The sequence below is a fragment of the Corvus hawaiiensis genome, chromosome 5 (assembly GCF_020740725.1).
Source record: "Corvus hawaiiensis isolate bCorHaw1 chromosome 5, bCorHaw1.pri.cur, whole genome shotgun sequence".
Taxonomy (NCBI): domain Eukaryota; kingdom Metazoa; phylum Chordata; class Aves; order Passeriformes; family Corvidae; genus Corvus; species Corvus hawaiiensis.
The window spans coordinates 28263235-28407413 of NC_063217.1; the positions used below are offsets into that span (position 1 = coordinate 28263235).

General features: G+C 43.2%; 2 protein-coding genes and 1 long non-coding RNA gene across 3 annotated transcripts; 2 read left to right on the forward strand and 1 right to left on the reverse strand.

The window, feature by feature from the left end:
- The first annotated feature begins 2891 nt into the window (after positions 1-2891).
- GSX2 (GS homeobox 2) lies at positions 2892-4530 on the forward strand. Its single transcript, XM_048304632.1, has 2 exons — positions 2892-3466; positions 3640-4530. Exons 1-2 carry the CDS (start codon positions 3016-3018, stop codon positions 3978-3980), a joined length of 792 nt encoding a protein of 263 aa, XP_048160589.1. The 5' UTR covers positions 2892-3015; the 3' UTR covers positions 3981-4530.
- Positions 4531-32735: 28205 nt separating this feature from the next.
- On the reverse strand, positions 32736-36435 carry LOC125326416. The gene is made up of 2 exons (XR_007203807.1): positions 34845-36435; positions 32736-33398 (listed from the first exon to the last, which is right to left on the reverse strand). It is a non-coding gene; the product is annotated as an uncharacterized LOC125326416 (long non-coding RNA).
- Positions 36436-40476: 4041 nt separating this feature from the next.
- PDGFRA (platelet derived growth factor receptor alpha) lies at positions 40477-75521 on the forward strand. The gene is made up of 23 exons (XM_048304617.1): positions 40477-40715; positions 47920-47980; positions 49351-49665; positions 52401-52664; positions 53372-53502; positions 54842-55013; positions 55113-55302; positions 55806-55921; positions 56399-56525; positions 57338-57531; positions 57977-58071; positions 58182-58314; positions 62387-62491; positions 63178-63288; positions 64036-64189; positions 65295-65461; positions 66607-66722; positions 67277-67399; positions 67965-68076; positions 69883-69982; positions 70104-70209; positions 70905-71140; positions 72143-75521. The coding sequence occupies exons 2-23, from the start codon at positions 47932-47934 to the stop codon at positions 72288-72290; spliced, it is 3264 nt and encodes a 1087-aa protein (XP_048160574.1). The 5' UTR covers positions 40477-40715; positions 47920-47931; the 3' UTR covers positions 72291-75521.
- The last annotated feature ends 68658 nt before the right edge of the window (positions 75522-144179 follow it).

Below are 144179 nucleotides of genomic sequence, written 5' to 3' on the forward strand. Positions count from 1 at the left end.
ACATAAAGGTGTTAGAGACATCTGGAAGAAAAGAGGGACCAGCACCCAGTCCTGCGCTCGGCGGACCAGGGAGCGGCTCTGATGTTCTTTTTGAACTGCTCCACTTTCAAAAGGGGGCAATTTCGTTACATTCTCATTTGTTACACTGTCTTGAACTAAAGGCAGACAAAGCTATACTCTGTCACCCCGAGCAGAATGAAGGGAATCAAAGGATTTTCCCTTAAAAGGACTAATTTTCTCCTTGAATTATGAAAGTAATGGCTAGGTAACAGCCTGTGCTCTGTACCCAACTGCTTAATACCTTCTAAATCCTTCCACGTGGCTCTCCCAGTCGTAGCAATTAGAGCTCATTATAGGCTCATAAGAGCTCTCATTTCGGGGATTACTTAATGGACAATGAAATTTTATCGGACAGAATTATTGAAAAATAAAATTGTAACGAGGCCGATGTGATGTGGGCGCACGCCTTGCATCATTCCGCCTGGTTTGGGATGTCTTTGCTTCAAATGACTTCTTTTCTTGCTGTGGCTTTCAGGGGTGGGTTTTTCTTAGTGATCTCTCTCTCTCTCTTTTATCACTGCATTTGGTTTATTATAACAATTACAAATTGCAATTTTGATCCGACTCTTGCTCTGTCTTCCTTCCCTTATGAAAGTCCCCTTCCCAGATCCACTCTATCACTGCAGACAGCTTTTTCCACTGAGGTTTGGGGTTGTATTATTATTATTATTTTCATTTTCCAGAATAGCCTCTCTTAAAGGAAAACAACAACAACAAATTTTTTTTAAATTAAAATAAAAGGCAGGTATTTCTTCAAATTTTCTCCAGATGTAGTTTGCTTTAAACGGGAAGAGCCGGACCAAAAAATGCCGTGCTTGTGCGCGGTGACCCTGACTAGAATCTCACCGGCCGCCCCGGAGCTCAGGAGGCAGAGCCCCCGGCTATCTCCGGGGCCGCGGACCTCCGGGCCTCGGCGGCGTCGCGGGAAGCGGTCGCTGGGGCTCCAGGGTCCGGAGTCTGCGAGGCCTTGGCTGAGCCCTGGGCAGTAGTTTGGGGAAAAGTAGGTGAGGTTGGAGCCGACCTGCCTAAACCCCGCGAGCCCCTAATTGTTGTCACAAGACGCGGGATTAGCGCATTGCTGGAATAGCTGTCTGTTTACACTCCGGAGCCCCCACCGGCCGGTAAACACTTTCTAATTGAATTTTAATCACATTCAAATAGCCACATAACCAGCCTCAGCTGCAATTCATAAAACTTTAATTGCTATCCATAAATCCTCAGATCACCGAGTGCAGAGCGTCCCTAAAAACGCTGTTGCATCGTGCCTGCCCGGGGAGGTGTGGGGGGGAAAGGGGAGCAGGGCTAGGGGAGACCCGGCCCCTGCTCGGGGGGGCTGCACAACGGCACTGCCCGCGGCAGGTTGGGGATGGGAACGGGATAGCACGGCCGGGCGAGACCTGGCCCCTCTCTTAGCAAGGCTCGAGTTGCACCGCCGAGCCTGGCTGGTCCCGGGGCGAGAAATGCCGGCTCCACCAGAAGGCGGTTTTATTTTGCTAGGTTTAACAGCGGGAGAGTGGATGTGCGGGAGGTATGGTAGGATGTCCGCGGCCCGGCCCTTGCCCATGATAACCGCTTCTGAACACGTTTCTGCTATTGCTGCACTCCCGAGTTTCTGTTCAGCCTCTGGTAATCAGGCGTAGCCTGTGTTTTCTGCTTTAGAGCACAATTGTCACTTCCCTTTCCCGTGTCAAGTGGGATGGGATCCGCAGTCTGTTTTAAACGCCGCTTCGCATCCGCTAAACAAGAACGCGATCGTCCTTCTATTAACGATAAGTCTCTTCTTAAAGTCCCATAAAACAGGTCATTGGAAAATCGCGTAATATGCTGCGAATACCTTGGCTTTTTAATGCACTCTGAAATGCTTCGGAGCCACCGACCGTATTTAGCTGTTTATCCAATTTTACTTTGAATGATTGCTTCAGCAAACTTGGTGGAGATCAAAGAATCCCTCCCTGACATGTTCGCTTTTCATTAGCGCTGCGCACTGCGGTCCTGGAGCGGGCGGGGAAGTTCGCTTTAAAGTTTTCCGTTTTTATACCGTTTGGCTGAGGAGTGTCTAGATATTTGAAGGCTTTGTCCGTTGCAGTAATTGCCAATTTGGCAAGATTCACTCGAGGTGAAAAGGGCGAGGAGAAAAAAAAAGCCACCCAACCCACCCTACATGCATATGTATGCGCAGACACACAAACGCGCGCCATCCCTAACTTTATCTCTATGACTGCATCTGTGTTTCTGGCTCCTCTGATGCAGAAAGGGCCTCCTGAAGGAATCCTGAGTACAGGACTGGGGAAAGGTGTTGGCCCCAGGCCCCCGTGGGATCCACGGCCGTTTGGATGCTATTTTACTGGGGGTGACGGGGGCGGTGTCGAACAGCTTGTTTCAGCTCATCACCTGCTCTCACCTCTCTTTCCCTTCCGGCGAGGGAAAGGACCGTTCTCCTCGGGGAAAACCCCCGGGTAGAAACTCTTTCCGATTAATTTTATCCCCAGCATCCCGGCTGTGTTGACAGAGGGACATGCCTGCGAGCGAGACGTGTGACGGGGCCGCGGAGCAGCCGCCCCCTCCTCGCTTTCTCTGCTCCTATAATTTATTTGAGGCGGAGGCAAAGGAGTGAGGTCATCGGGCAACGAGCAAGCACGCACACTTTGCCCCCCTCCCCTACCCCACTTTGGCCCCCCCCCCCCCCCCCCCGGCAGCCTCTCCTGCCGGCCTGAGAAGCCGGGGAGATTTAGATCTGCGAGGCTTTCAGCCATCACGTGTTTAAATAGTTGATATAAAACCCCGGCGCAGGGGATCCAGGCGGGGGGACTTTAAGACCAGCCCTCTCCAGGGACCCTTTTGTTCAGCTCTCAAACATAAGCACCTTCTCGACTCGCCAGGACTTCAGTGGCAACTTGGCCAAGAAGGAAAAGCCCGACTTTGGGAGAGCCGCCCCCGGCCTCACAGCCCTCCGCAATGTCACGCTCCTTCTATGTCGACTCCTTAATCATCAAAGACTCCTCGAGGCCGGCTCCGTCCCTTCCTGAGCATCATCACGGCCAGGACTTCTTCATCCCTCTCAGCATGCCTTCTCCCCTCGTCATGTCGGTGTCGGGCCCGGGCTGCCCGTCCCGAAAGAGCGGCGCCTTCTGCGTCTGCCCGCTCTGTGTCACCTCGCACCTGCACTCTTCCCGCGCCAGCGGCGCCGGCGGAGCCATCCCTTTGCTCAAGAGCCAGTTCCCCACCGCCGCAGGCGAGGCCCAGTGCTGCTCGCGGACCGGCCACGCTCACCACCCGCCGCAGCACCCGCCGCCCGCCGCCTCGGTGCCCGCCGCCGCCCTGGGACACCCTGCGCATCACCCACCTGCCTGCGCCGCCACCACCTACAGCGTCAGCGACCCCCGGAGGTTTCACTGCCTCGGCATGGGTAGGAGCCCTGCGGCCGCCGGGGAAGGGGGGCAGTGGGAGAAGGGATGCCCCCAAGGGAGAGCGGCTGCCCCGGGTCGGAAAGCTGCTGGGGAATGTCTTCTCTCTCTCCCTTTTCCCTCCCTCCCCCCCTCTTCCCTGTCCCGCTGAAGTTCGCATTTCTCTCCCGTCCAGGAGGGTCCGAATCCAGCCAAATTCAAAATGGGAAACGGATGAGGACTGCTTTTACCAGTACCCAGCTCTTGGAGCTGGAGAGGGAATTCTCCTCCAACATGTACCTGTCCCGGCTACGGAGGATCGAGATAGCCACGTACCTGAACCTGTCCGAGAAGCAAGTGAAAATTTGGTTCCAAAACAGGAGAGTGAAGCACAAGAAAGAAGGCAAAGGCACCCAGCGAAACTCTCACGGGGGCTGCAAGTGCAGCACCAGCCAGGGGCATTACCCCCGGTCGGAGGATGAAGAGTCTCTATCCCCCTCATCGGCTACCGAGGATAAAGAGATCTCCCCGTTATGAGCCCGGCTCGGAGCTCTGCTCCCGCCGCCGGGTCCCAGCCCGGAGCGAGGTGGCGGCACGGCCGCTTACCTGGCACCACTGCCCACGGACGGCGGCCGGCTACCCTGCAGCGGGCTGGCCCTCCCCGCCGAGGAGGCTAATTGTCATCCATTCGCAGTAATAGAAAGAGATATATATAAATATATTTTCGGAATGTGTTTTAGGCGTGGGAGTTCAACTAAAACGTTATTATGTAACCCCAAGAGAGGGCACCTGCTCTTGCTAAAATGTAACATGGGACAGGGCTAGCATGGTCCAGGGTGCCTTCCTCTGTATGCCCACAGGCAATTTAAAGGAAAAAAACTAAACGCCTTTCAAACCGAAAGGCGAGACATAAAAAACCTGAAAAGCAAACTAAAACCTGTAGACAACCTTCTGGACGGACTTCTTAACAAAAATAAGAAAAGACATAAAGATTGGCCGTTTGGGTCTGGGACGGCTGTTTTTCTGTGAATAGTTTTATATAAAAATTATATTTATATTTATTTAAATAAATGAGATCAGACGAGAATTTAAATTTTTTTCTTCTTACCATCCCCCCCCCCCCCCCCCCCCAACTCCCCCTTCCTCCGACCAAGTGCCAGCCCAGTCGCAGCAGAGAAGATGGCCTGGCTGGGCAAGGTGCTTTTCTTTGCAGTCCTTGTCTGTCGTACGGTGAAAGCATCGCTGTGTATGTGTCAGATCTCCGTAAAGAGTAAAAATAAAAGCCATCGGCTACTAACACAAACATGTTTTCTGTTCCCCTGTGACTCGGGACGGCTGGGGGGGCGGAGAAGGGGGGGACTCCGCTCCGGCCGGAATGCAAATACGGCCGGTCTTCTGGAGTCCAGCAGCCCTGTGTTCCTTCCCAGCCGGAGCCAGCGCACGCCCTCCCGGCGACTGACAGCTTTCTCCCGTCTGCTGGCCCGGCGGCACCGCGCTGGGGACACGCGGCTGCCGCTGGCCCAGGGCCGCCGATCACGGCACGGGGCTGGGGCGAAGTTCTGTGCGCCGAGATCCCGCACACAGCCCCCCGCCCCGCCGGCCTGGTAGCCCCGGCTCTTCCCTCGCCGAGGGGCCTGGCTGCACACGTCGACCCTTAACTAGGCTGAAACTCCGCTTAAGTTATTATACGGGTTGATGTTAAGCAGAGATCAGGGATTTTTTTCCCCCCCTCAGGCGCCGGAGCAGCGTTTGCTCTTTTCGGTGTTGATTCCATTAGGCGCCTTGACCAGGCTTAGGGAGAATATCTGAGTGCAAGCCCGTTAGGCTGAGACACGGTTGAAGTGCTCTGCAATCTGCGTTGGGCAGCTCCCGGCCACGGCTCCCATCCGGCCTCTGCCTTAGGCAGCCCATCCTCAGCTCCTTGCAGGAGAGTTACAGGGGCTGGTGCAGAGTGGGATGGACCTGGAGCTAGTCAGTCCCAAAGGAGCCCCTTTATAATTTTTTTCCTAGTTCCTGCAGTACTGGCAGACACAATATATATACCAAGCAACGTAAGCAAATCAGAAGTGCCTTTTGCACATTATGTTATTTCTCTCACCTTTTCCTTCCACTAATCCAATATACACTTTTGACTTCAACCTCCAAAACTGTACCAAAACATTTTCCGTAAATAATTCCCTCAACAATCCCTCTATTTCTTGTGTTTGATCCCTAACTTCGGAGTTTCGGCTCAGAAGTACGTCTCCAATTTGATTTGCCTGCAAGCACCCAGGATGCTGAAGAGAGAGGCAGCCCCAGGGCAGTGACACTTGCACTGCTTGCCTGTCTTGGAGGAGAGGCCAGGTGCAGGGGCAGGGCTGCGGTGGGATGGAGAGAGCCTGGTGTGGGCAGTGCCCCACAGCCTGGACCAGCCTCAGGGCTTGGGACAGAGTCAGAGTCAGCACACCCACATCTAACAGGAAGGGAAAGGCAGGACCGACGTTTCTAGCCTGGACTTGGAAAACAAATACAAAATCTCACTGATCCATATCACTACCATTTCACTGCCTGAGCTGACTACAGAGGCCAGAAGTCCACATGCCAGCTGAGTGTCTGGGGATGTTGTTCACCCAAGTGGCAATCCTCTCATTTGCCAGGCTGGGGAGACAAAAGAGCCAAAGGCTTGAGGTCCTTGTGACTCCTTCCCAGGGGGACCTCATGGAGGGTGTGGCTGAGGAGGTTGTCTGCTGTTCCTCTAAAATCTGCTGAGGTGGAATCTGGAAACTGTTGATTCTCAGTTTCAGTTCACCTGTGTCTAACTTGCTTCTATAATCACAGTGGGCCTTTTCCATCCTTGAAGCTCTGGGAGCAGGCGTTAGTTCCACAGATAGTACTGCCCATCCTCTCAGCAGTGTCATCCCATACTGTAACAGGAGGGAGTCAACAGGCCTGCAGCAGCCTGGGGAAAGCAAAGCTTTTCCGGGTGAGAAAAAGCATCAGTCTCTGAAATCGAAGACTGAAAAACTCAATGATATTTTGAAACTTCAAAGATACACTTGATAGAGTGTATCTGTTCTCAGTGTAACTCTGTGGAAACATGCACCTCAGTGAATAAATTGGTATTTCCCTCTGTTTCTAGAAGATAAAGAGTAAGGTTTCTCTTCACTGCAGTATTTAGTAATTTCTTAAAAATAGGATAATGAAGTTAGTTGATCTTTCTTATAGTAATCAATGCTTGCATGTATCTTTCAAGGTTGAGAGGTAATTGTGGCTTATCATCATCATCATCATCATCATCACATACAAACTGTCATTGAGACAGTTAAGACAATATTTCATTTTATTTCAAAGTAAATGTTTCATGCAAAAAACTTTGGAAAAGAGGAATGATGCAATGGTTTGACCCAACATATCTCAAAAAACTGATACAACCAGCTCAACCTGAACCTGGCACTGGGCAGTCAAAGTTGGTGTGACAGGAGCACCACTGCAAGTTGAACGCACCCTAATATGCAGGAAATGTGTTGTAGGGTTTCCATGTCCAGCATTCCATGTTCAACATTTCCATGTTCAACATTTTGAAATTTAGGCAAATTTACATTAAAATGCCTTGGGTTTTTCCTCCCCCTCCCATTCCCCCCCTCCCCCCCCCCTTCTTCTTTCTATCCTTTCTTTTTCCTCCCACACAATGTGAAGTGCAATTTTTTCCCCCTCACTCATCCAGTGCCTAAGACAGGCAGTGTTCAGCTCCTGATGGAGCTCATCCTGGCATAACTTGGTGGCAGAGGAGTTGCCTGTGTCCTGGGTGGATTTCAGGTATGGGACAGCCCCTAATGCCCCTCTGGCTTACTTAGGCCCCCCAGCAGCTGCTGCGCTGGACCCCCCACAAGCAAGGATCCACAAGGGGAAGGTCACACACCTAAAGCCTGAGGGTTTGCACAAGAGATGCAAGACATGTTTGTGTGAGTGACCCTGTTACTGACCTTCTGTATCCTGTGGGGTTAGCATCTCTCCAGAAAAGTTTTCTCATCGAGATATTTATTTACTCTTTTCAATTAGAAAAAAAATCAGAAGACGAAAACATCCATCTGGAGGAGTTTCCCTGACCTTGGTCTGCATGGCTGATACCAGACTCGTGGCACTGACTTCTCTGGTTGTGGAGTTGAACCTGCTTCCATGCCCTGATCAGATATGTTAGCCCACGGGCAGCATTGGCCATGGGCTGCTGGAACTCCGCAGTGCCGAAGACACCACACTCCCTCAGCTGCTCTTTTGAGCCATGCCCTGAAGTCCCCACAGGTGCTGCTGAAACCTTTCCCTGCTGTCTGAACTCTTGCCACAATGTCCATTGCCAGCATCTCACACTTCTACCCTGGACATGGGGAAGTGGAGGCCCTTGGGTCAGCTCCTTGCTTCCACCCGTGGTACAGTTGGGACACGGTGGCAGGTACATTCCAGAGATTCCCAGACCGAAGAGCTCAGTGTTCTGGCCGGCTGCACATCCTCCGTGGGGTGGATGGGGCAGGCTGGGCCTCATCAGTCAGGCCACAAGTACTCACGGAGAGGAGGGCTCACAGTGCAGGGATCCAGGCCAGGGGACTGCAGGAAACTTTCCTTCCTCAGTACCTCCGGTTTGGAGCTGGGGCAGAGAGAGGACAGGCTGTCTAATCCGGCTGCATTCACCTCTAGTTTGTCCTAGTTTCCTACTCCCGCCCCTCCCGCTCGCCTAACCCCCACGGGACACGGCCTCGGGTGCGGCTCCCCAGTGCCTGGTGCTGCCCTTGCAGGCAAGAACAGCCGAATCGGCGGCAGCGCTGCTCGGCGGCTCAGCTGCTGCGCGGGGCTCTTTTTCCGTCTTGCACGGTGCAGTCGACGGCTCAGCCGCAGGACGAGGCCACTGCCAGAAAGGATCAGGCCCATTGGGAGTTTCCGTGGTGACCATGGGGATAAGACGGCCAGGAAGGGGCGAGTCCTATTACCACCGCTCCGGGACCCCAGTGAGCGTTCTGACACCAGCTCGGAGGACGCGGCCAGGGCGGTGAGCACTCCCATTCTGGATCCGAAGCCTAAAGATGTCCGCATGCAGTCCTTCGGGAAAGAAACCCGGCCAAAAAACTTTTTAATTTTTTTTTCCTTCCACTACTGCTGTTGTGCAAGTTTTGGCGGCTGCTCGAAAAGCATGCTAAGTACGGGTGCCGGAAGCGCACCCCGCAGCCTCCGCGCACCTCCGTCGGCTGAACGGGGTCTCGGTCTGGCCGAGAAACCCCGGGGAAGGTTGGCAGCCCGGGCCCGGGGTTCCTGGGTGGGACCCCGGCCCTGAGAAGGCGCCCTCGCTCCGCCGGGCCCCCGCCGGTGACGGAAAGCCGTGCGCCGGGCAGCTGCCGGGGAGTCCCGCATGACAGCGGAATAACAAACAGCCCGAACCCACTATGCCACTCGGAAAACCTCGGGGCGTGTGTCCGCGCTGCAGCGCGCTCAGCCTCGCCGTGAAAGGGCCGATTTCACGCAGGATCTGCTCCGCATCCCTCTCCGCCCCCCTGCGCGCCTCCCAGCCGGCCCCGCTCAGGGCGATGCGCCGGCCTCGGCCCCTCCGCGCCTCCCCCCTGCCCCGACCCCAGCCGGCGTGTCCGGGGGGATTTAAGCTCTTGGAAGCGAACCCAAAGAGATCGGAAGCGTGTGCTGTGTGCTCTGGAAAAATAACTAGCTTCAGATTAATGAAGGAGTGACAATTTCAAGGCTAACGTTGGCACTGCCCAAGCCAGAGCGTGGGGAGCTCGCCAGGCTTTGCTTTATATTGTCTGCTTTTCTGAAGAGCAGACAAAGATGGATAGAGAGACATTGAAAAGCAGGAGGCGTATTTCAAACAGTTCAATAAAGAGGGTTGTCACTTAAAGACAAGAACCATAGTGCTTTGATGACTTTGTATTAGCCTTACCGTTTCAAATAAGTGACTCTACTCTCTTTGCGGAATTCACCGAGTTTTAGTAGATGACACTTCAGTGAAGCCGCTTTAGACAGGAATGAGAGCTCGTGACTGTGGGGCAAAGCTTCTCTTCGGGAGGGTTTTACGTAGAAGATTACTGATCCGGAGCTGCTTTTTTCTTCCCGTCCTTAAATTAAGGAACCTCGGTAAAATCGAGGTTTACAATTTTCGTGAAATCGCTCTATAAAATAGGGGGAAACGCTCCGCCTGCGTGTGAATGTAAAGAAGGCGAAAGGGAGACCTCGACGCCGCCAGCGAGAAACGCTGTCTCCCGGCAGAGCCCGGCAATACAGGGGCGGTCTTTCCAAACCAGTTGCTACACGCTCGGAGGAAGCACCGACACAGGGTGTTGGAAATAAAGTTGTATGGAATCCCCCAGGCAGACCACGCGTGTTCCCACCCGCGCCGAGGCACGGTCCCGCGTGTACGCGCAGTCTCTCCATGGTCGTGCCCCCTCAGGTCCCCGGCCCTTCCCGCCGCGTTCTGGTGGGACGATACCTTTCCTCTGTCCGGGGGGGCAGCCGGGCTGCCGCAGCCCCGGAGTGTCCGCGGTGGGAAGGGAAGGACGTGGCAGCCCTGCTGGGGGAGATTTTGCTGCCAAAATCGTTAATTATTTCATATATATAGATGTAAAATCTTTTTTTAAGATGGGGACCCCCGATCGCTGCAGCCCCCCAGGCTTTGAAGGCACAGCAAAAGGGCTTCACTGTGGGTTTGAGAGAACCATTTAGTCACTGTTTCATTAGGCACTATTTGAACCTTGCAACATGTGGTAATTTCTGGGGCAAACTGAAAAGGGGGGATTATGTAGGAGGGACACAAGGAAATTAGCTAACGGTTAATTTAACTCGTTTTCTGGTAGAATTTTCGATACATTCCTAATTGACTGAGGAGGCAGGTGAAGTCTTCAGTTCCAGGCAGACTCATTCACGGTGAGAATAAATGGCTCTTTTTCAACTCTCACTGCTCACAATATATCATCAGGGAAAAGACATGTAATGAATATGTTGATTTAGGGGTTTTTTATCATTATTATTAATGGAATTGCACCCTGCTACGCAGGTGTGGGGGTAAAACCTATACTGCGATGAAATCAGATTAACAATGAAATGAGAATTTTATTAGCTTTCTATGTCATATAGACCTGGATTTAAACTGTCAAAACAAGAAACAAGAGGGGGTGGGGGGGAAAGTTAAGTCCGAAGAAAACAATGCCAGTCAATGGGCAGAAGTAGTAGCTTGGATTCCAAATGATAATTAGATGTAATTCACGGTGAATATTGACACTCCGTGCTCTACACCATTTATATCAAATTGAGAATGTATGATTAGCCCATAATGGCAAATCTCTTTTGAGCCCGGGGTTTGCCAATTAATCCTTACCACACCAATTTACAGTGAAACGGGAACACTTGGTCATAAGGTCCGAGGTTTAATAAAAGGTCGTGTCGGAAATAAACTCTGTCCGACGTTCCTGCCGTGTTAGCAAAGGGAAAGGGATCCGGCCAGATCGGAGCGTCCCGGGGGCGTTTAGGAGCAGCCCGGGGAGCAGCGGAAAAGGAGCTGTGATCCTGCACCGGGCAGCTTCGGACAGCGGTGGGCTGGAGGTGACCCTGTGCTGGGGGCGGTGGGCTGGAGGTGGCCCTACGCCGGGGGGTGGTGGCGGCTGCGCTACCTGCGCGGTGTGCGGAGGTGTCTGGCGCAGCCAGGCAGGACCCGCCGTCGCCACAGGAGCCCGCCACGTCTGCCAAGGGCCTCTTTGTAACCTGCTATAGAAAATGGAGGTATTCTGCATGACAAAGCCCAATTAAGCTCGCTATTCAGGACTTCTGCAGCTGGTAGCCCATTGGGAGAGTGGGAGGAAACGCGAATATATTCATTATGCGAAGGGGCGGTGAAAAGTACCAACAACCGCGGGTCTGAGTTGGGTGTTGGGTATGTTTGTTTGGTGTTTTATGCGTCATTCCCGTTATCTATATATGTAATTTGGTGGCAGGGGTGGTAGGAGGAGGAGGGGCGGGGTGGGCGCCGCCCGGGGCGTACAAGTCCCGGCCTACGGAGGCCCCGGCGGGCCGGGTCTCACTCACAGCGGCAGGAGCATCCCCTTGCAAAGAGGAGCAAGGAAAGCTGCCTGCCAGGCTGCAGGACAGGGCTGTGAAACTGTCGATTAATATACTAGCAAAGCTGTCGGTTTCCTGCAAGAATTCTCTCTCTCTTTCTTAATTGTCACTCAACAGGGGTCAACTGTGAACTGCCAAGAGGCTTTCACAGGCTGAGTGGCATGAAACCCCGGGGTGGACTGAAGGCCATCCAGACAAAATACTGGAGACCTAACATTTAGACTGACCCAGACAATTCATTTATTCATTTGCTTTCCAGTTCTACCTTCCTGAGCCAGCAGGACGTAATATATGCATAGCTGTAGTTGGTATATAAAACACAATTTCAAACCTCAAAATCCAAAGTGTCTGAGAAATATCATACATGTTGTAGTCATCTTACTCTAAATAATCTGACTCCTATAATAGCAGAGGAGTTTTAGCTCAGACCTATGTGCTACTGCACAGACAGCTGTGCTTGGAATCACGGTCTTCAACCCTGACCACCAACGCATACATGTGTGCACAGATCATTCCCTTTCCTTCTGTAGAAGTATAACATGACAGGGAAAATTCAATCTGTTTTTATGCTATGAGTGCTTGCAGTCTTCTCAAAATGGCATGAAGTTTAAGCCAGAATGTGGTCAACCACACATGCAGGAGATGCAAATAGGATTAAGTCAAGGAGCATAAGACATGTAAAATGCATTTGAACAAAACTTGGTATTCTATTTTTTCTCCAGTATGTTTAGATTTCAGCTAACCTACCACCCTTATTGCATTCTTCTAGAACAGTTTTCAGAGTAGCCATGGCCTCAAATCCTCAGGGTTGCTACAGAAAAGCAAGTAGACACCCCCAGTTTAGGTACTGCGGAGAGAGACACTCCTTTTTGTTTCAGTTCCTTTGAAAGACCAGTCCTGGCTTTTGACACATCTTCTGGAGTGGATAGACAGGGATCCTATGCTGACTTGGGTTGAACTAGTAATCATAAAGACACTGCTATGTCTTTAGACATGTGCTTGACTCAACTGAATACAGGAGAACAGTGTAGGTGAGTCAATCTTGCTTGTCTAAAATCCGTAATAACCCTGAGGGGAGCTAGAAGAGTAACAAAAAATTGCTACTTGATGCCATTAAGATCAGTTTTAATTTTGCTGTCATAATTTTTATCCACTTCCATAGTTTTGTTTTGAAATCACATTTTTTGACAGTCAAATGGAAAGCCATAAGGAGGGGTTTTTGTTGTTTGTTTTTGTTATTGTTTTTAAGCACAACCTGCCAATTTCATATTATCAGTTTAAAATCATTATTGAAATGCTGCTGCCATTAAGAAAAGATCACAAGAGTTTTTGGGTGTTTTGTTATTGTCTATTTTCTCTTGCTAAAATGTTTTTCAAGGTCTGATTTTTCTTATATAATTAGTGCAGGACTGAGTGGGTTTAGGCAATGTAGAGTTTAATAGGTTGTGGCAGTTCAATGCACTGGATTTTTAGCAAAAGTTGTCAAATTGCAGTAAAGTTGTCAAATTTTTTCTCTTTTCTAATTGCTATTAAATATGAGTAATGGCTGCATGCACAGAAAGTAGCTCTCAAGCTTTTTTATTTTTTCTTTCTTAGGCAAAGGTAAAATTCATTGAGTTCCAAATGCATCTTACTCCCCACTAGTCTGCCTCAGCAATGGATTTCTTCTTGAGACAGTCTCGCAGTTTGTGATAAAATGAGCAGACCTTTTTATCTTTAGAACTAACTATCAGAATGAGTTTAAGCTAGAAATTTGATTTAGGGATGCAATTCAGACCTTGCAGGTTAGCTGCCATTATAGATGAGCTTGAGAAGAAGGAAAACCCCAGCAAAAGATCTTTTCCAAAACAGGCACTGAATCCCTCAGACTCCTTGATTTGGGACTTGATACTTTTGGAAATATTCAGGATCAAGAGATCATCACCTTCATACTTGGAGGGTTTCTTCATTGTCTGTACTATCAGCATAGGTAATAGGGCCAGCAGTTATTTTGCCCTGTGTCAGGAGGTGTCTCCATGGGGTGGCAGGACATGTCTTCTGCCACAGTGCTGACCTGAGCCACTTGATGCTGATGAGATTGGAGCAGCAGTACTGGAGCTCACCATCCTGAGGGTATCGGCATCGTGCCCATCAGACAAGCAAAGGGGGTGATGCTACTTTTTGCATTGAGGGAAATCATGTACAAGTAAATGAAAGTAAATCCTGAGAAGTGCAGGCTGCCAGAGTGATGTGTCAGCTCTGTTTATGCTGGAGTCTCATGAAAGAGGACAGACAGCGTTGTTGCTGAAAAGGATGGCCTTTGCCTCTGGTCATTCACAGTTCTCTGGACTGTCCCATGTTTTGCTCTTTTTTCTTTCCTATGGAAACTTCTGCCCTTGCCTTCATTCCATTTCTTGAGAAATACAAAAAATCAAAGGATGTGATCAGGTCATCCTGTTTATAGCCCTGCACCTACATGGGAGGAGAGAGCATCAGTACATTTGTATGACTTCTACACTTTTCTAATTGGCATTGGCTAATAGATCCCAAAATTGCAGGGGAGCTGAGTGGGTGGGACAAGCTTGAGAGACAGACAGGGGAAGGTTCAGACAGATCGCTGTCATAAACTTAATCTCTTTAGAATATGAGATTTGCAGTATCAGCTGCTGGTAGAACCTGCACTCCCATAGCTGCTAGGTCAAAGTTGAGATGGTTTAAAAAACCCCTTCAGTGTAAATGCAGACTTTGAAAGAATTTACTCCTGAGGAAGACTTTTGCTGTGCTTGAGATACAGGAATATCAGCCTGAAGCCATAAAGCTGACGTACTTTGGTGGTCCTTTGCCTATAAGAGGTAGGGGGTTTTGACTTAAAAGGAAAAGACTTGCATAAAATTACAGGAAGAGGAGAGAGTAAACATAGTGCATATTTAGAGCAACACTGATCTGTTGTTGTTTTCATAACTGGTGTTTTCCCCTTGTTAGTCTTGTGTTTAATTCTTCCCATACTCTAAAGAGAAATGGAAAAGAATCACTATTTTTTTCCCTATTTTAGTGTTCTCCCCAATGCCCTTCCCACCAAGGGAAACTCCAGGGCATTTGAAGAAATTTGACATTTGAAATTAAAGACTATTTTTTGTGTAAAAAGGCAAACAGGAAATACAGATGCTTGAAAACTATTTCTGTCTTGCCCTAATCTAGAATGGCCAGCTTCAACTTCCCCAGCCTCTGCAGCAAGCTGCAGTTCTCAGCCAGCATGTCCCCCTCTGTATCTTCCCCTTGGCTTTTCCGTTTCATCTTATTCAGGTTTCAGCTTATCTTGAGGGAACTTGTGAATCTTCTAGGTCACATTTTGCAGCAATACTTTTTTTTTTTTAAATTTTCATAGGAAAGCAGGGTGTATTATATCCCAGCCTGTCTACTACATAATGCTGTCTTTCACAGAATTACCAACACAGAAAAAACTGGTTTTGCTGGATTTGTGTTATTCCCTTTTTCTTTCTGGGGGTCGTTTAGGAATGAGATAAGGAAATGCTTCTCTTTCACTTTTTAAGATCTTTACTCTTTGGAAACAAGTGGAATAATGTCAGGAAACGGTTTATTGTTCTTTTGTTGGTTTTATACGCATATGTACTATTAAACATGTGCATGAACTGTTCTTTCTGCACACTGAAAGCAACTATAGAAACACTTAGGAAATTTTGTGTTTGAAAAGATTATTTACTAATCAAAATGGTATACATTTGCAAAGGCATGTTCTTGGCAGGGGACGCTGGGGAGCCTACAGAATTAACAGCTCTACAGATTGGCAACATCCAGGTCTGAAACAAGGAGTGAAAGAAGACATGGTCCAGCCAACTCCGAGGGAGGGACTTTAATGGGAAACAGTCATTGGACCAATTTGGTCCAAGACAGAATTTGAATTAATGCCACCTAATGGAGAGTGGGAATCATTGCAGCAGAAGAAAAGATGGAAGTTTGGGGTCAGTTCGGGGGAGCTGGGTGGTGGCTCCCCCCTGGGCTCTCTTTGGAAGGTATGGTGAAAGCAAAATGTGAAAGTTGAAAAAAAAAAAAAAACCAACTGGAGAACAAAAGTTTTCCCTAAGAAAAGGAGTATTTTGATTCATTGGTGATTTTACTGTTCAGGCTGCCCGACTGTATAAAAGAGAGAACAGGAATGACCATCAAATCAAAGAGGGGATGGGGATTTGAAAACTTCATTGTTATTGTAGCTAGAAGAGAAAATGGCACAACATGAATCCATTCTAGGGGCAATGATTGTAAATGAGAAAGGGAATGGCACAAAGGTAACCCTTTCCAGTCCTAACAAGGTACACTTGTGTGGTCCTAACACCCTTTGGCTCTCTATTTTGTGTAATTTGCTGGTTTCTCTGCTAGAATGACTGCACACTTGTAGCCCTGCAGCAGAGAATTAGCAAATACATCTTCATCTTTGGAGAACAGAAATTTCCATTGTAAGTACATTAATGCTGATCAATAAATATATTTTAACTGTTCTACAGCTTCATGAAAGTGATTTTACGGTGACTAAAGCAATGCTTTCTGTATAAGCCTATTCCATCCACTTAGAGCACTCAAAAAATGGGATGTTTTTGCTAAGATGAACTGTTTTCTCAGCAAAAAAAGGTCAAGGGACAAACATTTCAAACCCTGTGCCTGGCTCAGATATGTGCAAACACAACTGGAGTTACAAACAAACCTTGAAGTGTCCATGCAAACATGAGTTTGCACAAGCAAAGCAGGATGTATACGTAAATGGGAGTTTGCTCACATACACTAGCTAGCTGGAGCAGAAAGCAGCATGAAAGTTTTGCTGTAATTATTTTAGAAAGTGAAGCAGGATGGTGATATTTGCCTGGGCCGCTTCATGCTGTTGGCCATTTCCCACCCTCCTGGGAAAGCACTGAGAAGGCTTTGCTGGTTTGTAGGCAGAGCTTGGCGGGCTTGTAAACAGCTAGAAGAAAAGTAAAAAAGGGAATTCAGGAGTGAATTACAGCAAGGGTCCAACAGATCCCTATGGAAAAACCTCTGGGGACTGTTAGAGAGCTGTTGACTGTTAGAGAGCTGCTAAATCTTAAAGCCAGAGTTGGAGTAGGGCTACAGCAGGACTGAGAGTAAGTGTGGGCCAAGGTGAAAGCCAAGTCTCTCCAGTTAGGTGACTCTCTAACTCTCATGGCAAATCTTTTGTAGACCACTGAATTTGTTAACAGAATTTGTTAAAAATGGATTACAAGATTTTGTGACTACTATAGATATCTACGTATCTCTCTATGTATCTCTACATACACACTTGGCATATTATCAGAACACTCAGAAAATGACAGCATTATACATCTTTTAGCAAATAAATGACAATTTTAAGAGATGCTTATGGGGGGAAATATACCTAGGCTAAGTTTATAACGTAGATTACATTTTTTAGAAAAAGATATGTAAAGATAAAAGATAAGGAGATGGGATGGGTGATGGCTTCACTTCTAGGTCTTCTATTTAGGTCTTCCATCTAACACAAAAAATGTTTGTATGCTTCTGTTTTAATTATCCATACCAGAGGAATTTCCTATTTTTCCTATTTTGCATTTTTCAATACTTTCTGGTACTTAATCTAAAAATGCTCCTTTTTTAGGGCCCTACTGCCCTTCTGCTATTGTAGTATATGGAAGTTACTCACCATGTATGTATAGCCACTGATCTCATGTTAAATTTATTATCAGTATTCTGAGTCAAAGGAATAGGTTTTGAAGCACAGGAGAAGACTGGAAGTGCTATGTGCTGAAATAAGTGCAATTGTTTATTTGAATGGATCACAATGCATTTGTGCTTCTCAGCAACATGAAGGCAAAATAATTTTCCAGATATGCAGGTTATGAAAGAGGAGGTGCTAACGTGTTGTCTAAATGAAATGTATTGTCTCTGAAGGTTTATACTCAAATGCAAACCTGAAGAGACTGGTGCTGGTATTGCTTTCAGACGTCCACAGGAAAATGAGCTAATGCATTTATGCAGCAATGGCATCATCACCAATGCTGTGGGCAACCCAGAAATAACAGCAATGCAGGAGAATTTCTATCAGCTTTCTTTTTCTATTCTTCTAAGGCTTCATTAGACCAATATTAACCCTCAAGGAACCAAACTACTTTGCTGCATTTGCTATGCAGAATAAACTGCACCTTGATTCAAAATAGTTCTCTGCTAAAATTGTAGGGAAAGCTGTCACTGTTTTTATAGTGCTGTAGCTGATTTTATTTACTTATTTAAGTTTCTCAGTTTCTTGCATAAAGTGTTGTTTGCTGGAGCTTCCCCCAGCTGTTTCTTAGAGAACAATTACTGACACTTCTTGTTCTTATGTTGAGTGAGGAGGATGAAAATACTGCACCACTGAGTACAGATGATCAGAGATGAGACCAAAGGCCAAGTTTTGCAAATGCTATTGTCTCTGTTACTCACTACTCAAGATCAGCCCAGTATGAAGGACTGCTGCTGAATGCTGATACATTTGTTTATACCCTTGAGCCATCTGCCCTTTTGCACTCAACAGATTGCCATTCCAGTGTTCTACGTCTCCCTATAGGTCACCCAAAAGGTTTGGAAGAGGGAAGTGTTTCACTTTGAGGAATGCCTACTCTTCTAGAGCATGTTCCTCTGAAACCAGTGACAAAGCACTCCTTGATTTCATTGACTGCAGGGTGAGTTTCTAAGCTAATATTGACTGACATAAGAACTTTGAGAACTTTGGGCATACAAACCCTAGACTGTAATGTCACACAAGACAGCTATTCCTATTATATGCTTCTATGCATTGTCATACATTACTCCTCAAACACCTACATTTTCAAACAACAACAACAACAACAAAGAATGCGCTTTATTAAATGCTCAGGGAGAGAATTTTTATACTGAATAACTGTGCACACTAGATTTTACTGTCATTTTGTGGGCAACAGACCCTTGGCTTTGAGATCCAGGTATACTACTAAAGCTTTACTGCAAATTTTGAGAGATACATGTATTTCTGGTATTCATCATGAAAACTTGCAGCCTTTGCTCTGAAGATGGTGAGGCACTATAGCAAGTGCCCATTCATTCAAAAAAGTCCAGAAAATACAAATGCAAAAAAAAAATTTACACACACTAAGACACCTTCGGTGGAAATGCCATTTGTTATGGTTTTTTCTTTCAAGCAGAAATGTGAACACAGGTTATTTTCTGTTAATACTGAATGGTAACAATTTAAGCACATATTTGAAAACAACTTTAGCTTAAGCACAACAACCCAAGGAAAAATAAATAACATGTAAAAAGCACAGGTTTTGTCCATTTTAGCATACTTATTTTCCTTCAGGGACTGTATTCCAGCCTGCTTAAAAAAGCTCTTAGATGGGATGCCTGAAGTGAGACAAAATGAACTCTCACTGGCAGGAAGAAAAAATCCAAGTACAAGAATTGGCAATGCTATATATTTTACAGGGTGTCAGAGCTGCCTGTTATTTCACATTTCCTCAGACTGCAAAAATGTGAGAACTGTCAAAAACAAGACAGCCACCCACCCTCTGCTCTAAGTAATGATTATAAAATGTTATAAGTATGCCTCAGCATTTACATACATACTTTCTTTTTTTTTTTTTTTGTTGATAAAATTGAGTATACAGCATTGTCAAGGGAATATTTTTACTTTTAATGTGCCTAAAATACTCAGCGGCGTGTTCAAATTCTTTGGAAAACAGTCATTATACTGCATAGAGGATTTCAGCTTGAAATACTAGAAGAGCTTTAGAGAGAGAGACACACATTTCACTGTAAGCAAACATTTCTGTCGCTTTGAACACAAAAGATGTCTTGTTTATAGTATTTCAAGTGAACCATTCTAGAGGTACTGTAGTGGATTTACAAGATGAGTTGACAGTGCTATTGTTAATCCCACTCACCAGTGTAAATGCACTGGGATTTCCCCTTGGGAACCTAGTCCATCTTATTTGATGATTTCTTTACTGACCTGGTCCTCCTTCTACTCTGCAATAGGTCAGCTAAAGGCATGTGCTCTAAAGAGAAATCTTGAGAGTAGTTTCTAACTAGAGGTAACAGGAGATTGATGCTCTTAGTATTTCGTGTCCATTGCATTTCTCATCACTATGGCTATACACTGGCAATGTTCCCTTTTAATTAGAGAATTCAATATTGTTTGAGCCCACTTCAAAGGTTAAGTATGTGATTAAGTGCTTCCCTGAATCACTCTCTGGAGACACCTCTCTCTTTCCATGAATGCAGAGGCGACAAACTCAGCTTGAGTACCTGCACACAGAAGGCTAGTGCTGGCTACTCTGAGTTCCTTCTTGGTGGATATGACTGTAAAAGAAGGCTAGATGGTTTTTCATTTTCAGATCTCATATATAAAGCCCCATCAGCCAGTGTCTTCCTCTCCTGGTCTGTCTGGTGGCATAAAAACCTCATTCAAACTGGCTTTACACTCTCTTGGGCAAATTCTGCTGCTCATTATGCTACAGCTCTGAAGGCTGCAGCAGTGGGTGTCTTCTGCTCACAAGTTTGTCTGATGCTCCCGCTTGCTTTCTTACTACTAAATGTTAACCCCTAATGTTTGGGAGAAAAGTAATTTTGGATGTATTCCATGCCAGCTCAGAAATTACTATGAGATTTTCCTACATTTTTTCCCATTTTATTTGGGCACAGGGTAGTGATGTAGAAAGACCTGGGAGAATTTTTCAGGTGTAGAATTTTTTTATGTGGGTGGGAGGTCTGTTCTCCAGTCCTGCCCTCTCTATATTCCTTATATTCATCTTTGCTTCTGTGAACTTTTTATGGATCTTCCTGGGGAAGGTTACTCCTTAGAGAGAGTAGTAACATCTCAGAGGGGTTTTGTTTTGGATCAGGTGCTCTAACAGAGGAAACCCAGAATAATTTGACTTAGGAAAGCAGTTATGGGCAGATGCATAGTCAGTCTGGTGTAGTGACTAGACATTAGTCATTTAGTAGGCAAGAAAGTAAACCCACTGGCCAAAAAATGTAGAATAAGTGAGGTCATTGCTTCTCCCTGTTCCTCCATCCCCATCCAACCTGTACCATGACTGTCAGAGCGTGGGGTGTGCTTCAAAGTGAACTCATCAGAGCAGCTCACACTTGGTTGCTGTATGGCAAGTACGTCAGGAAACAATAGGGACTGGGATTTTCTGCTCTCACCATCATAAAGTCAAGAGCTATTGAGGGAACGCTGCTCATGCAGTCTTGGCAAAGAGGCAAAGATTGGGCAAAAGCCTACGAGGCCTGATTGGTATCTACTGCGCTATTTTGACAACTTTATAAGAAAAAAAAGAGAGGGTAGTACCAGATTTATCTAATACATTAACTTCTGTGAAGTTTTAGTTAGAAGCACCTCTGCACATGATATAGATTAGTTACAGATGGAGAGGATACATACAAGATACAATATTACATACACTTTTATTGATGACGTTGCTTCTTCATTTTGATGTTGACCTCAGTTTCAGGTCATCTTTATAAGTTTCTGTATTTGGCCCCAGATTTACGCTGCTTGTATATTGTCCACACAGAGCGGATTTCTTGGTATGCTTTGCTTCCTTTTCCTAAACACTGCTAATTCATGAAGCACTTCTGCAGTACCATGAATTTGGGAAACTCATGCTGTACACCAGTAATTGGATCTGGCCTGTTGAAAGAAACTTTCTTGTAATGTGCAAGAAAGAATGAAGCCTTTTTAATGGAAAATAATCTATATTTTAAAATGCAAACACATATGTATAAAGATTTCTTTTTTGACTCCCCATAATACAGCTGAATAATAATTTTAACAAGTGCTTAGTTTGAGAAGTCTCTCAGGTTTTTTCCTGGAGTAGTTCATATAAAATGGCAGGTAACATACACCTGCTTTATTCTCTTACCTGATTCTCCTTTCATATATCAGGGATGCAGCAATGGTGTTAGTTCAATGGGATTCCTCCTGATTTGGGCCATGTAGGCAAGAGTGGGATTTCTTTATGCTGAGCTGATGAACATTTTGTTAAACGGCTCAGGAAAATATTTTGACTGATGAGAGAAAATGCCTGTAATGCAGCACTCAGTGTTTTCAGTTGGATTTGCTGTCATTTAAAACAGTGGGCTTAACTTGGACAACATAAATGTTTCTCATCTTTTCCCAAGAAAGCAAAAATCTTTCTTCATTTCGGTGGTGCAAAATCTGGCCTATCAAGAAAGTATTGTCATTTCCAGAGGACTTAGACCATTTTCATATTTATGAGGTTAACTCCCTTACAGTTTGACTTTAAAAATAGTTATAATGAGCTGTGTGGCGGTTTCAAATGATACATTAGAGTAATATTACTTTTTGCATTAAAATGACCAACTGTTTTTTCCATTCCTCTAAAGTTCATAAGAGTTATAGCCTCTTCCTGGAATTTGAAAAACAGTGCTGATTCAATCCACTTCAAAAGCAACTTTAAAGCATGGTGGGAAAATGTTGCTTACTGTATTTCCTTTCAGCAAAATTGCCACTGCAGCCTTTTTAGTATTTAGAAAGTGCAACACTGGTGAGCAACCTGCAATCATAGACCTTCTTCTCCCATAGAAACATAATCAACAGTGTAAAGAGGGAATAAGACTTGACAAAACCAAAGTTGGGGAAAATACTATCCTACCATATTGGTGTTTGTGTATTTAAGACGGCAGAGAATTTTTTCTGCTTAGAAACCCATAGCAGATGGAGCAATACCATTCTCCTTTTACACTTGCTTTCTGTCCTGTAACAACTGAAATGTGACAAAAGAAGTCAGTAAAGGATTTTTTCCAGTTTTATTTGTAATTGCTATACTTGCATTTGGTGCCTTTTTATCAATATGAAGCTGAATCCCAAATTCCTAACTGCAAGATGAGCTACAGCTTTGCTCAAGAGCAAAACAGTTATACCAGTGTAAAAGGCTGCAAGCATTGCCTGGGATAAGATGTTTAGGACTTGGTGTACTGTTTTTAAGAGAGAAAAAGACACAGACACTTTTAGATGACAGACCAAGGCAACATTTCTGGGGTAAACTCCTTGGTGGCAGCTGGGTGACCGATGTTCTGACACAGCTGATTATCCTTACGCTCCCAGGCGCTCCACACCACTTGCATCTGCTCATGGAGCACCTGTGATAAAGCCATTCCTTTCTTTTATAGACAATAGAGATGGACCAAGTTAACTTAATTGGCTTAACGAGGTGATTCTGGCTAACCTGAGCCATTTTAGGAGAAGCATAGCAGGGAGCAATCCTATGAGCAGTTGAGTGGGTAGAGTGGTGGAGTTTCCATGTGGGGATGGGTGTGAGGAGCAGAGGAAGCTCCAAAAGCCAAGCTGCTATGATGTTAACAAACTATGTTGCCCAGCAGGTCTTATTAGCCTGGGCATGGTGCCATGCAGCTGAGGGGACAATGTGCAGCCAGCAGTGGCTCTGGGGTCTCTGTAGAATGTCCTGCTGTGTAGTGTAGACATCTACTTTGTGTTTTCTTCAGACCATTCATGCTACAGCTGTTTTTGAGAGGTTAGAAAGGCCTCAGACTTGACAAGATGCATGGAATTGAAGCCCAAAATGAAATTATTAGGTCGTCTAATGTGGAATCACGTATATCTCAGGATATTAAATTTCACCTACTTATTTTTTGGAGTCTGGAACTGATCCAAAGCCTACTGCAGCCTCTGGACTTACTCCAGCAGGTTTAATGGGTTGTGATTCAGGCTTTGAGTGAAGCCTCAAATTATACTTTTTTAATTATTGAAAGGACTCTAATCCCCTTCTGCCTCCATGTATGCTGATACAGAGACCTCCTTTTTCACTGATTAATGGTGGAATTTGTCACTTTTTGCAGGAAGCATGCAGCATTTTCATTCAATGCAGTCAAACAGTGTATTTTTCTAATAGATTTGCAGGTATGTTAATGGAGGTGTGGCACAGACTTAGGATGCAGTTGACACAAATTATTTCTAAAACTCAATGAGCTGTGAGCATAGAAACAGAAGTATTGTCCTTCAGCTTCAAATTAGAGATCTGTGTTCCCTGAGTTGCAGGTGATGTTCCCAGAGGTGAAGGGTGAATCACACCCACAGAGGTGTACCAGCATCCCTGCTCAGGTAAGTGTTCCCAAAGCTTTGAGAAAAAAAATTTGGCTGATTGCTAGAGTAATGGAAAGCAGGCATTTGCCTTACACCATTCACAAAAATAGCAAGTGGAATGCAGAAAGTTTATTTCAAGACAAAATATTTTTTTTTCTGGAAGCAGAAGAGAAGAAGGGGAGATAGAGAAATGACAAGGAAACTCACAAAGCAAGGGTGGCATTTGCCATGTGAGCCTGAGCAAACAGAATGAAATATTTCTCCCCACCTTGGGGAAAATCTTCATTTTGTGTCTGTCAGCAACAAAGAGGCAACAAGTGTATGCAAATGAGAAGAGGCTGGCACAGCACCAGCCCATATATACAATTATTTGAAGAAACTTAGATGTGAGTGCTGAAAAGGAGAGGGAAATCCCTGAGACCACACTGATGGCAACTGTGTTCAGAGTTACCTAGAGAAATATCCACAAACTTCATTCCCTTTATCGTTTCAAAAAGAAGATAGAATAAAGTGTTGAAAGAAGAGTGCAAGGGCTAATTGTTTTACAGATATAAATAACAAGAGGTCCAGACCACTCTTCAAACATGACTTCCAGCTATGCCTGATTTAATAGTGTTCCTTTACTCATGGTGGTCTAACAAGACAGTTCAGCGCATGGCCGAGGTATTTAGTGAAATGCCGTCGCCTCCAGCCAGCTTCTGAAGGGCTGTGTGCTGAGAAGGAGCCTTCACAAGCTGATGCACTAACAATGTGCTGAGCTGCTCTCAGAGGAGAGTGCCATGTACCAGTGAAGTTAGCAGGTTGCAGCTTTGGTTCCATTCCTGGTCTTTTCCTTGCCTCTTGTCCCAGCATTTTAATTCAATACTGAGGAGTAACCCTAGTTAGCAGCTAATTACTGCAAGCTTCAGAAAGGTATAATCTTTCTGATGACCTGACCAGTAATCCAGGAAATCTTGAGCAAATACAGAACTTCTAAAGAGCCAATTAATGAACTATCAGTGCAATTAATGGTTTCCTTTTATTTAGGACCTTTAAAAATCATAATAAAGAGATATATACCTCTCTGCGCTGCAGTGGTTTGTGGAGTGTTGTAATTCAGCACTAACTCTTAGCATGAGCCTCTTCCATGTATCTTAAAGCTCCACAAAATCAGACTGTATTTACTGCAGCCATCAGCAAGAGGTGAATTGGTGTATAAACAGCAGAGATTATTGGTGAGGGAGATGCCTCCTCCCCATAAGAGGAGCCATTGCTTCACAGCTTGGTTCCCCAAGTTGAGAATGGGATACAACAGTTTTGATGGCCACTTACCTTTGCTGTCCCTTCCTTCTGGCAAAACAAATGCTCTTCAGGAAGATAGAGTCTGGTTCTCTGAGACTAGGGACATGAGAGACCTTTCACCTCTCAGACTGCTGCAGTACTCCTGGTGACCAGCACACCATTTTAGGGGACAGAATGGAAGCATTTTATTTATCATCCTAAACATATGCATCATCAATATTTACTTCATTATTGATGTTTTATTTACCAATATCTTTTAGCACATTTATTCTTTTTTTTTTTTAAATGAGTTTTCTCTCTTGTGGTATTTACTCTGTTGATACATTTTCAAGACATTTGTACTTCTTCAGTTTTCAGTTTGACAGACTGAGGTAGCCAAGCTCTCTGGGTGTCCTCCCACTTTCTGTGTAGCTCTTCTCCTGTACCTAGGATTTCCTTTTCATGGGTGTTCTTGAATACAGCTGAACAAGGTAAACCCAGTGCCTCATAGAATGGCATTTGTTCTTCCATCTCTCTGATGTTACTTTCTATCTTGATATATCCTGTTACCTGATTGCTTTTTTTTAAAAAAAAAAATTTTATTTCGACCATTATGTGTGTAGGAGATAAAAATTATCCCGCCAGTCTACAAGTCTTTCTAATATCCACAGCAAAAACTGTTCATATACCATTGGTAGATGACCTTGCACTTTCTCATGCCAGAATTTGTCTCACTTCTCTTGCTTCTGTCCTCAACTTCTTTTGTGCCCACTGTCCTGGTCCTTTTGCCTACCAGTGATGCTTCCCAGCTTGATGACAACAGACTATATTGGCAGACTCTTCCTTGCTGTACTGCTCTAGAAAGGCTCTTGGAGAGCAGTTGTGGCCTTTGCAGTCCTTTGGTCTCCTGGAAGAGCCACCATGGACACTGTATGTTGTTACTGGCTGCTCAGCAAATCCAGCCTTGAGCTTCATCCCAGCCTTTACATATATACAACATCTGGAACTGGAGATTTACTGCACTGTAAATTCTGTTTCTGACTTTTTCGTCTACAAGATGGCCTAATGGTTCTTAAAGGAAGCGACCAACTTCAGTGCAGACACCTTTCCGTATTTCTGATGATAAGTATAAATGAAAGGGAATCACCTAGCTTCTTAGCAAGCGTGTCTTTTTAAAGTTTTGCCTTTTATCCTTAGTGACCCAGCAAACCCCACGTTCTTTCCTTAAGCTCTTCCTTCCAATGCAGGTAAAGAACACCTTACTGGTTGTTTTAAATGTTTTCGTGCTTCTCTTTATGAAATTTATGATGACCCTTCCTATTAATTTTCTCCCTAATATTTGCCAGCTGTAATTTATGTTTTCTTTATTAGCATCTCAAAAATCTAGTTTCACATTTTGACTTTGAGTCTTTCCAACCCTGCCAATTTCTGTATTGTTGTGTAGTACTCATCTCTCCTGAGACTCTAATGACACTTCTTTCCAAGGAGCTCCTTGATGTTGGATGTGCAGGGAATAAGAATCTCCTGGGGTAAAAAGTGCAACTGGAAAAATTATTGGACATTGGGAATTATTAAACATAAAATATTAAATGTCTCCTTCTGCATTTGCTTCTATTTCTGTGTTACTCGCTGTTGACCATGGGCCTCTGGTCTTGCTCAGTACAGCTGTTCTTACAGTCTTGCCCATAAATCCTGGATTTTTCATATTCTGATTTCCTTTTATTTTTTCAGTTCTTTACTCTAGACAGTAATGAAGCTGGTTTTGGCAGTTTCTGTATTAGTCAGAATATCAAATAATAGATTTTTGTAATCTTTCTCTGGAGGAGACAACTTATGAAATTATCTACATTGTTCCAGAAGTGGTGCAATATCCTTATTTTCTGAAAATTACTGATCTGTGCTAAGAGATGAAAACACGGGAGAAGAATTGCACAACTTTGCTGGTTTATGAGAATCTGTCAGGTCTTATAAATAAAACAGCATTCTTGAAATCAAAATGTAAGGTAATGCTACAACTCGAAATTATGCCCATGTCTGCATATAAAGTAAATATCAAAAAAGGCAAGTAATATACAATATACTCAGCAAACTTTGTGTATCTTTTTCTCTTATGAGGGAGCTAGTCAAAATTTTTTTAAATAAAAGGTTCCTTGTGAAAATATAAAACTCAAAGATCAGGAAAACAAACTTGTAAGAACAAATAATGTGACAAGAATATTTCAAAGGAATTTCAAAAGAAATGCTTGAGATAGCATTTCAAAACTGTGCTAGTGCGACTTGATTTTTTCAAAGGTTTTCTCCAATAAGAATCATAACAACCCGATAGTGATCAAAGTTTGTAATGAAGCAAATTTAATGCTGTGATATAACTTTTTGATCTATGTCACCACACCCTTTAGAAAAATGGGTGACCTTTGCACCTCAAAATCCTTTTAATATGAGTATAGGAAATGAAAAATCTTTCTAAAATGCTATTTTCTCTTCAAAACAGTTGTCAAATAAAGTAAAAAATAGCCTAATTGTTATATGCAGTCATATTCTCCTAACTTTTTCTTGTATGTATATTATCTGCATTACTGAAAGTGCTGCATATCTCATTTTCCTGAGACAGCATACCAAACACTTATCAATATTTTCAAAACACTATTTATTTTTTCAAAATTTCCTGTCTTTTCACATACTGTAGGAACATTTAGGATTGCAATCACCCTGCCTATTCAAGCCATAGCGAGCCACATCAACCAGATGATACTGGAGGCAGAAGAGGCTGGAAAGGAACTGTGTACATTTCTTTGATCCTGTTCCTGTTTTTCACCACTCTCTGTTCTCAAAACTGTTTAGAGAAGTCTTGCATCCCCAGGTTGACCAAATCCATCACAGTCTCCTTCCCTCTCAGGTATCTATCTGCTGACTCTGTCCAGAACTGCAGAAAGCATCTGCTCTGCCTGTGCCACAGGCACAGCTTAAAGCCTTGGTGCTGGTTTTGCCACAAAGGAGCAAGCACCGACCTGTCTTTCTCTTGACCCAGTTTTTCTCTGTCCCTGGTCCAATAAATGAGAATGTGCTGCAGTCTGAAGACAGACAGATGGAGGAAGAGTCTCAGGATGTGACTGTTGCAATAGCTTGAAAGTGAGCCAGCACATCTTCATCACTGCACAAAGGAGTAAACAAGCTCAGCTGGAATATGGAGTTGAGATAACCCCAATGCTCAGTGTCAGCTCTCAAGCTGGGGAGAGTCACCATGCCACAGGGATGTTTCCCATTCTTCTCTCTCTCTCTCTTTTTATTCTTTTTCTATACACTTCGAGAAAAAAAGAAAGGAAAAATAAAACTCAAAGAAATGTGGAAGATGGGAACCTGGTAGTGTTTTAAACAGTTTTTTTCTTCTAGGCTACAATTTGGATCATCTTAATTTTGTCTAAAAGGAAGAGATTTCTTAGAGAAAAAGAAAAAAAACTTCCACAAGAGTCTGTTAAAAATTTCCAGCAAAAAAGCAGTGATCTGTTTTGGCTTATTGTAGGTTTTTAATTTATGTTAACAGCTGCCAGAAGCCCATTGGGAGCAGCAATTTTGCACTGTTTGCTGCAGAGGGATTTGGGATGGAAGATATCCTACTTGATGACAGGATATCTATCCTGTCCTGACGAGCTACATTCAATGCTCTGAGTTTCTTTCATAGTGATGCTGAAAAAGAACCCCTGACATGAGGAGATGTACGTATTGGTATAGCTTGTGGAAGTTTTTTAACCTTATAGTGAGTTTTAGAAACCCTGATCTTAACTCAGGCTTCAGGTAGTATGGCCAAGCAGAAAGTCTTTTTATATATGATATTCAGAGGTATGGGTTTTGACCAAATGCTTATGGAGTCCCTGATTAATTCCTATGTAGTTATTACAAGAATATTTTTTTAATGTTTGGGAAAGAGCAATGCTTGCCAAAATATTCTGTTTTATCTAATTAATTGTATTTCAAGATGAAAAGCTACTATACTACCTCTGAGTAATGTTGCTCACTACTTAAATCCCTCAGCAACTTCAGAAAGTATTTAGTAAAATATTTAGTATGCTACAGCGCATTTTTCATGATTTTTTTAAAAATTACCTTACACCAGAGAGGGCACCACTTGATGAGAGGAGGGGGAAGCAGAAGGGTGGTGGTTCACCAGTCTAAAGCAGGCATGGGCATCCCAACAAATGTAAGACTTTTATTGACCCTATTGCCCTCAGGATCAGGACCTCTAAATTTTAATAGCTGTCTGGTGGCTGCAGAAGCCTCTTCGTCGGCATCCTTCGTCTACATGATAGCAGCAAATCCAGTGACTCCACCAGATGCAGTGCACAACCTCTTTGAAGAGTGTCGGATGTTGCTAGCACGATGCACTTCAAACTCAGAGAGCATCAGCCCAGCTGATCTGCAGGGAGTGAAGGACTGGCTTGGTAATATCTGCCAGCTCAGAATCCAGAGAGAGAGCATTTCTGCATATTTTTGGCAGTATGCATGCAAAGCAACTAGGATGCCTGCTGCCTGTGAACAGAAAATAGAATAGTGAAAGACACTGTAAAGAGGAAAGAAAGAAGCAAAATCTGAAAGCAGCCCTTACAGGGCTATGGAAGGGTTTCACAAAGCTCTGAACCTACTTTATGAAATCTACTCCCCTGCAGGGTCATGAGCTGTTGTATTAGTCTGGCTTCAGATAGGAAAGGATCTCCTGGTCCCATCACTCTGTGCACTGCCACCAAGGGGCCTTGGGGCAGTTCTGTCCCACCAGCTCCGCACACATTGGAATCCCGTTGTGTTTCTTTCAGAGGCGCCTCTAAATCTCCAGGGGCAGGAGTCAATTTTGGATGGCATGCAAGAGCACTTGAAATGCCTGTGTAGAGCCTGCTCCTCTGCTGTGAGAGGCTGAGGAATCTAAGTGAACGGTCAGCTTCTTGAGATTTAGGAAACAGTCTGGTATTTAGGCTAGAGTAAAAACAAATGTTGCCTGCGAGAGCAGATGAGGATGCTATGTCTCACTTCCTGGAATTTAGGGCTGGCAAAGGCAGAATCCTTTTAATTCATATCATATCAAGGTCTTCTGCACATTCCTTCTGAATGGGAGATGCTGGAAGTGGAAAGTTGGCTCTGGTTTTTATTGTTTCCAAAACAAAGTCCTTTTGGTGATATTCCTAACAAAAACACTAAAACTTTTTCTTAGAACCCCACATTCAGTATGCTGATTTTTCTGAGAGACATCTAACAGATCCCTGTAGGTAGAGCTTGTTATGTATAATGTTGTCCTTACAGATTTTCTGATTTACCATTTCAGTTTCCCAAAAGTGAAAAACATCATGGGTGACCATTATGAGTCCAAAGAAGAAAGACCCATCGTCTTGGTCCCACTCTTCACTCACTGTAACTTTGTGGATTTCAACATTATCCCTCATTTACATCAGTGAAGTTACTGTAATCATTGTGAAGTGACTGGTCTTTCTCCCTGTACAACTAGCACTAAACATGAGCTGATCCATTTCATTCACTTGGTTGAACCCAGTCTTCTGGACCATAACTCCAAAGGGTATTTCTTGTGTTGGTACACATGGGCCCGAAGTTTTCCAAGGTAATATGAACAGAAATAGTAGGTGGTCAGCAACAGTGGTCTGAACTTTCACCTTTGTAGCTTTGTACCTGCTTTAGTGAAATCTAAGTGCACAAATAATATAAATGCCAGCATGAGGACACAGGCCTCTGCCTATGCTTTCTCCACAGGCTTAGCTGTTCTGTCTACCCTGGGTTTTCCCTGCCCCAGACAAACTCGTGCCCCTAATGTGGACCTAATCATCTAATCATCAGTAAAAACTCTCCCCATCCAAATGAAGGATTTGAGGACTGGCACCAATGCTTTTCAGTATGCCAGGAGACCTGTCACCACCTTGTTAAAGACTAGGAAGTACTCTGCCTGTACCCTCTGCATGTGGCATTTCTTGCACTGTGGTCCTGTTTTGATTCCAGGTCTTAGCATAATCCCTGACCTCAGGAGACCATGGACTGCATCCAGGTCTTTTCCAGCAGAGAACCTATCCTCCAGTGTGTTACTCTTCTGTCCCTCTGGCCACATCTATATGCCCAGATGTGGTGGGACTGATCCTTGGTCCTCCCCAGGAAATGGTAGGGACACAAGTCCACAGGAATTAGTCATTACATTGCCATATTGATGTGACACATTCCAGCTGACATCAAGATGACATCATATTTCTCAGCACTGACTCCTTACCAAAGCCACAATGCTGCAATGTTTTGGATTCATTACCTGCTCTCATAATGAAAGGGTTATTTTTTTACCCGAACAGGTTAAAAACCACCACTCCTGGCACTTCTTAATCTCTGTAGAGATCTGAAAACTTTTCTCCCTGAAGGACACCGCATGACAGACTACTTTGGGTTTGACTTTTGTGGTGTCTGCTTTCTGTTGTGGTTTCTGGAGATGCTGCAGGAGTTGCAGAGCTGGCGAAGCCATGGAGCTGGGTGGAAGGAGCCCACGATGCCTCTGCTTACAGACTATGCTCATTTTATTTTTGCTTCTGGGTGGGAAGCCAGCAGTTGGTTTCAATCCCAGTTTGAATGTGTCTTTCTCAGAGTCTGGCTCTCTTCTTGTGTAACACTGTGACGCTGAGATATTCTGGGACACTTTTACTAACCATGGCAGAGATGCATTCCTGGAGACTGGAGCGAGGGTGTTTTTCAGTGCAGGGCGACAAGTTTGAGTGATTCCAGCTGGGAAACCCACTCTCTCTGGTGGTCTGATGGAGCCGAGGTTTACTGACCTTCATAAAACTGTGCCACCCACTGCAGCATGAACGCCTCCTCCCCATCACACACATCCCCCTTCACACTGCATACCCCTGTGACCTGGGGCTTCACCCTTGCTTCTCCTGGGTTTGAGCAGGCGGAGCAGCTTAGAAACAATGATGGCAGAGAGAAGGGAGGAAACAAAGCTACCCAAGAGTGACAACAGGCTTTACTCAGGCTCCAGTGGGTGCTTTGAGGGATCCAACATGGTTTTTTGAAAGACGGTTTGTTACATCCTTAATTCCAAATAATCCTCACTGCTGAAATGGGATGCAAACATCCTCCACTCTGATCCTGGTCCTCTCCTGCTCTTCAAAGTAACTGAGGAGTGATACTTACACAAGGTGACTGCCTACCCTAGCTCCTCTTGTCCCTTTATCTTCATTCAGATGCTAATGATGGTTTAAACCAATGTTTGTGATTCACAGGCCTAAAGCAAGGCTAGGCAGAAGGTCTGTAGACAGTAGGGGAGACAGCTATTTTTAACTCTCCTCCTTTCCTAAGTCAATATTAGGATAAGCAGCAATGGAAAAGGCCAACATACGGAGAAGGAATTTGAAGCCAGGAGAGCTTCAGAAGCTGTCAGAACAAGCAGCCTCACAGGGCAAAGGGCAGCAGAGAGACACTGGCAGGTGCTAAGTGAGCTGGGGGACCATTTGTCTCCCACAAAAAAAAGCACTAGACTCCTCAGATATTTACAATGGCTTCTGTCCACTCAAACTGTCTAACTACCTGTGTATTTTAACCTCCCCTAAAGAGAGCTGCGTGCCTCCAACATCCCTGTTAACGGCAGGGGCTACAGTTATACTTCTGAGCACTGTTTTTATCAGCCCCCAGCTGTACAGCTGCTAATGTTTCTGAACTAAAGCGTTTCCTCAAACCCTTCATCTTGTCAAGTTGACTAAATCCTACAATGTTTTGGAAAAGGATAATCGGAGCAGGCTTCATAGATTCATTCAGACTACCAGAGACTCTGCTTGCAGCTTGCTTAGCAAGAGATTCCCAACAAAGTGTCATAGACGCACGGATTTTAATAACACCTTTTTCCTACAGTAGTATATAATACATTGGGAGAAAAATAACTAAGGATATAAGTTTGGTGATGGATATGATGGATAGGAATTGCAAGAATTTATTTGGATTTATGTTGGCCTTACAAGTGTTTTCTCTTTGCAAAGAGAGGGAAAGGAAATTCTGTACTCTCTTGACAATAAGGAGAGCATGCTTGTATTTCCTTTGACTATGAAATAAAAAACAGAGATGAAGTGACCTGTACCTATTCCTTCTTTGCGGTGTCCATGACTGATAGACAAAGAGAACTGTTTCTGAATTGGGCATTTTTTGTATCCTTATTGCTATTCCTTCAGCACTTACCCTGTTAACAAGGGACAAAGGAAGCAGAACATGGATGGGAATAGGGGCCAGGAAGGTGAGGGATTACCCTACAATTCCCTTTCTCTGAAAGAAATCTCAAATGTGTAAAATCAGAATGGGCTCCATCTTCCTGACTTGCAGTACAGGTTCTTTCAGAGCTGCAGTCTGGGTTCTCCTCCCATGTTTGCTTCCTGCAACCTTCCAAGGCACTCATGTAGGATAGAGAAAGGATGGTGGATAAGCTCATTTCAACAGAAGGTTGGGGTGTGATGTGTGTCTTGTTGCTTCCAAATTCAACAAACCTGCTCAACAAAGAGATTAAAAGATTAGTCTATGAAAGAGTCAACTTCACCATGCTGTCTTTGTTCATTGATTCAGCAAGGAATCCTCTACCAAAAAAAGAAGGCCGACAAGGCTTGATATTTATGTACTTCTGAAATAACAATACAGATTGGACTCCTCCTACATGCCAACCCCACTTAAAAAGAGCAAAATACATTTTCCAAATATGTATTCTTCATACACCACAAGGAATCAAAGATAAATTACTTTCCCCTTCACACCTTCTTTTCCTATACACCCTAAAGAAAGACCTGATTAATCCATGATGAAAAGCTGAGCCACTCAAGACAATGACAAATGTCCTTGTGATTTCATTGGGGCTGAAAGCCAGACCTAGCAAAAATTGGCCAGCATCTTCTCACCAATTGCAATCAAACTACGGTGATATATTTTCTATGATGGGCATGGGCGTAACAAATACAATGATATTGGACACAGAAACTGTTAAATGACATCTTGTTTTCTTATAGAAAATTGCGCAGTAATTTATAGTACTTCAGAGTTCCTCTAGGAACTCCTTTCAGAGTGTGCTTTCCAGGGATACTAAGGAACTGCCTTTTGACAATTGCTCCTTCTCAGTGTGTTGAGTTTTGCGGTCAGATAACAAGGTTTGCACCATGAAAAACCCCATGTTGATTAAGGTATAAGTTCAGAATGATTTCAATGCTTGTGTTGTGGCTAAAGCAGTGAAATTCATAACTTCACCAGTAAGCAGAAGCTTGCTACTGCCATGGCAGCAATCGTACCATTTTAATGGAATTTGGTTTTTGTTTGGACAAATTCTGGCATGAGAAAGTGCAAGGTCATCTACCAATGGTATATGAACAGTTTTTGCTGTGGATATTAGAAAGACTTGTAGACTGGCGGGATAATTTTTATCTCCTACACAAACAAAATTAGAAGTTTCTGTACATAGTGGTTTAAGCACAGTTGGTTGTTAAGGGTTAACTTGGTTAGTGGAACTTAGTGAAAGTTTTAAAATACTGCTGTCATAGAGAACAAATGCCTTCAAAGCGCCTATAGCACATGTTATTTAAAAGAGCACTGAAATAAAGCCCTGGTTTTAATTATTTTTCCTTGCAGAACTTCTCTAACTTTATTGCCAAAGAAAAGATGTCCAGAGCCAATTTTTAATCTTAATTATCCCAGATTCAATCTGGAATATTTCCCTTGAAGTTAGAGTTACACCAGGTTTACTCAAAGCAGAATCTGGCCCAGTTTCCACATTAGACTCTTTCTCAAAAGATAATTTAGATTAAAAAGCAAAATATCTGACAAAAAAAGACAGCAGTCTAAGGATCATAATCTAACTACATGCTGCTGTATCCTTGCTCTTGAGCTACACCAGAGCTTTCCTGTCTAAGCCTGAACTGTAGCTTCACATGCATGGCTACAGGAACCTTTACCTGCATTTTCTTCTCATCTCACTCTCTCATTTCTCCCTCCACATTCACCTTGTTCAAGACGAGTGAGTATAACTGAGTTCTCTAAAGGACTGTCAACAGCAGACAGGCAAATGATCATGTAACTGAGGCAGAAAGTCTCTCTGCAGAATTAGATGAGGTACAGGTTAAACAAGGTGATCTCAGTGAAAAAGGCCAAGTAGTCTTTTGGAGAAGTAACAAAGGGAGGAACAGTTTCCCCTGACATTTCAGTGTTTCACTCTCTCCTGTCTCTGAACTAAAGAAAGAAAAACGAGCATGTGGGCTTTGGCCACTCCTTGGAATGGCTCGAGGTGTGATTGGCATCTGCTTGATTTCTTCCATCACTGATCAGGGCCACAGAACCTTGAGTACAGGAGACACATAGTGCTGCAAGAAGAATGACTGTGTGATTCATGGCTCCTGCTGACAAACCTCCAGCATAATCTTGGTAAATATGAGTAAAATGAGTCAACAAATTCAATGACTAAGAGGAATGGCTACATTTATTTCCAGGTCTGGAGCTTTTTGCTGACTGTGACAACATAGTTGCTGATTCTTGAAACTCCTAATGGTGGCTCCACACAAAACCCAGTTCTGCAAGCTCTTAGGAAGCATTAATGGCTTTCCATCTTCTTAATCCTTAGGATGGGGAAGATCCATGTTCAGAAACATTCCATGCCACAGAAACAGAGGGACAGCATTTTGTTTGTGGGGGTATTTTGGAGCACTAAAGATCCGGTGAGGAGAGAGATCCTTTTAGAAACTTAATTACAATTCATAAACCTTGGCTGTAGCTCCAGTATTTCCACAACAAATCACACCCAAAGGTGTATGCTAATCACTAAGCATCAGAAGAAAAGATGTGGGATGAAGAAGAAAAATGACATCCCTTGCCTGGAGCACGGGTAATTCAGGGTACTCAGTAAACAAACATGTTGTTTCTCTCCTGAGTCTGACACTTTACGATGCTCAGCCTATCTTGGCTCTCCTGTGCCCATGGTAGGAATGTATGGTGGACGTGATCAGCCCAGGCATATGTGGGGACTGACACTGATGCAGATGTTGGCCCATGCCCGCCGTGTCAGGGGTGACCATGACCACGACATCCAGGGTGGCCTCCACAGCATCCAGCTCCCCCGTGCAGAACTCAGGGCTGGGTTCCCTAGCACAGTAGCCCGAGGGGTGCAAAGCTGGTACTAATAGTAAATAGCTGCAGAACGAAAGCAGCTTGGTCTGGCTGTGGTTTTGTCCTGCTGTAATCCATTAATTGTAGCAGCTCGAAAGAACAAAGGCAGAGATAATGGTCTCGGGAATTATGAACCGAAGTCAAACCTGGGCTGAATCAGCAGAGGATCCTTTGATTTCAGAGGGAAAACTTTTCATTTGTGGCACGGGAGGAATTTATCTCGCTGCTTTACTTGCAACGCGCCGCATCCCCCGAGCTGCTGAGCCCGGCCCGGGCTGGACCTGCGGGGCTGGACCTACAGGGCTGGAGCCATTAGATTCCCGGGAGGGGGAGGACGGCCCCTCCTCGCCATGTTCTCCAGAGCCGGTCGATCGCTACTGAAGCCCAGAGGCGGCGGCGGCTGGCGGGGCGCGGTGCCCCTGCCGGGCTCGGCCGGCTGCTCCCGCGGGCTCCGGTGCCCTCTAGTGTCGCGGGCGGCGCTGGCATTGCCCGGGCGCCCTCGGCCGGCGGTGAAGGCACCCCGGAGGTGCCCGCACCCCTGCGGCGCTGCCTCCCCGCCCGTCGGTGCGGCGGCGGGGCCGGGGCTCCCCGCCCGGGGCTGGGGGCCGGAGCGGAGCGCGGAGCCAGGCGGCGCCGAAGGGCCGGGCGGGTAACAGCCCCTTTTCCCCTTGCTTCGCCTCGCCCCTCAACTGGGTTCAGCCTGCTACTGGACCAGAGCGGGCTGCTTATTTTGTTGCAGTCACAAAAGGGCGGGAGCAAAAGGAAAAACAAAGTCTGTTTTTCAAAGAAAAAGGCTTCCACGGCTGTTTTGGCATCTTTTAATGTCAAGAGCCAAACGCAACAATGAAAGCAAAACAGCTCGACATCGTGGCAGCAGCGGCCTTGGTGGGAAAACGACGGGGATGGGGAAGGAAAACGACGGGTACGGGGAACTACCTCAACCAACCATGAGGCGAATAAAAATAAAGGCTAGGGAGGGCAGGCTGGGCAAAGTTAATTTCTTTTGTCTGGCTGCCTGTCCTCCCGGTGACACGGGATCCCTGCTATTCAGAGCCAAATTCTGTTAAACAAACAAAATAAGGGTATCTGTACTTGTGGAAAGACGGAAAGAAATAAAAATCTAAAAATCTGGTAGAACTGTAAATGTACAGAAGACCTTCCTGCTGGCAGAACACATTTCCCGGAGGTGCTCGGGCCCTTGGCGATCCCCTGCTTAGCTCCCCTTCCTAGGTGAGGCAGCCCTCACCGCTGCATTCTCCTCCCTACGCGATAGATGTGAAGACAGATGTGAGGCCTCTCTGCTTTCTCCCTCTCTCAGGGGTTTGAGGGGTATCTGCTCCAGGCTGTAGCTGCTCTTCACGCAAGATTCCTGCTCTAAAAGGAAAAAAGGGTGACTACTGACTGCTCCGTGCGTCGCTGAACGTGGGTAACGATAATTCAACCCAGACATGCCTTCCCATCCAGTCAAAAGGCTGCGGCCCCTCAGCGGGGGTTCCCGCGGAGCCCGGGCCGGGGTACCCCCTCTCGCCTGCCCAGTCCCGCCGGTGGCCGCACAAGGTGGTTCAATAGGCTTATCCAGTTAACCGCTCCCCGGCTCACCCTTGGGAGAGAGCCGCAGGAAAGGATTTATTACTTGAAACAAATTGTGATTTCCCCAGGGAGGGGGATGCTGAGCAGAAGAGGGGGGAAAGGGGCCTCGAAGGCTCCCAGTCCCCCTGGAAGCGTCTGAGAGTGGAAAGAGCCGCCCCGCAATAACCCGAGCCGTCGGCGCGCCCGCTGCCCGGACTCTGACGGCGCCGTGGGCCCGGGGAGGGGGACACACACCCCCGCCCATCCCGGGGGGCAGGTTGGGAGCATAAACAGGCGAGAGCGGCTCTAGCCCGGGCGCCGCACTTTGTTTGAGACGTGCAGCTTCCATCTGTTACCACATAAACACACTCTAACGGGATGCTTTATGCTCCAGCCCTTCGGGGAGGGGAAGGCGGTAGGACAGGGAAGAGGAGAGGTAAAAAATCCCCCCGCCCCCAGCATGTCCTCTCGCTAACCCCACATCCCCCTCGCCTCCCTGGACGGGACCCCCCTGCACCACAGGGGGCGGGAGGCAGAGCTCAGCAGCCGTCCCGGAGGGTTTATTTTAACTACCACCTCCTCTGCGCGGGACCAATCCATAGGCACCGCCGGCACTGCGGAGGGGGATCGGCCCGACGACGAGAGCGGGCAGAACCCGGCTCCTGTCGGCTCGGAGCTCCTCGGGCGGCGGGCGTGCGGACGGCGTGGCCCGGCCCTTAGTGTGGGGAAGGGAACGCCACGTCGGGAACAGTATCACCGTTCCCCAGAGGGGTCTCTGGGCTGCAAGACACCTCCGTCCCTATCTCCACAGAGCCGTCGGGCCCCCGCCCGAAGCGCCAGACCGGCCTAGCAGGCAGCCTTCCCAGTCCCCCAGTTTGCAATTTTTATTTTTCGTTGGGTCTTGTGAGATCCTACGTGGAAACCGTTAACGACCTCTAGATAATGATTATGACAAAGGCATTATTCAAATGAAGCAGGTAATTGCAACCAGAAGGCGCCTCCTCCCCTTTCCTTTTGCTCCTTTCTTTTCGCAAGACTGACTCTCGCATTACATCCCATCCTGATGGTGGTTGGCCAGGATTCACCCCGCACCTTAAACCAGATACGCTCACACCGGTACATCGTGGCCCGAGCCCTTCAGGGTCGCCCCGGCGCATAGGCAGTTGACGCTCATCTTCGCGGGGCTTAAATTTGCTAGAACCCGCAATTCTGATCCAAGTCATGATAGAGCATTTCCCTCCACAAATGAAGGGGTTCAGGCTGCTGGGTGCGCTCGCCCTCTCAGATGGAGAGTTCCAGGGTGCGGTGTGGGGTTTTTTTCGCGTGTGTTGTTTGTTTGGTTGGTTTGTTCGTTCTTCTTTTTTTTTCTCTGTGATTTTTTGACTGACTGGGAGCCTGTTGTTTATTCACAAGCATTACGGTATCCTGTTAGCATTCCGACCAGGGGCTGCTCATAGATCTGACTCCGATGATTTCCTGGAGGAACATGTGGAAGCAATAGCGGGGTTGTGCACTCACCCAAACCGAGGATGCACTAGTGGAGGGCGTGCAAAGGGCCAGGAGCGCCGCCGGGAACCCTGCGAGCCCAGCCAGGGGTCCCTCAGCCTGAGCGCGCATCCATGGGAGTTGGTTCTTGTTTCTGCCTCTATTCTCTTCGGGGCATCTTCGTTTCAGAGGCTTAACTCTCCCTCCCTTAGGAAAGAGAAAAGCCACTGGGTCCTGACTTTTGACTCCGAGAACAAACTTTTGTTTAATACTAAATGGGAGAAAGAGGTGCGGGTGGTGGTGGTGCCGGAGTGGGAAGGAAACGGGAGAAGCCCCGGGACGCGGCTGTGGGGCCGGTGCCCTCCCCAGAAGGCAGGCGGCGGGCAGGGGCCCGCTCCGCTCCGCTCCGTTCCTGGGGCTGCACTGCCCCCTCTCCCGCGGCCGCCGCATCGCCGCGCCCCGCCGGCTCCGCTCGCCTCGCTCCGCACGAAGCCTGCAGCAAAAGGGCGGCAAGGGCAGCTCCCCGGCAGCTCCCTCGGCCACCGCTTATCGCTGGTGATAGCGACGGCCAACAAAGCAGAGATACCCAGTGCTGGCTCCCCGGCGGGGATCAAAGCTCCGTCTGGAGCGTGTTCAAACAGGATGGGCTCGGACGTGCGCTGCCCGCGCCTCCGCCGGCACCTCCGGCCCTTGCCGTGTCCCTGGTTTGGTTATTACTGGGGTCTGTTTGCGCTGGGCAAAGCGAAGGCAGAGACGAAGAGAAGAGCGTTCTCGGTCCCGTCGGAGCTGCGGGCTTTGGGGGGGCTGACTCCTGGCGAAGGTTACCTTTCGTTGTGTCTTTCATTCATAAATGTTAGTGATTCGTCTCTCCCTCTCTCTCTCTGTGCCTCCTGGTCCTGGCTGGCTCACGGCCGTCCATCCAGCTTTCTAGCCCAAACCCGAGCTCAGCGGTGTACAAAGGACACGAGGAAGCCGCGAATTCGTTTCCAAATCAAACTCCCCATCCATACGCTCACACTGTGACCGTGGACATCGAACCCGGCGCCCGACCCACCGTCCTGGAGGGTCTGAGGAGGGAAGGCTCATTCATGAAATTGGGAGCACTCTGAGTTTTCATGAAAGTTTTTTGGGTCTTTTTTTTTTTTTTTTTTTTTAAATTTTCTCCCCCTGCAGTGCAAAACTCCCCGCTTCCCCCTTTCCTCCCCCTCGCCCCTGCCATATGGCCAACCTCCCCCTCCCCTGCAAGGCTGCTGAAATCTGGAGGCAGAGACTGCCCCCCTGCCTGCGTAAGAGCCTCCCGCCGGCGCGCCCGCCTCCGGCCGCGGGGCTGGGGGCGCCGGGAGAGCCAACACACTCTTATTCTGAAGGGGCCTGAGGGGGGCTTCATTTCCTGACAGCTATTTACTTAAAGCAAATGATTAGTTTTGGAAGGATGGTCTATAACATTGAATCAATTACGGGACGCGGTTTGTGAGACCATTACAGTCGGATCGGGAGGGAGGGAGAGCGGGAGGGAAAGAGCGCGGCTGAGCAGGGAAAGTCACAAAAGACGTGGACATATTTTGGATGTTTTACAATCTGCAGGATTGGGGCTGCGGATTTTAAAGGAGAAGGTAAGAGGTGCGGGGCATTTTCCCCACCTTTTTCTTTTTTACGCCTTTTCTCCCGCGTTTTTTTCCTCGTTTATTTTATTAGTTTTTCTTTATTTATTTGTTGGGGGTTTTCTTCTGTTTTTTTTTTTCTTTTCTTCTTTTTCATTTTTTCTTTTTTTCCCCGATGCTCTGAGCCGAGCGGAGGGCTTCTTCCCGCGAGGCGCAGGCGGCGGGCGCTGGCGATCCCGCGGAGGGGAGTGGGGGTGCGGCGCTGCGCTGCTCCGGCCGTCGGGGTGCGGCGGCGAGCAGCGCGGGCAGCGCTAATGACAAACACATTGGGACGGCGGGGGCCACCGCGCCGCATTCCTGCCGCGGGGGCGGGAGCGACCCGCCGGGGCTCCGCGGGCAGCGGCGGTGCCCGCCCCATTGGGGAAAGCGGGGACGCGCACCGACCAAGTAAGCGGGTCCCCCTCTTCTCGCATCCCTCACTTCCTTCACCCCGCTGCTTTCCCGTCCCTTCCCCCACCCTTTGTTTTTCATCACCTTCCCTTCTTTAAATCCCCTTTCTCACCTCGCTCCCCCTGACCCGGTAGCCTAAAATGTCCCGAGATCCCGAGCGAAGGCACGCACACAGCCCCCGAAAGGCGACCTGATCTCCGTCCTTGCGCGCCCCGTCTTTTTTTTTTTTTTTTTTTTTTTGACGTGTCTCGGTGAAAGGGAAGATGCTGAATTTAGGAAGGGCTGGTACCTGGAGCCTTTCCAGCCTGCAGCCCCTCTCGCAACGGGAACGCCAGCCCTGCCGTATGCCCTGCCGGACTGCTGGACCCCACTGCCTCCTACCCTGGGAAGGGCAAAGTCTTCGCGGCCACCTTTTGGATTTTGTCAAGCGCGGAGTTGCAAACTTGCCAGCCTCTGCCAGGCTGGAGTCCCTTGGAAAAGTCCTAGGAGCAAGTAGGAAACGGCTTTTTGGCTGTCCGCGGCATTGCTCAACATTTTTGGACGCGGATCCCCATAGTTCAGGAACCGTTCCAGAGAACAGGACTTGGACAGCTTTTTCTGGAGCCAGCAGCGACAGATCTAGCAAGGCAGCAGCAGTCCCAGGGCACAGCCGCCTGTCCCCGGGGCTCGTCCGCACCCCGTCGGGGAGGCAGCTGCGGACCAGAGGCGGGAGCGATGCCCTGGCCCCCACCAGTGCCGGGGGCATGTTTCCAGAGCCCCTCGACGGCATTTTCGGCGCGTCTCTTGCCAATGTTCGAGCTCCCTAGCGCTCCTTCGGGGCCTGAGTCTGCACTCCCGGAGCGGGCAGCGCATCGCCTCGGCCCTTATGTGGACCTACGAACCCGTTCCCGGGACTGCGGGCACATCGCTCCCTCTTGGTCCCACAGCTCCAGGCGGGGCGCAACCTCTGTCCCCCGCCGGGACTCCCCCCCTCTTCAGACCCCGTGCCCTGGGGCTTCGTGCTTCGCCTGACGGAGAGGGCTGGAGAAGAAGCGTCGGGTCGTAGCACCAGCTCCGTAGGGAAATACCTCTGCGGTTTGCTCCTCTCCGTCTCCCCTAACCCGTTTTTTCTTTTTCCCGGCTACCCCTCATTAGGAAAAAAAAAGAAGTCTCTCCAGTTTGGCAAAGGCTTTCCTAGTGTTTCCCAGACAAACAGCGAGGTGGCTGGGAGCTGCCAGGTTTGCTCGGTGTCCCGAGCAGCCTTTGATCTGCAGCGGCTACAGCCGTCGGGCTGCGCCGAGGGTGGGCGGACCGAGGGGGAGCCGCGGCAGCGTCGCTGTCCCGCTCCCCGGGGGCTGCCGCCCGGGCTCCCCACGGGCCGGCAGGGTCTGTCAAGCGCCTGCAGCCTGATAGGGGCTGGAGAGTGTGAACGGAACTTCCCACTATCATCCACACCCGAGTCCCGACTGGCTGCAGGTGGCCGCTGTCTCCCCGACGGGACGCACCAGGGGAGGCAGGGTGGCTTGTTATGCTCTCGACATCTCCCAGGGCCGATGCAGAGACCAGCTGGAGTCCCAGCTCGGCTGACTAAGCTCTGTGTCCTTTGATGGGACAAGAGACAGGATCAAAGCAAGGAGACAGGCATCAAAGATTCCTGTCATCATCTCGTCAAAATCTGAACTGTGGAGATCTGACTTTTAACTCTGCGTGTAGAAACGCTAGGGAAAGATCTCCCAGCAAGGGACTTCGGGTTTAGCTTCTAGTTAACAATGAGCATTTTAGAACGGACCCTCAGCTAAACAGTGGTTTAGCCAGCCTCAAAGCTTGGGGAAAAAAAGTTTGAAGAAAAAGGAGACCTCACAAAACACTGGAATTTAGGAGTCCACAAGCAAACCAGCCCTCCCAGCCTGCAGGCACTCTCCTGCTGCTTTTAAATGAGATCCCTTGTTCTGGTACTCCTCTCCAGGCACTGAGGGGCAAGGAGGTGCGCCAGTCCAGCTGCCATTGGACACTGCGGCCATCTTTGCTGTTAATAGTTTGTTATGTACGGGAAATCTTCATGTGGCTCTGAGGGTAATACATAGGTATTAGGTTTCAAGAAAGCAGGAAGCAATAAATATTTTAATAAAATACCTCTCTTCTGTACTATAGCATTGGGCTGGAATTGAAGTAAAGTATATATAGACAGAAAGCCTTGCATAGCCCAGACCTCGCAGATTATTTGCAGCTATACTAGTTGGTCTAAAAACGAGGCTGAAATGTATAACTTTATATGATCCTTGCCTTGCTTGCCTCCTTATTTCATCAGGACTACAATGGAACCTACTTTTGCACGTGAACTCTAAAATTTTTAATAGAAGATGTTTCCCTTTCTTCTTTTAAAGACTTAAAGACAAAGGAATGACTTCTGAGAGGTGAATTTTCCTGGTGGTGGCAAAAGTTGATGATAATTAAAAAAAAAACAAGCAAGAAAGCAAGCGATCCTTTCTCTCCCTCTTGCCTTGCTCTCCTGCTTGACTCACCACTTTCAAGCCTATAAAGCTTTGCATGGGCACCCAAGGGAAAAGTTTGCAATAGCTAGGCTTCCTAGTTCTTGTGGTCAACAGAGATGGATATTTTTTTCCTTACAATGCTTCTTAGTGGTTGAGTAGGGATCTGAGGTGTTCTTTGATTTGATTCTGAGAACTGAAGGAAGATGTATTACTTGGAAGTGCCAGGGGTTTTGTTTGTTTGTTTGTTTGCTTTTCCTGTTTTCTGGGACAGTCTGGAAAACTCTCCTTTGATCAAGTGGGAAAATTTAGGCTTTGCAATTCCCCCACCACCTTTAGATCCTAGACTGAGGAACTCTGCCCTGGAGGGTTAGGCTGAAGAATTGGGTCTGAGCAGAAGGCTCATCAGGAGGCAGCCATCACTATGTGTCCTGCAGAGCCCAAAGTACTCACCAGGAGCCCAGCACTGGCCTATCCTCGATGCATGGTTATTCCTTGGGCTTTTCTTGATGCACGGTTTTTCTATGTACAGGCTATGCTGGATTCAAATATTTGTAAAGGGATGTGAAACAAGCTTCATTTTTGGAGAATATTTATGCCAGTCTTTTTTCATTGAAAACCGTTGAGCCTTTCCCCAGCAAAACCCATCAGACCCACATGTTAGTGCTGCAGGGCAGCGCTGCTCTTGTGGAGAGCTGAGTTTGCAGTTCGGGAACTGAGAACCAAGAAATGTTTCGGGAGGTCCTGTCTGAACATTCACATTCAGCTGGTGACATATACCACAAGAAAGAAATGTCTTTTCTTGGGCTGGCCATAGCTCTTCCTAGAAAAGATCAGCTTTCCCAGAAGGACAGACTGCCACTCTGACAAAATCACGACTGAAATTACCCAGCCCTCTCATAACAAGGATAATCATATCATTATGTGCCAAGATTTACAATCCAAATACTGTCCTATCACTTATGTAAATACAGAGAAAATGGGACCAGGGTTGGTGTGTTGTTTGGTTTTGTGGTTTTTTTTTCTTTTTTTTTTTTTTTTTTTAATCACATGAGATTAATAATGTAGGAATTTTGAATTTTAAGTTGATCCAGGAGACCCAGTTTAGACTGCTACGCTGGAGACGAGCGTTGCCTTTTGCCGGACAAGGCATGTGGCTCGTTAATGTGGATCAACATTGCCATCGTGTGGCCACGAGGGTGAACTGCAGCGGCTACATAGCTGGCAGGAAATCAGCCCAGTAGCCTCCGGTGCTCCGGTACATGGGCTGGTTTTCTGTCTTGAGAGAGGTCTTCGGTTGATTCATAGCAGTATGAAAATAATATATACCCTTGGCTCTTTTTGGTCCCCCTCCGCTCTTTCTCTTCAGGTCATGTAGAGCACTCACCTAGGAATATCATAGTTTTCCAAACATATATTTCCATTGAGTTTCTGAACGCTGATTTTACCTCATCTTCTGCACTGCAGTCAATGAAACCTTCCTTTATAGGAAGCCAGTGCTTACCAGTTAGTGTTTGGAAAATTGACGCCTGACTGATAACAGTTCTTCAGAGTTAGTTTTCTGATTTTTTTTTTTTTTTTTAAACACTAAGGCACACAAGAGAGATATCAGGATTTCACTCAGAACCTTTCAAAATCTGTGTAAATTCAATGACTGTTCAACCCGGGGCAAAGCCCTGCAAGGAGTTTCGCAAACCCCTCAGGGCATCACCTAGCTTTTACTATACACACCCATGTTTCTATTTTAGCTAGCAATGTCCTAAGTATGCAAGGAATTAAGGTTGGCTCACACTCACATTGCATGTGTCCTGTTAATACTGAGTTTCAGCTTGCATAAACCTACTGGCTTCAGCAAGGCTACACCAAGTTATGGATTGATAGACTAGTGTTAGGAACTGAATCTTATGTGTTTATCCAGGGCTGAGATTTGGACAGTTGGGGACAAAGAGAACCTTTGATTTGATTCTGAGAACCGAAGGAGGGTAAAAGAGCTAAATAAGTGCATACAAAGGTGTATGTGACTGTAAATAAAGAAAAAACAGGATAGGTGTAGCTGCTTGGTGTTGTGGGAATGAGCAAACTCTCTCCTGCCCATAAATGTGAAATTGTGCCTGTGGTAAACCTTGAGTCTAGCATGGATGTGTGAGGGTACACTGGTGATGGCACTAGCATTCTTAAGTCAGATCCATGATGTAACTAAATTCAGTTCAAATAGGTTTTGAATACAGATGATGGTGAATCCTTAGTATATTATTCTGTCTTTCACAGTGAAGAAGTGTTGCTCCGGGTCTTGATGAGATTAACGGGTCATTGAGGAAAGATCAAAGCTCTGGGTTGTGAAAGAAGAGCCAGATGGAGAAAGCAAATTTAGTTAAGACCTTGAGTTTTTAAACTGCAGTGCTACATTGAGACACTCATTGATTTCAGTGTCAGCCCAACCAAGACAGCAAGTTCAAAGTAGCGCTTTGGAAATGCCATCACCTGTATTGACATCACTGGGCTTCAGTCCTCACACACACAGCTCTGCAAGTCCACTTCAGCAGAGCTTCTGGTGTGCAAGACACGAGCTAGCTTTGTTTTTTCTTCTCCTGTGCTGCATCACTTGCACTGAATAGTCTGGCAAAACAACACAAAAGGGGGAGAGATTTGCCTTTTCAGTGAGAAAAGGGAGGGAGCTTGGCAGAAGTGGGGTAACATAGTCTTGTGGATCTTGGGAGATTAGGAGTCAAATCAATAAAGCAGACCATGGTAAGTCTTTAAAGAGTTACAGAGGGTTACTTTATTAGAAAAAAATGCAAGATATAAATGTGATAAAAATTAGTAAGGAGGCCGAAACCGAGGGAATTATCAAAGAGAGACAGATACATAAACATATGGCAATTACTGCTAATTGAAGAATTAGGCAAAATGCCTTGTCTCTGCTGGAACATTGTTGGCTGAATTTCTGAAGGTGTTTGTACATGTTTTTGAGGCAGGTATTCTTCTAATCCTGCTTCTGAGACCTTTATGTTTAATTTGAGTTTCAAATTCTTTTGATTTGCAAAGCGGTGCTGTCTGCTCCACCCATTGCAGGAGGAAAGCAGGACTAGATCAGAAACACTCCTTGGCATGTTGTAAGCATTTTGCTCCCATATGGCACTGCCACAGTTGTAACAACTAGACGCACCTATGTGCTTTCCTATCTCAGCATCAGGAACTGAATACCAGAGGATGAATAGAAACTCTCCAGAACCTTTGAAAAGTAGTCCCTGTCTTGGCTCATTGTCCTTTATTTCACTCCTTGGTCAGTGTTTCAAATTAGGGGCTCTTCTGTGCAGTGTTTTTTAAATATATATTGGATTTGGGCCAAATCCAGTTGCTATTAGAAGTCACCAACAAAACATCTGTTGGTTTCAGTGGGAGCAGGGATTGTAGGATCTTCTCCTTTAGAAATTACCTAGCACGCTGCTTGAGGGTTTTATGTAGAAATGTCATTACATGGCACAAAAATTACATAGATGCTGATTGCTATTGTTGCCTCTATAAGACAGATGCTTTAGGATTATATGTTTGAAAGCTGAAAAAATTGCATGGGATCTATGACTCTCTGCACTGTTGGGAAAAGAGATGCTCTGTGAATGGCAGTGCTGGCCTACAGTCTGTCATGGATTTATTTCATTAGAAAATTTCAGCATATGTTTTAAATAGCATGTCTCTCAATCAAGGGAATTCTTGCTAAATAAGCAATAAGCACTATTGTATTACATTGTATTCTGTAAGCTATATATACACATATGTACAATGGCAAAACAAAAGATCACTCTGGGTTGTACTATTTGTAATTAGAGTAGCTTTAAAATGTGCTTTTTCTCCCATAAAAGCTGCTTGCAGCTGAAAGGTCAGAACTTACTGCATGAAGCTGTTACATCTTCATCAATGCTTGTGAGGGTGCTGCCTCTGTGCAGGGGCATTTCTGTGGGCTCAGTCCCAGAGGCTAAAGTGGGGAGCAGAGCTGCTTGCAGGCTGTTTGAAAGGGACAAATCTGGACTTGGTTCCTTACACTGCCAGTAGAGGGAAGGGGTTATGGTGTCTCGTCTGCCTGTCATCTGTCTGTGGCCACACGCAGCTCGTGGGAGGAGGTGACATGAGTCTCACTGGGCTGTGCTGTGAGTTGGGGTGCCTGGGCCATTCCTCTTTGTGGCACCATGTGGAGTGATGGGAAGCTGCCCTTGGGCACTGCAGAAGAAGAGTCCTCCTAACTCTTATACAGTTGTCAGTCCATTGACTCTCTCTCTCTTGCCTTCTTCTTTCTGTTTCAGTTGTTGGTAGCTATGGGTACTTCCCCATGGACGTTCCTGATCCTGGGATGTTTTCTCACAGGTAATGTTCCTCAGTCCTCTAATCCTCTCCACCCCTAATTCTTCATAAATCCATATTCAAATTTGCATTCATTCTGGCCACAATAACAAATGCCACATGGTTTCCAGCTGGCTACAAACCTGGTTTTTCTGCTTTTCCCTCTGGTAGGCTATGACGAGACCTACTGAGAAGGCAGTACTTTTGCTGGCCCATATCGGCCACTTTGGCGCTCCTGTGCTGATATAACCTCCCACCTGACTTGTCTGACTGTGCAGGGAAAGTGAGCCTGCCCACCTTCGGCTGTCCCACACCTGCCCCACTGGGGATTCTTCAGCAGTGGTGCAGGAGAGGCTGCCTGTGTGGGCTCCCCACATCCTCCCACGCCACAGCACCGCACTGCACTCGCCGGGGCTGCCGGCCCAGCCTCCCAACACCTGCCAAACAAATGGTGATGGGAGGGCAGGGCAGGCTTTGCCACAGGGTGCCAAATATAGAAAGGGCCTGTAGAAAGAGGTAACTCTGGGCAGGAGTGGAAAATGGTTTCAAAGACAGTCCAGATTCCTGGTGGCAGTTTATTGCAGAGAGGGCCAATTTCACGCCATGGGCCTAAGTGTTTGTTTATTGTACCGGTCATTCAGGGGACTGAAACCACAAACATATTTCCTTGGTGAGTTCCTCATTTTGTAGGGTTTGGATCCTCTAATTTTCTTTTTGAGAGTTGGACCTGCACCAACCCACCTGCAAATTACCTAGACTTGCAATCCTGAGCCTGTAATTGGAGATTGTGTCTGAAAACCAGTGCCATCTACAACATCTAGTTCAGTGAATTGCAGTTTTATTTGGCTACAAGCCTTCTGTACATTTTGGCTAGAGGTAGACCTGATGTAGAAGCTCCTGCTCTGGCCCTTTGCAGAAATTGAAGTCAGACGTAAAATGCAAGTGCTAGTCTTGGGAAGTGGTTTCCAAATTTCAGCTGTGAGCTTGCTTGAAGGCTGACAGGACTTCTGGTTTCCTAACCATGGTTGCAAGGAGGTGTGACATACCTTCGACTGAGCAGCCAGGGTGTGGAATTCACTGGTCTGCAGTAGAGCTGTGTACACCTTTGGGGCTGGACAGCTGTGGTGTCAACTGGGAGCTATCTCTAACTTCACTTCTGTCTGTCTTTCACCTCTTGATTTGACAAACAGAAGTCAGCAAGCAAACACTTAACATTTCAAAGGAAAACCATTTGCTATCCCTTGGGCAAAGCTCTGGCTTTTAACAAGGGCAAATTTCCTGGTCTGAAATAGTCAGAAAAAAAAGCTCCTCTGGATCCTATTTGCTTCCTTTCACATCCCCATGCTGAGGCTGTTTTGTGTATTCACATGCTATTTATTTGTGTCTTTTTGCAGGACCATTCATAACATTTTGCCAGCTTCCTCTGCCAACTATTGTTCCCAATAGGAATGAAATGGTGGTACAGCTGCATTCCAATTTCACACTCAAATGCTCTGGAGACAGTGAAGTGAGCTGGCAGTACCCAGTGACCGAGGGAAACCACAGGATAGATATTAGACACGAAGAAAACAACAGTGGCCTCTTCGTGACAGTGCTGGAAGTAGGAAATGCATCGGCAGCTCATACAGGCTTGTATGTTTGCTATTATAACCACACACAAGTGGAGGATGGGGAAGTGGAAGGGAAGGACATCTACATCTATGTGCCTGGTAAGTGGGGGATGCCACAGCTGTACCTGGAGGTTTGGGTGGGAGAGTTGAACCATGGATGTTGAGAAGAGGTGTGTTGCTGGTGACAATTTACTGTTAGAGGGAGAGAAATAACCCCAGGGCCATTTCCTAGTGTGTAAATCAAGACCAGCCCCTCTGAATCTGTGGATATGTTCTTTCTTTCTATTGGTTTTTGTTTTCTGATAAGAATTTTATTTCTTAAGAAGAATGATGAACTCACTACTTTAGAGCTGAGGCCTTCTGACCATCAAGGCCTGGAGAGTAGACCTTGGTGGCCAGGTCAGCTCATCTGTGGGAGCATGTCCAGCCTTAAGGTTCACCTGGCTCCCAGGTGGGGATTAACAGAAATGCTAGTCTTTTCAGGGGAAACTTGGGCAGATATCTTGGGATGTGTACTGACCAAACCAGTGCCATGTATGATACTAAAGCTTCTGCCAGATGAGGAAGGCCATATCTTGTTCTTAACCTGCATTATGCTTGAACTGAGAACTGGAAAAAACTCATGTGTGCACAGGGTCTGGGAAGAGTAAAGCAACGGAGATGTCCTGGGGGTGGCTGTCAGAAGGAGGTGAAAGAAGTGTTCTTGCTGGCCAATCTGATGCAAGATTAAACACATGGTGTTACTATGCAGTGCCCTGTAATTTTCAAGGCAAACACAGCCTTCCCAAGCCCTGTGTTGCATTTCTCTTTAGTGGTGGAAAACTGTTGGACTCAGAAGAAATGGCATCCCTTCTTTTTGGAAGTGCCTATTTCCAGCTTTGTTCTCCCACCCCCTTGTTCTGACTGGAAATCTGCTTAAAGGCTTTCCACGATCTCCATGGGATGAAAATCTTTATTGTCATAGCTGAGATAGGCACCAAAGGCTGAGCCACGACTGACTGCTTTTGTAAAGCTCTGTCTGGATGCTTCCTCGGCATTGGCTGGGCTTCAGGGGGTGAGGGTCACAACTGCAGGGCCAGAAGAGATCAGGCCTCTGGATTTGCAGTAAATATTTTGAACAGGAAACAAAGGAGAGAAGAAGAGATTGCAAATCATCCTGCAAAACTGCAGTATGTTCTGAAGGAGAGGATGTCTGCAAATGGCAAGGAAGATTCTGGAAGGGCAAAAAGCCAGGAAGCAATAACAGGACTTGTTTTAAAGGGTATTTTGCAGTGGCATTAAGTTTTTGCTGTTGACAGTGTGTGATTCAAGGACAGTGATTCTTCCAAGACTTTCCCTCCATTTGCCACAACAAATGTAAAGTGTTTGTGCTCATTCTTGAAGCAAGATGTTTCAGCAGGGGCTGCCAGCTTTGGCACATATATCTCAATATCCAAGCAGCTCTAACCAAATAACCCGAAGATGTTGTTTATGTAAAGCAGTCTTGTAACTCACACAGTGAAGGAACATAAAGGAAAGAGATGGAATATTTCTTCAAGAGGACTTTTTGGTTTGGTTTTCGAAAGCCTCTAGACGTCAGCCTACCCGATTTGCAGGGCAGAGACACCCTGTAATTTTTTCCCCTTGCTAACCATCAAGATGTCATAAACGCAGAAACATATCCTTTTCTCCAAATTATAGAGAATGTCTCTGTTTCCACTATAAACTTTGTCTTTACAATTATTTTTCCTGCAATGAATTAGGAGGGCAATGGGTGGCAGCAACCCACTTTAGCCAGGGAGGATTACGTTGAGACTTCACACAATATCCTATTTTCACTAACAGCACATAGAAAACCAAACTAGGTGAATCCTGTTTCTGTTTTAAATTACAGTGGGAAAATGAATACATGGAGTTGGCAGAGTTTTTGGGATGGAGTGCTGTGTTTGGAATATTGCTACAAAGAGCCTGCCAGTGCAGCAGAAAGTCTATTGTTGGAGGGATTTGGATTGCTATTTATTAAATTTTATTATAAAGCTTTGCACAGAAGCTTCAGGCTAGCAGGGATTATTTGTTTATTCTGATTGGCCAAATGGAGATGATTTGAGAGCTATGCTTTTTGTGCATAATGTTATGCAATTATGTTTTAAACTCAGACTTTGGATTGGCTGGGTAGGAAAGTTGGCATGTATTTTGTTGACTTTGAAAGAAATAAAACTACCAGGTCCTTGTTTGCTTTTTTTCCTAGTTGAATACTATATTTTGAAAACCACATGCTGTGACCATAATTAACTATGTCTCATAACTGTAATGTTGGACATGTTAGAAATACATGAAGATAAGTACCTTGAACTATTTTTGATGAAATGTGGCTTTAGTGGTGTTCAACATAAACAATATGAAACTGACTTCTACTTTTTTTTTTTACTTGGAAAGTGTTTGGATTTTTTATTTTATTTTTATTTTTACCCCTGCTTATATATTGGTTAGGAGACAGCTACTAATAAGAAATGGGAAACAATCTAACTTAAAATGATGTAACTTGTGATTAATAACACTTAACATATTGGGGAGAGGATCTTTTGTCCTTTTCATTCTGCATCCTGAGTTGTCATAAAGGAACCCAAGCCCTTTCCTGTTTTCTGCTTAGGAGAAATGTCTCATGACATGTCACATGAAATAGTTAAAATGAGATATCACATGAAATTAGAAACCTTGCCTTCAATATCTGAAAAACTGGGAGAATGAACTATGCAAGTTTCAGTTATGACTTATAGGTGGTCATTGATATCCAATCCTTGTACGTGGACTTGCTACAAACAAGACAGTGTAATACTACCTCTTGTTTTTTACAGATCCAGACATGCCTTTTGTTCCTTCTATACCAGAAGACCAGTTCATCTTAGTAGAAGAAGGTGATCCCACAGTTATCCCTTGTCGGACAAGTGACCCAGATGCTCAAGTGACTTTAGTTAACAGTTTAGACAAGTCTGTGTATGCTTTATATGACACCAAACAAGGCTTCATAGGGAATTTTCCTGCGGGCTCATACACATGCAAAACAACGGTTAAAGGTGTGGAGTTCAAGTCTGATGAGTTCCTCATCTATATTATAAGAGGTATTTGTTTCTGTTCATTTTTTAAAAAAGAAAAAACTGATTGTGTTCTTTCTCCACACTGTAAGAGCCATATTAGGACCAGCATCACAGGGTTATATCAGATATTTCTCTAATGATGAACTCCTTGCTCCTCTGGCAGGTACTGCCAGTTACTTAGTTGCATGTTTACTTAAAATTTTCATGAGAATAACATGTCCCTAACTTAATCTTTTCTCCAAAATCATTGCAAGAAAAATGTTTTGTAGTCCATGTATTTTCATCCTATTTGCTGAAACACAACTTTAAAGGCTGGTGTTTCCCAGTGGCTTTGAACTGTAGACCTTTGGGTAGCCTGAAAAACATAATGATTTAATTATTTTGAAAACATTTTTCCTGGCCATCAAGGAATTCTCAAAGACTCTCAAGGTCACTGATTAGCAAAAGGGGAAATTGCTTTTATACCCAATGCCTTTTTACAGGGGGATTTGAGATAGGAACTTCTAATTGAAATTTTATTTGTGGATAATTTCTTTGTGGGATTGAACTCAATGCCTGTACAGTTCATGCTTTAAATACAAATTGTTTATATTAGTATAGATCAGCAGTACTTTAACTGAATTTTCAAGGTGATTCCTCAGTAGAGGAAGTGAAATGGATATCCTCTGAAACAGCACCATGTGAAAATTGCAGTCTTTTAAAAACTAAATGAGATCTCTCTCTTCCCTTAGCTACTTCACAGCTGCCTGTTGAAATTGAAGCTCTTAAAACTGTCTACAAAACAGGCGAGACCATCGTAGTAACTTGTGTGGTCTTTGACAATGAGGTGGTTAATTTACAGTGGAATTATCCTGGGAAAGTGGTAAATATCTCTCTTTATTTCTCTTTCCTCAATGTTTGTACTTACTTATTAGGCAAGCAAGTGGGGTTGTAAAATATTCTCTCTTATCTGAATGAGGACAGCTGAGGAGACAAAACCAAGTAAGTTCTTTTAATTTTAGGTTACTGTAAAAGAAAGTCAGTCCCAAAAGGTAAATTTGCTGTTAATAACTAAGCAAAACCTGAGAAGAAGTTGAGGTATGGCTGAGGAAGGAATGCTGTCCCTCAGGTCTTGTGCTGCTGCAAAAAAGAGAAATGTTGTGAAAATAGAAAGATCTAGGTGTGTTGGACATCTGAGTAGAGCTCTGCTTGCTACTGAAGGTCTGAAGCTCTAAAATGGCTCTCTTAAATCCTGGTTCTTGAGGATAATAAAGGACAATGAAGAATCAAGTCTATAATCTTAGGTGTTCTTCATTATGCAGGTGTAAACTGAAATGAGTCTTACAGTCACTGTAATTACTAATGAGAAACATCTAGTAAGAAAATCTTAAAACTTTTGTAGAACCCTGAAATCTTTCAAACTGGTTTAACATCCTTTTGCAGTGAAAACTTTTATTCAGTGAAACTTGGCTAGGGCCAGTTCCAGGCAATTTCAGAGTATCCCATGTAAAAAGTCTGGTTGAAGGAATGGTATAATTGAAGTGTACCTAGCTGTTACTCCAAATCCCACCTTTTATTGAGGTAAGTTACGAGCCCAAGAGGAAAAATTATTTAAGCAAGTTTTGTTTTGTTTTCCATCTTACACATCAGTATAGTCTCTGCTATATACCACCTTTCAAAACTAGCCCCAGTACATTTTTGTACTAGCCTCTCATGATAACATGGTCCGTCATTCTTACCATCCCTTTACTCTCAGGAGTTTTCTCCTTGTCAATAAATTATTCTTGTTTTGAGAGGATGCAGAACGTAGCATCTAGTAACTGGTTACTTTTTGTCTGGTGAAGGGGATAAAAATTAATCTTACTTCATGGGCACTGAACAAAGGGGAGTCAAGCGTCTTTCACATCTGAGGAAAAGGTAGTGCATAAACAGTGAATCACTCTTTCAAGTTGCTTACCCAATTTTTCAAAGGTATTTGTTTCGTGTGAACAAAATATCAGCTCTCAACCTCCTCAACCTTCTGTGCCCGCCCCCAAAAGGGTCTATTTATAGGCACAGCTTTTCTGTTGTGGCTGAAAAAGGCATCCTTAACTGAGTAAACAAGTCTTCTGCAACACAGGATTTAGATGGTTGTTCTCATTTCAGGGGTATCAAAGATCCTCAATGATGTGCTTTCAGTTCAGTTACTTAAGCAAGGTTTTTTTTCCTTCTCCAAACTACAGAAAGAAAAAGGTCTGATAAAACTTGATGATATCAAAGTCCCATCACAGAAGCTGGTTTACACCTTGACCATTCCTGAGGCATCAGTGAAAGACACAGGAGATTATGAATGTACTGCTCGGCATGCAACCAAGGAGGTTAAGGAAAATAAGAAAGTAGTCATTACAGTTCATGGTATAGTCTGATTTCAGTGTAAATTATTAACACATTGGAAAACACCATTCTTGAAAAATGTTGCATAGTGTTGTTTACCCAAGGCTTTTTCATTTACAGACAAAGGCTTTGTTCACCTGGAGCCTCAGTTTAGCCCTCTAGAAGCTGTCAACCTTCATGAAGTCAAAAACTTTGTTGTTGATGTGCAGGCTTACCCAGCACCAAAAATGTACTGGTTGAAGGATAATGTGACTCTGATTGAAAATCTTACAGAGATTGTTACTAGTTCCAACAGAGTCCAGGAAACAAGGTAAAAAACCTTCTGACCCTTACTTTGCCATGCTGACTCGAGTTCCTCCCCAAGAAACCTGGGCACTGCTCCTGCTCACTCTTTACACCTCGGTTTGTTGCTCCTTGCTCAGCAGCATTTAAAAATAGTTTATTTGTTTTCTATTCTAAAAGGCGATGTCTAATTTACTTCTTCTTACTCCCTCCATAACATCAACCTCTTCAAGGTTCCTGAGCACTAAACCTCTTCGCTCCCTTCAACATGTCTCCACACCAATAATTTGCAGCTATTTCCAGTAAAATAAGGGCTTTGTCAGGTCCTTGCAGAAAGTAACTAAGGCCGCTTCTTTCTCAGTTGTATGTTGATAGTTATTTACCACTTGAGTAATGACTTTAGTTAAAGGCGTGCTAAAAATGCTAAATGTCACTATGTTGTAATAGCAACATACCCAGATTATGTGTTGCACCAAAATAGATTTTTCATGCCTGTATTAAAAATACAAACAACACCTTGCATTTCTGCAGGTTTCAGAGTATTTTAAAATTGATACGGGCCAAGGAGGAAGACAGTGGATACTACACTTTGGTTGCTGAAAATGAAGATGAGATTAAAAGATACACCTTCTCATTGCTAATACAAGGTAAGGAACCCCAAAGCCTTGCCCTCCAGAAGTCATGCCACACAGTAAAGACTTGATCCACTTACACACTGGATTGCCTGGAGTATGGATATACAAAAGGCATGAACCAGGGTGAGTGGAGGAGTGCGTGTGTGTTAGTCTCTGGAGCTTTTCTACCCTGATCCTGGCTTTCACTTCTGCACTGGCCTTGAGCCAAAAAGAAACTTTATCCTCCCAGCTAAGTTATTCCAGCTGACAGCAGAATGATAGCTAATTTAGCATGACATGGAGACGTGGCACAACTGCAGCACTTCCTTCTCATTGCTCTGGCCTAGAATCCACTCTGTCCTACAGGAGACAAGCACCTCCTGGATGAGTCTGTGCCTGTAGCTCTTGCTAAGATGTTGGCCAAACAACACCTGTCCTGCTTTGAAATTTGAAGTTGTTTTTTTTGTAGGCACTGACAAATAGTTTAACAAACTTCTGACTCCTTCCCAGTTCCAGCTCTGATCTCAGCCCTTGTGGATGATCACCATGGCTCTGCAGGTGGGCAGACAGTGAGATGCTTGGCAGAGGGGACCCCACTTCCCGATGTGGAATGGCTGGTGTGCAAGGACATTAAAAAGTAAGAGGAATGGGTGGTTTCTTATCTGAAAAATGACTTGTATCCTCAATTAGCTTAACATAATTAGCTTTCTGTTCAATAAGCCAACTCTGTGGATTTCACAGTCCTGGTTTGAGTAAGGATTTTGAGAAGTAGCTGTCCCTCCATTCAGGGAATATTTTTAATTTCCCAAATAGTTCAGTCTGCCTCATTACCACTCCTGTGTGTTTCTATATTTTCACTTGTAATTATTCCCCCCTAATTATAATTTTCACCTTCTAAGTATTTTAGACATGTGGTGTAATTGCTCCCATTTTTGCTAGTTCTATACTGGCTCTTTCTGTGTGTACTGGAAAGCTGCTTTTTTCCTTAGGATATTATCCAACAGGGAGGGGTAGATGATGCATGGAAGAAGGCTAGGAGGCTGGGTTCTCCTCTTACTGTGCTGAAACTACTTACTGCCTGGTGGGACGGTTGTCCTCCTAGCCCTGCCCCCAGAAGCCTTGTCCAGTGCTAAGGATTCTGTGAGAAATAGAGATCCATCCAGTGCCATAACTCCACTGGATACACAGTGACACCAAGGTCTATCTCTACCAGACCTGCTGGGCTGCATTGTTGGGCCCTCTAATCAACAGTAAGGAGGATCAGTATGCAAATTATTTTGAGGGAAGAAAGGTGCAGGTTTTTCACAGAGGCAATCTAAAGACCCTTCTGGCCCTTAAATGTATTGTTGTCAGAAGAAATTTGCAGGGAAAGGTAATTCTTGTTCTGTTCACTCTTATTTACCCATACTTAAACCAAATGCCTATTTCCCCCATTATTCTTCTCTGCAGGTGCAGCAATGACACCTCATGGACTCTTTTGACTAACAATATCTCTGATATTCACATGGAAGCCCACCTGGATGAGAAAAATATGGTGGAAAGCCAGGTGACCTTCCAGAAGGTAGAGGAAACCCTGGCGGTGCGATGTGTGGCAAGGAATGACCTTGGTGCTGTTACTCGAGAACTGAAGCTTGTGGCTCCCAGTGAGTTTGCTTTGTCCTTCTATGCAATTTCAGCAGCCAGTCCGACCCTCCTCTAACTCACCCCAGTTTTCCTAATGGCTAAAAATGTGAATTATTGTAGATAGTGAATTAAATTGGACTTTTTTCCCACCCTGGAACTTCTGAGGGTAAGGCATTTTACAGGTCTTTATGGTGCATCTGCTTTTTGCTTACTATGTGGCTCCATAATTCATTTTGCCATTTTATTAGCACTGGCTATGGGACATTCTTCTAGACTATCTGCATTTGGTTTTGAAACAAGATGGCAGAGCAGCTCTGGCCTTGGAAAGACTTTACAGTCACCAGCCTCAGGAACTGCTCCTGCCACTTCTGCAGGACATGGCAACTGCAGTGATAGGAGAGTCTTATGTGTGCGATGTTCCTTGTGGTTCAGGAGGAAAATATGGTCTATCTTCTTACTCCACAGCCTTGAGATCAGAGCTAACGGTGGCTGCTGCTGTCTTAGTGCTATTAGTGATCGTGATAATTTCACTGATTGTCCTGGTCATCATATGGAAACAGGTAATGTAGAAAAGTATTCCAGTTTGGGTGCTGAGTCCTGCTGGGTTTTGATCTGCTCTAAAGTTGGGTACAGGACTAATGCTTGGTTTTGCATTCAATGTGCTCTGCAGAAGCCGAGGTATGAGATTAGATGGAGAGTCATTGAGTCTATCAGCCCTGATGGCCACGAGTATATTTATGTGGACCCAATGCAACTGCCTTATGACTCCAGATGGGAGTTTCCTCGAGATGGGTTAGTGCTTGGTAAGTTTTCTGTAAGGGAATAACCTCACCCTTCTTTGGGGAGAAATTTAATGACGATTCTGAGGTCTCTGCAGGATTTGCAATGGAAGTTATGGCCACAAAGTCCACAGTCTCTCTGTGTCTGTCTGTTCTCCTCAGTTCTCCTTCCTGATCTTCTTCTTCTACAGTGGCATCAGCCCTGAGGTCTTTGTGTTAGTGTCTCCTGTGCCTCCATTCTAGTTCTCCTCCACATGCCCTGTGTGCAGTGTCCACCCCTATGTGACTTAGGGGACTGTCTCAGTGTTAAATGCCCTTTTCAACACTCACTTCTGCTAAGGCATCCACAAGAAGGATGTCAGTATATTTTATCGCAAGACATTTATATACTTACATGCAGAGGCCAAGAAAATCTGCAACTAGTTATGTAGTTTTATTAAAAATATTTTTTCAATTATTAATCCATGCCACGCACATATCAGTGCTGAGTAACTGCATATTTTTGTGGCTACTGTCCTTCTTCCTTCCCCTTCTGCTTTCTTGCTTTGCTGTTCCTCATTGGAATTCATACAGAAGTCAGTCGTAATTACTTCCTCAAGGCTGGCCCAATCTCGCTTTTATATCAATTGAAAGAGTAATGACTATAGAAAATTTTAATGTTCTATCCAAATAGTGCTTTAAACATACAAGGCTTGCCTCTCTTGGAGATATCTGTGCACCAAATTGTATCACAAAACAGAGGAGAAGAAGAAGAAATGTGTTTTGTTTGATATATTTCAACATACTCCCCTGGTGTAGTTCTTCACCATCAGAGAGAAAGAGTTAATTCTTGAAAGAAGCAAGACAAAAATTTCTGGTTCAGGAACAATATCCTTTAATTAAATTCATGTTGCTAATTGAAGACTAGAGGAGGGTGGATGTTTTATGGAATTATGTTATTACAACCCAGACTTTAATTATATGCCTAAATAGGATTTGTCAGATCTGAGTTGTTAAAGACCACCTCTGTGACTTTGTCTCCCTCTGACTCATGAGCACCAGCCTGCTTTAATGCTTTCTTGTTTACAAGTGTATTCAGAATAGTCAGTAACTTTAAAACCCAATGCTCCATATCCTTTTGGCAATCTGGATTGCACAAGTGCTTTTCTTGACATACTTACCCGCTGGCACTTCTGTCATATTAAATTCTTGCTGGTGAGGGGGGACCCTCTTTTGTTTCCAGGGCTGACAATTCTGGTTTGTGTGGATTTTCTCTTATCTAAGTGGGAGATGACAGCAAAGCAATTACACCTTTAGTTCAGGAAGGCTCTGAAGCAGGTTACAAACCCATTTTGGCTCAGCCAGATGAGTGTTTCCCATCCTAGCTGTGTAAGCCAGCTGGCATTTATTTGTTTTTTCTAGCCAGTAGTTCCTGGAGTGCAGTGCTGTGTTAAATGCCAACTCTGAACATTGGCTGGATGGAGCCTCAATTGATAAATTTGGGTTACACTGCAAATTTCCCTTTGCACTCGCTGATCCACAGTATCTGCCATGCTGATACTGCTGTTTAAAGGGCCCATGAACTGGTGCAAGTCCAGGAGATGTGTACCAGAAGGAACAGTGCAGTAATGCCATGAGCTGTTTGAACACCACTGCCTTCTCCTGGCTCTGCTGAGAATTAGTGAGGTTCCAGCAGGACTTGGACCTCCTTGTCTAGCTGACAGAGCTGAGAGCAGCACCTTTTGAGGAATGGGGTCTGAGTGCTGCTGCTCAGGATACTAGGGTGGCTGTACAGAGACAGCAGAATTGCTCTCATCACTTCCCAGCAAGCCACTCATTTGTCCTGGTGACCTCAACAAAATGAAGTGCTGGTCTGACACAGAATCAGACCCATGCCCATTTGAAAAAGGCAAGTTAAGATTCAAGTCACACAGCACTCAGAGATGTGGTACCTAATTTCATGAGTCTAGACTGGGTAGATTATAAAGTTTGATGCTTGTTTGGCTTTTAATATAGACCAAGATACTTATTGCTTCATTTGGGGTGGGTTGATTATCCCAGGTCAATTTTAGCAAAAGAAGCACCCAGCTGAGATGGTTGCATCTGGAACAAATTCACAGACTTCACCTTTGTATTTCTGTTCTCTGAGCAGAGAAGCAGCACCTCTCTGGCAGGCACAGCAGATAAGCTCTGTGGATGGGTACAGAGGCTGAATCAGCTGCTGTTCCTCCATTAGTTTGAGGGGTGTTGAGCTGCTGCTGTGTCTGCACAGTCCCCCTATGGTGGTGAAGCAGCATTGCTCCTTCAGCAAGCAGGTCATAGCAGTGCCTTTATACTGAAAAGTAAACTCCCACTATAATTTTGAGCTTCAATGAAGCACTCATCAAGAATACGATGGCATTACAGATGCTTCCAGTTCTTGAACAGTTAGCTCCCACCTGGCTCCAAATTTCAAATGCAAAAGAAATGGGGCTTGGGCTACATCTGCAGAGAGGGTTGAAAAGGGGAAATAGCAGTGATGGCTCCCTGCCACTCCGGAAGTGCTCTCACTGTCTCCACATGCACCCCAGCCCAGCAGAGGTGATGGAGAGGGAGATGTGTGCCTCATGCTCAGCTGACAATATGGTTTTGGGGAGGAATTGGCTTGTGAAGACAATAAGATCAAGGAGCATCAGCAAATGCCATCACATTCTGAAGGGCTGCATCCTGCCATATGGCTCCCAGGCCTTTAGTCTGAAAAGTTTCAGGGGCCAAATTTCAGACTCGTGTTGTTTGAATTAGTCTGAAATTTAGTGTGAAGCTTTCTCACATTCTGATCGGAAAGGACAACCTTTGGAGCATGGGAATCTTGAAAAGAAATCACGTAGTTTCTGTGGGCATGACAAACTATGCTGTCATAATTTTGGAGAGGTTTGTCAGTGTTAACTCAGCTAAGCATTCTCTAACCATTTCTTGTGCTTGTTAATGATGTAGATATTGTTAGGCTGGAAATTTTCTTTCAAAAGCATGTGTACAATAAAAGTGGGGGTAGTAACTAGAGGATAACAGAAACATATGGCATTGCATGCCAGATAACACCTTCAGAAGTGTAAAAGGTGACAAGTTCAAACTGCAAACGAATGTCAAAGACAAAATGCTTTATCTCCATAGTAAAAGTCACTACTAATTCTTTCTGTGCTCAAAGTCAAAAAAGTAACATAAAATCAAAGTGACAGCTTGTCAGGCATATGATTATATTCTGGCATCTGGACCTCATGCAGGTTCATTCACTAAGTGTTGCCTTGATGAACTTGGTTTTCAATGCAGAAGCTATGAAATACAGTATTTTGGAGTATGTTTGTACAGTTCATTTTTCTCTAAAATATTGCTCAATCTGTACACAATTCTTCTGGAGACTGTATCCATATTAGAAGACAGGATATATTAATCCAAAATTTTTGTCTAAAGTGATTTGTGGGAAGAGTAAAGGATCTATAAACATTAGGTGTTTCATTGCAGCACTTGGAAATTTGCAATACAATTTATTCCAGCAGATGAAACACACTTGTACATTAAACTTCAGAGAAGTCTCCCTTCATACATGGTCAACATGCATTTCAGCTTCTTGCAGATCTGCAGTGGTCCTGCCTGTCTATTTCTGAATGTGCTGTTGATGTGCTTTAGTCCATTTTACTGCTGGATGTATCCAGCATTACATAATAGAACAAAACTACAGCTGAGGGACCCAATTCAGATTTGTAAGTCAGGTACACACCTATATTTTAATCAGGTGATGACTGAGGCAAAGAGGTCAGCTTGAGCCTAGGACAAGCCATGATTAGAGAGGATAAAGTGAAGATGGCAGGGTACAGGAAGAAATGAATTTCAATGAGCTGAGCTTCCAGGTGCAGGTGTGCTCTTGATGTTTGCTTGCATCTTTTTAAGAATTGTACTTAATGACAGTATTTCATATCTGCTTTTTCTGCTTAGAAACAACAGGAATAGAAATAATACCAGTGGTCTGGCTAAGGGAATGTGCCCTTTCCACACAAGAATCAACTTGCAGAGGAATGGAGACAGGAAAGGAGCTGAATTGCTGTTACTTTCTGAAATAAATAATGCTCTCCTTTGTGTTCAGGTCGGATCCTTGGTTCGGGTGCATTTGGAAAAGTAGTTGAAGGGACTGCATATGGACTGAGTCGCTCTCAGCCAGTGATGAAAGTAGCTGTGAAAATGCTGAAACGTAAGTCATCATGGTTCCATTTCCCAAGCTAGGTAGGGCAGGTTCCCACAGGGTTTTTCAAACATTGCTTGTTATAAATTAATTCTTCATATCTAAAGTTGAAAATGAATGGTGGGATGACTGGATTTTAAAATTATATGTTAGATTGTTTTATGGCATTTCAAGCATGAAGGTACATGGCTTTTGAAAACATCCAAAGTTCAGGTTTAGCTGAGCAGCCACAATAACTCAACAAATACTGAGAAAGCTAAAGTAACCATGAATGTCTGTGAACAGATGAGAGCTACACAACAAAGGGAAATAGGCAGGTCTTGTGTAAGAATCTTAAGTTCACTGAAGATTTCCTAGTTCATGAGAACTGAGAATCTGATGCAGTGATTCTGTAGGAGCCATGGGGCGCTTGCTTGTGTTGAATGAGCAGCTTGTAGAGTGCTTCTGTGCCACACTACACCCCTGGAGAGGAACAAACAGACTGGGTCAGCTACTGAGCCACATCAAGTGAGTCCCTTATTAATCATTCGTGACTCCTCTCCAAGTCCCAAGAAAGACACTTATCAAGTAAAGGATATGGTCTTCTTCAAGAAACCATGGCAGCAATGCTCCAATGAGGCAAGCAAGGAGAAATTGTTTGTTAATATGAAAAAGGTGATTGCTCCCACTGAGTGGCTACTGTGTTTTTTCTACAGCTACAGCTAGATCCAGTGAAAAACAGGCACTCATGTCTGAACTGAAGATAATGACACATCTTGGCCCCCACCTGAATATTGTAAATCTGCTTGGAGCTTGTACGAAATCAGGTGGGTTTGGTTGACAAAATAAAGGTTTGCTGTGGGGTCATCATTCAGTACTTAACAAGCACATCGATGCCTAAAGATTTTTGGCTTTTTATGTAATCTTCATGTATTTGTAGCTCTGTAGACTGTTAAATGCCCAGGTATAACTTCTAGTACTTTCCCAGCTTTCTTTCCCACAGCGAACAAATGCTTATTGATGCATTTTAAACATTTTATTTAGTCTTGCCTGTTAGTTTACTAAGGGCCTTTTCTTTTGCACCATGTAATCATAGACACAACAAAGGTAGGGCAGGAGATTGGGAGGAGAGCTCCAACGGGGCAGAACCCAGGCAGGAGATTATCTAACCAACTGCTCCTCTGTTTGTATAACATTGGCTACATATTCTAATTGCCAGATCTTATAAAATTGTACAAATTTAATTCGGAGCACTTTTTTTACTATATTGTGTACCCAAAGGCTTTCAAGTAAATGTTTGCTCTTATATTATTGTTCTGACATTGTTTAGAAAAGTTTGTGTTCTATTTCCAGGCATAAACACAGGTTTCAAGTAAAGGATTTACCAACAAATATAAACAAATATAGGTTTCAGAAACCTGCCTGATATTTGGTAATAATTGCAGTCATAACTTAATAGATAGAAATGCATTAACTCACAACTCCATTTTCTACTACTTTTGGAGTCTTTTTGTGTTTGTTTCTGTTTTTCAAAGACCCCACTCATAATGCATAATTTTGCTTTATTTTAACAGGTCCTATTTACATCATTACTGAATACTGTTTTTATGGTGATCTGGTGAACTACTTGCATAAGAACAGGGACAACTTCCTGAACCGACACCCAGAAAAGCCAAAAAAAGATTTGGATATCTTTGGGATGAACCCTGCTGATGAAAGCACAAGAAGGTCGGGAAAAAAAGGAAAAAAGAAATACCTGATATGCAACTTAAGGACTTAAGTCACTATTAACCCTTATTCCATTACTCTCATTCATTGGTTTAAAGCCCTCCCTAATTTTTCTCGTTAGACTTTTATTTGTCAGGTTTCATAGGTCTGGGAAGGTTTTAATAGTTCTTGTTCAGTCTTCCTGTCCTGGATTTGTGTTACCTGCATGTAGAGATGCCTGCAGTCTAAGGACCCCTGTGGTTTCTCCATAGACACCCTGACATCCCAAAGAAGATTTTTGTTAATAAATCACAGCCCAGTGTTTCTTTTTTTTTTTTTTTAAATATCCTTTTGGCTCTACACACCAAACTTTTAAAAGTAAAGGGCATCTACCTGTCTGCTTGTTTCCATGCTTGGGGAATTTCCACTGTCTAAAACTCCTTCCATTCAGACAATCTGGCAGAGCTTGTTCTCCAAGCTCAGGTCCTCTCCTTTATCTACCAATAGCCACTCTCGACAGTTTCCTAATGGTTAATGTTCATCCCATAGCTTTTTCCAGACGATGGTTGAGGAATTTTGTCATCATACATTCAGCAATAAAGCAATGCCATAAAACTAGCCAGGATTTAAAAGGTAAACAGAGATTCATTCAAAAAACCACTCAGACAAGTAGATAACTTGATAGCTGAGTAAAGCCAGGACTATTCATCTGGGCATGGGTTTGTTCAGCAGGACTGGATTTGATGCAAACTGTCTGGGTGAATAAATTACATCTATCATTTGGAATACTTTGAGCTAAAAGCCCTAGGTAGTGATACTTGAGTTCAGTGGGATTTTGGGACATAAGGCATGGTTACATACCTGACTGTTGGCAAAAGCCTACATTTGAAGCGCTTGTGTTTGACTACAGGATACACAGTAACATGTATTAATAAGTGATGGTTATGTTATATATATGATATGTGGTAATGATATATATGTATATATATGTATTCCCTAACAAGAAGCCAGATGTTGGATTTCACATCAGTACAGTGGTACACCTTAAGCGAACTGTTAGATACATGCATGCTGTGACAGGGAAGTCACTAGCTGAATACACTTGTACTTTTTTTTCCAATTTCAGTTACGTGATATTATCGTTTGAAAACACTGGAGAATACATGGACATGAAACAAGCTGATACCACTCAGTATGTGCCAATGCTGGAGAGGAAGGAGGGCTCTAAATACTCTGATATTCAGAGATCTGTGTATGATCGGCCTGCTTCGTATAAAAAGAAATCCATGACAGGTAATGTAGGACTGTCCCTTCTGCATATATCATTAATACAAATTACTCTAGTGTAAACACATATCTTATTTTTGTCCTCTAAATGCACACAAACTGCTTAGCTCTGTTCAGCAAGAGCATAAGCTGTAAGCTAAAAGCTTGTGGTTGTGCTCTTCCATTATGCTCTGGGGGTAGGAGTGCATGTTGCTGGAGCAGAAGGGATCCAGTTGCGTATTTGTTTCTGTGCTGAAGCGCTGGGTGGTTGTGCTCTGCAATGGGGCTGTAGGCACTCTTTGGAGGCAGTGATTTTATCAGTCTTGTAGTTTGAAGGATTTTGAACAATAGCAATGACCAATAATAATAGTAGTTTATATTGTTCTGTTTCCACTTACATTTCACATTAACTGAAACTTACCAAACCCAGAACACTCCCAAATACTTTCCTGGATTATGTAATGAAGCTAATGAATGCATCCTATTCCCTGTCCCTGTTCTCAGAAAGCAAATATGCTTTTGTTTAAAAACAGACACTGTCACTTCTGCCTCCAGGCCCCAGAAACGGAACCATATCCAGTCCCAGATTTACATGGCAGACTTATGCACTCATGTTGTGCTCTAGGACAGTCGGGGAAAATGAATCACTGAATTTTTGACTGTTTTTTTCTGACATTTTTCATAAAAGAAATAAGAACTGTTGCCATAGAATTCCTGACCCTTTTTGCTGGTGTTGGATTAGTCACAGTGAATAATTCCTGGGAAACAACAACATTCAGCAAAAATAAACAGATAAAAATGTACATGCATGCACAAAATCCTAGTGAAGGCATCACCTCTGAATAAATATTTTTGTACCACACACTGAATAAACAACCTGTGTGACATTCCAGGAAACTTTTTTAACTTTACTTTTTCCTATCATTCCCAGGGGAAAAAATTACAGACAGGAGAAAACCCAAAACCTTTATTTAACCCTGGTTGTTTTTAAGAATGCAGTATGTGTCAGTGACTGATGCAGACATTAAAAGTGGTAATAGTTACTACGAAAAGACTGTTTTGGTCATGGTACTCTGCTAAAATCATCATCTCAGAATCATGATAGGTAGGGAAAGATGAATGCTACTTTCACACCCCACAGCAAAACCATATTTTTCTTCTTTTTTCAATAGAATCAGAAGTCAAAAACCTTCTTTCAGATGACAGTTCAGAGGGCCTCAGCCTACTGGATTTGCTGAGCTTCACCTACCAGGTTGCACGGGGAATGGAATTCTTGGCTTCTAAAAATGTAAGTCAATTTAAAAAAGCAGGTAAAATGGAAAAAGGTGTAAAATTTTCTTCTGCAGCTATGGGTTTTAAATTAGATTTTGAGCATATGACACAATATAGTATTCTTTTTGGAGATATAGACAGCTTTTTCACTTACCTGGAGATAGAGATCACCATGGTGGGAAAAAAATCAAAGCAGCAGTCTGGCCTCTTCTCCTGCTGCATCCAGTGGCACTGCTGGAGTCAGGGTGTCAGAGATGTTGGAGGATCAGAGCAGAGTCTGGGTGAAGGGTCCATACAGTCACAGACCAGCATGGTCAGAAGCATAGGCATATCATTAGTACATGATGGGTACAATGGGAAAGGGTGACCTCACTTTTGCGTCCCCCCTACAATGCATCCATGTGAGACTTCGCTGGTCCTGAGGACTGGTGCCTTCCTGCCCCTGTTAGCAGGTGCTTGTTCAGTAGAAGTTCTTGCTAGGACTGTACCTAGAAAGTCCACCCTTTTGTAAGGGCAATGGCTCTCATGGAATAAGCATGTCCTTGAACAACTTCATTTTTCTCCATACAGTGTGTGCACCGTGACTTGGCCGCTCGTAATGTCCTCCTGGCTCAAGGAAAAATTGTGAAGATCTGTGACTTTGGGCTGGCTAGAGACATCATGCATGATTCCAACTATGTCTCCAAGGGCAGCGTATGTACTTAATCTCCAGAGCTCTGCTTTAACTGAACTGAAAACTGCTGGTGTTAAATGCTATTTCATGTTCTTGCCATTCAGTGTTGGTTACAGTAATTGACCGTTGGGATGAATGCTCCTCAGAACAATTTATCTTCAGTTCATTAATTCCTGTAACTTTTCTGACTCTATTTTAAAGCCAAAAAGTACACATTTAGTACTTCGCAGTCATACATTTTTAACCGGCAAGTTTTGTGACTGGATAAATTATTCAGGAACTGTCAAACAATGACATATCAGACCTAGTTCAGCAGTGCCAGATTTTGCATCATACCTTCAATCAGACTGGTCATTTGCTAGTAACAAAATGAATACAGTTATGGTTTAACTAGTTTTTGTGAGGCGCAATGAGTAGCATCCTGGTACCTCTGTATTAAATTGAATTAAAAATAAAGACTAGCAAGGTTAATATAACTTTTCTTATAGGGAGAGGTTAGTCCTGGCTATCAAACAACAATTGCAATGGTAGGCATTTCTTTAATGACTAATCTGTGTGTTTGGGCTTTCTTTCTTTTCGTTACAGACTTTCCTCCCAGTAAAATGGATGGCACCTGAAAGTATTTTTGACAACCTGTACACAACATTAAGTGATGTCTGGTCTTACGGCATTCTGCTGTGGGAAATATTTTCTCTTGGTATGTACCGTGAATATTTTCCTATGTATAGTGATTAAGTTTTTTCAATTCAAACTGTTCTACATGAAGTATTTCAAATTCTACACATAAAAATATATGTGTGAAACCCACTCTTAGTTGTTCTTCTATATGGGGCTTCAGATTCCAGTGTTGGGTGTGAAGTGAAATGTCCATACTCTCCCAAAGTTCTCTTTAGTTTTGGTGAGGATTTTTTGTTCGAATGTTTCAGGGTTTTGTTTTTGAAATATACTTTTTTTCTATAAAACTAAAAAAACTGTGTGAAAATCTTTTGTGGAAAAGTATTGGTGTGCCATAACAGGATTGATTTTCTGTCTAATATGAGAAGGAACATGTTTCTCCCTTGCAATGGGGTGCCTGGGGCTGCAGCCCAGCTCAGCAGCTGGTTTGAAACAGTCTCTTCATACCCGTTTCAAAAGAGACTGTCTCAGTCCCATTACAGAATGAAAATTAATGTCAGTCTTCTGGGACACTGATTTCTCATTTGCAGGTCAACACTGTTCACACAGTTGGTTTATGGCAGCATAAAGTGGTTATGACAATATATAGCAGTTACAGACAATGTACAGCTCCCAGCTGGGAACAGCCTGGCTCTCTCATCAGCCTCATTAATTAGCCTCCTGGATGGTTGGATGGCCCGCTTCCGTGAGCATGCACTGCCCAGATTTACTGCCAGCAGAATTAGTCATGCCTGTATGGGATCTACCGCTACCCCACGGCAAGCCCAAGCCTAATGTTATTTTCTAGAATAAGTTGTCACATAGCTGCTTCTCAGAAAACAACAGTTGCACCACTATTTATGGTATTGATTACTGTAATATCTGGGCATTATAGGATCCTGTAAATATCGATTCCCCAACACCCCTTGGAGGCATGGGAGTGCTGTTAGATAGCTCAGGATGTGAAGCACTGTAGTTTGCTGCCCTACCTTTAAAAAAGGTTCTGAAGCCAAGTTTTAGGTGAAAATCCTGCTTTTGAAAGGGCTGAGGTTTCTGAAGTAATAATATTGTATGCCTCCTCCATCTGGGAAAGTTGTTTTTTCTTGGAGGGTAAAACATATCCTCAGCAGTGTTTGTTAAGAACATTTTAACATCTTGCTACCATGCTGACTTCAGCTTGAATGACCCTTTTACACATCAGCAACAACCAAGCATGAGTGCAACGATGTCTCTGTGCTGCAGACCCAAATTATTAGTTAACTGTGTCAGCTTGGGCCAAGTCCAAACTTTTTGACAACCCATGCATGTGACATGTTAGCTATTGTCTGAAGCCAGCTGCCCAGCTGGGACGAGTGGGGTACGAAGGGGACTTACACCAAGGCTTTGGGCTTGCAGCCAGGATGAGGTGTGTTACTCAGGCTGTGTCACTCTCAGCTGTCCTACAGGTGCCAAAGACAATAATGCCAGACAGAGCAAGCATCTGGGCTAAGTTCTCACAGAAAGGCAGTGGCAGGGCAGAGCTGTGACCTCAGCCATGCCAAATGCAGGCTGATGACCTCATCCAGGTATCATACACTCTCTGTCCCCAATACATTCTATAAACACTGTAAAAATATTTTTTTTCTAACTAGTAACTACTTCAATCTTTCCTAGCCAGCGTTTCACATTAGGGCTTAATGTCGTCAAGACAATAGCCCTGATGTGAAACACTGGCTAAGAAAGAATCATTCTGATGTCATGTTAAATTACAGCATTAACACTGCATGACATGAACAGGAAGACAGTATTTGGGAACTCCGCATGGATAGGCAAGTACAGAGTAGTACTTTTGCTTCTCTTTTGTCTGCAGGTGGCACACCGTATCCTGGCATGATGGTTGATTCCACTTTCTACAATAAGATCAAGAGTGGATACCGAATGGCCAAACCCGATCATGCTACCAATGAAGTGTATGTGTGCATTTGGCTTTTCCACACCTGGCCAGTCTCCAGAGAATTTTGGCTTTAGTTTCTGTTTGGTCGGTTATGTTCCTCTACTAGTTGGTTAAATTGGTTTCCATCTTATCTGCAGGTATGAGATTATGGTGAAGTGCTGGAACAGTGAACCAGAGAAGAGACCTTCTTTCTACCATTTGAGTGAAATTGTGGAGAGTTTATTGCCTGGAGAGTACAAAAAGGTTTGCTCTTTTTAATTTTCTTCGTGTTTTCTGTATACTGCTTCAGAGGGAATTATAAGAATTGTTCCAGCCATCAGAGCCATGAGTGCTGAACTGGCACATTCTAACCTATGTGAATTGTGTGATTAGCATGGGGACCTTGCACGTTCAGTTTCTTTATTCGAGCTTACTGAGAGAAGCAGCTCTGCGGTATTAACTGGGAAGCAGAACTCTTCCTGTCTAATTAAATCCTATCAACTCAATTTTTCTACTGGAGAACTATGTATTTTCATGGTATTTTGTAGGCAGTGAAATAATTCTATAAAAGGGACTTCTTGGCCCATGTGTATAATCTCCCTGTCTCTTTCCTTGGACCCTGAAGCCAGCAAGTTCTCCCCTCATACCTCTGATAGCTCTGGCCAAGTTGTGTCTGCCCCATCACTGAGTGTTTCATTTTCCCCACCAACCTTAATTCCCTTCTCCCTACACTTCTTTCACATCTATTTGTCTGCTTTGTGCTGCTACATTTGCTCCTGCATCATCTAAAACTTAGGTGTCACTTCTCCCTTCAATTAAAGATTCTGGACTTCTCTATCCAATGTTGCTGGCTCATAGGGCAGAATATTTTCTAGGCTAATGAATCACAGCTGCCCATCTGAAGAAAGGCAGCCTTAGTGAATAGCATCTAATGAGGGGGTTGAAATGATTATTTTCAGAGCTATGAGAAGATTCATCTGGACTTCCTGAAAAGTGATCACCCAGCTGTCACACGCATGAGAGGGGATTGTGACAATGCTTACATTGGTGTAACCTACAAGAACGAAGACAAGCTAAAGGACAGGGAGAGTGGATTTGATGAGCAGAGGCTGAGTGCTGACAGTGGATACATCATTCCCCTGCCTGACATTGACCCTGTTTCTGAAGATGAGCTTGGCAAAAGAAACAGACACAGGTAGGTGCAGTTCACAGATCCCGTAGCCCATAGTCACCATTTGGGGTCATGTTTGGCAATGTCCATTTACACTTTCCAGCATCATACTCTGCAAATGGTTTCCTTAGCTCTCTTGAAACTACTTATTGGGGGAGTTGCATATAAATATGGTAGCATGACTGACCACAGTGCTTCCAATGCGAAAAAAATAATTTTGCCTGTTTTGTGGTTGCCAGGGTAAGGGGACTGTTGGTAGGGTGCTTCTGCGTGTTTCTGGGACTCCCTTAAAAGCTTGGTCAAGTCACAGTGGTTGTCTGGTAGCTCTCTGGGCACATTTTGCAGCACATCTTACCTCCACAGCTCAACAGCTTGGAGCTTCATATGAGATCTCAAAGGATTGATTTTTTTGTATGAGACAAATTTCAAAATTTTGGAGAAGTTGTTTATAATATCTTCTATGGTATAGTTTTCTATGAAAGCAGGGTATCCAGAACTCTTTACTTCTCTCTTGTCAACTTGTGTGACCAATTCCACTACAACACAACACTGTGTGACCCTAATTGTGAATGGCACAGGTTTAATTCAGCACTTAATTCATAGTATATAGAATCAGCAACCTGGAAATTTTTTTTTTTGGGGTATATTTTTGTGCATTATTCAAGAGAGGGAAGAAAGAAGTCCCTAAAAGTACTATCAAAATTAAGACATATTACCTCTCTCTGTTCTCTTACTGTCTGTTATTGCTATCTTCTTTTCACCTGACCTCCCTAGATTTACCTAAGTGACCTATTGTCACAGTAGTGTCATAAAACTATTTCTCCAACAAGAGTCTGGCTGAAAGTGCTTGGAGGAATATAAGAACAACCTGCTCCTTTGAAATCCAAGGTGATTCACTACCTCTGATATATGAGATTTGTCATGTCCTAAGAAACTGGTGGTAGTGTTCAGTTCTGCTAGAGACTGGAATATTTACCCAGCCACAGTCACCATGTACCTTATCTCTGAGGTATTTGTCTCTTCCAGTTCACAGACATCTGAAGAAAGTGCCATTGAAACTGGTTCCAGTAGCTCTACCTTCATCAAGAGAGAGGACGAGACCATTGAGGACATTGACATGATGGATGACATTGGGATCGACTCCTCAGACCTGGTGGAGGACAGCTTCCTGTAACCCCACCGACACATTCCAGCTCTGCACAAGGGGAAGCTTCCTGTGTTGTCTACAGAGTTCTGCTCCACAGAGAAAACCACTTTACTGAAAGGTCAAGGATGTGAAGAGGAGGTGGATTTGTAGAGAGGAACTCCCAGAAATGGGCAGAGGAATCAGCCTGAGTATAAATGAAAGAGACATGTTGAAGATGGATTTTTTAGTGTTGCTTCTTGCAGTACTTCAGTAGCATCTCAGTGTTGTTTGCCATTCAAACTGGTAGGAGGATGAAGGAAAAGGCCACAAACAGACCAGTTCTGTGTTTCAAGGGCATTCATATGACTTTGATGGATCAATTTTCCACTGCAGCAATACTTCACCATTGTAATTATGTAAATAACTGTCTACTCAAGGATCTTTTGAGGTGCACGTTGAACATATGCCATGGATTTCAGAAGAGGTCACTCACGAATTTTGTGTACTTCCTCCCTCAATCTCAATGTCAGCTGCTGTTGAACTATCATGTGAATTGAAGAACATGCAAAAACCACTTTTGGACCAAAAAGGTCTAAAACCACAAGGGACTGACTGGTACTATAAAACATGTTACTTTTTACCATTAGTGCAAGTAAAGGGGAATAATAATGATAATAATAATGATAATTAAAAGTCAGTCTATAATAGGTGTTAGAACCTAGTAAGTCTTTATTAACTATAGAAGGTAGCTGTTTTCAAGATAATACTACTACTGTTTTCAGTAACACTAAATGTATATTTTAAAATCCATTGTCCTTCAGTAAAAGCTTTTTAAGTGCAGGGGAGAAAATTCCAGCCCAAAAATTTTTATGAAACAATTCTTTTTTTTTTCTGATCTACACAGAATGATAATTGTTCTGGTTAGCTAAAACTACTTTAATGGAGAAAAAATTTAAGATTTTTTTTCCTCTAATGAGCTGAGGAGCTTTTCTAATCAGATATACTAGAAGCAATTAGTTTTCCTCTGACTGAGGTTCTAAAAATTTAAATTTAAAAAAAAAAATTATGACAGATTCCCAAGATGCTGGGGAATGGAAGATTATGATAAACCACCAGCAATATCCCATTATTAGTGTTTCATGGGTACTCAAAATCTTATCCTGGGGTTAGCTGTGAAGAACTGATTCGATATTTGAACTGTTCAAGAAATAAAGACATATCTCCTATACGAGACTGAAACTCGAGTTCAAATAAGCAGAAATAATTCTGCAGCAAATATTCTTGTCTTAGTTTTCAAGTTTAAACAGGAGCAGAAAGCTCTGTTGTCTTTGCAGACTGCAACTACAAAAGGTAAATGCTTCTAGGAGTGGTTTTTGGAAGAAGGTGCATGAAAATGAACCTGTTCTCAGTCTGCAATTGTTGGTTTTTGACACCACTTATATGAGCAAAGTATTATGATTACTGCTATCACTGTACAATGTGTTACTGAGATATGATGCTTTGGAAGACTTACATGTGAAAAAAGCCACATCGCTGCCAAGGGCCCCATCCTTTCTGATGCTCAACTTTCAAACTTTGCCTTAATTCAGTGCAGTGAGCACCTCTTAGGATGTGCCCAGCCTCGGTTACAACATAACCAATGCCAATGTGGTGCAAACTCATTCCTGTGTTGCAGTATTTTCCTAGGAAGTGTGAAAGACGGACCAGCAGTGACTGACAGAACATGCTGCCATGTTAAACTACAGTTTACCTTCAAATGGCCCTACAAAAAGCTCCGCAAGTCCCCTTGACTTCACTTATTGTGGACAGTTTTGGACCAAATAAAATCAAATGCAATATTGGCAGTGTTATGGTGTGGGACACCACACAGGCAAATAATTCTGGGTCTGGGTTTCAAACTGTCACCTGGCTGAGGCGGCGCACAAGATCACAGCAAATGTGAAAACAGGACCTGAAGCGAGCCCCCACATTTTCAACCCCGATGGAAGCTGACAATCAGAAGGAATGGTGAATGATGGTGCATTCTCTACTTCTACTTTTGACAGATCAAGACCAAGTGTCTACCTGGGACCATGCTTTAGCCAAGCACATCACTGAGCTCTGTATGGGGACAACTGTGAAACAGACTCTTGATGCAGCCAGGACAGATGAGACAATGTGAAATCTCCCTCTGGTTACGAACTATGAATTGAGGAAACACAAATTAACTATGGATATCCCAGATATCTGTATGGCCACTTGAGAGCACAAGTGCCTTAATTTGCATGTATAGTCTTTACAACTAGACATTCAAATTAGGCAAGCAATTTCACCTGCATTTTTGCACATGGCCTAGTGTTCTTCAGGGTTTGAAAATCAGCCCCAGTATGTTTTACTATATCAGTTACTGGAATCTAAGGACATTTTCATGCAGATTTGCCTTCCCCTCACCAGCTTCATTCTGTATCTCACAGTGCATCTCAGGCTAAACTCAAATTGTGAACCAGAGCTGGCTCACTTTCTGGTACACGGTAATGTTAATTCTCCATCTTGTCAGAGTATTTTGCAGATGAATTGCATCCATGGCAGGGGTCTAGCCAAACCCAACTCACTGCAGGCTTGGAATCAGATAAGCTGGCCTGGAAACTGGAATGAGAAGGAGAGGAAGACAGAGGATTTACTATAGAGGGAGAAGTGTGAGAGGATGAATTGTTTAGTTTCACAATATTATCAGTATTACAGACTTTTTTTTTTACGGCTTACTTTTTGAGAAGCCACTGGAAGAGATATTCCCAAACCTTTTGCTACAGTAATTGTATAACGACAATCAGTGTTATCCTATGAAATGCAGCTTTTGATTTGGAATGGCCAACCAATTCCTTACAGCGTGGTCTGCAACTTGTACAAAATGGTCCTATTACATGATGAAGGACGTGAGATATGATGATGTTATACATCAATATGTATATAAGTATTTTTATATAGACTTCTAGAATACTGCCAAAACATTTATGACAGCTATATCACTGCCTTTGTTTATATTTTTTTTACTGTGATATATTCCACAGGCACGTTAACTGTTGCACTTTGAATGTCCAAAAGTTATATTTTAGAATAATAAAAAAGGAAGTGTTTCCAAAATGATGGCTGTTGTGAAATGTTTGAAGAAGGGCAAACTGGCCTGAGTGGTGGTAGGCACAAAATGTATTTCAAAAATGCCCCTGTTGATATTTTGTATTTGAAAAAATCTTGTAAATTAAGATCTCTATATTTCAATAAATGATATATAATTTAAGGATATGTGAGGGGTCTATACTCACTTATTGAAAGATGGTTATAAAAAATCAGTCTTACTCAGGGATTTTTTCCCTCAAGCGGTTTTTGGTTGAGTTCTCTGCAAAGGCATCAAGCAATAATGACAAGTATGTCTCCGAGCCCTTCCAGTGGGTATAGTGAGGAAGTGCTGGCAGCAAATGACCTGGATAGCAAGTGACATCCGTGCGGAGTCATATTACCTCCCAAGACACAGCAGGTGTGGTGCTTCAGCACTGAGTGGGTGGGTGGGCACTGGGCTCCCTGCACAAGATGAAACCCTTGGCCTTGGCACCATGTGTGCTGGGGGAGTTGATGCCTGCTGGTCTGCACACACTCAGGAAAGGCCTTTGGCTACAGGGTTTTTTGAACCTGTGCTGAACTCACCTCCTCTGTGAATCAAACCAGATTTTTAGTATGGTTCTGTGCTCCCACAGTAATCAATTTTACACAGTGTATTTAAGTGAATGTGAATTTGAGAAGATTTGCAAGATTTCAACCTGAAGTCAGAGTTAAACTTGACAGCTGCACTTCCTGCACCAAAGCCTGTCTTGGTTTCCCAGTGGGAGCTAGGCAGGGCTGGCTGTGGGAATGCCCTGTGGATAGGTAGGTTAGCAACCTTCTGTCCTTGGGGCGGTCACTGTTCTTGTGGCAGTCACTGTTCTTGCTGAGAACTTGCTGAGAGATAAACTCTCCATCTAACATTTCCCCCTCCTCATTCAAATGGGGTGCAGCATCCTGGGCCCTTGCCTTAGATAAGAGAGTAGGTTGTCTCTCCTTTGTGTCTCCTTGCTGAAAGAACTCTTTATCCTGTAACACTGCACGGACACACACCACTTCCTGTCACCACAGGGGGACAGGAAAGAGTCCTGGATGTGTTTATGCCCTTACATCCTGCTCAGCTGCACCTGCTCTTCTGGAAGCTCAGCAGCTGTGTGAGACATGAGGACTAATGGACTTGTTATTTGTGCTGTGTGGGATAAAGGGTGGGGGTACCAAAATCTCTCTCTATGCAAGAGCCTGGGTACAGAGCATTCTCACAAGCACAGGGTATGGCTGTGTGTGCCTGTGAGCATATCTGTCCGTGCTGGGGAGCATTGGTAGTGAGCTTCTCACCTTCTTGCTGAAGCAGATCCATTTTGGGCAAAAGTCCCCTTCCTCCACCAGACTGGGGATCCGACATCGTCTTGCTCCCTGTCTCAAGGCTGTATTTGTATATCATATATAATAATACTATATATGTATGTAGTATTATCCCTAGCAAGTATTTGGCTGGAAATGTGCTGAGGGAGTGCACTGGCACACGGCAGAGGCAGTCTGCCCAGGAAAGAGGAGCTGGGAGAGAGCAGAACTCTGCCAGGAGCAGAGAAGGGAAGGCTTCTGGCCAGGAGGATAGGAAGGGAATGGCTTTAGGTTATGCAGGTAAAAAGGTTTTTAGCTAAGCTTTTGTATGGCTATGAGTGGTGCAAAAAGGAAGCAGCATGTTCACCAGCCAGAAAGAAGTGACCCAGCCACCTTGAGATGCTCCCAGTGGCTCGGGAAACCTGAGGCATGATGCCTTTGCAACTGTCTCAGCAAGATTGCTGAGTCCCATCAACATCCCCATTGTTAGAGGTTGTGTGGTATGGGAGCTGTGTGCTGGCATAGTCCCCAGGAAAAGTGAAAGGGAAACAAAGAAAAGCCTTTGTCAGCTCAAAAACAATGAGGAGAGAAAGTCATCTCATGGATCTGGGCTAGCTCATGAAGCCAGCAGCTGAAGCGGAGTCCATACTCTGTGGGAGTCCCATCACTGCTGCCTACAGCAAGGTAAGGGGTTGGGCTCAGCATTCATGGGCTTGTCCTCCTGATGCCATCTCAGTCCTGCACCCCTTGGCACAGCAGCTTGTGTGACACCAAAACAGATTGTGTGGCAGAGGAGGCACCAGCCCCTTCGTCTGCCAGCATTGATGTTCAATGCTTTTCCAAGGGAAAACCTAACTTCCAACCCCAATTCATTCCCATCCAAACAACTGGAGGTAAGGATTAGAACCACCTCTAAAATTTCCAGCGTTTCCTTTCATTTGTTAATAATAACTTTATTGAAATAAAGACCCAAATTTTTCTTTTCCGAGTTGGCCACAAGATGGAAGCAACAGACAAAAATATGTGAAATTGTTCTTTTCCTCATCCTTTCTCTGTTTCTGCTTGCACAGCAACACAGACGTACTGCCACTGCAGAGGCAGGGCAGCTGGAGCTCTTAAAGCAATAGGAAGAACATACAGTGTCCATCAGCTCCAGCTGTTTTGTTTGGAAGAACTTTGAACCTACTGTGATAACCACAGTTTTTTACAGGATGAGACTGGCAACTGCCTTGCTATCCCTGATAGCGCTGAAGGGCACTCTGCCTTTTGCCTCAAAAAGCTTACCTCTCATGGAGAGAGAGGGAGGGATTTAAAATAAAATATGATTTTAAGTGTGGTAAGAAGTGAGACCTTAAATATCCTAATATCACCTGAGATGAAGTCTGTTTCTCTGCATTCATTCTTTTGTTGCTCTAGTGTTGTGCTGGTGCTAGATGAGGAACTAGAAGCACTGCAGAGCTGAGGTCCAGATTCATGTGCCTTTGTGATACTCAAAAAATAGTTGGCACCAGCCTAATGTATGTACCAAGACCCCCAAACTGTAACCCCCAGAAGGCATGCAGGTTTGACATTACCTTGAATTGCAAGCTATTCCCTGCAGCAATCTGATGTATCAGACACTGCTGTATCCACCCTGCCATTAGCTCTGCTGCACCACCTTATAGATTAGACCACCTTATAAATCTGAAAAAAATGAGAAGAAACTCATATCAGGTCTTGAGGTAAGGCTTGGGTAGCTAAAACCTGGGTTGTGTTTTCCAGCTCTACTAATTGGCCTCATAAAAGCCATCTTTTGCATATTACTTCTGGGTACCTGAGACAACAGACCTTGTGTTGCCAGCAGAAGCATGTGCCAGCTGATACCTGAGTCTTAGAAAAGCCTATTTAAAGGCAGCTCTAAGCTTTGAAATTGCAGCCACCTTGTTGAAGGTAAGCCAAGCATGTGTGGGTTCCCAGAGACAGCTCTGCAAAAAAGCGGCTCTCACCAGCAAGCATATTTAGGTGTAATTGTATTTATACCAAGTGCATTTGTGATCTCGTTGATTGAGTGCTGCTAAAGGTAGAGTTCTACTTTGTTCACAATCTATTTGACATGCAAAATGAGGGGTGCTTTGGTAGCTAAAAATGCTCCTGTACTGATTTGGGAACGATATCAATGTCCTAAAGCTAATCTTCAATTATCCAAAAAATAGAGTCTACTCTAGTCATTTAACCTGGCATGCTGTATGGGAAGAGGGTTTTCCCAAATTAATTCCCATTTGAACCAGAGCCTGTCATGCAGGAAAAAAAAAAAAAAGCAGTCTTTTCTCATCTCTGTGAATCCTTGTGTAAATATCAGGTTTTGCAGCTGCTTACATATGAGACAAGTGTTATTAGTTCAACACTCTGGGCATGCACCAAACCAAGACTTATATTTTCACGCTGTTAGCTCAGAGGAGGTCAGAAACCCCATCAATTTCTAGTCTGATGGGCTGGATGAGCTGAGAAGTGGGATTTCATCAGCATATTTTAATCGTTTTTAGTGTAGTTCCTGGTGTCTGCCTGTGGCCGGTTACGTGTATGCATCACTCTGATACTCTGCATATGAAGCGGGACCTCCTCTAGCTAGAAGTTAGTGGAGGTGGACTGGCCTGAAGGAGGAAAGGTGCCTATAGGAAAAAAAATGGCATAACACTTTCATTCAGTAAAAAAATGCAGGTGCATTTAGTTAAATGTGTTTTCTCACTCTGTCACGAGACCTTCTCATGCTTCTTTGAGCTGTTTCTCCCTGTTGGTTGGCTCAGAGAGATTGCTCTGTGAAGAGCGGGAGGGGTGCCACTGCCAAACCCTCCTGGGCTGGGTCAGACCTGCTTGCCCTTGGTTTTTATGTATGCAAAAGCAGGAATGTATAGAGGACCCTCCATTGCATTTCCAACTACAACGTAATGTAGCAACACAGACTCTTGCAACACTGCCTTTGGTTGCAAGTACAGGGGACTGTCCATGCTCTCTTACAGCTGTGGGCTGCTCAGGAGATGCTCTCTCTTGACTGCAAGGTTTGGCACACGTAGTGAGACAATGCTGGGGCATGACATAGTCTGTTTTTTCTGCTGTCTTGCTAAGACTGCGCCATTTGATCAAAGGTGCATTTGATTTGGCTCTTTTCTCCTGTGCCTACTCTTTTCAGCTTCCCCCAGAGGTGGGCTGTGAGCTCTGCTCATCTCTGCCCCACTTCAAACTTGGACAACACCAACCACTGCCAAGGGCCAGAATCGAAGGGGTCCAGTGCCACTTCAAGCTGCTCTTGAGAGCCAGCATAGCTAATGCGTTTCCACGGCTCCTCCCTGGATCCTTGGCTGTTCCCCTGGCAGTGAGAAACCCTGAGAATTAAATACCGTGAAAAAGTGTTGTTGAAAATGTTCAAGAGAAACTGCATTTCGAGAGAAAATGCATTTGAAAATGTCAGCATACTGTAAAAGAAGACGAAAAAAATGGTGCGAATATATGTTGCTTTACTGTCAAAAACTGAGCAGCCCAAACCTGTCCTGAGCTGCCAAAAATTAAAAACTTTATTTTTTGGCTTGAATATTTTGGTATTCAGATTTTTCTACTGAAAATTCCATTTTTGCTATGGAGTAAAAAGCAAGCTATTGGGTTTTTTGGGCCCGGTTGAAATCCACTTTTACCTCCTCCCTCCTGAGGTTCCAAATAAATGCTGGGAGAGAGGACACGGGCATGAGAGCTGTGTCTGCTGGGATGCTGCTCAGGCTGTGGATAAGGGATGCCCAGGCATGAAAGATGTATTTTGTTCCCCTGCTCTGCCCTGTGGCAGTCGGCTCTGGGAGCCAGCAAGAGCCTCCTTTCCCGAGAGGGTCCCTGACAAAGGGCCCACATGTGTGAGCATAACGCACTGGCACTGGTATGTGGGCACGCGCCTGCCCGCTCCTCCCTGCCCATGGGCACCTCACCTTTATGGCCCAGGAGTAGCATGAAGGAGGGCTCTGAGCCCCACCATGGCCTTAGAACTCCACACCAGTCAGAGACGCCACCAGTCCTGCCTGTGTTTTGCCAGCTGTGTGGACAGGGCTCATAAAAGATGTTGCCAACCTGCCACATATTAATCCTGAGACCATCTCAGCCAGGGGAGCTCTGCTGTGCCAGCACTGAATTTTGTCACAGTACCGCTCACGTTATTTTCTTCTCCTGCACCGAGGAGTGAGCAGGAAGCTCATGAGATTACTAAGTCAGCAGAAAAGAAGAATATATATACTATATATCTGATTCCAGCAGCCTGTCTATCATGCTTTCCCCAGGCTCCCGATGAGGTCCCTCAGCCACACACATACTGCTGGTCCTACTGCTGAGACCTGTCTGACTCATGGTGTGGGGGGAGCAGTGGCTCTGTTCCAAGAGACCTTCCAATAACAGGAGGTGGCCACTGGATCTGCTGCTGGTGAGGAAGGTAGAAGGACCCCTGTACAGTTGTTAGGTGGTGGGAGAGGGAATGGTACCATGTAAGCACTAGACAGGATAAACATCATAATATGACACATCCTAGAGTCCTAGCAGGGATTAAACCCTGTCACCATCTCCAGGACAAAGCACCTCTGTTCTCATTCACACCGGAGCATTGAGCAAGACTCTGGTCAAGACCAGTAAGTCCAAAAGTGTGACATTCCTGGATCACCAAGAGGGACGATTGAGGATTTAGTCTTGAGGCTATCACCAGGAGACCTTCACAAAATCTTAAAAGAAGCCACTGCATTCAAAGAGGCTCTTTTAGGGTTCAGAGGGTGTTGTGATTCTGGCTTGGAGTTTCTTACTTCTGGATGTGCTTACCATCACTCAAGACACCCTTGCCGAGTTTTGTGCATTGACACCTCTCTTCTAGGGAGTGGTCTGAGAGCTTTTTCGGCACTGTCTGGAAAACGGAGGGATGGTTAACCTAAAATGAAGGGAGTAGTCCACTGTCTCATTTTACTCCAGTCAAACAGCTGCCAGAAGGTAATGGCAGTGGTAGTTCCATTACTACCCCTACTGCTGTCGGTGGCCTGGGCTAGATTTGAACAGCTGACAACTGATCCTCCCGTCAACTCCCCAGATCACCCATTCTTCATTTTACCTAGAGTTTTACACCAAGTAGCCATGCAGCAGCTAAAATGCTGTCAGATTATCATTTTTATATTATTATATTGTTGAACCTGATGTGATGTCGTGGGATTGGATTGTCTGTATTTATATATATGTAAATATAGACAATCTCTCTTTGAATAGGCAAGCACTCCAAATATTGGGAATGTTTGCAAGTTTCTAGTTTTTCAATGAATCTGGAAAAAAAGAAGATAGTAAAAAAATAATTAAAAATTATAGAAACTATTTTAAAAATAGCAGTAAATAAAATAAATAATAAAATCAATTATTATCTATCTTACACAACCCACAGCCTAGGCTGAGATCAAATCTTTTTAGTACAGCAGGCACATCTTGAGGACATACCATTATTGCTAACCATCTGAATTTTTCTGGCTTTAGTGTTGCTGTGATTGGAAGTACTCAATGTCTAGACACAAGTACTAATATTTCAGAACAAAACTAAATATTCATTTATTACAGAAATTGTACATCTTTCAAACTCTTCATTACATTGTCATGACAACATCAAAAATGGTTGGTTGAAATGCAGTTTTACCTTACCAGCCTTTGCATGTGATCTTGTCAGTAATTCTGTATAATAAATTCTGCTAAATATGTGAATATACAGCTATATATCTGCTCAAAAGGGCATCAGTTCCTCAGCAGAGAGCACTTTGCATGAAAATGCAATTATTGTTTTGGATGGAGTAATGAAAGCAAAGGATGTTAGGCAATGAGAAGGTCCTGGGAGAGTTGGAGGAGCAGGGGCTCCCTGGGCAGTGGCTGGGCTTGCCCATGTCCTATCCCAGTATAATCTCCCCACCTTAGGTTTCAGCAAGTTGAGCTCTTTTTGCAAAGAAATTGGCAGAAATATTCCTTAGCATGCAACAAGCAGAAAGTGGCAACTAATAAACATCGGTCTTTCCTGCTTCTCTCCCTCCTAATTCTGCAAACATACAATTATGGATGTCACAAATTAACAACACTATTGTCCTTTCTTGTCCTTCCTCTCCCTTAAGGCCACATCAGCCCCGTGATATGTCAGTGATCAGTACTTTGGAAGATCGGTCTGACTCCTTCTTCCCTCCCTGCAGGTGCTGTGAGTCATTTGGCTGAACATTGCTCTGGAGGACACAAATGCTTTGCTCAGTGCTCACTGAGGTACTTTGCTCCATGCGCACTGCAATACTTTGAATCACAGATTGGCCTTGGGTTGAAAACCTACAGATTTTGAAGGGCTGTACATGTTAGTAACTGTGCAGGAACGCAGAGGGATTGTATCTTTAAAAATATGCATATTGATGCAAGAGCTGCCAGCTGGAGAAGAGACAGACAAAGCAGAGAAACAGTAGTATCAAAACGATAAATAGACAATATGCACCAGTGTCCCAATATCATCTCCAGTTCCTCAATTCGTGACTCTTCAATCCTTTGTAAATGAAGGCACATTTTCATCTCTGCTTCCAAAATATTATCAAAGGGTTATTAAAAAAGTCCTCATATGCCGTTTCATCCCCATTCATCTTCTAATACAAGTATGGAAATATTCCTACTGGCACAGAAAGATTTTGACTCAAAGTCTGTCTTGATTACATCTGCTCCTCACTGGCTGACCTTATCAACCCTGATTGACGCCTAGGAGGCAAAATGATTATGGTGCTCAAGAAAAGACCTGAAGCATTTCTGTACCAAACAACAAGGAGTCATAAGCTGATCCTCGAAAGCAAGATTTAAAACCAAGACAAAACATGCTGGCTTCTTTCAGTTCCACTTGATGCACTTTTAAGTTTGTGCTTGCTTCACATGATGCTGTCTAACAATGAGAGTTAGCAATGCACAGATGAAAGTGAGCAAGCTGTGATTCCAGTAGCTGGGACTTCACCATACATCACAAAGACATGGCAAAGGAATCTGATACAGCACATCACCAGTCCCACTTTCCTGCCCGAAGTCCTCAGGAGTTCACAGATTACAGAGCTTCTCCAGAAATTCACTCTGTGGGAAAAACACCAGCATTCAGCTGATTAGATAGAGCTGTATACTCAGTTACATGCCTTGTCAGGGAAAAAAATCCTTTCTCTTGTCTTTTTCAATTTGCTAGTAACTTTTTAAAAACGAGAATCCCAGAATCTGTTGCTAAATAATTCTAGAATTTGCCTGTTGAGCTTTAATAACTAGCATCAATCTGAATAAAACTGAAAGTAAGTTCAGGAACTATATTGAATAGGAGATTTAGGCACTGCCTTCAGTCTCAGATATTCACACCCACAAAGCAGAACTGTAAGAAAGCCATAATTAATTTCTATTTATCTCCTCCATTTTCACAAAGTCAGGTTTATACTCTGTCCTGTGTGCAGTCATTAGCACACAATAACATAAATAACTATATTCCCTTATCAAACTGAGTTGTTCATCTGCTTTTCATCTTCTGCAGGTTCAGATGGCTGTGTGTACACAGTCACAGGTGTACATGCAGGGTCTGGTTTGGATTTGACACTTCCTCTTTCATCTCATCCATTCCAAGCAAGGCAGTGATGAGCGTTTTGTATCTCTGAAGTCCATTTCCTTTAGCTGCTCCTTGTCATTTCCTAGCAGGATTTGTCTGTGTATGTGAAGGCACAGCTGGAGAGGGGTGATGTTTGTCCTTTTTTTCCTACGGCTGCTCTCTCTCTCTGTGTCAAAGCTGTCAAGGAGGCTTGTTGGTCACAATGAGGAGCAGTAGAGGACTGTGACCTTGGAGTCTTCTCAGGACCCAAATCAGCTCCCTGGTTTTAATTTGGTACTTCCTGGTGTTTTCGATGTATGATTATTTTCACTTTTTGCTTCTTGGAAAATAAATTAATGAGAAATGGGGAATTGAGAAGAAAAGCTGGATGTCTTGGGCTAATGAGAAGAGGCAGGAAAAGAGCAGAGACAATTCCACAGCTAGGGAATGTGCTAGAGACTAAACGAACCAAAGTTAAACCTGGTTCCAAGTTTGCAGCAAAGGAGCAGCTGTAAATGAGGAAAGGACAATATCAGAGGCAAAGGTGGTGTTTATACAGAGGCTGTGAAATCAAGGGCAGGTACTAATACACTTCCTTCAGTGTGTATCACACCATAGCTGTCATCCAACAACAGCATTAAAAGGCACTGAAAGCTGAATTTAAAATGTCCTTTTCTAGACTGATTTCACAAAAACTCACATCCCAACTATGATTGACACAAAATTTACCAACAGAATGAGGGCTAGGTCCTCTAAGAAGAACACGTCTTACCATGGAAATCTCTACCTTTTTTTGCTAAAAGTGTGCTGTCAAAATGATACCTGCTTATTTCCTAAAATGAGCTAAAAGTAGCTTGAGGATTACCCCTGTCTTTGCCAATTTCTATCATTAAACAATTTCCTGTCTCCAGTTTTGTGCTTTATTTCCTGCTGGTGTCTAAAGGATGCATGCTGACAGCTGAAGAAAGCAACTGTTGTGAAACACTGGCACTGCCTGTGGGGCCGTGATCAGCAGCAAGACTGACTGGTGAGCCTGGGTGAGATGTTTTCTTTTGTTTTGATCAATCATTTAGCGTGAGAAAAATGAGGCTTTGGCAGATCTGGCACTATTCACTAATTGGGCTGAATGTACAGATTGACTAAAGCACATGCTTATGGTTTGGGTGATCCAAGTTCAACTCCACCATCTGCTTCAAGCCGCGTCTTCCTGCAGCCCTCGCTGAGCAGGCTCTGGGCTGAGCAGAGCTGGCAGGTGCAGAGTCTCTCTCAATGAAGCTGTTACACTTTGCATACAAAGATTAAATATTTATTAGCGCTGATGGTCCTCCAGCTCCCACCTGGGTGCCCCAATCACTGCACTGTAATGTTCCCTCTGGAGCAATTCATGTTCAATGTAACGTGCAAAGTGAGACCACACCAAGGGGAGAGGCTGCTGAAGCCTTTGAGTGCGGTGTAACAGTTTGCAAGGATAAGACTATCTCCTGGGGAAGGGATGCAGTTACAAATCTCCCTGTACAGAGGAAAGCAGGGCAGAATTGGGTTTTCCTCCACCCTGAATATGTGCCAAGCCTGAGGCTCTGTGGAGTTCCCCTTTGGGTGTGGAAACTTCTCCAGTCTCTGAGCTGTGCAAAGGACCATGAAAAGTGCTCAAGAAGCCTGAGTCTGCAGGGAACATTTTAAATCCTTTGTAACAGCATCCTCACCTGGCAACTTTGGGGAAATTCAGTAACTCAGAAGAGCTGGAAACAAGTGGAGAGATGCTTGGGTAAAGGGCTGCAACACTGTAGAAGAATGAAAACTAAGAATAGCTGCATTCTTTTTTGGCTTTTATCAGTTTGGCTGAGACGCATTCAAGTATTTCTGAGGTCTAAAGATTGCCCCAATCAACAACACAGCTGTAAAAATGGTTCTTTCCTTCAAAATTTCACAGGCCATATACAGAAGGTAAATATAGTTCAGACATAAACACGTTTTTAGATGAAGAGTGTTATTTCAAATCTCTTTTCCTCTCTTCTGAGAGTGCCAAGTAGCACCAGTTTGGAAGTAATTTCTAAAATGTGGACATCTGTCTTCTAGGATCTGTACTGAAAACACCATCTTTTTTTATATGGCTCACCAAACAAATCATTCATTAGTAACTAGTTTGAATTTGTAATGACTCTGGGTCTGATTATTGGTTGTAACTCTTGAACTTTGTGCCACTGTCAGGGAGGTTTGCAAGAGCATACATCCAGGTGCAGAACTGAATCTGCACCTCTTTCTGGCCAGGCTAATTATTTTCATGTGACATTTCATAGCTCTTCATTGATACCCATAGCACTTCTAATGTCTGAGAAAGAAAAGGTTGCAGAAGAACAAATATGCCATAAAATTACTCTAAAAATAACAGTTAATCTCCTGGTTGAGATGTTAATTTATAGAAGGAAATGCTTTGGAATATACCCTGAATCTTGTAATTAAGTGACTGGCTTTTTTCTTGAGGTGTTTAAGCAAACTTCTGTCCTTAGCTGAGAAAGTATGTGCTGTGTTTTACACCCAGATCTTTGAGCAGTAGTTGAAAGCTATTTCACATGAGTCCACATGCAAGAAAAAGTATTTAATCAGTCTGAAGCAAGGTATAAACAACCTCAGGAAGTTTGGAATATGTTATTAAAACTGTTCTCTAGTATCCTTGTTACAGGGTGTTTTGGCATCTCATCTTTTAATGTAAACTTATTATGTAAGTCACTTGTTGGCTCTCCTCTGGTCTGTCCCATGATCTCTCATTAGAAAATCACATTGTTTTGTAAGTGGGGTATGAAAAGAGAGACTGTGTGTGCTGCTATTTATTTGATGATTCATCTGTCTTGCTTTCCTCCTTTTCTAAACCCCCTCTGTATCTGAATTTCAATCTACCTGTGTCTCAGGCATTTCTCCTGACTTTCTCCATCCCATGTCTTGGGCACACCTGCACTCAGAGATGTCCAGGCTGGCTTTGGTCACTGCCCTGAGCATGGTGTCAGGGATGTGCTGGCCCTCCAGCCCTGCTGCAGTGAGGGGAGAGACCATGGTACCCAGTGCATACGAAAGCCAACATTAGAATATTAAGGACACTGAAGAGGAACCCCTTTGCCCCCCTGTTGCAGGGCATGAGCTGAGCCTCCCCAGAAGATGGCCCTTTCTACGGCCCGTACACCATCCCATGGCAGGCACACTGCCACATTCAGGCGTTGTAGAGAGAGGTGATATGCTCCCTAAACCTCTGCAGAAACCAAGAGGTGTTTAAACCTCTTTAAAAAGGGAAATGGGGCACCCAGATATTTGTGTTTCCAGTTTCCAGTCAGTGCCTTTGCCTCTTACCTCACATTTGATGTATTAAACTCAAGAATGCCACAGACAGATCCTGTACCTAGAGGATTTTGAAGATCAACCAAAATATTAATATTTGATAAAGCTTTGAGACCCTGTAGCCGTGGATGCAACAATTGCTGTTTATTATTGCTAAGAAGGTATAACTATATGTGGTCACAGGAAAATATGAAATATGAATATGAAATATTTACAGCTCTGGACAAGGAAAAGCATCAGGTAGTTAATTTTCTTTGACAGCATATCTTGAAATGAGTAGGTCAATGTGTTCCTAGGATGACATCTGATACCTTAGTCTTCAAAAGTCTTCAGACTTTTGTCACAGGGCTATAATAATCTGTCTCTTTAAAAGACCCCTGACCTTGTCCTTTTATCAGTCATGCTCCTCATGCTGCATAGAATAAAGATCGTAAATCTCCCTGCAAATCAAGTAATAGGGCTGAAAACAGCTAAGCAATGGGGACCACTGAGCACCACCACTACCATCAAAGCAAAAGTCAGCTATAGCTTGTGGTGTGGTTATCTGAAATGCCCAGAAGCCCCAGAATCAGTATGAACTCAGCCTCCCTCAGGGCTTCCTGCACTGCCTATCGCACCATCAGGCACTGCTGGCACTGGGGCCACAGGTGCAGGGGCTCACAGGGCACTGGGGGTGGCTGCAGGAGGAAGAGGATGAAGACAGGGGCAAAGCAAACCTTCAGAAATATTCTAAGGCATTACCAAAACTTGCCATGCTCATGCAGAAGTAACTGGAAGAAATACTTTGGTGGCAATGAGTCCATAAAGAAACCCATGAAGGGGACATTGCCAGTGTTTGCAGATACTTTTTCCAAAATTGCTTTGGAGGTGGAACCAACCCCGAATATTTCTTTGCTCTTCTTTGTACACAGGTACGTTTAAGACACCATTTTGAAAAGGTTATTAAGTGGCTGCAAGGTGATGCATTGGGGACTTTATTAACAGAGCTGCGAGGTGAGGGGGGAGCAGCAGGATCAGAGAAGCCAGAACCCTGTCATGGCAAGGGTGGTGTGGTTGGGGAGGAGAGTGGGTGGCTGCAGTGGCCAGGAGGGAGAGCAGCAGCCTGTAGCACTGGGGGAAGTGGAGAAAGCCTATGAGAATGTGCTTGCAGAGGGAGAGAATACACAGCAGCTGGTTACCTAGTGTGTGCTCCTGGCAAGTTGAAGCCCATCAGTAAAAGCTGCTATGGTTGTTATACACTATAGTTATGATATATAACAATAGTTACACACTATTGTCCCTCAGGAATTAACAATGTGTTAATGATACCTTACCTATTAATAAGTACTATAATTTAAGTTACACAGATTTCTTCTCTTCTTTCTCTAGCTCTACATTTTACTCCCTCTGAAAAGTGCAGGTCTGTATCTACTTACTTGCTTATCTGAATTGCTTTTGCTGCTTTTGCTACCACTGCTATAAATTTCCTAGGAAACCACCCTGCAAAGCTGCTGTAGGAATTCAAAATTTCTTCAAGGTCACTCACATCAGAGGTATTGCTCAAAGCTTTTTAAATAGCTAGCCTGGTGCTGAGTCAAACATATTTTTTTTGACTTAGTTTGTATTAAAGGCCTGAGCTACAAACCTTACTCAGGAAAAACTTTATTTTAACCAGGGCTTTGGCTCCTGTCATGTCCTGGCTTTGCTTGCTTTAGTAGAAATCAACTTGCATGATACCTTGACCCACACATATAGTTTGACACTAACTTTCTTTTACCAAGGTATCCTTGCTCATCCTGTGCAGGCAGTGGTCATCACAACTGATATGGATGTAACAGTGAGGGAGAGTTTGGACAAAGCACCTGGACACAGCCAGTTCCTGAACCTCAAGCACAGCTGGGTAAGGTCATTGTGAAGACCAGTCCATTTTTCTGGGACAGCAGTCAGATCTTTGCAAAATATTCCCTCTCAACTCCAGCACCATTGTCCAGCTACCTTGTCTGATGCTAATAAATCTTCCAAGGCCCCAGTTTTTTCTCACTAGAGAAGAAATAGACTTATTAGCTTGAAATGTTATTTCAGGGAGTAGGAGAGTGGGGTGACGCAGTAGTAACTGAGTAGGAAATGAAGGTGGCCTGTTCATGCAGCACAGATAATCCCAGCAGGTCCACCAGCTCCTGGAACAGCTCTGGGTGTGGGGCTGGGCTCTGCAACTGCATGGAAAGAGCAGAGTATCTGGCTTGACTCTCAGATTGGTGTTTACAAGGCAGGCAGAGGAAAAATGGATGTTTTACTTGAAATGTTATGGAAATCGTTCAGAAATAATGCCTGCAGAAGGCAGTTCTCAGAGTCTATTTCTGTTCATAAAAGGCGTGCACCAGAAAAAAAATTCAGCAAATCCATTTCCTTTTGTTTTATCACTGCTAAGTTCATGAACTAAAAGAGGAGTCTGAGCAATTTGACTCAGTTTCCAAGAGGAATTATTAGGTTTAACTTTTTAAAAATATATATATACTCAAACCTATTGTTTTTTTAAGATAAGATGGGATTTTTCCCTCTACACAACAATAGTTAAATCTGATACTCAGTTGCTTGGCTAAGAGGCTGATAGGATTAAAACCTAAAAATACAAAAGATAGAAACCAGATTGTGTTATCTAAAATATACATCCTCTCCTGTCGTGCTGGTAACTTAAGTTCACACAGTGTAAACAGAGAACTAACAAGCTCTGGTATTGTCATTTGGGCTAGGGATTTTTTTAAACATAAACTAGCTTCAAGCAGCTCACAGAGCTCTCTGAGAGAGCAGGTACATAGGTTTCAATGTGTCTTCAGTCCACAAGTGTTTGATTGATATAGTACAGTACTCCTGTTCGCATAAATATTTGAAATTTGAAAAACCTTCTGGTTTTAATTCTGTTAAAAAAACCCAAAAGTTTAAGCTAACTTCCCATGGCAGAACAGTACTTTCACACACACACACATATCTGTGTGCAGCTCTGTGTCTTGTGTGTAGATCCCCACCAGGAATGATGCGTTTCATGTAACCACTTGGCCCTCCCTGTTTCTTACAAACCAGCAGGAAGGTACCAGGGGCCTGATTCAAAGCCAGCTGATTTTTCATATTCCTCATTGACTTTGGAAGACACTGGGTTAAACAGAGTTGTAGGGCTACTTGCTTTCTGGGTTTCAAGTGTTTCTAGGGGTTCCAATCATTCTCCTCACCCCTCATGCAAGCTGCAGTCCCGACACAGCAGTTACAGAGGTAACTGTTCTCACAGTAAAAGGCTTGGAGACCTCACAGAATCTACTAGTCTGGATATTCAATTGATGTGGAAGCCTTTTTGTTGCATTCAGCCCTTTCTGAAAACATAATGCTACATTTTTATCTTGATGTTATGAGAAAAATGTTACCAGCTAGATAGATCCCTCATAAATGAGTATCTGAGAGAAGGGAAGTAGAAACACTGCACATTCTTGTCATCCTGGGGCATGGGCAAAAGCAGTGAGTAAAGAAACCTGGAAGAGAATGATCAACAAAGAAGAATATTTCTGAGATGCTTTCCTTGACAAATTCAGAACTGGAAACCATGTGTAAGAAGCCTCAGACAAGGAAAATAACAACTAAGTATCAGAAAAATCAAGAGGCTGGTTCCATAATCAATGGAGGCAAAAGGCACAGCAAAGTTGAAGGCATGAGACAAAACCAGACTCCTGTGCTCTGGGTTTGCCTGTTCTCAAGTTTTCATTTTTTTCTTCTAGCCTCTCAGTTCGTCTACTAGGACTTCTCCTTGCCTGCGCTCTAGCATTGAAAATACCATTGTCCTGGTTACCAGTGTATACCGCAGCATTGACAATCTCAGTTATCACAGATGGGGAGGAGGTGTCTGACATACTCCAGTTCCAGCCTTGGAAGGACTTTCAATTCAACACTAATAAGCCCAAGCAGAAGTCAGAAGAAATTTTTCAGATGCCGCTCATGTGCCAGCAGTAACTGGATGTCTGCAGCAGCCGGTGACAAGTGTGACTCACCGAGCACAGCGCTGCTCCCAGCGCAGCAGGGAAAGGCCCGGAGATGCCTCCATCACGTGATGCACATCCTACAGATTCTGCCAAGTGAGTTGGCAGCCACAGTTTGGCTCCCAGTGAGGAGGTAGCATCAAGGCTTTGCCACTTCACTAGCCTTGTTCCTCCATGTGTTGTTGTGGCTTTGTCCATAGTTTTTTCAGGGAATTAGAGATTCCATTGCAATGGCAGTATTTAATTTTACGCAGGATTGTTAACTTTTTTGCACTGAGTATTTACCATCTGGGAATTAGGAGCCTCCAAGCACAGCCAAAATATTGAGAGCCATCTGCACTGGTTTCATTGTTAGGATGGCCTTTGTCCTTCATTGTACATAGAATCATGGAATAGTTTGGTTTGGAAGGGACCTTAAATCATCTAGTCCAACTCCCTGCCATGGACGGAACACCTTCCACAAGACCAGGTTGCTCAAAGCCTCATTCAGCCTGGCTTTGGACACTTACAGGGATAGGGCATCCACAATTTCTCTGGGCAATTTACTCCAGTGTCTCACCACTCTCATCATAAAATTTTCTTCCTTATATCCAATGAAAACTTACCCTCTTCTAGTTTAAAAATGTTGTCCCTCGTCCTGTGACTTGCACACTCTGGCAGAAAGTTTTTCTCTGCCTTCTTATCTGCTTCTGCCCACACAAAGTCTGTGATGCATGGAGGAGCTAACAAATGTGTGTCAGCAGGGGAAGAGGTAAAGCCAGCTCGTTGTGAAAACTGGGGTGAAGGAAGGCCACTTGTGGTGTTTATCCAAAGCTGCCCAGACCAGGTCAGTTCTATATCCCTGCAGGTTGCTTCTCTGGAGCAGCTGCCTGGTAACCTGCAAATAGCAGCTTCCCTCAGTCCTGCACCCTTGTGAGAGACACCAGTTCTCCAGGAGAAGTTATTTCAGAGTCAGGAAGCCTGTGGAAGGAAAAAAAGGCTGCCTCTAATAAGGTGTGAGCTCAAAAGCCTACACAGAGTACTGTGCTGTGTTTCTTGATACTTTGAATTGAATACAGTTGCAAAGTTCAAGGTAGGCTGTCTGCTTTAACTTCACCTTTGTAACTTTTTATTTGTTTGCTGGATATTTTCCTAAATTCTGGCTAATACAGGTGGAGCCAACCTATGCATTAGCTCGTTCCTGTCTTCCTGTGGCCTAGCCAAGTATTTTAAGACTGTTTTCCTTTACAGGAAATGGGAAGCTGTGGAATGCAAAGTATCATTTTAGTAAAAATAATACTGCCTAACAAACCCCAAATGATTTAGTGTATGCAAAAAAGCCAGATATACCAGAGAGACTCACTTGGAAAGAGTGTTTGGTGTTTAATTTTTTTTCCACACTGCACTTTTAAAGTTAGTTGGATACATCTAGAGAGGCTGACTTGAGTAGGTGGTTTGTTATTCATCATTTTTCAGCCATTGCTCCAAGCATACAAAAAATACAAACATATTCATTCTGCACCATTGTCTCCAGCAATATTTCTGCCTCTAACACAGTCATCTTGAAGACATTATCCTATACAATACAGAATTGCCACCAACAACATGAAGTCCAAGGAAAGCAGGCAGCTAGTTATCCTTTGGGAAAAGTTACCCGTTAAAAAGCAAATATGAATGTATCAGAGACTCCTTGTTCACTGAAGAAAAATCTTTCTTCTTAAAATAGTAGAAAGCTACTTCTTTTAGTATTATACTGAGGACTGAGAACTTCATCAAAAAGGTGATAGTGAGTGTTTCTAATTACCTACAAAACAGATTAGTGCTGGGCTGGTCAGTGGCCTGCAGTACATGGCTATGGTCTGCAAGTGCAGAGCCTGGCAGGGACAAATTTGCTGTCAGTAATTTCAACTCCTGGATGATCTGGCTGCCATCCCTTTCCTCCCTGTCTCCCCACACATGCACAGGCAAAGCAGATCAGCTAATCAAGAAGATGATGAGCCAATTTGTGAACATTTTCCACGGGCAGAGGTGAAAACTGGGACAGTGACATGTACAGAGGACAGTCCCTTCAGTTTGACCTTGGATGTGGAGCATGGTTATAGCCCCCAAATGCTTTGCACTTCCAAGTGCTGAAGGTTCATTTGATGAATGCAGTTTGCCATTTGCAGCTATCACACTCCAGGCACCAGGAGTTCAGGTGCTGGTGGTTTGGCAGAGCTGGTGGGTGTTGGAAGGGGTCTATGGCTTAGCTGCCCTCCAGCCAAGACACTGTGCCCAGCAAAACCTTATGTGCCAGGATGTCTTCAAGAAAAGCCGGCAATCACTTTGCAAGCTATTAATTTATTTAAGCTGGAACTTGTTGCACACACTAAATTTATTTGCACTGAATAATTCCATACTCACTGGTGAACGCTTAGTTTTGTTTATGGATGGACTGAAGGAATGAACCAAGACTTTTCAGCATCTGTAACTCAGTTTTGACCATGCAGAGTAATTAAAGAAAATATACTGAATAAAGTATGCTTTAGCTTGCATCTTGCAGAGGCTTCCCTTGGCAGATCCAATTACTTTCAAATTCAATGATAGGGTGGCATTGTTCTGGCAGAAACTCTCCACAGCAATGTTATCAGAACAACTTTCAGCCAGCACACATGGACAAGAAAGTCAGCCACGGTTCCACGGACCTGGGACCATCCCTAAGAGACCTAAGGCTCTGTTTTGCTTGCCAGGGAAATGAGAGGATGTGCATGGTGCCACAGCAGAAAACAAATTAAAAAGAAGCTGTGAATCCACTGACAAGAAAGGTAACCATACCAAGCATATCTCTGCCATGCAGCTGTGTCAATTTGGTTAAAATATTTACATTTTATACATGTCAAAAAATATAAAGCATGCTACTGTGTCTTTCTTAGAAAAAGACAGTAAGTTTAATAGTGTAAGTAAGAGAGAGAAACCCTCATTTTATCAAAAATCTTGCTACAGGTATTTTTCTTCTTTGATATGACTGCTTATAATAAAACATCAGTGGGAAAAACATAGGCCATTGCTATAGCAGATCATCCTTCATGCCGACCGCAGCATCAGGCAAGTACAGCTTCCTGAGACACCATTCGGTATCATGATTTTGTTTCTCCTGGACATCATCTTTTTGTTTTGAAAGAGGGGAGAAGAAAACATTCACCTGCTGTTGTCTCATAGATGCCTCATGCCTATTCATTTCATTTAGTTGTTTTTCATATTCCAAAGTAAACACATACTTCCTCACAGTATTTGGTGTTTGCCATGTGCTGCAAGATAGATTACTGCTGTCTGGTGCCTTCTCTTCTGCTGAAAAGGAGTCCAGAACAGCAAGGTCTTCTACCTGTGAGTAATACTCAAATAAATGGGACACTGCATAGAAATTACTAACTTGAGCAAAGATTGAAAAGTCAGTTTTGCTCCTATGAAAACACTCTGAATGTGAACAGAAAAAGGCAGAAATACAAGCTGAGAGAAGGAAAAAAAACAACCCCCCCAGAAACCTGAAGGTCAGATCTTCAAGTCCTAGAATATACCTCCTGCACAGAATTTGCAGGTAAACAAGTTGCAGGCGAAAATGTTATGTTCACAATTAAGCATTAGGGAGTTAATTCCATTTAGGTCCTTCAGTGCTTGATATGTGGGCACCACCAGATGACGGTTACTTGTATCAATCACGTGTGGTCATAAATACTGGCTGTGAAAATTACACCTCAGTGTTTAAAATCCCAAAAGCAAAACAGATGCTAACGTCAGGGCAGCCCAAATATCATGCCTCATTTCTTTCAAAGAATTACAAGTGAGAAAAACCCCATCAGTGCCAGTGTTTCTTGCTTGTAGTGGACTTGGGGTCAAATCATCACCAAGAAGAGTAAATGCTGTAAATGGAAGCACCCAAATGCGAGCTAGAGTTTTAAAGTGGTATCTACTGCCAAAACCATCACATAAAGCCTGACACTTCCACTGTGATGTGGTTAAAACACACCAAAATCACTGAGGGACGGATCATATCCAAAACATGTGGCCACAGGTAGTGATGGCAATTTGGGTGTTGTAAAGAGTGAGCTCTTAGATCTAGGGATGCTCTCCAAATCCTCAAAGTGCCCCTCACTCTCAGCTGGGAGTGTTGCGCTTGTTCAGAAGGGCTGGCTCTGATTATCAGGGAAGCTTTTGCTCAACTGCCCTATTTTCATGAGACTGCCTGGGCAATATCAGTTTGAATAACTGGCCTTTTTATTTTCCTCGCAAACAAAATGAGGCTTTTTAAAAGCCAGAACCATATGAGTAGATATAGGTTTTCCAATAGACTATATTAGCACTACCAAATTATTCAGATTTGTGTCCCATCACTTTGCATTGTCCTTCTAGTTACTAAATGCAAAATCTTTGTTTAAGGCAAAGTGAGAAAAACAAAAATTTGCTTTTGCCCTTTTGTTCCTCAGCTATTAGGCCATGCTGCCATTTCAGAGGTCCAATGTGTTGGAAATAGGTGAAGATAAGGCCATTTCCAGAGTAATTCTGGGTTCCTCACACCCTGTTACCTCATTGTGAGATTGGCAAAAGGCTTTTTACTAAGTTGCTGTAGGTCCAGAAGTTGAAATGCTGCATTAAAATATATTTCTGAGTTGTGCTGCTGGGCCCAGCTGTCTCCAGAACCGAGAACTGGGAATGCCTTTTGTTAGCTACAAAAAGCCTTTAATAGACATTTTATTCAATGTAGATCAGTCTAGCTTTTACATCCTAACTTTCAGTGTCCTTTTTTTCATGACAAAATATATTTCTTTTGTAATAGTGTCATACTTGCATTTGGTGTTATTTATTCTTACTCTTGAAGGGACAAGTTTGCTGCTTTATTTGTGCAGTTCAGTTGTAACAAGGTAATACTAAGATTATAGTGCAAAAGTGCAGGATTCTTCCTTCTCTGTGTTCAGTTTTGCTTTTTTAAATGTCTATACCTAATATGTATGTATGAAAAGTGCTGCTATGGAAGATTCAATTTGTTCAGAAGCATAGACATTGATTTGTCACTCCTTTCTTCTGCTGTAGTCTCATCTATTGCATTAATGCAAATCAAATAATTTTCTTTGTGAAACAATAGCTTTTATACACGTGTACAGCATTTTTATTACAGCTCCAGTTCATAAAAGATATTGATTTACCTTAAAAATTCAACTTCTAGGCTTCTTTGGTTTGTTTTTGTTTTTAATTTAAATTTAATTCTAAATCTAATTTTAATTTTAATTCAGTTTTTTAGTAATGAAGAGTTTAGCCCCAAAAAAATGTTTTTTCAGACCATTCTTGTTAGGCCTGAATAGTTCTTAAGTTGCTTAAGTGCTAGGTATTAGAAAAATTCAGTTTGTGAGAACCTGGTAGCTTTGGTGTGAGTACTGGTAGCTTTGGTGCAGGTCTCCATCGTTGCAATACTCTAAGGAAAGATGTCAGTATATGAGCTTGTGTATGTGCTGGGTGTGGCTCAAAAGAGACTTGTTTCTGTATCTTTGTGGAAGTCTAAAATTTTGAAGCCTTTGTTTTCAGAAAATATCCTTTGCACTGTTCAATGATTGCCAGCCTCTGAATTGCTTTTCTTTTGGCTGACTCCAAAGTTTCCATGACACCGGATTACAGAACCATAAGAAGCATGCCTTACAGATTCAATTACAGCCTGAGAGAAGAAAGGTGAATAAGATGGAAACTTGCAGCCAAAGCGAAAAGCTTCTCTCTTTAAAGAGAATCCAGAATAATATACTTAGGAAAGGAGGGGGTTTACCTTAAATACTGTGAAAAAACGGAACAGCAGTTTCCTGAAAATAAAATGAGGCTGATGTGTATTCTCTTGTGTGTGTCATTCTTGTAAAGTGTATCTTTTTCACAAGCTGGTTAGAGTTGAGATGATAATTTGCATGTCAAGCAAACTGTCTTAATTTCCTTGTTCTTGCTTCCCTCCTAGGATGATGCTGCCTGAAATGTGTTCTAACAAACATGTTTGTCAACGAAGAAATCACAGCAAATGCTAAAGTTAATGACAGTGTTAGCTGCTAGTTTGGCATCCCTCTCTGACTTCATTGTCAAATCTTTTGGTAAAGGTAGCCAGCAACACACTCAGGTACACACAGACCAGCTTAGAGAATCTGTACAATACATTATAGTCCAGTCAGTCAAATTAACTTAGAATTTAAAGTGTTTTAGCAATTCTGATGGGGCTCTGTACCTGCATACACTCCTGGTCTGAAATGCATAAAAAGCCCAGTCATACAGCTCTAATTTAAATTAACTTTATCCTTTGTAGCATTAATTCTGTGAAACTAAATGCACTGTAATTACAATAAATCCATTGGGTTTTCCAGTCGATTAAAAACACAAATGAGAAAAAAAAAGTTCCTCCCTTTTTCCCCTCCCCAGAAGGCAGAGGTTTTGAACTGGGAGACAAACAGATATTTCAGGAAGTCCAGATGTTAATGTGAATGACTTTATCATTTCTGCTTCAAAGCATCCTATCGTGGCAAGTATAAAAATATGAATGCAGACATATAAAATCAATAATACCACATTGATAAGGAAATACCTTTGTCAAGTACAGTGTTAATTACTGGGACAATGATACTACTAAAATGAGAATAATCTGAGGGGGCAAAAAGGAAAAAGAAAAGGAAATTCAAAAGGAAAGTGTTATAAGGGAAAGCCATGCTACCGTCTCAGAAACAGATTGTAAACTAGGTAATATCTTCTTATTTCAGGGTTCACTGGAGTTAATAATCTTGAATGTTCTGCTCATTCCTGAATCTTCATGGTCAAGTAGCAAATATCAAGGCCCTTTGATGTGAAGCAATATTAAAATGCATTCCATGCACCAGTAATAATACCACCTCTCACTTACGGCTGTGAAGTCTTGGTCATGTTTGCAGACTGGACACTGCAATAAGAGCCTTTGCCCACACTGGCTGAACTGCTGCACTCTTTCAGCACAAAGCTTCTGGCTTGTCAGAAGATGCTCTTTACAGATCAGCTTTTGGGTTAAATAAAACAAATGAAGCATTTGCGAATTTTGAGTGCTTGTCCTGACAATGTCAGTCTTCTGATAAACCTCTTTGTTAAAACAGCTCAGATTTGAAAAAGTACCAAGGGTGAGAGTACACCCTTGGAGTACAGGAGGCACTTTGTGTTCACTTCCACTCAGCCTAGAAGTGTATTGTGGCAGATTTATTTCAGCCAAAAAGGTTTCTTTTTTCTTTTTTGTTTTCTTTTTTTCTAGTTCCAGAAACTAGCTTTGGGATTTATGGCAAACACTCCTGCTTTTGGGTCGCTGGGCTGCTTCTCTGCCTTTCGTCCAACTGTGTGTGCTATTTCCACAGCACATTCTGCTTAACCTGGTGTAGGCAGCAGTGTGATCCAAGAGAAGCCAGCAGTGCTCACACCTCTGCAGCGGGGTGTCCCTTTGCTCAGTCAAAGACCTCCCTCCGATGTCCCTGGGTAGGAAATACACCAGATCCTTGCAGAGCCTGGGGAGCCAGCTCCTTCAAAGGGTGGGAGGCCAGGGCCTTGCCCTACTTATGAGGGCTGGAGAAGCTGGTTACCAGTAGCTATGTGTCCTCTCCTTTCTGAGCTACACCAGAAAGCACCTCTTTGCAGGGTTACACCATAGGGCATGAGCTACCATAAAATGATGTACAGTAACAGCTCTGGTGGTTCATGCAGCATTCACCTCCTGGCGAAGCTCTCCTTTTGTGAGCAGAAGCCAAAGGATTTCAGAGGTTGTGTCATGTTGCACATGACAAAAACACTCAGCATAAGCATTGATCTTATTGCACAGGGTCTTAGGCTCAGTAGGCACCCATAGAATACACCACATACTGGATGAATAGTCAATACCACTGAAAAGAGAGGTGTACCTTTTGAGGCAGAGCTTGAAAAAGCCAAGCTTATATAGAAAAAAAGCCAAGGCTGGCCTTCATGTATAGATAGCCTACATATGTAGTTTCAGATCATTCCTGAACTGGTAAGTCTAACTCCTGCTTCCATGAAAATCACCCAGCTTAACTAAACATCTAAAGGTCTAAAGACGACGCTTCTCAAAAATGAAAGGCATTAAAGGAATTAATTAGAGATGAAAAGGATATATATAGTATGGAATGCTAAGCAAACAGGCTATATTTTTTTATTTATTTAAAACAGCAAGATCCTGTGTTCCTGAGAGTGATAATATTTTACCACACACACTTCAGGTAAAATTGAAATACTCTAATTGAAAGTCACTGAGGACATTTTTATTGAAAATTCACCTTCCAAGAGAGTAACACTGGCTTTTCATGGTGTCAGAATGCAATTTTGTAATTTTATAATCCCAACAGTTACCTATTAGCAAAAACCTCTCCTGCAGACAGTCACCACCACAATCTTAATATTCTATACCTCTGTGTTGGGGAAGAGGTACCTTAGCAATTACAGTCACTTACAGATGTGTGTTTTATAGTGTGTTGTAAAGATTTTTTTCCTGAACATCCTTTTGCTCTGCAGCACGTCAACCAAACTGAATGAATTTCTCAGTGTTTTACTGGGCTCAGCCATTGAGAGCAAAGGCTCTTCCTCTGCCGTCGCTGATGCTTGTGCATTGAGCATTGTTGCTGCATTTCTGTCGTTCACAGATGGATTGCTAGGAAATGTGTGAAACTGCCTTGGGCACCAAGAAAGCAGGGGCATCAAGCCAGGACGTTAAAAGACTATTTCCAACAACTGCAGCTGCAGTGTGTCTTACTGCACACTGAGCTCCACTCTCCCACCCTGGCTGGTTGGGTTCCTCTTTATGTGAGAAAAAGGGCATGTTTCAAGTGTAAGCAAGTTGGGGAATTACAGTAAAAATGAAAAGACAATCTCCTTTAAAGCACGTGTAAATTCTTTCTTTGGTACTCTAAATCTACACATTCCCACACATGAGGTGAGCTATGAAAGTGCTTAGAACTGAGCATCTTTCACCAGATCCCTCCCTGTTCGTGGAAAAGTGCAGGGAATGCAAAGAGTAGTACATAAACACCAAAAATTAATCAGTGATGTGATTTAAATTTTTAATTTTGAACCCTATTTTTCACTTTTTATTTCTCATCATTTGACTAGTGTGATGATCCCCAAAACAATTTGAGAGGGGAAATTGGGAGCAGGAGGGCAGAAGAGCCAGCTCAGCATCAAGCTGTAAGGAAAAGATAGGAATTACCATGCCATCTCAGTGCCCAGCAGACCTGAGGCACATCACAAGCAGAAGAAAGCAGTTCAAATTTGCCTGTAAATTAGAAGTGTGGGAGACAGCAAAATCAGCTAGTAACAGGCTCTGAGAGGTGTACCTGTCCCTGGAGAAAAACAGAACTCAGGAACAAAAGAAACCTTGCAAAATTTGGCTAAGTGACAAAATTGCAGATACTTCTTGAGCTTTTAAGGAGTGTCAAAGAAAACAAAATGAGAAAAAAAGGATGTAACTGATACCAATAGAAAGGACATAAATGTAATCTACATCAGTATAAATTATACTGTAGCAAGTCCAGGGCATCATTTGTCTGGCTTACAATATCATCATAACTGTATTCTCTGCATATTGCAGTTCATTTCATCATTCTGCATCTGGAATGCAAAAAACCCAAGGATACCAAACTGGAAACAGATGGCATTCCCTCCACCTAGATTAATATTTACATTTCTAGACACTTAATCTCAAAGAAACAGCAGAAATGGAAGGGACATAGGGAAGTGAAAAAAAAATGAGAGAAGTACAGGGAAAACTGCCCTGGTGAGAGAGCTGGACTGTAGAGGAAGGAAAAAAAATAAAAGGAAAATAAACTGGTAAATCCTGTTTCATATTACAAGGGCAAGAGAGGGAGCCAATGGAATTGGAAATCAGTAATCAGAAAACTAATTAAATCACCATGCTTTGTCTTTACACAATGCATAATTAATATATGTCACAGATGTTCTAGAGTCAAGAGAGATTAGATGATTGTATACATAATATGAACATCTGCAGCCATGTGATATAGGATGGAAGCCCTCATGTTGTACAGTATCACCCAGGTACTTATTGATGGAGTTTTGGATCAAACTTCCCTTACTAACAGGTTATTTTCTATCTCCTCTGCACTGGCCTTGCATTAAATTTAAAGCAACTGGCAAGAGAGCTGTCCCACTGAGTTCCAGATGTGTTAAACTATTTGGCCTTGTCTGACCTGTGTCATTTATTTCACTTTGAATTAAAGGCAAATATGTGTATATACATGTGTATATATATCAACCTCACATAATAAAAATCTCTCCTGAAAGAAAAATAAATACGACTTATTTCTTCATGTGGCTTAAAGCAAAGATTGCATCTTAGACAGTTTGATTAAAAAATATATATTAAATCTGCATATATTATACAGAATTAATCATATGGATGCAGATCTCTTCCATCAGAAGGCTGGCTGCCTTTAAGCAGCTTTTCCCTTTGAAAGCCCTGAACTCTGGATGTGACAAAATCATTAGTATTTTAAAAGAATTACAATGAATGCTAAAGAGAGACCCCCACTTCCCACATACAAACTTTCTGGCAATAAAGAGCCTTTTCATACTGTATAATCCTATTTACTGTTCTTAATTGGAGAACTGTGTTTGTCAAAAAGTACAGAAGTCTTCAGTTGTTTGGAAGTGACTCTGGCTCATCAGCTCCTAAGGGAAGAAAAGAACTATTTATTTTAACTGTTAAGCCTAAATGCAAACTGCACAATAAATCTGTCTATCCAAATACTGACCTATTTAATGTAATGTCAGGATGAGGCTGGCCTTGCTCTATAAGGCTATTGTTGCACATAAAAAAAAAGCAAACCCTATTACGGAGGTCTGGAACCAGCTTCTAGAAGGTACCAGGGTGAAGGGCTGCCAACCCCACCGCCTCCCTCAGCTCCTCCATAAGCCACTGCCTGCCGGGAGGCTGGAAATGAACCTCAATTACCCAGCTCCATCTAGTGTTTGGGAAACAGATTACTCCCTGAAACCCACCCTGCCCTGTAAATGTCACCGATTTTCTATTTCCTCGGGAAGAAAGCGTTTTGCAGAGCGGGCAGCAAATGGCGGTGCTGTGATGGATATGGGTGCTCACATACAGACGAGCATGGCCAGAACCACTGTGTTTCTGTGCCAAGGAGCTTATTCTGTAGTAGCAGCGGGTCTTGCTCAGATCTGTGAACTGCCGGATGTTGGTAAAATACTTCCAAGATGAGCAGGCAAAGGAACACACTGTACTGGGTATGCTTGGCTTGTTAAGGGATCTGAATTTCCCCTTGAAGATTTACCAGGGTCAGCAACAGTAACCCACTGTTCCACATCCAAAAGTGGTGGTCAGGAGGAGATGGTTTTGAAGCTCTTCAGAAATGCACCAACGTACAGCATCCAAAATGAAAATGCCTCTGGATTTCTAGGCAGAAGCAAAAGCATCCAAGCCAATCTTACCTCCCTTTAACTGCCCTAACAAAGGCAAGCCTGTAGAAAGCAGAACCTGAAGAAATTGCAAGAGAAAAGGTTGTCTTTGGGCCTTTCCAAAGATCTCCTTTCTGAAACTGCTGACAGTTGCCCTCTGCTCACTTTCTCTGGCTCACAGGTGACTTCTCTTTGGCAGCCACTAACAGAGCTCCTAGAAAACGTGCAACAGCTCAGCTGCCAGTCACATTTCTCAAGTCTGACATGTTTCAACTATATTTCCTTAAGAAGGAAACAAATTTACAGCTCTGGAAAGAGGAAACCATGTCACTTTGCTTCCAGTACTTCAGTCTGAGCATTTTGAATAGTGCTGAGATAGAGCAGTTTAAATAACAACATGAGAGTGTTTTCAAGAATGAGCCCAGGGTAAGGACATTCCAGGAAATACTTGTAAAATTTCATTAAAAATCTCAATTTAAAGCTGGCTGGTTTTCTTTCTGGTCAGCTCAGAAACAAAGTTTCTTGCTTTTTTCTCTCCTTAATAGTTTTATGTGGCTTGATTGGCAAGGCATTCCAGCCAAATTTCCTGGGTGATTCACAGTTTGGTCCAGCAGAAGTGGGATTATTCCTGTTCAGGCTCTGAAGATCAGAAAGATATCAAGCTGCTTCTTCTGAACAGGCTGAATGATATACTTCAATCAAACCTTGCCCTCATACTTCAATGGAGTTGCTTCACTGGTGTGGAGAAGGCTCTTTTCCTGAGTTGTAACAAGAGTTGTAACTCCACAGCAGCAGTCGTGTTTTCTTTGCATCAGGGTATATGATTTGCATAATAACTAGAGAGATGGTTATTGTGGAAAACCATGGGCCATATGCAAATTCTTATTCTGTGGGAGGATGGAAGCCTTGGGAACCAGTTACAGAGAAGAGATTTGAGTAACTCCTCCACATCTACAGGCCACCAATTCCTCAGCTTTCTGCTGCCTTCAAAGGCTGCCTTGCTGGCCCTAGCCCTCACACTGTTTAGGGAATACCAAGGAATCCCTTACTGCTCCCCAAGGCACAGCTGGCTCATGCACTAGGTGAGCCTGGGTATCTCCTTGCCTCATGGAAGAGCATCTGAGCTGCAAATCCCAAGCCCAAGTCGTGCCAAGTGCCTCAGGCCCACCTCCAGGTTTCCACACGATATTGCAGGATTATTAATGCACAAGCCTTTTGCCACAGCAATGTGCTGCTCAGCTCTCCTGCAGCATGACTGGATCTGCAGCACCTCCTCCTCTACCCCTGTAGCCTCCTTCTGTATAGTTTCCTTTAATCAGCCTGAAGTTAATCCCATCAATTCCTAAATAAATGAAAGGTAGTATAAGCTTCTTAGACTTACTTAATGGCCCATACCTCCTCCTCCCAGCTTCCTCCAAACTCTCTGAGCTAAAATATAATTCTCTTCACGATAATCCATAAAACAAAGCACATTTGTAGTTCTTTAGCAGACCATTTTGCAGGTTTCCAGGGTTAACACTTTGCTCCTGAGGAGTGACAATCAAAAGGGAACACACTTTAAAAACATAGTTTTTGCACTCCTTTTCTGCTTCTCTCTAGGACTAAAGTAGCAGATAATATTTGGTCTGATCAGAAAGCAGCATGGGACATTTTAGAAAGGATTTTTTTTTGGGCAGGGAACACAGAACAAATTTCAGATATTGGCAACTGGACTTGGATTTAGTTTTAAACTGACCTGCAATGAACTTAAGCAATGCTGAATTGAAGGACAGTCAGCATTGCTAAGTTTTTCTACTATTGTATCTTTCTGCAGAGATAAGCATCGGTATATTGCTTTATCTAGTGAGCTACTGTAGGTGTCATGAGACCTATTGACTCATGATTATTAGTAAAGTCATAAGCCCACAGTTACATTTATCTACAGTAAAACATTTTGCCATCTATGCTATCAAAATAGAGCAGAAGTCAAAAGAAAATATGTAAGTCTTTAACAGCATCTAAAATATTTTGGAGTAATTACAGCTCAGTGAAATCCACATTGGAAAACAGCTCACACATCCTTAGGTTGTTGTTTAACTTGCTTACACAGAAGATGACAGTGTATCATTTTAACATGAAATCTGATAATTTTTGAGGACAAATTTCTGCAAATTTGTAAATCACAGCAAAAAACTAAATGAAGGAATAAATCTGTACCTCTGATGAGAATGTACCCAGAAGAAGTTCACCTTTCACTGTCCCCACACTGCAATTTTCTCATTTCTACACTTCTTTGGAAGAGAAGTGGTTTTTTGGTATTTTGCTCAGAACAGACCAGGAAGTATCAGAATTCTAGATAAAAAATAAAGCCTGAATATAAGAGATTTCCAGACAGATTTCTCAAGCTCAAAGTTTCAGATCAATGTGTCTAACCTTAAGATAAGTATTTCAGCTTGTCTTAAGAGTTCCCTACCTGTACCCTGTAAAATTTAATGGAGTGTTTTGCTGTTTTGGATTGGACTCTAGACTGGAGAATAGCAACTGGAAAAATGTCTTTGTTGTATAAATAATCATGAAGGGGACATTTGTTGTTGTTAAACTAATGTTTCCTAAGATCTCTCCTTTTGCATAGAAGAATGTTGAAAGAATTCAATTAGTTTCAAATGAAATGTTTAAATAGAACATAATATTCTCCTGTTAATGAGAAAAGTGAGATCATACTGTGGCTGCTCAGGTGTCAGCTGGCCTCCTGGAGGGCTGCTGGCTCTCCCACCTGTCCCTGACAGCCCCCAAGGCAGAGGCACAGCATCACTGTGGATGCAGGGGCAACCACCCCAACCCCAGACTACCCAACACCCCAAGCACAGATCTCAAAGTACAGCAGCTTTTGCAACATTTAAAAGAAAACGGAGGTGTTTCTAGACACCCTGAGGGGCTTAGTCACACTCCCAGAATCCTCCAGGCAAATCCTTCCAATTCTGGCATATGGCACCATTTCCCAGGTTATTTCTTTAAGCAGAGAGGAGGGGAGTACTCTGCTCTTCTTTTCTCCTTGGCAGGATGGGTCATAGCTAGAGATGACAAAAAGCATCTCCAAACCATGGGAAACAGCATTCCAGTAACATCTGGAGAGTTACAAAGAGCCTATAAAGGAAAAAGCAACTGAAATCATGCAAGAAGTAGGAGCAACCACTGGATGATATTTCACTTCTGACAGCTAAAATCTCTGGCTGCAGGTCTGATGACTGATATCCCCTGGGTGGGTACTAGAAGCACCTGATGGGGTGAAGTTTTCTGCCATGCCAGTGAGAAGGATCAGCAGCTGATGCCAAAAGGCCAGAAGAGACATTACCAGATTCCCAGAGTGCTCAGCCCTAGACTTTGTGGTGTTGTACCCTCCTTCTCCCAGCATGCTGTTCTCCTGGCTACTCGAGGAAATTATTGAAAGAGCATGTGGTGGGGAAGTCACCAGTGAATGCTGTGCTGGCATCATGCAGTAGCAATAGCACTGGAGTTTCAGCTACCACCACTCCTAAGCTCTGTCAGAACAAAACCCTGACGGTGGAAATTGTGGGTAGTCTCTGAATTTCCACATTGCCAGCAAGTCTAGGAAATACTACTTGGCACAGTCCAGACTTTCCAATGCAAGATTGAATTCCATTAGACAGGCTGAATTGCACTAGCCATGAGAGGATGTTTGTCTGTAAACAACACTTTCAACCTTTGCAGGGCTCCTGTAACTTCTCCTCTTATGCAGATGGAAAAGGGTCAAAATAAACCCCCATGCACATCAACAGAAGTTATCCACTGTAGTATTGGATCATGTTCTTTTTGTCTTGGTTCTCCATACCCACACTGAGATGCCGACTCCATGAAATACTTGAGAACATTCAGAGCAGCAGCACAGTATGATTTTGAGAAGCTACAAGGAAACTGGAGGTGTCTGCTCCATGACTAATGTGCTCATTATAATATCTGCCTGCTGAATTTTGTATAATACATGGGAGAGAGCTACAGAAAAGGAAGTCAATAGACTTGGATCACTTTGCATGCAAACATCTCAGCGATCTGCTGCTGCTGAACTTACACAGACTTGGTCAAGATGAGGGAGTCGTAGTGCTAAGCTGGCCTGGTTCTCTACATGTGTTTTCAGATCAGTGCAGGAGAACTGGAAATAGATGAGTGAAATTAAGGTTATATTTGGTTTAAATGTAATTATATGTTGCTGGCTTGATCTGTGCTTTACAAATGTGCGTTTATGAATTTTTTTCTCATGATTAGCAATTTCTATTTGAAAGGGTGAGGAAGTGCTTGGAAGAGTGAATTACTGCTCACTGCTGCTGCCAAGACTCATGTTTTAATTTCAAGTTTCATGATTTTTGATGCATTTCTTAAAACTTAAGATTCTTGGAATAAAGATTCTATAACATTTCCAGCTTTTTTAAAATGTAAAACTTGAAGAGATTTTACCTAGAAGATCAGATCTAAAAGGCAAATAGAAAGAATCCGAAATGTGTTACTTTAAGCATGCTTCATGATGGTAGGTTAATCTGGTGGGACCTGGGAGGCCTGATTCCTGAGGGTTTAAGGAAATTTTATGCTTTACTTGTATGAAAAATAATATGTCAATTATACAATTACCTTTTTCAAAATCAGTTGCAATAGCCAACTGAAGAGAAACATTCTCAATGACAAGTACAATGGAGATGTTTGTTTTACATTTTCATACAGTCCATTACAGTTAGCTCTCAATTTTCCTCCTCTTTAATATGGTAACTATCAGAATGAAAGGACACGAGATTTTCAGAGAGCAGCAGCTCAAGAAGTACAGTTCTGTACTTGGGCAGGTGATATAAGACCTGTTGGGGAGAGAAGTTTTGTTTTTCATTTAAAATACCTTTGGTATTCTGGAATTTTTGATTCTGGAATCCTTTCTTAGCTGGTTCCCTCTATTCCATCTCAAGCTCTGTGCACTTGCAAAAGTGGCTTATTCAGAGAAATACCTTTGATCTGAGCTCAGGTTCATCCTGTCAATGCATAGACAGAAATTAGGCTTTAATATTCCTGGGATTTGAGATTTCTATTCTTCTTCTGCCACAGATCCAATTTGCCTACTCCAACCAAGTCTATTTGTCAGTGATTACTACAATGCATCAGCCGTTACCATGTAACTGAAGAAATTAATGCAGATTAAAGAGTACATTGCCATAGGAATATTCCATTCAGTCCTAGAAAGACTAAAAGAGTGTAATTGAAACAGCATCTTCAGGCCAGTCCCAGTTTCTTGCAGCTTTCTTTCCCATTTCATTAAAGCTAGAAAAGCTCATTTAGTGTGGAATATGCAAGAGTGCTAGAGAGGTTTGCAAAAAACAAGATGAAACGAATGAATTAAAAGGAAGAAATAAGATGGGGGAGACTGCTCTTATCTGCACTGATTGTGTGAACACAGCATGGTGTGTTGTAAGAGTCAAATGACTGTAAGTGTTGCAAATTTCTCCATGGCATGTCAGATTGAGGTCAAATCCTCGCTTTCTAACAGATGGTTTACTCTTGATCAGCATTGATTCTTCATGCAAACAAGCTCAGATTTTTTTTTTAACTCATAAAGGTCAAACATAGATTCTGTAAGCTTTGCTTCCCTTTGTCCTTAGTATAAAAAGAGGCTCTTCTGAACTTCTCCCCTGCCATATCTGTTTCAGTGATCTTTTCCTCTAAATTCGCAACATTTTTTTCCATAGCAATACTGTGCTAGCCCTCGGCTGGATGCAGTACAAGCATATGATCTAACAGGATCCTTGTTCCCAAGAGCTTACAGTGTAGGTAAAGCAGAATTATGATAAAAGAAATACGCTTCGAGAGCAGTTATAAAAAAGTAAAATTCAAGTCCTCCTTTGGTGAGGTATGACTGAAGTAAAAAGAACAGATCCATGTGGACAGATTTGGCCCCTGAAATACATCCATCCCTTTTTTGCTGTCTCTCTTCTCAGAAGAGTGGTCACTCACTGTTAACCAGGCTGTATTTTGTCATGTGGTTGGGCATGTCTTGGAGGCTACAGGTTTAAAGCTTTTCTTATGAAACCTAACTGATCTTTGAAATTTAGGACCTGGAAGAAAGGAGATATGGGTGCAATAAGGAAATTCTGGTGAAATACTCTAAATATTTGGATTAGGACACATAAGGTTCAAGACCACACAAGAAGAAAGATGATTCCACCTGAACTTGGCGCAATGGTTTCTGCCCTTTTTACAGGGAGTCACCAGATCAGGGCTCTTATCTTGGAAAAAAATGTACTCAAGTCTACTGTTATTTAAAGATCTGTGTCATGAAACCAGTAGGGAGATTAAAACAAACAGATTTTAAGCTTGTTAGCTTCCCACCTCCTTTTGAACCCCTCTGTTACGAGGCTCTATATTTTCCTTTCTTTAAAGTCTCTTTTCAGCTGCCTTTTCTGTTGTGTGAAAGACCCACACAGAGCGACTGGGGAAAACACGCCAGATAAGGGATATACAAATAACACTATCAGATGCACAGACATAAAAATTATCTTTCGTATCATTTCTCAGAATAACCTAAGCTTCATGCAGCAGAATGAGGCTTCTTAGAGGTCCCAGGAGGTGCTTTGAAGGCAACCAGAAGAGCAGAGATACTTCTCCTCTTGTCCTCTAGCCATCAGAGTAGGAAAGAGGATGTTTGAGTTCCCAAGTCCTTCCCCTGATTTCTGAGCTCCAGCACCAACAGTACAATGACAGGCAAAGGAAAGGGCCATAATGTGATTTGATAGTCTTAATAGACAGTTTTTACAGCCAGTGTGAAAACACACCACAGAGCAAAGGAATAAAAAGAAATTAACGCTTCGCACCTGTCTCTTTGAACACTATATTTTGTGACTTTGGGCTGCTGCTTTTTTCATTCCCAGCATAACTGTCCAGACTATAACTTACCCTGTTAGGTGTATAATTACTACAGTGACTACAAATAAAAGTTTTTGATGCAAGTGATCTGGAACTGAGCACCATTTTTTTCAGCTTTGGTGCCTATGTGTGCTGGGGTATACATTGAGCCTTAGAGACAGGGAAGGGGAGATCACAGTTCCTACATGGTAGGATTGTCCGTCACGTTTACACTGATATTCTTGTCTGCAGTTTGCTTTACACTGGGGTGCAACAGCAACAGTTAAACTTAAAGGTCACTCTGCACAAAAAAAAAAAATACAATGGAAAAAAATCAACCCTGCCTGAGAACCCTGTGGTGTAAATGCACAAGGCAACCAGACTTGGGAGGAAGAAAGCATCCTTGTTACTCACAGCATACATGAATATTTCTGAAGAATACGTTTTTAAATCAGTGAAATGTCAGAACATTTTCTTGTTCTAAGTTATATTTGACCCATATTTTGCAAAGTGGTTGGACATGTGGTGTGTTTCTCCTCTCAGTCTCTGTTGATCCTATGGAGCATCAATGCAGTGACACATTAAGTAGAACTGTTTTTCACAAGGTAGCAATGATCAGAGTAGCTTGAATAAATCTCCAGGTGAGCATCTGGAATAGCTCAGCCTGTCCCACCAGCGTTTTGATGTCTACCAGCACTGAATGTAATTCTCCCCCATGTCTGTTGATACTTACAGTATTAATACTTTACTGGGCTAGGCAAAGTTCACCTTGCTTGGTCTAAACTGCACGTGCAAGCTGATGTCAGTAATGTGGAAAGAAAAGTCCTATCCTAACTTAGGAATGGTGCTGAAAACTCTACTGTACATATAAGTCCACATTAAAACAGTTATTTTGCTAGGACAGTTTATTTTAATTGGCAAAATAATATAGACTGGACTGATAGAAAGACTTTTTTTGGAATATAAGCTGATCTACAGCAAGGAAGATGTACTGGCCTTATAAAACAAAATTAAACATTTTCTAGTATAAACAGGATTTGGAGGTCAAATGCATAAAGGTGATACTAGGTATTCAACTCCATTGAAATTAGGCAGGAGAATTGGTTAGCCTAGTTTCTGTCTGCAAAGAAGCTGAAGAAGGCATGCCAAAGGTAATTTCTCCAACCAGAAAATACTGGTAAAATAAAGATTGCAGAACCCATACAAGTTTAAGGACATTCATTAGGAGACCTTAAATCTTCAAACAACATTAGTTTTTGAACTTGCAATATTCTTGCAGGATCCATGTATGTTTCTTTGCACTGTGTTAAAGCATCATAGACTTAATCTGCCTGATGGGAATAATATTGTGGGTATCTGTATAACCTTACCATAGTCCTGTTATTTCCTCTGCCTGTTCCCCTTCCTGCCCTAAGACTGCAGAAGCATTTTCCCTTCTCTGTAACTGCAATTCATGCCTCCTTCAGGGATGAATTTCAGGCAAAAACCCCACCCCCAAACCAGCATAAACCAGCAAACAGGGTAAGAAGAAGCAGTGCTTGCATGCTTGTAACTTGCAGTCCAGCTACACAAGGATTAGTGGGCTGAGTGGAGATGCCACGTCTGCTGATTTCTGAATGCAGACAAGCATTTCCTCAGACTGGGCTCCTGCAGCCACATCTGATTTGTCAGCCATTTCACTAAAATTGCCTGGACACCTCAAGAGACAATAAACTCTAAACTAAGCAGGAAGGACTGAAACAAAGAAATGAGAGTAATCACGCAGTGTGGCTAGGAAATCCTGGCTGAAGTTAGATCTGAGTTTATCTAATGACTCTCTGTTTTCAGTGTTCAAATGTAATTTAAATGGGGAAATGCAGGTACCTAAACATAATGCTTTTGGAGATGGCAGCAGTTGCTGGAGTCATACAATGTGTTGGCAGCTTTGACACAGGATTTATGGCAGGATTTGTGCCCTGCTGGAGCAGCAGCTGCAAGCCAGACGGGCTTCTTGGAGCATCTAAAATGACATTAGACAGCTCTTCTTATATTTAGGCACCTGAAACTCTCTAAATGTTCCTTTCTTGGAAGTAAGTGTTTTAGAATCCATTCAATGCTACCTCTAAATTACAGGAATGGTACAGTTGTGTAATCAAATACAGAACAGAAAATTACTGAAAGAAGGGGCCTCAGGCAGTCTCAACATGTCTGCTTGCAAGTACACATCTTGACACAGTCCGTAGGATATTGGATCATTTTTTCTGTAAAACCCACATTGCATTTAGTTTTTGGAAGGTCTCTACTTATGCAAAACTTTCCACCTTTTAATTACTGTGTACCTTTCAGACTCTGAAGTGAATATGAAATTATTAATTTCCTCATGGCAAACTATTAATGAATACTAATGAATACAACTTCACAGTGCTTTTCCCTGGAGAAAAAATTACCTCAATTCCCACTTTACTGTGGTAGATATGATGTCAAAATCTTTAGAGTGAGAAAGGGGACAGGCAGTGTGGGCAAAATGCCTTGATGCTCCACCTGTGTTGGGTCCATATGGGTCTTGCTCAGAATACACTGGGGTTCATAGATTAATAGAAAGCTTGTCCAATTAAAATGGTTCACAGTTGTATGCCACTTGCTATTGCAACTTAATAATGGTTTCAAAAGGTGTGTTATGTCACCTTATCCTAGAGAGGGGTACTGGTAAAAGGGGATGATAAAGTCCAAGTCATTACATTTACACTTGCAGTGTAAGCAAATTAGGAGTGAGAAGACAAAATAGTGTGATATAAGAGTATAGAGCAGGATAAATGATTCAGATGAGAGAAGGTGGGTAGGGAAAGGGGAGGACAGGAGATAAATTGCTGTGGGAATGCTTACTGCCCATCTCTGCAGCCTGGGCACACGAGAGGACTTTGTGGTGACACACACTGAAATGGTACAGAGAGAATGTTAAGTGTAGAACAGTGCTCTGTTTAACCTCTGATTGGAATCTCTGTTTCCAATATTAAAATGATTAGTCCTAAAAGCCTAGCCTTAGGTCCAAAATGTGTCTCATACTTAATACACAGGATGAGCCTCAGGGAAACTGGAGATGGTGGGGTGCAATCTCACAGCAGCAGCAATGAATCAGCAGAGAGGGAACCCGAAGTGCCCACTCCTGGCAAAACCAGACATCCTGCCTAGGATGGATGCTCCTGTGTTGTCCTTGCTGCCACCAGCATGAGGCCTGCAGATGTTCTGCGAGGCCCTGAGTGAACCTCAAGATGCCCCAAACATAGGGTCCAAGGATGACAGACAAGCTCAGTACCCACAAGTCTTAAATCCTTTGTAGGCTCAGTCCCAGTCCTCTAGGGCAACATTCAAGTGCCTCAACTATAAGCCTGTCCTGTTTGCCTGTAAACCACTGTCTCCTCCACAATATGTCTTTCCAGTATCTTTAGTGAATGAAATGGGCCCCAAGGGATTAAAAGAAAGTGTTGAAGAGACCAAGCAATAAATGTGTGTAAAGGCAGTCAAATGAAGGCTGCACAGGAACTCTTAATTTTCCCATTTCCTAATTTCTTCACTTTTTTCATAATGTGGTATTTGAAAGAAAAAAATCCATCTCCTACTGTCATTCAAAAACAAATCCAGACAAACCACAGCAAAAAAAAAAGCATGATGTGACTCAGGCTTTACACTTATCAGTGGGGTTGGGACCTTTTTAGGTCCATAGCAAGTCCTCTTTCTGTTTTTACATTAAGGTGAAGGGTTTTGTCTGCCATCTGCACACCTCAGAGGCAGGAAAAGATTCAACTTCATGCCCAGGAAGCAATATGTTCTAATGGCCAGAGGAAATCTGCATCTTCCCCGTCGCCTCTCTCCTGCACTGTCTCTGCAGGTACCTGTCCCCTCCCCTGCTGTTCCTGGTTAAACTGCTCTAATAATTTTTGTTGCATGTACGAGGGAAAGATTTTAGGCCACATGATGAAAAAAGGCTATTTTTTTGTTTACAATGTTATGCTGTTGACTATGCAAAAGGCACACACAGCATTTGCTCTAGGAGCACATTTCTTGTATTAAATTTAGTATTAAATAAAAAGGAGGCTAAATCTATACAGAGACCGAAGCTTCCCAATATCCAGTGTTGTAATGACTGACTTAAACCCAGGCTTTTCCCAAGACATATAAACAGGGTCCAACTTGTTTCCACAGCCCATCATACTGTGATGGCAGCCCTGGAGTGGTCCTCCAGACCCTTGCAATGAAGGGCTGTCTCTTCTCCCTGACATTAGTCCACTGGGACACGAGAGGGCTGGAGGCTTTGCAAGGTGTCAGGGCCATTTATACCACCTGCATTAGCAAGAGACAGAGAGACACATCACAGATTGGTCCTGGAAATGTTCACACTGCTTCCTGCTTTTAAAAAAGGACAGCTCTGGAGATGTATTTCCCGATGACTTTTATCAGACTCCTCTGTAGAAGCTTAAAGAGCAACTGAGTTCTTTAAAACTACTCTGCATAGTGTTTGGTACCTGCCTTAGCAATTTTTCCCTTGGCCATGTACTTTAGTGATTGCTGAGGACCTCCAGGGCTACTGCCAAGAGGACCTAGTGATGCCTTTTCCTGGTCTTAAAATCAAGAGGCATACACGGTTAGAAGGGGAAAAGGGATTTTACCTTGGTATTTATTTTTAAGGATCCGTAGGTGCACACATCCAGGTCGTATGCATCGAGATGCACCCCGCCGAGTCTATCTCTGTATCTGTGTCTCTCTTCCTCTCCGTGTTCCCCCAACATTGGGTATAACATTATAGGTCTTACTAATTAGCATATCTATCAAAGATTCCCCAATGAGAGGCTCAAATGAGCCCCCCCTCCCCAAGGAACCTTCCCCTGGATGGTTCTATCTTGGTTTACAGAATATGTTCTGGAGAGGACCTTGGGGTCTGGGGCACACTGATCTCCAGCTACGAAGCTTCTAAAATGTTTAGTCTCTTAGCTTCACAAACAAGTCCAAGAATGTAGGCAAAAAGCACTAGGAATACAGAAGCTGTTAAAAGGTATAACAGGGGTATAAAAGAAAACGCAAAAATCTTCATGGCATCACTAGGAACTAAACCACCTCCCAGTGCTTGCCTCAGCATCACAATATATATAAAATGATAGCTGCAGCTGCAAGGCTTGGCACACACATCCCTGAGCAGTTGTGGGAACCCTTGATGTTAGGACCTGAGCCAGCTTCCTCACCAGAGGCTGTACCCTCACCACGAGGCTGCACATCCCTCTGCATCAAATTACAGTCCTTTTGGTGGAGGAGGCTGAGCAAAGCCTGCTCCAGTCACCCTCTGGTTAGTGTGGAGAGGCGGATGTACACTTCTCACCCAAAGCAGGGTGGGGGTTTGAAGATAGAGACTCACTGGCTCAGTGGTGCAAATAAAGTTCCATTCCTTGCTGTGAATTATGGATCAATTAAATCTAAAAGACAAGGTAGGAGAGGCTCTGTTGAAACCCTTTTTGGGCCTTTCCTGTGAACTAGGGCTGGTTATAGGCAACTTCTGGCAATTTATCCGTGACCACTGGGGAAATTGGCACTGGCAAAAGCTGAATGTGGCTTTCAACATTTAAACTAGTAGATAAATAAGTAATGAAATCCAGTGGAAGGAAAGTGGTGGTCTACTTGGTAAATCTTGAAATGTGAAAATTTTTAAAGGTGAAAGTGATTAATCACTAGAAAACCTTGTCAGAGGATTGGTGAAACCAAGCATAAGATTTTTAGTTTAATTTTTAATCAAGACTACCTGTTTTCTGGAAGGGATTCTCTAGTTCAAACTAAAAATTACTTGAAAAGATCTGATATTTTGCTCTGGTAGGTTCCACAAGACACTAAGTCAGGTGATCACAACTAATTCTTGTTACCCTATGATTATTTGAGAAATGCACACTGGATACTTTAGTATCTCTGGTGGGTTGCAGACTAACTGTTCTTTGCACCTTAAATGTTGCTGTGTGAACTCAGAGAGTGATTTGAATATAGATATGAAATATTGTGCTTGCATTTTCCTGGAAATTCTTTAGCATTTCCTTTTGAATGTCCTTCCCTTAAGGCAAAAGGCTATCAGCTGCCACCAATTACATGTAAATTCCATTCAGTTCTTGATAGTCAAAGTCCATCTCAATTAATGACAAAAGATGAGAATTTCTTCCTCTAAAAGAGAGTAAAAAAACTAATACTGGAGAGTTCATGACTTTAGGTAAAAAATGAGCAGACAGATTTCTAAATCTGATATGTTCTCCAACTTTGTATTTCTTCCTTAGATTGCAAAACTGAAATATCTCTGTGAGCGAAGATGAATGTGTAATAGCTAAATTTGCTACAGATCAACTGATCAGACATCCATGTGTCATCATGTGAACCCATGAGGAATTTCCTGAGTATGAAAGACACCATATCAAGCCACATTTATTATTTTGGTGAAATATAAGTGTGGTGTATTTAGATACTTTTTCTTGCAGTAATACAGTCCTGAAGTTTAGTATATGAAATGTCATTTTTATTTGCAAGTGAATAGATAAATTTTTATTTTCCTTTTCCCGTTCTCCTTCAGTTTAAGTAATGGGTTATTGCACATGTACAATCTCTGATACTTAGCAAAATTGTACTGTATAATATTTGTAGTTCCATCTGAAGAATTAAAGCAAAACCCCATAATTTTGTGAGACATTTTTCATGGCACTTATGAACAGCTGAACCATACCTGCTAATCTGTTAAATTCCCCAGACCACACCTTCTCTCACATTAGAAACTGTCCTACTTATTTTCAGTCAGCCATGTTTTCTCATCTACATCCAGTACAGTTCCAGGCCACGCGATAATTGCCATAGAGGTTTGTGCAACTCCTTTTTTTCATAGGACTGCTATTCACATGAACCAAATGGTTAAAAAACAAATTGTATCACATGTTAAAGCGCAGTTTAGGAAATAGACTATACCCACTGACCCCCTGGCTAATAAGTGGCCATCACGGCTTATCGAAAGAAAGTGCAAATCCCCAGCAGGCAGTACTGGCACAATCAGCTGATTATACTAGTTCTATTTGGTGTTGGTGTACACTCCAGTGCAGGAAACACAACAGGAAGGAAATGTCTGACCCATTTGATTAGTTTTCTTGCAGTCATGAAATTGCATTCAGAAATGTACAAAGTTCCATCTTAAAACCACTTTCCTCTTTCACATCAACTCAGTTGCTGGTGGAGGCTGGTGGAGAACCTATCTCTGCCAATGATCAGTTTTTCTCACTTCTTTTAGCATCTCCACTGGCCATGTTTGCCTTAGTGGGTTGGTCTGAAGCAGTAGTACAATTTGATGTGAATACTCTGATTGTTCCCATTTACTTTGTCTCACTTTGGTTCCTCAAAGGAACCAAAAGTGTGAGGAGGAAGCAATGTGTGAGAAGGAACTTAAATGACAAACTCTGTTACAAAAGTATTACAACACTTGTGCCTCATTACAACACTTGTCCAAGGTGCAAATATGAACATACAGCATCATGACATCCTCTAGGAGGTAAGCTCTTGCAAGTTGCTGTGACAGCTGGTAACACACGGACCAGGAGCCACATGCAGGTTACTTGCTGCTGACTGCGAGACATCAACTCTTGACTGTAATTGGGCTCTCTCTGTCACATTCCAAACAAACATTGCACCTAAGAGAATACCTAGTCTGCACCATGCCATATTGCTGTGTGGGGTAAAATGGCACATAGGCATATTTTAAATCAACAAATTCTGGTTGTCTGTCCAGTAATGGGGCAGGCTGCTGTGTAGAGTGAGATGTTGTTACCATCCCCCGCCCTCAGGCCAGCAGCACAGCATGGGTGAGATGCACAGCAGATGCCAGTGGGATGTCCCTGCTGTGCTCAGAGACTCCATCCACTGCACTGCAGCACTAGAAGCAACAGGAGATTCTTGACTTCTTCATCAGTGCAAAAGGATCAAATCAAGGAGGCATCTCTCTGTCCTCCCTATGTAGATCCAGATCTCCCCTTTCCTTCCTTCCTTAGAAAACCCTGAACAACCCTTCCTTCCACATCCTACCCTGACTTCCTTGCCAAGCAGAAGAGGTTGCACAAGACAGGTTTGTCATCATGGTATAGAAAAAATATAGCAGTTCCTAGAGAATCGCCCTCTTCACAGCTGGACTTTCCTCCCACTCTTGAAAAAAATATATTTTCCCAGTAATCCTACAGAAAACTCTGTCCTTCACAATCCACTGGGGGTGGCCACTGGCAAGGGCATCTTACAGGAGCAGGACTGCTGAATTTGTCTGTCTCATCTCTGAAGAGCAGGCTGCAAAAATTCTTCTGCCCCTCTACCCCCCATACTGCAGTAGGCATGATGCAGGTACATCTAGAAGTCCATCCTGGAGGGAGCACTGCTGGAGTGAGAGGTGTTTCAGAGAAGAAGCAGCCAGAGAGAGGCTAGGGAAACTGAGATAGAAAAGGAACCCGTTTCTGTAGGGCTGACAGCAGCTCCTGCCTGCCTGGTGACAGACCAGCAAAAGCCTGGAGAGGAGGTTCAAAGTGCAGCTCTTCCTCTGTTGCTCAGTTATAGCCTATGTTGCCCTCTCAAATTGTCTCCCTGACCTTAGGAGCTATGGACTACAGTGTGCCCAGGATATCGAGTTTTTCCATTTCAGCATTCATGAGTGTCATGAAAACTGGATGAGAAAACCACTCTCACTTCTCAACTGTCTTCTGGTTTTGCATGTGGGATGGGTGCACAGATTGTGTTCAATTTTGGGAAGCTAGTTCTTCATTTTTACTATTACAGTTTTCTTCCATACCTGTTTCTCTTTCTTTCATGCAGCTGGGAAATCTTTTGCTGTGTCTTTTAATATCCTCTGCAAATCTGACTCAGCTTGACTTTTGGCAATAATCCTTTTATTGCACAGATTTCTTTGCTGATCAAATGCTTTTGCAATACTTCTGAGCTCCCTGCTACTCTTAGTGTGACTTCTGAGATGCTGACTCAGTTTGTTTAGTCTGGAGACCTTTCTGATAGATTTTCTGTTTCTGCTTGGGATATAAGTTGAAGATACTATGGCAGTTTTGGCTTTAATGCATTTCTTTCCATTCATGTCTTCTATTTTTTCAGCTGTTAGAATTAATTTAATTACACAAAATTACCCTTTAGAAATGGAAAAAACTTTTAAGTCTTCCACTGAATTTAAGCAGAATCAGGTTGTAATAGCAGACAATTTCATAACCAGAGAATATAGAGGATACTCTATTCTTTTTCTGAGAGCTTCTGTATTATATAAGCACCTTTTCTGAGCAAAATAGTCCAGAGTCCCTTCCCTCCCTTCCTTCTTCCATTGCAAGTGGTGCAGGCTCCCCTGTGTTTCACTCCCCAAGTGTCCCATGTTTCTTCTTTGCTTTTCACAGAAAATCCTGCCCATACACCTGACCACAAATCCTGATAAAAAAGCAGCTGTCCTTCCCCCTGGCTGTAAACTGTGAGATCTCTCATCTGTCTGTAGGATGTCTCTTCATAACACATTTCCCAGTTGCAAGGACCAGCTGTAATCCAAACTTGCCTGCAGACTTGAGCCCCTTCGTCTTGGAGCACCGAGCTACAGGAACCATCTTGCTCCTCCCTGCAGGTCTCCAACCCAAACATACCCTTACCCCGGCTTTTTCTGCATGTTTACTGCAGTCCAGTCCAGTATGGCCAGGCACAGCTCTGAGGCAGGACTGGACCCAGGGCTGGGAAGCATTGAGGACAAGCACTCCAGCTGTAAGACAATGCTGAGGGCACAGGACATTTTTATCTTATTTCCTGATGCATTTACTAAGTCCCAACGGAAGATTGTGATTCTGAGGATGATGTCTCATCATTAGCAAATTAGATGCTGTAATCTGCTTCTAAATGAATCTTCTTAGGGGGTATTACTCAGGGTCAGATTAAAATTAAGTGAGAGAAAGACTGATTAAAATGTAAGGTGAGCTTCCGTTTTCTGCTTCTGGCGGGTGCAACATGAAACCCTTGAAAGGGCAGAGGTATTTTTAAACCACTTTTTTTTTTTTTTTTTTTTTTGTGGCCTGCCCTGGAACTGTCTCTAAATCCTGATGGCTCACAGATCCCATAGTGATGTGCATTTCTGCACATGTCTCTTCTGGGTGCCAATGGGTGTCAGATGCCAGGTCTGCAGGGGACCAGATCTTCACTGCTGAATGGGTGCTTTAACAGCTGCAGTAAACACTTGTCCTGGGGGTGCAATCAGCAGGAGTCCTTCCCATACCTGTCTAGCCACTCTAGCAGGCAGGGTTGTGGGAACTTGGGCTAGCAAAGGGTTGTAGCTACACTAGCAGTGTTTCCTTCAAAATACCAGATCTTGAGTTATATGATGTATTGCTAAGGGAGGAGCAGCTCCAAATGCCTCCTTGGCCTAGTTGCTCATTTGTTCAGTCCTGCTCTGATTTCTGAGAGGGGAATAATCAAAACCAGTAAACACAGTCTGTGAGAGACCAGCTGCACTTTACCAGGGACCCAGATTATCTGGTGGTGTTTCATAGCCATTTTTGTGCTCCTTGGTTGCATCAACCTTTATTTAGCTTTTGTCACCTCAGATTAATTCTGTCCAGATTCAGAGGTCACGCTGGTGCCGTTAGGGTAATATGGAGATCTGCAAATGGGCCAATATAATGCATTTGATTTTTATTTTTACTGAAATAAATGACTTAGCAAGCCATTATATATCAAAGCTTTGCTATGGCAGATCAAAACTGTCCTGTTAATTAGCTGCCATATTAATTAATTGGACGTGTGTGAGCTGGTGTTAAGTGCAGTCAAATAGCAGCGTATTTATTTTTCTCATGGTGTATAAATGGCATCAGCATTTCTAGTTTCTCATGTCAGAGCTGCTGCCTAATTTCATGACTTAACATGAAGGCTGTTTATGATGAATAGTGCTTTAAACTTTTCTGACATGCTCTCCTTTCTTCTCATTTTCCATCCAGTGGCACCAGGTGCATGGGCTTCTTCTCCTCCATGCCTACTGCCTGCTCATGTGGCCCCAGTGCCACTGGATGGCCTCACTGAGTGTCCCAAAGTAGAGCATCTCCAAAAGCCTGAATACAGCCTCCTTTGCCCAAGGCACTGACTCCCACCTCAGTGCTAAACTTTCCACTAAACAGTTTCATGTCTTGTGTTCCAGCTGCTAAAGCTCCTTGTAGTCTTGGTAACTGCAGGGTACATTGCCTTTCCTCACTGCCGACTGGTCTGCACTGGGCTTTCCCAGCTGGTTACCACTGTCTTATTCAAAGCCCTCCTAATCTAATTAGGTGTCTCTTGTGAACATACTAACAACAAAGGCCACACATCCAGAACTATTATTTGATGCACAGAACAAAGTCGATTTGGTAATTTTGTCAGGGCTTCTAATAGCCAAGCTCCATGTTTGCTGTGTAATATATTTTAGGTACTCACGCATGAGCCAATTCCTACTGGAGTCCATCAAAAGGCCCCTGCTGACATTTGGCTGGGGCTCAAGACCTACATCTTTATCAGAAGGCTTTGTTGTCTGCCAGCATTTTTGAGCCTAATGCACAAATACAGCCAAAAGCAGGGACAGCTGTGAGAACCATGCTAGTGAAACCAGACAGGTACATCCATAACCCAGCTTCAGGTTTTTTATTAGAATATCTGACACAACAAATTTTAGCCTTTTCTTTGAAATCTCTGAAAAACAGATTTTAAGTCTGGCTAATTTTCTAGATATCATGACAAAATCATCATTTATTTTCAGGCCAGAGACTAATGTTGTTGCACTTAAGTAAAGACAAATTCTTAAAAAAATTGTGTGTTGTCACTTGGTCTGAAGTGAGGTTTTAGAAAACAAAAGCAAGATATTGCCAAGAAATGGTGATAGCTATTCAGGATACAGTGTTTTCTTCTCAGTTTGGTGGAAGAATTTATCTGCATTGGGAAGTGCCCAACAACTTCCGACATTTCTGTTGCCTTTATTTTTTAATCATATTAGAAGTTTACTGTATCATAATCATGCACATATGTACCTAAAGTACCCACAAGATGGGATCAAACATGACACTAGCAGATGTAGGAGGTGTGTGTGTAAGGATGGGTGTGGTGTTGTGTGTTGGACGTAAGTCTCTCTATGGCTCATTTTGAAGTATGAAGAAACACACCACAGGGATATCAACTATCAGGATAGGATGAGGACGGTTTCAGATGACCCTGTGCTCATGAAAGTGGAGAATAAACGGAGAGCTACAAGAGAGGCTGAACTTAAAAAGCAGAAAAGTAGTACTTGTTAATAATTTTAAACACACAAAGACCACTAAAAGCATAGCCACCAAACAAGTGGTTGGATAATAAGGGTCCCATCTATTGTTAAGAGATAGATAAAGAGAAAAGATAAAAACTACTAGGCAGACACATTCAAAATCTTAAGAGACAGTAGGAAATAAAGACTTTTGAAGGACACACTTTAGGGGAGCTGCAAATGAAGTCCAGAGTGGGAAGTTATGTCCTGCCAGTTGTATGCAAAATGAATGCATCTTTGAAAAAAGCTTGTTTTGGGTATTTTTTTAATCCTAAGTTTTTGTGAATATATTGAAGAAGGCATTTGCAGAAAACATGCATGAAGCTTTCATGATCAGGTAATAAATGGTCCAGGATGAATTGATTTTGGTAAATGATTGGAAGGAGATACGGATTTGTTCATCTCTCATTTCCATTGGTATGAAGTAAGAATTACTGCACAAATATCAGTGGGATACATTAGTGAGAATGAGAGCATTAACGCCTCAAGAATGTTTTTCAGTTTCAACATCCTACTAAATTTCAGCAGTGCTTTGCGATCCAGTGAGATAAAATGTGCCGTACAAATGTAGATGTGTCGTCTTATTAAGTGTCTGCTAATTTTATTCAGGGAAATAACCCTTGCTGCTCTGAGTTCAGGAGAGATTTGCATAATCTCAGGTAAGTGAATCAAAAATGTCTTTTAAAAAGGAGGCTCAACCCTAAAGAATTTAAAACTAGAAAGGACATTAAACTATTCAAACTCATCTGAATTTCTAGGTGATTTTCTCTATATTTCATCTTTCCAGGGCATCTAAATCCAGCTGCATGAAAGAAATGGAGGAGAGGGGAAGGCAAAAGAAATAAACAAAACCCAAGCAGAACATTTGAAGGAGAAGTGGCATAAATGAAGATTGAAGAACTACAAAGTAAAAAAAACACCTATGAGAAAAAGCATTGCTCACTGAGTGTTTTAGTCTGTCACAGGGAAGTTACATTTACAGTGTCATGGATAGATGGAGAATTTTTTTTAGAGGCTAGAAATACAATCTTTGAGCTCCATTCTAATGCCATTATTTTTGCTTTGGAACGTTTTACATTTTTTAGAGCATAAATACACCTTGACTCTCCTTCCAGGTTTTGCCTCTTTCTCTGAGATGTGTTGATTAACAGCAAGCATGAATGCACAAAAGTCAGAACACTGGAAAAAAAGCTTGAAATCAAGGATGGTACTCACCTTGACTGCACTGAAGCCAAGATTTCATCCAGAGAGTAAGATTATTGAACACAGCACAATCCATCACGTACTCTGGGTGTTTCTGCCATCAACTAATTGCTTTGGATTGGTTTCTGCAAGTTTTCAAATGACAAATACTAGCCATGAGAAGCCAGAAAAGAACTGTCTGGCTTCAAATTTTTCTTTGAGCCAACAAACCCTCCAGAATCTGGGGTTTAGGTGAAGAAGGGTGTCCCTGTCTTGAGGCTCTAAATATGCAAGGCTTCTCTTTTGGGTTAGTTATTCCATCATTGACAGAGACCTTCTTGTCAACAAAATATTGAGCTTTCCTTTTTGCCTGTATTATTGTAAAAGGCAAATGTAGGATAGTGGGAATCTGACTACTGCCACTTAGTCACAACAAGCTCATTTTAAATACCTTAGACAACTTGCTTTCTTACTCCAATCAGAAATATGTTCTAGGGCATTGGAGGATGAGACCTTGCTTTTTAATTCCCATTCCAAATTATTCACTGTCACTTTCCTCTCATTTGTCCTTGTACCAGTGTTGTCATCTTACTTAAATAACTTTTAATTCTTTAATGACTACCTGGTGATTAGCCATTTAACAGATATATACAGAACGATTGTAACTCTGTATTCTAGTCTAAACCACCCACGCTCTTTTTTTTCTGTTCCTGTGAAATGGGTGCTCCACTTCTCCTTTCTTTTTAATGACCCTTTTTTGCCCTTCTTCCACCTGGAATTCACATATTTGAGTATGAGCTTGTACAGAGCAGATGGGATTCTAACAGTCCCTTGTACAATGGCATGGGCACACCTCCCAGCTACAAGAAATACTGAACTGATGTATGTCACAATTATGTCTTTATTTTCCTGACTGCGTTACATTGATTCATTGATTGATTGATTGGTTTCATCTTGTGATTGCCTAAATATTCAGCACTTTTTTTTCTCCATCTCTTTACTCTGAAAGTTTTGTTTTACCTTGCCCAGCCATTTAATCAGGAATGACATGAGGTGTAAGTACACAGAGCGCAGTCATTGAGTTAGATCATTTCACACACATCACCGGTCAGTAATCCAAGTCTTGAGAGTTGAACCCAGCCTCAGGAGGAGCTCACCATGGAATATGGTGTTTCCTTATTGTGGCTTCACCTCTCATGAAGATCAAACACAGTTCCCATTTCCTGGAGCCGTACATGGAGGAATCACACAACTGAAGAAAAGTTTCTTCTTCCAGACAGTGCAGGGGTGTCTCCCAATGCTTTTCTTGGGATTGCACAGCAAGCATTGTCCCTGGGGGGGCTTTCTTTGCAAGTGTTCCTTGATTATTTTGGTTCCTACTGTACTAGGCATGTAGCTCCACCAGAAGAACATCCGTCCCCTGCACTTGGAAGCACCCTTCCCCAGTGAAAACCTCCTGTCCATCTAGCTCTGAGCAGTCTTGTCCCTCAGCTGTGTTTGTGGCTTTGGGTCCTAATGCAACTCCAAGAGGAGTTTGTTTTTATGACTGAAGAATATCTGTTATGGGAAACTGTAGAGGTCAATCAGGTTCCACTTAACTTTCTCAAGGGCAATTGCAAACTCATGGGAAGAACCAGAATCCCTTTACTCAGAATGCTCTATCAAGCCACATGTACACAGGTTTTGACACAAGACCATGAAGAACTCAATATGATGTAGTATCAGGGTCTGCTGGTCATTTTAGAAGTTGTGCTGACACTCAACCTGCCATTGTGGAAATCTGTGTGGGACTTGGGAGATGAATTCTGTCTCTAGACTAACAAATAGCAGGAGGCTCTTGACTGTAAGACACTAGCAATGAGGATGCTGTTCGTATGGCTACCTCTAAGTCCTGCTGCCTATTCCCAGAGGCTGACCAAGTGCCTCATTTACTTTGAGATTGTTCTCATTGTTTAAAAACCCCATGCATGCAGTGCCTGCATGCTATGCCTGTTAAAATCCCATGGCAGTGGCCCTGGGGCTGCAAGTGATAGATACTTGGTAGCTCAAATATGTTTGAGAAGATTTCCTGTTATCATCCTCCCTTGCTCCTGCTGTTTTGCTACCATGTTCTTAAGACACAAGAGATTTCAGTTCTTAAAAAATTAGGCAAACCGTTATTAAACTTTGGAAAATGTCCAGGATCGCTTCTATGAATGTTATTTAGAGCAAGCCTCAGGAATCCAGTCCAATCCTAGTGTAAGTCAAGGGAAAGTCAGATCTAGGTGATGTACCAACGCAAAAACAAGATGGTAACTTGTAGTTAACAGCACACATGGTGAAGGTTGCAAAATATTGATGAAAAAGATAAGCTTGAGTTTCTTCAGCATAAATCTCAGTAGCAGCCACAGTCCAAAGCACAATAGCTGCTGGTTTTTATAATATCTTTTATTTATCCAGCCAGTATATGGACAGTAATGACAAAACAGAAATGATAATGCCTTCCACCTGAAGCAATACCAAGCATGAGTTAATTATAATGAATTTGATGGGAAGGAGCATATGGATGGAAAGGGCCATCTGTGGCGTCTAAAGTACCTTCCAGGTCAGAAATGAGTCCACCAGTGGGGATTTTATGTGACCAGATGTAGATAGCTACCATGAAAACTCCTATGGCTGAGCTGGTTGTTGGAAGAAAAGAATCACTTTGGGTACACGATTTTTTTAATATTTAGGCAGATGTCTACAATGCTTCTGATTAATTACTCCTAAAAATACCTGGTTTTCCCAGTCAGCTCTTAGAGGTTCCTGGACTGGTGGCCACAGGGAGCACATCTGTACTGTAGATGTAAAGATTCTTGAGATGAGCTCATCCTGATGCCTGCAGCTCAACCTATAATAACCTATAATAGTTACTGCTGTTCTACAGGCAATGTGCACTGTCTGCTTAGTGAATAGCACGACCATAGGACTTGTGCAGTCTCCTTCCACTGTTTCTGCTTCTCCTGCAAAAGGACTGACAAGTCATCAGATACCATGACCTAATTTATTAGTGCATTGTATCCAACACACTTTCCCATCATTCATTTAGACAGTAATGTAAATTTTGCATTGGGGCAAAAGGAACAGGCAATATGGGAAAGGCAAAAAGGAGTTTATGCTGCTTGAAATCAAACCAGATCAACAGCATTTTGCATTTAAGATGTGCATTTTTTCAAAGGATCTCATGCTTTTTTGAAACAGAATATTAAGTGTAATTTAATTTAAGGAAACTGAGGTTAAAGATGTGACTCCACAGTGTGTCAGGTTGAGTACTGCATGGAGAGGAAGTACTGCACTAGGGTCACAGAAGCATGTTCCCAGGTTGTGGTGTCAGTGCAAATCTACCATAAAACTTGCAGGGAAAGATCAAATTACTTTCCCGCAGCAGAAATCAGCGAAATAGTTATGCTCTTTAGCAGACCACAGTCAACTGTTACACTGAAGTCCAAAAATGCAGGTATCACAGGTATTGCAACTGCTTGGGATTTGTAGTGCATCTCTCCACAAAGTAGCAGAGGAAAAAGGACACACATCTCCTACCAAAAGCGATGTCATTAAGTCCTAGTGGGAAAGGCAACTCACCACAAGAGAAATCCATACTGAAAAATACTGACTACAGCTGAACAAGGGTCCAAATGGTACATACACATACACGCTTTGGGCACAGGGTAAAGGAATCTACTATACTGTGAATAAACCTAGGAGAAAACAAAATGGGTTTTTTTGTTTCTCCTTTGTTACAGAGCATGTCATTTCCTTTCCTTCCCTTCCCTCCTCATTTTCCTTTTCCCCTGGATTTCCACCACATTTCAGGGTATATTTCTTCAAAACACAGCAATATTGGAGAAGTGCCCCTTGAAACTTTAAGCGTAGAAAGAGAAGTGGGATTTTTTGTACAAGTGAGATGGCACCACCTGAAAGTCAGATCGCCAGTTAGAAAAGAGATGCCACCCTTGCAAGAACAAAATTATGAGGGAGTCTTGGCAAAACTCACTTCAGATGTTGAACAAACAGGTCTCCTATCAGCTGAACACCATTTACTTGTCAGGAATGGATCAGCAGCAGAAGTAGGTGCTTGCAAACACTGAGTATGGTGCCAAATCTTACCACAAAAAAAAAAAATTATAAACATCCACATACTGAGAGGAAAACAATTGCTATAAAGAGAAAAGCAAAAGAAGCGCTGTTGTGACAATGCTGTCTTTGAATCTCCAGTGCCAGCAAAGCAGTGACATGTTTTTTACCAACAGTGTGCTAGGTTACACAGGACAAACATTACCTATTCCCAAGTGCTATGGAGACACGAGGACCAAACTGATTCCAGCAGCCTTAGCCCCAGAAGGAGGGGTACACTCACATGTCCATAGGCAGGACTGAGGCCCCACCAGGGGTGCTTCTCCAATTGATTCATCGACCCCAGAAGGTGAGAATGGCCTCATTTTCTGTGCCATTTGTGCTCAGGAAGCAACCCCAAAACTGAAGGATTGCAAATAATTGTTGGGGTCCCTCCCCCGCCATGTAGCCCTGGGAGAGGGGCCCTGAGGGCACAGACACGGGGCTTCCCTGTCCCTGCTCAGCCTCGTACCCATTGGTTGGTTTGTGTTCCCTGCGCGGGCAGAAGGACCCTTGGTCCCGTGACTGGAACAGTTCCTGAGCAGAGCTCCGGCCATGCGGCTGGAGAAATAAACATCTCTGAAACAGCTAGCAAGAATCTGTCTGTCCATATATATTTCCTTTCCACGGGACTCCTGGTTTGATATATGCGTGTTGCAGGATCCCCACTGCAACAAATGGTGGAGATTTGAGAGCAGAACGACCCCCGATCCCTAAGCGACTGATTTGTGTGAGTAAACCCTGGAAACTTTGGATTCCTCTTCTTGGTTTTGCTTTGCTATTCCATATCTAAACTATGGAGGAACCGTGGGAAGACTCTTGGCTCTCAGAGCCGCATATGGACATTTATCTTAAACTTAAAATGATTCTTGAACAACGATTTGTAAATTTTAGCTTGATTCAAGCTCAAAAAGTACTGAAACACTTCCTGGCATGGTTGTTTAAGAACTTTTTCTATGTTTCTTGGGATTTAATTCTTACCAAGGGCTTTTGGAAAACCGTTTGGACACAGTTAATATTGGAGTCAAAATATATGCCGATGGAAGAATATTTTCGTGAATATTATTTAGTTACTGAGACTGTTGAGCAATGTCAGCTGTGTCCTGGCGAAGGGAATCCTGGCGCAGGGACCGTGCGGCCCAGGCCACGTGCGCCGAGCGCTCTGCGAGCAGCAGCGAGGCAGTTCCCGCGCGCGGGCGGAGCCACGCGAGCCGCAGTGTCGGTGGCGGAGCGGGGAGCGGCGGGACCCGGCGGTGCCCGAATGGCCCCGTGCAGCGCGTGGTGGAGCGAGCCCCGGGAACGCCCGGCCGAGAGGGGCGGCACGCGGGCGGCAGCTGGCGGCGGTGGCGGTGGAACGGAGCCGCGCCCAGCCGAGACGCGCGCTGGAGCGGGGCGCGGGGGAGTCATCGCTCGGGGGCCCGGCCGAGACGTGGGTGCAGCGCCCGACAGCGGCAGCGAAGCTGCGACCAGAGGAGGCGACGCACGGAGAACTGAGCGGCACGGCCCGGCCCGGCCCGCGCAGCCCCGAACGCGACCCCGGGAAGAGCGCGCAGGCACGAGCAGCCCCGACAATTCCAACACGGGAGCGACCGAAGGAGAGAGCAAAGACGCAGCGAGACAGAAAACAGCAGCCACTCGGAAAAAGGAAAAGATCATAGTAGCTAAGACCTTAGGGATAGTAAAATGGTATAATGTTAAGCAAAATTATGGTTTTATAACAAGGTGTGACAACCAGCAAGACATATTCGTGCATAGAACTGCTATTAAAAAGAATAACCCTGAAAAATGGATCCCAAGCTTGGGAGATGGAGAGGTGGTGGAATTTAATATTGTACTAGGGAGAAAAGGGTTACAAGCATCGCAGGTCACTGGGCCTGATGGTGTTCCTGTAAAAGGCAGTATATATGCAAAAAATCGTAGTCATGTTAGACAATATCTCCATTGTAAGCCCCCCCTACAGTCTCCCTTTCCTAATCCCACCTTTCCCTTTTACCCTATGTCCTATTACCCCCAGTGTATTCCCAATCCGTTTTTTCATCCATGGTTTCCCTCACAAAACCATGCTTTTGCCAATTGTTTCCCCAAAAATCCCTTTCCAATGCCGAGTAGGGGATGAAAAGGGGGAGGGAAGAAGTTAAACCCTCTCCTGCCTCAGTTTCCCCACAAAGCATGCTCAGAGAGTTCTGTCTCCCTTCTGTCAGCCCTAAGATGTTCCACAGAATCTGATTGGACATTTAAAGACTCAGGAGGGTGGCTTGTTTTGTTTTGAAACTGTTCTTGTTATGTTTATCCAGTTGTTTTCATTCTCCTTTTATTAAAATAAAACGGGTGAGGTGTTGGGGTCCCTCCCCCGCCACGTAGCCCTGGGAGAGGGGCCCTGAGGGCACAGACACGGGGCTTCCCTGTCCCTGCTCAGCCTCGTTCCCACTGGTTGGTTTGTGTTCCCTGCGCGGGCAGAAGGACCCTTGGTCCCGTGACTGGAACAGTTCCTGAGCAGAGCTCCGGCCATGCGGCTGGAGAAATAAACATCTCTCTGAAACAGCTAGCAAGAATCTGTCTGTCCATATATATTTCCTTTCCACGGGACTCCTGGTTTGATATATGCGTGTTGCAGTATCCCCACTGCAACAAATAATCAGCTAAAAAATGACAAGCAAGCACTGATCTACCAGGAGCTATAAAATTAGGGCCCCTGTTTGTTATCCTCTTCTTTTCTACTCTTTGAGGATTACTGTATATGCACAGCCCATATCTGAGCTTTTATCTACAGCCATTAGGACTGGAACTTTTCTTTTTTAATGAATGCTGAGATTCTCACATAATGACAAGAGCTGTGGAAAGCATCAAATATCATGAGACACGTGAAAAACATCTTAAGTTGGCAGTACTGCACATAAAAAGAAACAGCTCTTGTCTTACAGAGCTACAGTGCAAATATGAGGCAAAAAGCAGTAGAAAGTAGCACTACCACAATTTTACAGATACAGCAAGCTTAAGGAAAAACTTGTCAAAGGGGAAACTGAGGAAAAATCTGGCACGGCTGTTTTTAGAGTGCTAGTTATAGGGATACATTTCTTCTTCAATATACAGCTTTAATTTTCATGGGGAAAATAAAATATTTTGCATGTTGCCAGAGGATTATGTTTTCCTTCCTAAAACAGGCAAATTAGGCTATTGTTGTGACAAATCATACTAACATATTGCTTCAGCAGGCCATAAGCTTTGCAAATAGAATTTGCTGTGCTATGGCATGTTTGTATTTTTCAATGAAATGAATGAAAACAATGTTATGGCACCCAGAGAAAGCAATTTTGAAATATATTCAGTGAGGATTTCTTGGATTATTTGTGCAAGTGTATGTATGTGTGCAAAAGCAAACAAAATCACATCCCCTGCAATTCCTCAAAGCATCAGGAAAATGACAGACTGTGACACTTCTCCTTGCATTGCTCTGCAGAATATTATCGCAGCACTGACCACAGAATTTCTTATAGTAAACAAATTCTACCCATCAAAGTGACAGCATCAGTTTCACCACAGGGTTAATTTGCTTCTGTTTGACAGATTATTTTAATCAGAAACCTAGCCAGTTCTCAGCTGTAGCTTATTTTGACAGTCAATGCCAACAGAGCGTTCCTTCAAGTTGTGGGCACATTGATTACGGTGGTTATGAGATGAGCTAAAGCTATATGCACTTGTTCTCTATTATTTAATGAGTCATTGAAATTAATAACTGTCATCTTCTTATCTTGCATTACAGTTGAGAAACACACTGGTTGTAGCCAACAATAAGTTGAAAAGCTGGTTGTTTTGTTAATGGATCTGCTGCACTTGTATGCTGTGTAGTTGTCACTCAGTACCCAGAATTTTACCGTCTTTGTGTTCTTTAAAGATTTCCCAGTATCCAGAGGCTACTTCATAAATACTAGATCCTACCTTGTTTCCAGTTAATGGAAGTGTATGCATCTGTGCTAGTATTAACATAATTTAATTAATCATATTTAAATCTATTTGCTGGTATTTGCATGAAATAATGAATTGACTAACATGGCAGCATGTTAATCCTAAATTAATAAACCTTATTCATAAATTATTGACTTAAAAAATAAAACCAATACTGAAGTGAGACTTTGAAGCTTTAATTCATTAAAAATGTCCTAGCATTTTATTGAACAACGATCTTACAGTAAAACTATTAAATCAAATACAACCTAACACTAATTATACTGTAGCCCTTCATGGCACTTGTCACTCTGGCTTTTGTTGCATTCTGACCCTCTTCCACTTAAGCTTTTATTTTAAACATCAAATGATGAGTGTGTGAACTAAAACTACATAATAACTACTTTGTGCTGCTTACCTTGTTCACATTGAAAAATTGCCTCTTAGAGTATGAGGTGACTGTGTCAGAGCCTGTGCTGTGGTGTATGAAATGCAAGGGATCTCCACTCCACCAGAAGCTTGGCCTGAGTGACACTAAGTCTGCTTTGATGGCTTCATTCAGCGGAATTTGATACTTTGAAACAGTCCATTGCCATATCTTTCCTTCATGCAGGACTCATGGCTCCACTCGTAGAGTCTCAGATAAAAGCATGTAGAGAAAGACTTAAAAATGATGGAGGCACTTTTAAGTCCTTACTGAGGCTGGCTTTGTCTTTCTTCTTACAGTTACCAGCTAAGTACTTCTTAAAATTGTCTCTTCAGTTGCCATAGAGAAGTGCCATAAAACAATGCCCCACAGGTAAAGGTACGTTCATACCAGGGTTCACCTGCCCTCCCAATTTGTGCAGCTCACAGCTATTCCCTCCTCCCTGTCCCCTGTACACAGAGCAATACTCTGGTGAGCCAGGAAATCTCATTGCTAGGAGTAGGCCAAATAACTCATTTCCCTCAAGATGTCAATCTGATTGATTTTCCTTTCAGTGTCCACTGATTACAAACCTTAGAGAACATTGCTATTGTCATAGTTGCCTCAATAAGCGAAGATGTAAGGGAGCTGTAACAACAGTCTTCAGATATGTGAGAAGTAGGTGGAAAGAGGACAGAGCAAACTCTTCCTCTCCTCCCAGGTGGACAGTGCAAGAGTTTAGGGCTTAAACAGAAACAAGAGTGATTTATATTAGGCAATAGGAAAACTGTTCCCAGTGATGAAGCATTAGAATACATTGCTGAAGGAGGCAAGGGATCCCTAGAAATACACCTGGACAAACGCCACTAGTAAATTGCTTAGGGAAAGCTAAAAGTGTCTCAGCACAGAAGAATGGTGTAAATGACCTTTCAGCTTTTTTCCAAGTCCTGGTGTCCAGCGGGAGACAGACTTCATCCTTAGACTCTCTTGAAGTTCCACTACAAGTTAATGCCAAAATGGACATGACTCACTTTCATCACCTGCTATCCAACTACTTTTGCTGAGGTGTCACTACTGATGGCTACAGCAAGCAGCAACACTGGTGGCAGTCAGACATTGCCTGCAAGAATTTCTACAGGCCTCCCCAACTTCTCCGTTCCTGTGGACAACCCGCTCCTTCCACAGCACCTATGCACTCTATGTCCCACCTCCCACACACCCAAGAGCAGGATCATGACCACTGCCCTCACTCTAGACCTTCAGTGCAGCCACCCTGCTTCCCATTCTGGTGGGCACTCTGGCACTTTGTCACGGACTTCCACAGACACTGGCCAAGGAATCTAGTGGAAGTCATTACCTCTGTGGTTCAACAGACAGAGAAATGTTGCTTTCTGCACTGGAGCATCCCAGCCCTCTGAGGCAGCATGTATGGCACCAGAACTCACTCTGAATTTTTCACTCCTCTTTACAGCTGGGGAGACCTCAGCACTTCTGTGGCTGATGGCATTGGCACAGCCTCATGGACAGTATCAGCTGGCAGCCAGGCACCCACTCCTTTCCTGACTGAGCACAGTGCTTTCCCACACCTGCAGCATCTATGCTAACATTTTTCCATGTTAGACTGCAGGTTGGATGCTTTAATCTTCCTTCAAGGTGTCCTGGTTCTGGCAGTGAAAGTAGCATAGACTGCGCTGGTGTAGTGGCTGTTGTCAGATGTCTCAATGCTGTGTGCTGAAATGACATCTCATCATCACATGCAGACAGGAAGCAGCAAGCAGGAAAGAAAGAAAATACAACAAAAAGTATTTCTCTGTCTGCCAAGGGAACATTCCAAGCAAAAAATCACGTCCGATAAAAAGGTAGACAGCAGTGTCAGTAAATGATAGCTCTGGATTTTTAGTGCCATCTTCTTATCTGAATTTTTATTGCATATCTATTAACATGAAGTTGAATGCAAATGTCACGTGAATATTTTCATAGGTTTCCACCAGTTTGTTTTTCCTAAACAGTATAATATTTTTACTTCTATTTATGCATCTAGGTTTTAGTTACCTCTATCACATTGGAAGTACATAATAGCTTTTCTCTGTTTTTCAACAGATATATTTTTTAAAAACTAGGTACATTAAAAATCACTCCTTTTTTACTTTACAAGGGAAATAAAAGTTCTCCTCCATTTATATTTCACCCCTGGATCTATATTTACACATTCCTCTTTTGCTCTTAAAAAAAAATCCATAAATTTATTTTGTAGCAGTTGTAGTAAACTGTAGCACTTTAGAAAAGACCTTCTGTGTTTTCTTTTAACACGGATCCTGTTCCCAGTAAGATTTATGCAGAGGCTAAAAAGAAAATCATGCTAGGTTTTTTGGTTAAAATTTCCCTCAGTTTTAAGCACTAAAGTGTTCATAGCCTGGAAACTTCTGAAACATGAAAATCTCATGAGTTTTATCCAATTTACAGCCTTCCAAAAAATGTTGGCATTTTTCTGAAGCAGCCACTTCTGAAAAAAAAAAAACAAACTATGTAAAACTCCATTTTTCTGATGAAAAAGACTTGGAAGTTATGCTTTCACATGCTTACCCAGCTCCTCAGGCACATTAGAAAATTATTCCCTTTAGAGAGAAACACAGAGGGTTTGGGACAGGAATAAGCAATCCCATTGCAGAACACATTCAGTGTCTGAGGCTCAAGACTTTTCTCTGAGGAATGCTTTGTGGTGTTCTGTTGCTGTCTTCTCTCTCTCTACTCTGTATCTTCATAATTTTATTTCAAGATTTATTTGAAGAGGATGTTTTAGTCCCAAATAGATTTTTTTTTTTTTTATAGAGTAGTATGGGCATGCAGCTTTTTCAGTTCCAGCTGGAAGACAGAAAATGCCATTTTGTTTAACACAGAGACATTCAGCCATGATGAACACCCTAAGCTGGTGTTTGGCCAGGGAGTATATCTGCAACAGCAGCCGTGCAGCACAGCAAGAGTGAACTGCAAAGCAAATCAGTCCTGGTACAGAGGACCTGATGTTTGTGATACACAAGTTTTTGAAGGTTTTACTTCAGACTAGCTGTAGTAGTACCATCTCTTTTGCACATGGAACAGCGCTCCTGATCTGCAGTGTCTGGTTTAGGTTAGTCCCAGAAGAACCTGGCTTGTGCTTTCCAACAGTGCTTCACAAAGCATGCTAAACTAGGACATACAGTTGAAAAGCATACTCCCAATCCAAATAGAAACACCAGTGCAGATGCATCCTGAGCTGCCCTGGGTTATACCTCAATGCAGAATTACTGGGACCACCAGAGGAGTCTGGTGGCTAGAATAGGTCACTTTTTTCATTTGAGTGATCCTGGAAAAAAGCACTCTCTCTTCCAAATTAAGCTGTGCCTTTATTCCTAGAGCTCATTAACACACATATCCTGGATGTATAGCTCTCTTAGTGGCCACTTTCTTATGATTTTAAGGAAATCGAACAGTGGTTTGTCTCCATCTCCAGTCTCAAGGGATATCCATGGGAAGCTGGTATGAGATAGTTTCCCAAGTACCTTTGTAGATCTCAGACATGCACCCTGTGGCTGGTGTTAGGTGGTGGCAGACAGTGGTTAGAGAACTAGAGATGGAACCACCCTAAACCTGGGCTTTTCAGACCCATGAAAAGTAAAATAAACTCCGTATCTCCCACCTCCATGGTGGCAACTCTCAGACAAGGAGCAGCGCCTTTTTAGACTGTGATTACTTGATCTTCATGTCTATTTGACTGTGGTTGTGTTTCATGGGGTCATCCACAACAGGAAACAAAGGTACCAGCTAGTGAAAAATCTCAGCTGAGACTGAGGGGTGATTGCTACACCCACCAGTGAACTAAATACAAATGCAGTAAGACCAACCACATTTCACATGGGAAAGTCTACACAGGATGAACTAGAATTCATTCACTTTTCTCAATTTACAGGTCTGGTGAGTTCGAATCAATGTAAACCCAACATCTCTATGAATGCACACACACAGGCTTTCTCCCATCCTCTTCAGTGAGAGTGTGTTCATACTAATTTCCTCTGCTTCCTCTGGCAGTGAGGAAATGCAGCCATTCTGCCACAAATTAAATGAATCCTTCACAGATAAGACAGTCATTGCAGCTTCCTGCATAGAGCCCAAAATTTTCATCCTGTTTAATAATCAGACACTGTAAAATGGCATTTAAAATGTATTCACAGCTTTCAAACATCTGGTGCATAGTGCTGGTGTGCAGCAGACGACTAAGTTGTATTTATTTTGGAGCATAATGCCATGGACTGACTATTTAAGAGAGAATATATGAGAAAGAACATCCCAAAGAAAGGCTTATTGGTGAACTTACCTGCCACTTCCCTTTATTCATTTGTTGGAACAGTATCTGTATATTTGCATAACTTGAGCTGCTCAGCAGCAACCAAAGCCATCACTATCCTGCTATCATTAGTTTTTGCATCATTTATGCAAATACCCATTTGCATGGGTGAGCAATATGGGTCTTACCTTTTCCTGTGTTTCAAAATTAATAGCAGAGGAGAGAAGGTTTTGTCAGAAGTGTTTAGGTTTTTTTGGAACCCTTTCTACAGGTTTTGGCTAAGCAATTTGAATATTTCTTTAAATTTTACAGTCTCAATCTAAACATGAAATTTCTGATGATGTAGAGTTTCTGCAAAAGTAGTAGTACCATGTCGTCTCTCTTTATTTTAATAACTTGTCTTCAGCAGTGGTCAGTCTCATCACAAAAAGATATTTTAGTTTGACAAGGTTTGTTTTCCATAAACCAATTTTGATTTGAAACAGCTTTCTTTCTATCCTTAAAATTAAGTCCTAAACTCACAACTCAACATTTTGTTTTGCTTCCAAATAGTTCTGATATGCTTGTAATACCCAGGCTTCCTGCTATGGGTTTTTAAAATACTGACTTGCCATTGGCTTTCTTCCAGTCTTCTGGAAACTGCTGGAAGTTTTCCGGTATGCTGAAAATCACCATTTTTGCTCCTTGGTTCTCCTCAGTTAGTCGTCTTAAAAATCACAGGTGCAGGTTATCCAGACCTGCTGATTTTAAATGTTTAATCTTTGTAGCTGCTGTTTAACATCATCTAGATCCATGCTTGGAATGACAGTCCGCAGATGGAGCTGTGATAAAATCAGATTTAAAGTAGCACAAAATTTGCACACACACTGGCCCAAAAGGCTTTACCAGAGGAAGCCTGGTTTCAAGATAAAAGGCTTAGTGGTATTTCTGAGAGCTTAGACTGGGCTGGTACACTGACCTACGCATATATATATATCTCAAAATCTAGCTGGTCTTTCATTTTTATAAATATGTAAGGCTTTTGCTGTGAGAGCTGAAAAAAATTCTTGTGAACATGAAATGTGCCTGAAGCTAAAGCAAGCCTTGGACAACTAGTTGGAGAAGCCAGAGGTGTTTTTCAGTCGTAAAATGTGAACTACGATGGTGAGGGACACTAATCCTTATCTCAGCATGTATAATAAACTTGCTCTGGAAGAGGAAAGCCTACTTGACTTCTGTCAGAGTATTATTAATAACTTTCTTGGCAGGACTTTCCATGAAGATAAGCCATGTAAAAGTAATGTTCCCAAAGTACCTGACACAAAGCTCTGTCTCCCCTGGCACAGTCTCTAGCTGCCTACCAGCAAAGCAGTGACTTTGAGTAGACAGAGCTGAGTAATTTCAAATGTCTTGATTTGGAGAGGGTACCTCACTGTCATAAACAATTTTTGATGGTGGTGTGTTTTCACCTTCTCTTCCTGCTTGCCTTGGCAGGTTGTCCTGGTCCTGGTCCTGGCCAGGACAGTGCTAATTTTTGCAGCAGGCAGGAGGGGGCATAGGTAGGATTTGGAGGTTATTCTACACCACCTCACCCATTTTCTGGGGACAGGGGATGGGGTAGCCTGGTGAAAGGAGCAGTCAGTTATTGTTGGGGGTGAGAACTCATGTGTGAATTGTTTGTTTCTTGTACATGCTTTTATAAGCATTGTTGCTGTTACTCTTTGTTTTCTTATCTCATTGCTGTTTCCAGTAAATTTTTCTTATCTCAACCCAAGATCTTTACCTTTTGTGCCTCCAATTCCCCTTTTCATCCTGCTGAAGGAGGCAGGGGAAGAGGGAGCGAGTGAGCAGTGCGTGGTTTGGAGTGTGTGAGTGGGAACACTAAACTAGGGAGTGCTGCTCCTAAATCAGGAATGTAAAGCAGGTGTATTTTCCTACAAGAGATGGTAGAACATTGCACATGGCTCTGTTTGCCTCTCCAGGGGCCAGACCTGTATTTGCAACATAACATGGGAGTCAGCACATGTCCAGGACAAGAACCATGTCCAGGTTCCTAGACAGAGATAAACACACTAACAACCCAGCATGTCAACAGCTAACACACCACCTCCACCACACACACAGAGTTTTATTTGGAAGCAAATGCAGGGAGTTTAGTGAGTATATGGGTTTAAACATTGCTCTAGACAGTCAACACTTTGATGACACCACAGTTTATGATAAGAAAAAAAAAAGCTCTGGGTCACAGTTCAGGCAGTCCTGAATCTTACATACTGTTGATGCTTTTCTAGTTTAATGTGATTATCTCAAATACTTCGCACTGGGCATTATGTGTTGTGTACAACCCCCCACCCCAAATGACTCCTTTTAATATTCAAGACAAGACATCTGACTTAGAAATTTCCCAGCATGCAGGTCTTTGACACAGTGTTTGCCTTTGAAGTAAAAGAAAACTGCAGCTGACGGGGAATGCTTTGATGAAACAGTTTCTTGTGAGAAAATGTGGATTCATAAACACGGAAAATTTTCATGGAAACACAGGAGGCAAGAAGATAGCTTAGAGTGAGGATACATTCTGGGGTACAGGTTGACTCCCACAATGGCTGAAGTGTTGGCTGGGATAGGGGGATGAGTGTCTCTCAGGTAGTATCCTTAAGTGTATCTCAAGCAGTAAAATATGCTCAGGCAGAGTCGGTGCAGTCAAGTGCTCATTCAGGGATTGAAAGTGGCAGTTAAAGTACCAGATGGAAAGTTGTTCAGCACAGAACTGGCTTTAGGCATTGCTGATCAGCAGCGGGTAAATTTGTGGGTCTCACAGCTGAAGTCTGGTGACAGTATTATTGAGCATTTCCCATGGATGAGTTGTTGTCCCTATGCTGTCTAGGGAATTCGCCATGTCAAGGAATGTTTGTCACCTGTAACAAAGCAGCAGTGCATTCCTTATCCATGTCTGCAAGTCATTCAATCACACATCATATCAAAGAGGCTGCATATTATGGAGCTGAAGACCATCAACCAGAATCAGTGGAACATGATGGAAGGTGTTCATGGAAAGACCTACAAATTAACACCACCAAAGATGATGTGGAAAACAAGGTAGGAAGAAATGTCTTTGGATTTTGTCTTTCTCACCAAAACAAACTTCTCCTTCAGCCAGGCTCCTATCATACATGCTGGTTCAGCCCATGAGCTGCCCAGCTATAGCCATAGAGATGGCTGAGCCTCAGAGGGACAGCCAGAACTGCACCAGACCAAATGAGACTATTTGAAAGTCTAACAGACGGCTGAGTGACCTCTGTAGCTGAGTTTGGTTCTGTCCTGCTGGCCCTGGGTGCAGACACAGCTAGTGTGTGACTGCCCTCAATAAGATGGCAAGCCCACAGGCATCTGTGTAATGAGATCCTCCTGATAAATGCTATGTGGATGGAAAAGACCATCTGCAAAGCTCTCCTCCAAGCCTTGTATCAATGATAACCAAAATAGGAAGCACTCAAGGCTGCCCATTTGTGGAATCCTGATTAGAACAAGTCTCAGACTTCATAAAAACAGGCATAAAGCATATTGGTAACTTTTTTCATGGTTGGCTTTTATTCACATGAGATCTCACTGCTGAACAAACTTCAAACAGGGGTACTAATAAATGTCTGTCCACATTTGAAAATCCATTGGTCACAGCAAACTCTCATTTACTGAGACATGTCTATTCTCTGAGATATTCCCGAGCAACATCCCTAATCTAAGCAGCCTGAGTCAGCTCACAGTCAGGTTTCCAGGTCGGCAGACGGGGTGAATGCAGCTTCATGTCCAGTCCCACCAAACTTGTCCTGTATCTTAATGATGGGCTCTTGGATAAGCTTAAAAAACTGAGCTGCTTCTGGAGGTCAAAAAGTCAGTCCCCAGACTCAGGAAGAGCTGACCCTTTTGGTCTCTGGGCCTTACAATACAAGGGCAAAAGTATTGTCCTCCTGACAGCTTCCCTTCCTCTCTTTTTTTCTAAGAGGATGCTTGTTTAAGAACACAGTTTGTTTTCTCACCTCCCAAGACAAAGCAGTTAGCCTTCTTGACTAGGTGAAGCCTCTTTAACTGGAAGCAGTTAATGTCAATCATTGTAATGCTGTTAGAAGCCACCTTGCCTTTACCTGGTATTGGGAATGTCTGTCCTGTTACACCCTCTTCTGTTACTGCCAGACTGGAGTGCTGACAATCCATATAACCTCTTGCCTTACTTATTTACATTTCAGAAAGGAGTGAATAATTCTCAAAACATTTCAAAGAGGAGGAGTATCTCTTTTATTTGCTTAAGTCGTGACTATTGTGCTGCAATGTATCACTGTCCAAAACAATGACACCTGAAAATCTTTATCTAATTTGATATATGTTCATAATAAAGTGTATTTAACTACAAAGTTATATATGTCTGATGGTATACTTGCTACTGGAAGAACATCTGAACCTTACTGCCACAGTCTCTGGAAATGCAGAAAATGCTCAACAATCCAGTGACATAATATTGATTAATAATACCTGCATTTCTAAAGTACCTTTAACATACTTCAAAAGGGGTTGCTGCAAAGGCTCTTCCTTTGAAAATTAAGGCTCCTCTTCCATCATGCAGACTGGAACAGAGGTGAACAACACTTGGCACCCTGTGCATAAAACATTTATTTATACTAACCATATATAATAGCAAAAATAATTGTGTTCAATTAAAACAGGATCAAGTAAAGGAATCCGATGTGGTGGATTTTGAAGCAGCAAGAAAAATGAATGCAAATAAGCTGTGTGTCTGTCAGAGAGGTGAAGACACTCCAAGTAACAGAATCCTGGCAAGCCTAGAGCCCCCATGGGGTCAGGCAATATTGACCTGGCCGAATTTCATCATATAGGAAACCATACTGTGCTTGTATGTCTTGAACAGTTACAGAGCCTATAAAATTTTCTAAGAAGACTTGAGGTCTCATGCCTGGACCACAGTTCTATGAACAAAGATTTACTGTGTTTTGGAAAGTTTTTCCCATGGAAGACGAAAGGCATTTTGGTTGTGAAAACATTATAGATGTCTGGTTTGGTTATGCTTAAGGGTCACATTTTTCAAATTGCATAGCAATTTTTATGGCCAAGCTATTATAAATTAATTTTAAGAGCAAGACTTTGCAAGCCACTGTATCAAATGTTGTTGCTGTTTTTAATTTAAATTACCCCTACCATGGTTTTTTCAGTTGCTAATTTATCAAAAGAATTAAGAGCCAACAAAGAAAAGCTATCAGGTTTCTCAAACAAGATTTGATCTCTATGAGAAAATGCATGCAGAAGTTTCATTCTTATTAAACACTCATGAGCATCCAAAGATAATAAAAATTAGGCTATGTCTTCCTGATTTCAAATGTGTAACTCAGAGGCGAAAGGTGCTTTGAGGATGTATCACACAGACTAGATCTGTGAGCTTGACATTAATCGTATTTTTCATGTCATGCTTCACGCCTGCTGTATTGCTACATTATTTGCATTATGCAGTAAGCCTCAGTCATAAACAAATATATCTGAAAATCTGTATTGGGAAGGTTCAAGAACTGCTTGAAGACATAGTTCATACTGCAACACTTAGGTACATTGAAAACTGCTGGTAATTGCAGGAAACATTTTGAACTTTTTGGCAATTTAACTTTTCCCCCACCTTTTCCTTGATAATCCCTTCTCTTTGACTGAAATTCTTAATATTTTAGAGATGCCTGCAAAAAGCATTCTGCAAAACCATATTATAACCTTTTCCTACAAAACTAGGTTTGCTGGAGAGACACAACGTATGCAGAGGGAAAGTTAAATTACAACATATCTGAATCCAAATACAGCAGATAGTGCCTGAAAAAGCTGTGAATGCCAGCAGGATCTTCCCCAGCATGTTATGATGCTGGACATGTTTGAATCAGAAGTTTAGTGCCTTTTCCAGACAAATGGAGGAGAAAGGTAGTTTTCAAGTTTCTTTAGGAAAATTTCTGGAGGGATTAGATGCTGCAGAATCAAGCTGCCCCAGATGGATGACATCTTAATTGGTGGGAAAATATAGGAATTCAGAAGCTAAGCAAGCTTTTCTCAGGTCCTGTGTTATGCTGGATTGGGGCTGGCTGCCTTGCTGACAAGACCCAGAGGGTCAGAGGTCAGCCTTGAATAGCATCACATCTATCTACCAGAGCTGAAGCTCCAAGAAGGGCTTTTGGAAGGAGCCTCTCCTCACGTTTTTCTATCTAGGAATTATGAAAAGTCTTCCAAAACATGGCCTTTTTTGGTGCAGGAGTTATTAGAAAAATGAGAGAAGACCCTACATGGTTCACATGTAAAAAGTATTGCCACCTTCCCATGTATGCATCTCTATCACTGGCAGCAGCCACTGGCCCATCTTGTTAAAAACCCACTGTAAGATTTAAATCAATTTGAGCAACTGAGATACAAGCAATGTGCCTGCCCACAGGCTCCACTATCACATCTGGAGAAAAAGATGCAATTATTAGCTTCCTTTATTCCAACCTTTCACCAGGGATATCAAAGGCCAGGACAAATGATCAGCAAGCCATGTACAGGACAGCACGGCTTTCCAAGTGAGTGAGCTTGCAGCAGCTCTTTGCAGGGTCACCAACCCTGGCAGAAATTCAGCTCTTTATGCTAATATTTGGGGTTGCAGCAGGATTCCCACGGGGAAGCTCCCTCAACTCTGTCATATGATAGCAGCAATGAAACAAAAGCTGCTGTAGCACATCAGCAAGGATAGCAGCTGCTAAAATAGTGAGTTCTATGATTTGACATCAGTTTTAGTAAACTTTGTCTGTCTAATGCGCCCAGTGGGATTTTACAGAGGTTAAACCCTTCTCACACAAAACTGTGGCCTTGGGTTTTGCTTGCAATTAAAAAAAGTGGGACTAATGTCATATTTTTTTAATTAACAGCCTCCTAAACACCTGAGCAGAAATTGTGCCAGATACAGGTCTGTATTAGTATGATCGTAATTTATATAATGTTACTAAATTGGTTTTGGTTATTTTCATCCAATATTTGTGTTACCACTTCAAAATGTGTGTTATTAGTATACAACCTAATCTTTAGCACATTATCCATAAGATTTAAACACAATGCATGCTCTCTTAAGTTTGGTTATATTTTCTGTGACATTTACATTTACTTTCCCTTTTTCCTATGCTGATAAGTTAAAGATGCCCTCAAGCATTTTTAGTTTATATCTGTATTTGTTTCCATGGAATTACACATTTCATGTTGCACAGAAATATGCTTATCTGGAGACTTTCTTGCTGGGTTTTTGTCTCCTTTTATCGTGCAGATATCAATAAAATCAAATCTCTCTGTTTCTCTTCTAGGTTAAAAAAAAAAAAAAGTAATTCTCTCCCTGTTAATAACATTATTAGTGATGTTTTCAGTTTCCCAATTTAATAGTCACCTCCTGTGTTGACAACTCTTTCTTTCTTCACAGAACACAGGCACAAAGCATCTCATATAGGGAGAGCCTATGACAGATTGCCCCTTTGCTAATGGGGGCTCCAGATATATGACTTGAAACATTTACATCAGAAATGGATTGCCTAGACCTAAATTTCTCCCACTTCAAAGCCTGAGGGTGACCAGATCAATTCACAAATACATCTTTCTTCTTTCATTTCCTTACTGTGTCATCATCATGTGAAACTCTTAAAGGGTTAGATCAGAAATAATTAGGAAATTTTTATTTATAATGGAGTATGGAAGCCAAAGGAAAAAAAAAGAAAAGATGAAAGAGACCAAAAGGAAACTGGGGGAAGTCCCAGTAAGTCTGCTTAATAGATAGGAAACAGGTCAAACAAAGAAGGCAATTCATGTATGTCTGGGAGAGACTTCCTAGGCATATCAGAAAAAGTGGGATCTACTTTCTCCTACTTGGATATTCACAGCCTGGATGGGGAGGAGTATCTCACATTCAGCTCAGTGTAGCATCCCATCCTGAACACCGGCAGACATATTCCTAATTATCAAAAGATGAAATAACTCCTC

Coding starts and splice junctions, on each gene's coding strand:
- GSX2 (XM_048304632.1), top strand. CDS start 3,016: ATGTCACGCTCCTTCTATGTCGACTCCTTAATCATCAAAGACTCCTCG. Junction 3,467..3,639: donor GTTTCACTGCCTCGGCATGG/GTAGGAGCCCTG, acceptor TCTCCCGTCCAG/GAGGGTCCGAATCCAGCCAA.
- PDGFRA (XM_048304617.1), top strand. CDS start 47,932: ATGGGTACTTCCCCATGGACGTTCCTGATCCTGGGATGTTTTCTCACA. Junction 52,665..53,371: donor CCTCATCTATATTATAAGAG/GTATTTGTTTCT, acceptor CTCTTCCCTTAG/CTACTTCACAGCTGCCTGTT. Junction 56,526..57,337: donor GTGTGCAAGGACATTAAAAA/GTAAGAGGAATG, acceptor TCTTCTCTGCAG/GTGCAGCAATGACACCTCAT.